At 50.1% G+C, this 139,926-nt stretch overlaps 6 protein-coding genes across 18 annotated transcripts in view; 4 read left to right on the top strand and 2 right to left on the bottom strand.

Moving 5' to 3' along the window:
- Window positions 1-42,791: 42,791 nt before the first annotated feature.
- Window positions 42,792-53,060, top strand: Lsm14b (LSM family member 14B). 4 transcript variants are annotated; one of them, XM_027419867.2, is made up of 10 exons: window positions 42,792-43,022; window positions 44,388-44,551; window positions 45,568-45,703; window positions 46,664-46,780; window positions 48,790-48,957; window positions 49,169-49,246; window positions 49,442-49,603; window positions 49,863-50,013; window positions 51,099-51,205; window positions 51,532-53,060. In XM_027419867.2, exons 1-10 carry the CDS (start codon window positions 42,896-42,898, stop codon window positions 51,537-51,539), a joined length of 1,218 nt encoding a protein of 405 aa, XP_027275668.1. In that variant the 5' UTR covers window positions 42,792-42,895; the 3' UTR covers window positions 51,540-53,060. The 4 variants fall into 4 exon arrangements, with proteins under 4 accessions (XP_027275668.1, XP_027275669.1, XP_027275667.1 ...); XM_027419866.2 differs by having other exon boundaries at window positions 42,795-43,022; window positions 51,099-51,283; XM_027419868.2 differs by lacking the exon at window positions 49,169-49,246 and having other exon boundaries at window positions 42,793-43,022; window positions 51,099-51,283.
- A 721-nt stretch (window positions 53,061-53,781) lies between these two features.
- Window positions 53,782-61,092, bottom strand: Psma7 (proteasome 20S subunit alpha 7). The gene is made up of 7 exons (XM_027419870.2): window positions 60,902-61,092; window positions 56,558-56,684; window positions 56,110-56,234; window positions 55,215-55,337; window positions 54,746-54,865; window positions 54,310-54,372; window positions 53,782-53,969 (listed from the first exon to the last, which is right to left on the bottom strand). The coding sequence occupies exons 1-7, from the start codon at window positions 60,995-60,997 to the stop codon at window positions 53,877-53,879; spliced, it is 747 nt and encodes a 248-aa protein (XP_027275671.1). The 5' UTR covers window positions 60,998-61,092; the 3' UTR covers window positions 53,782-53,876.
- Window positions 61,093-61,327: 235 nt separating this feature from the next.
- Window positions 61,328-89,715, top strand: LOC100769060 (SS18L1 subunit of BAF chromatin remodeling complex). Its single transcript, XM_027419872.2, has 11 exons — window positions 61,328-61,546; window positions 70,883-70,959; window positions 71,754-71,838; window positions 73,601-73,745; window positions 74,251-74,448; window positions 75,821-75,985; window positions 76,350-76,451; window positions 77,409-77,501; window positions 81,137-81,256; window positions 85,172-85,299; window positions 86,627-89,715. The coding sequence occupies exons 1-11, from the start codon at window positions 61,478-61,480 to the stop codon at window positions 86,651-86,653; spliced, it is 1,209 nt and encodes a 402-aa protein (XP_027275673.1). The 5' UTR covers window positions 61,328-61,477; the 3' UTR covers window positions 86,654-89,715.
- A 341-nt stretch (window positions 89,716-90,056) lies between these two features.
- Window positions 90,057-103,869, top strand: Mtg2 (mitochondrial ribosome associated GTPase 2). Of its 5 annotated transcripts, none has more exons than XM_027419874.2 (8): window positions 90,057-90,140; window positions 91,262-91,375; window positions 97,505-97,709; window positions 100,290-100,437; window positions 101,234-101,349; window positions 101,941-102,159; window positions 102,428-102,566; window positions 103,335-103,869. In XM_027419874.2, the coding sequence occupies exons 3-8, from the start codon at window positions 97,509-97,511 to the stop codon at window positions 103,730-103,732; spliced, it is 1,221 nt and encodes a 406-aa protein (XP_027275675.1). In that variant the 5' UTR covers window positions 90,057-90,140; window positions 91,262-91,375; window positions 97,505-97,508; the 3' UTR covers window positions 103,733-103,869. The 5 variants fall into 5 exon arrangements, with proteins under 5 accessions (XP_027275675.1, XP_027275677.1, XP_027275674.1 ...); XM_027419876.2 differs by having other exon boundaries at window positions 90,065-90,140; window positions 91,266-91,375; XM_027419873.2 differs by having other exon boundaries at window positions 90,070-90,166; window positions 91,266-91,375.
- Window positions 103,870-116,534: 12,665 nt separating this feature from the next.
- Hrh3 (histamine receptor H3) lies at window positions 116,535-120,200 on the bottom strand. Its single transcript, XM_027419878.2, has 3 exons — window positions 119,951-120,200; window positions 118,779-118,945; window positions 116,535-117,455 (listed from the first exon to the last, which is right to left on the bottom strand). Exons 1-3 carry the CDS (start codon window positions 120,198-120,200, stop codon window positions 116,535-116,537), a joined length of 1,338 nt encoding a protein of 445 aa, XP_027275679.1.
- A 15,204-nt stretch (window positions 120,201-135,404) lies between these two features.
- The window catches only part of Osbpl2 (oxysterol binding protein like 2), a 42,795-nt gene continuing 38,273 nt past the window's right edge, over window positions 135,405-139,926 (top strand). The window contains exons 1-3 of one of the 6 annotated variants that reach the window (XM_027419882.2): window positions 135,410-135,522; window positions 135,819-135,899; window positions 137,070-137,182. The gene's annotated coding sequence lies outside the window, so the exon portion shown is untranslated. Of the gene's footprint in view, window positions 135,523-135,818; window positions 135,900-136,210; window positions 136,261-137,069; window positions 137,183-139,926 lie in introns of those variants that run through there. The other 5 variants (XM_027419884.2, XR_004770612.1, XM_027419885.2 and 2 more) reach the window with 5 other exon arrangements.

Genomic DNA, 139,926 nt, shown 5'->3' with positions numbered 1-139,926 from the left:
AAAAATATTTAAACAAAAAATTATCCATTCTCAGCAAAAGTGAGGTGTAAGGATTATAAAGCAGCTGTGGGCTATGGAGATGGCCTGAATAGTAAAATGTTTGCCTTGCAATCATGAGGGCCAGAGTTTGACCCCAGCAACCATGTGTAAAAAGGTTAAAGTTTAAAAAACTTAAGCTGGACACAGTGGTGCACACCTTTAATCCCAACACCCAGAGACAGAGGCAGGTAGATCACTGAGTTTGAGGCCAACCTGGTCTACATAGTTAAACTTTGTCTCAAAATAAATAATTCTTTAATTTAAAAAAAAAACCTCAATTTGTAATCCAGTGCTGGGGAATTGGAGACAGGCAGATCCTTGGGACTCACAGGCCTGTCAGCCTAGCTTACCGTTTTCCAGATGAGTGAAAGGCTGACTCTGCCTTAGAAAGAAAAAGGCTGAAAGAGCTCAGTGGGCGAGAGTGCTTACTATGCAAGCATAAGATTCTAGGTTCAGATCCCAGCACCCATGTAATAAAGCCAGGCATGGCCCGTGAACACCTGTAACTGCAGTGCTGTGAGGAAACTGGATGAGAGGATAACTAGGGCTTGATGCCTGCCAGACTAGCTCCAGGCTTAGTGACAGATCCCATCCCAGACACAAAGTCCTCTGGTCTCCGAGCATTTGCACATACAAACGTGCAGATCACATACATACATGCATGCACACAAAAGCAAACAAATATTCCTGAAAAAACAACAACCTCAAGTTGTCCTCTGGCCTGCATATAAATACACACACACATGTAAACAGGTGTCTCTACACACACACACACACACACATTTTTTTTTAAAGTATTTTTAAAAGGTAGACTATCTTTGGAACACCTGAGGCTGTCCAATGGCCATCACATACCCTGCACACACGTGACCACAGGTGCACACACAAAGAACATTGAATCATAAAGCAACTGCTAGGCCAGTAATATCTGGCATAAAGGAAATATGCTTTCAATCAGTGGAAGGGTTTTTTTTTTTTTTTTCCAACTCACAGCATAACTAGAAACTGTAAGTGTTTATTCATTCGGGAACCAAGACAGAGAAAACTCAGTGACTGGACCAAGTATTGATAGACATCCTCGAGAGACGAAGAGAAATGGGGTGAGGTGACAACACCTATATGCATCACTAGAGTGACAGAGACAGAAGAAGGACCCGGAAAAGGCTGGAATTCTTTTTAGTGAGCAACACTATATTTTTATAAAGTTCTCTAAGCTCCCACAAAAATAAACTCAAAGGAAACAAGAGTTAGGTACAACATGGTCAAATATATACCTGGTCCTGGCAAATGCCAGGCCAGTCAGGACTGCGCAGTGAGACCTATCTCAAAAGAACAAAATAGAATGTTGGAAAGACGCCTGTCAACCAATTCCAGTATATCAGACCCTTTTAAGAATGGGAGTTAGCCGGGCATTGATGGCACACACCTTTAATCCCAGCACTCGGGAGGCAGAGGCAGGCAGACCTCTGTGAGTTTGAGGCCAGCCTGAGCTACAGAGCGAGTTTCAGGACAGCCAGGGTTACAAAAAAAAATAATGATGATGATGAAAGTAAAGTTGAACCTGCTGACACAAACCTGTAATCCCAGCTACTAGGCAGACTCGGGCAGGGAGCCCATCAATTCAAGCCTGAGCAATTTAATAAGACTGTCTCAAAATAAAGAGCAAGGACAGAGCTGTGAATATAGCTGATAAGTATGGCACTCACGCAGTATGTTGTAATCCATGGGTTCCATCCCAATACTGAAAAAAAAAAAGAGGGTAAGTCAAAACATTTCAGGTAAAATTAAGAGAATCTACCAGTGAGTGACTGTTTTCACATTACCAAATCCGGCTGCCAGCACAATATACAACTGTGGTTGCCTCTGGAACACAGCTTCTCTGTTCTCTCAGGAAACACTTCCCAGAAGACTTCACCTCAGTGATGCTGGTCTCTTCTTAATCACTGCCAATTTCTTAGCTCCAGCCGACCAGCATCAAGTATCCCAGCAAAGCCAAGTTTCACTTTAGTAGTTGGTATCTTGTTAATCACAGCTGACTCTTCAGCCCCAGATAACCAGAACCACAGGATCTTAATTCAAAAGAACAAACAGCCCTAGTAGAGTCTTTAAATTTCCCTCTGGAACTTCACAAGCCAGGTCTCCATCCTCTGCCCTGCTCTTTTCTTTTCTTTTTTTTTTTTTTGTAAGAACTTTGAGTCTATATATAATTTTTATAATGGTAACCTCTGCCCTGCTCTTAACATTATCTTCCAAGCTCCTAACGAAATATAGGGTTCATTTGCCCAGCCTTAATACAAGGCGAGGTGCTTAGTCTTACTATTAGTCTTACTACAGCTTGATACACCATGTTTGTTAGTATCTGAGAGATGGGGGTGGGAGGGAGAGGGGACCTATGGGAGAGGGACTTCCAGGAGAGGACTTAAAGTGGAGGAGGTCTGAAGAGTTACCTCAGCAGTTAAGAGTACTGACAACTCGTGCAGAGGGCCCAGGTTCAATTCTCAGGACCCGGGTGGTGATTGACAACCTTCTGTAGCTCCAGTCCCAGGGCATCTGATGCCCTCTTCTGACCTTCTTGGGCACCAGGCACCCATGTTGTACACACACAAACATACAGACAAAACACTTATACACATAAAATAATAAATTTATAAATTTAATTATAATTATAATCTCTAAAAGAATTTGTGGGGCTCAGCAAGTAAAACTGCCCACGGCCAAAGAGATGGATGACTGGAGTTCCATCCTGGGAACCCACAGGTAGAAAAGATCCCCACAAAATCCTCTGACTTGCCAGGCTGTGGTAGCACACACCTTTAATCCCAGCACTAGAGAGGCAGAGGCAGGTGGATCTCTGTGAGTTCAAGGCCACCCTGGTCTACAACTCGGAGTTTCAGGACAGCCAGGACTGTTACACAGAGAAACTTTGTCTCCAAAAACAAAACAAAAAACCTCTGACCTTCACATGTGCATTGTGGTATATGTGTACCACACACGTGTATCTGCACACGCAAAGGCACACAGTCAAAGGGGTAGGTAATAAATGTTTTTGAGTTCGTTTTGGGAACTGGAGAGATGGTTCAGCAGTAAAGAGCACATACTGCTCTTGCAGAGAACCAGAGTTCAGTTTCCAGCACCCAAGATGGGTGGGCAGCTCACAGCCTTCTGTAACTCCAGCTTCAGGGGCCTCGACACCCTCTTCTGGGTAGCTGCACCCACATGCACAGACACAAATAGAAATAAAATAGAATTTTAAAAGTATTTTTGATAAGGCATGCTTCTTAGATTTAGGGACTAGGGGAGCTTTAGCAGTTAAACTGAAGGCACAGACATGTGACCCCATGTAAACACAGTATCTTGTTTCTGACATCTCCTTTGAGATGTCTCTGGGACCTGCACTATCTCTGCAGACAGTTTTGAGTTTACCAGCTGCATTGAAACTGCTTGACTCTCCTGCTTGACTCTCAGCAGGAAATGAAAAGTGAGTCCCAGGGTGAGGGGCTTCTTTGAGTTTTTACATCGACTTTATTTTTTGGTCTGTCTGTGCTGTCTCACACCCTCTTTCAAACTATGTGACAATTTTTCTCATCTGTATTTGTGTGTGTGTATGTGTGTGTGTGTGTGTGTCGGTACTTGTTCCATGGCATCTGTGTGGAAGTTGGGACAATCTCAGCAGTCTGTCTTTCCCTTCCACTTTTTTTTTTTTTTTTTTTTTTTTTTTGCTGCTGGGTATGAAGGTCTTCAGATTCTTCCATTTCCATCTTCCATCTCACCTCTGGAGCATGGGAACTACAGATGCATACATTACCGAATCTGACTTTCCACGGGTTCTAGAGATCCAAACTCAGGCCAACATGCTTACACATTTTAGAGACCTAGCCGTTTTGCAGACCCTTGTATGCGTGTCTAATTCTAATAAAGCCATCATACAGTTGTTCACATCTAGTCCAGCAATTCTGCCCTACAAACCCCAACAGACTTGCATGCTTCACATCCCAGACGCACAGTGCTGTTCACACTGGGAACAGCCCAGATCTCCACCAGCAGTAAAGCTGGTGGCCTCCCTGTGAGGACCGCTGGTGTGAGCAGTTTTCAGTGTGCTGTAGTTGAATGAAAATCAGTGAAGCTCTTCTGTGCACACTGACTTTCTAAAAGAGTTGGGACGGGGCTGGAGAGATGGCTCAGAGGTTAAGAGCACTGACTGTCCTTCCAGAGGTCCTGAGTTCAATTCCCAGTAACCACATGGTGGCTCACAACCATCTGTAATGAGATCTGGTGCCCTCTTCTGGAGTGCAGATATACATGGAAGCAGAATGTTGTATACATAATAAATAAATAAACTCTTTAAAAATAAAAAAGAGTTGGGACATCAAGAATAAACTCATTTTGTGGAAACCTGAGCTCAGAGATGAAATTGGCCTTCAGCCTCCAGAAAATGGAAGTCTGTGACTCCAACCAAGATTTCTGAATTCCCAGGCAACCTACTGCTCTCCTCAGTGGTGTGTGGTGTGTGCCCTACTGCACAAGTTTGAAGACCTGAGTTTAAATCCCCAACCCCCACATAAAAGCCAGTGCTGAGTAGAGGGTAGAATCAGGCAGATAGACACCAGGGGCTCAGTGGCAATCCAGGTTCAGTGAGAAACTCTGTCTCAGAAAATAAGATGGAGGGCTGGAGAGATGGTTCATTAGTTCAGAGCATTTGCTGCTCGGGCAGATAACCCAAGTTCAGTTTCCAGCGCCCACTCGAGGTGACTCCATCTCCAGGGGATCTGACTGACAGGCACTCTCTTCTGGCATCTTTAGGCACCTGCACACACATGCACATGCACACAGCAAGACACATACACACATAAGTAAAAATTAAGAAAAATTTTAAAATACGATATACACACACAGTTGAATGCTTGCTATTCGGTATTACAAAGGGAGGAAAGAAATTCTGTCCGTGTGGTAGGCAAGCTTGATGAGCCTGCAGTGCATCATGCTAGGTGACAATAAGCCATGCAGAAAAGGACAAAGCCACACAGGTCTGTCTTAGATGTGAAATTGAAAGGAAGTCAAGGTGGTGAATGTGAACAGGGGAGGGATGAGCAATCATTGGGAGTGAGAGCAAGGGCTGAGAGCAGCAAAGGGCAGCCTGAGGAGTCCATCTAGGAAGAAGGCTAAGTTCTGCTGCCGTGCTGCCCAGATATGACCATAGTGATGAGCAAAACACATGGAATCCATACTTATAATCCCAGCCCTGAAGAGGCCGAAACTGGAGGGTCACTGTGAGTTTCGGACCTGCCTGAACTGCGTAGACAGACCCTGTCTCAAAACAACCAACTGAAATAAAAATGTGTTGCTGTTACCAGAATTACTGAAGGCTGGGTTATAATTATTTCTACCTGTGATGGCTGGCCTGGTTGGTAACTTGGCCACATCTGGAATCAACTAAAACCCAAGCAGTTGGGCACGCCTGTGAGGGATTTTCTTGATTGGATCATTTGAGATGAGAAGACCCAAGCTAAATCTAGACCACACCTTCTGGTGGCAGTCTAAGTAAAAGGGCATAGAATAAGGAAGCTTTTTTGTTTTATTTTTTTATTTTTTCATTATTTATTTTTGCCTGCTTGCCCTCACTCTCGCTGGCAAGTTCGTCCACCCTGTTGCTGACACGTTCCTTCACTGGGATTAGAACCTACTTCTTCACAGTTTCAGCACAGGGGATCAGCAGCTCTCTAAGAATCCTCTGGGATGCCAGCACCAGATTGGGACTGCTGAGACATCCAGCCTGCTGGACTGAACAACACATGGACTCTTGGCCTTTCCATCGGGAGACAGCCGTTGTTGGATGACCCTGACCACAGACAGCCAGTCTAACAGATCATATATGCATCAAGATTTATATCATGTACATTGCACACACATTCATCCTATCAATTCTGTTCCCTTAGAGAACCCTGACTAATACAAATAACCACAAAGATGGCAAGAGTATGAGGTGATAGTTAAGTCAATTAACCTACTCAATCATTCTGTGACTGCCTCAGAGCATATAATTATGATTTGTCGGGGGCTGGAGAGATGGCTCAGCAGTTAAGAGCACTGACTGTTCTTCCAGAGGTCCTGAGTTCAATTCCCAGCAACCACATGGTGGCTCACAACCACCTTGAATGAGATCTTGTGCCCTCTGATGGCCTGAAGGCAGAAGACTGTATACATAATAAATAAAATAAAAACTATAAAAATTATTATTTGTCAATTAAAAATACAATAACAGGCCGGGTAGTGGTGGCGCATGCCTTTAGTCCCAGCACTCGGGAGGCAGAGGCAGGTGGATCTTTGTGAGTTCAAGACCAGCCTGGTCTACAAGAGCTAGTTCCAGGACAGACTACAAAGCCACAGAGAAACCCTGTCTCAACCCCCCCTCAAAAAAATACATTAACAGAATGTAAATGCTTAAGATGGCCCAGATTTCTGTTCGTTGTGTGTGTGTAAGAGCTAGGGAATCAAATACAGGGATTTACCCATCTAGTGGCTCCACCAGTGAATTGAAGATGGTAAGCTTTATATGCATGTATATGTATATGTATATGTATATATTGTTTTCTCCTGGAGGCAGGGTTTCTCTGTGTAGCTGTGGAGGCTGTCCTGGCACTCGCTCTGGAGACCGGGTTGGCCTCGAACTCACAGAGATCCGCCTGCCTCTGCCTCTGCCTTCCGAGTGCTGGGAGTAAAGATGTGCCACCACTTCCCAGCTTATTTTAATCACAATTTTGTATTGTGGAGGGTTGTGTATGTGTGTGGTGTGTGCATTATGTGTGCACATACATGTTGAGACTCAAGGTCCACAAACCGATCCTTGAACATTTTATTTACTTATTTATTTATTTATCTATTTATTTTTGGCTTTTCAAGACAGTTTCTCTGTGGCTTTGGAGGCTGTCTTGGAACTAGCTCTTGTAGACCAGGCTGGTCTCAAACTCACAGAGATCCGCTTGCCTCTGCCTCCCGAGTGCTGGGATTAAAGGAGTGCACCACCACCGCCTGGCCATTTTATATTTTTTAATATTTATATTATGTATACAAGTGTTTTGCCTGCATTCGTACCTGGGTACCATGTGCATGCCTGATGCTCATGGTTCCCCTGGAACCAGTTATGGACAGTTGTGAGCTGCCACGTGGGTGCTGGGAAACAGCCTGGGTTCTCTGGGAGAATGAGTGCTCTTAACTGCTGAGCCATCTTGCCAGACCTCCACCATTTATTTATGTATTTATTTGTTTATTTATTTATTTATTTATTGGCAGTGTCTCACTAAACCTGATGCTCAGCTCATGAATCAGGTTGGCTGGCTGGCTAGTGAGCTCCAGTGATCTAACTTTCTCCACCCACTGCAAGACTGGGGTTACAGACACCAGTCACTGAGCCAGGCTTTTTAACTTGGTTCTGGGGATCCACTCTTGAGCTCTCACACTTGCATGGCAGGCACTTTACCAACTGGGCAAACACCCCAGCCCCAATTTTGGCAGATTTTAAACAAAATTAGAAAATACCCTCCAGCCAGGGAAGCAGGTAGTCTAACTACAGATCTTCACCTCTCCCTCAGCTCCTCTAAAATTAATTCTCCATTCTTGTCCCAGCTCAGACTACCTGCTGCAGCCTCCCTTCCCACCTCTACACCCTCTCAGACCTTTCCTTCCTAACCCTCCCCTCAGCTCATCAGTTTATCCCGGGCTTCAACTCCAACAGGCACTCCTGGGAACCTACCAGGCCATTCCGGCCAGGAAACTAGGAAGGCTAAGTGAAGATCTCCAAGTATCCTCCTCCTCCTCCAAATTCAACCCCCCACTCTCTAGCTCTGATACAGACCACCTGCTTCAGCCTCTCCTCACTCTCTGCCCCCACTCCCAAGAGACTATGAAGATCCTGGCAGAATATTCTGACTTCCTCCCTCTTATGAAACCCTCAGTCCCCCATCCCACCTCTATTCCCAAGGGTCAGTTCCCAATATCTAGAAACAGATTTCACATGGAACCCCAGTGGCCACACTTATTATGAGCCCAGAAGAATTTCTTACCAGAAGAACCACCACACTCTTGTAAGAACCAGAGATGGCAACAGAAACCAAGGAACAAAACAAAACAAAACAAAAAACCACCCAAGCTGGCTGTTGGTGGCGCACGCCTTTAATCCCAGCACTCAGGAAGCAGAGGCAGGTGGATCTCTGTGAGTTCCAGGCTAGCCTGGTCTCCAGAGCGAGTGCCAGGACAGGCTCCAAAGCTACACAGAGAAACCCTGTCTCAAAAAACCAAAAAACACCCAACAAAGACAAGACCAGGTAGCAGCTCCTAGAATTACAATTTTACCAATCCCAGATGCCTAGATGCCAGCAAAAAAACACAATCAATTATAACTAGGATAATATGTCTCCACTAGAGCCCAACCACCCTACAACACAGAACCCTGAGTATTCCAACATGGCTGAAACACACACACACACACACACACACACACACACACACACACACCACACACATGCACACATGCATGCACAGGACCTTAAAATAGCTTTTATGAATCTTATAGAAGTTCTTAAAGAAGAAATGAATAAATCTCTTCTAAAACTCTATGAAAACACAAAGTAAATTCAAAGTGAGGGAATCTGGAAATAAAAAATTTAGTAACTCAAATGGGACCATCAGAGGCCAGCCTCTCAAAAAGAATATAAGAGATGAAAGAGAGAATCTCAGGCATTGGAGACACAATAGAAAAAATGTATACCTTGATCAAAGAAAATGTTAACTCTAAAAAAAAAAGAAATCCTGGCAAAAGACATACAGGAAATCTGGGACGCCATAAAAAGACAAAATCTAAGACTAGGAAAAAGGAGAAGAAACCCTTGTCAAAGGCACAGAAAACATTTTCAACAAAATCATAGAAGAAAACTTCTCCAACCTCAAGAAGAAGATGCCTATCACAAGGTACAAGAAGCTTACAAAACATCAAATAGACAGAACAGAAAAGGCAGTCCCCTGGACACATATTAATCGAAACAGGAGAAGAAAGATAGAATTTTTTTTTTTTTTGGTTTTTTTTGAGGCAGGATTTCTCTGTGGCTTTGGAGGCTGTCCTGGAACTAGCTCTTGTAGACCAGGCTGGTCTCGAACTCACAGAGATCCGCTTGCCTCTGCCTCCCGAGTGCTGGGATTAAAGGCATGCGCCACCAACGCCTAGCAAGATAGAATATTAAAAGATGCCAGGGAGCCAGGCAGTGGTGGCGCACGTCTTTCATCCCAGCACTCAGGAGGCAGAGGCAGGCAGATCTCTGTGAGTTCAAGACCAGCCTGGTCTACAAAAGCTAGTTCCAGGACAGCCTCCAAAGCTACACAGAGAAACCCTGTCTGGAAAAACAAAAATAAAAACAACAAACAAACAAAAAGATGTAATGGAATGAGACCAAGTAACTTATAAAGGCAGACCTATTAGATTAACAACCTGACTTCTCAGTGGAGACTCTAAAAGTCAAAAGGGCCTGGACAGATGTTCTCCAGACTCTAAGAGACTACAGATGCCAGCCCAGGTTACTATACACAGCAAAACTATCCATCACAATATTCTGTCACAAGGACTAGCCTTCTGCAGCTCAGGAATTGAAGGGGAGCCATGCAGTCTGTGGACTTATCACTTAACTGACTTTTCTATCTGAGGGAGTAAAACTTAATTCTCAGAGGCCGGCAAAAAAAGGGAAACACATTCATATATCCCAGAAGAATCTTTCAAGCAATATAAAAATGACAATGTAGTTACATTTTATTTTTAAGTGAATAATTACAATGAATACAAATAAAAAACATCTCCCTTACATTATTAAATATTTTACATATTACAGGTGAAAACAAATTATTCCCAAGAACACACACACAGTTAAACATTTATCTTTGAGACTTCTCATAGACCGGGAGCCCTTCAGCCATAACCATCTACATAAACAGTAGTTTTTATAATTGTCAGAAAAACAGGTTACTAGTTTCACTTTTCTTATTTTATAGTTCTGTGTAATTGTCTTAACTAACCATCCAATTGTTTGTTTTCTAGTTACATGAAGTTACGTTGTTTAAAGCTTTGAATTTAGCTATGATTCATACTGAAACCAACGAACATTTCCCAATATAAAAAAGAACTTGAACTAACTCCTGGGACTTGATTGTTTTCCTTAATCATTAACCCAAACCACAGTCTATAAGCCTCTCAAGTGAAACTCATCAGTGCTGGTTGTGTGACACTTCCTTGTTTCTCTTTTCTACCCTCTGCAGCCCCTGCTGTCTCAGAACCAACACTGTATCCTATCTTTACCTGTATTAATCTCCCCACTAAACTAACCTCTATCATAATCCCAACTACATTTGTTAAAAACCCTTAATCAACAAATTCTATCTAAACTACCGCTATTATTGTATAAAATCATTACTTCAGTTATACATTACAGCTTAAGAGGAAGTCATCTCTATAATAAACCGCAGGTAAAAATGCCCAGTAGAACGGGATATTTTTATCCAGGAGATAATCACACCACAATCAAAGCTGTGGGGACCTCCCCCCAACCCTGCACCGCTCACACCATGCCAGATAGCAGAGAAAAACAGCAGCGGCAAGCCTGAGAAGGCACAGCAGTAGCCAAGACATTCTGGAGCCGAAGCCTATCCTCAGGGCCTTGCCTATCCAAGATTCACCTATCAGTGCCTTGCATTCTGGTGGACAAACTCCTGAAATGCAGGTGGACCTGCTGCTCCCCTGACACATCCACCAGCAACAACAAATAGAGGAAATAAGGCATTCCATGATAAAGCCAGATTTAAGCAGTATCTATCTACAAATCGAGCCCTGCAGAAGGCAGCAGGAAGAAAACTCCAGGGCTAGAGAGATGGTTCAACAGTTAAGAGCACTGCCTGCTCTTCCAGAGATCCTGAGTTCAGTTCCCAGCAACCACATGGTGGCTCACAACCATCCGTTATGAGATCTGATGCCCTCTTCTGACATAAAGTCACACATGCAGATAGAGCACTCATATACATAGATAAATATATTTTTTAAAAAATAAAACTCCAACCACACCCAAGAAAACACAAATAATAAATAATCCCAGACCAGAAAATCAAAAGAAGGGAAGGAAACACACACTCCAAAGAACAGGAGTCAACAAACACGGATTATTGCTATTTCTTAACATCCGTGGTCTCTCCCCAATTAAAAAACAAACAAACAAAACAAACAGATTGACTTAATGGATATGAAAGCAGAAACCATCCTTCTGCTGTATCCAAGAAACACACCTTACCATGGAGGACAGACAGCACTTCAGGGATGGAAAAAGATACTCCAAGCAAATGGACCTAAGAAACAAGCTAGTGCAGCCAGTTTTGTTTTGCTTTGTTTCATTTTTTTGAGAGAGGGTTTCTTTATGTCTGGGAATTCATTCTGTAGACCAGGCTGACCTCAAACTCAGAGATCTGCCTTCCTCTGCCACCCGAGTGCCAGGATCAAAGGTATGAACCATTACCACCTTGCTAGGTGTAGCCACTTTAATATCTGATAAAATAGACGTTGAATCAAAACTAATCAGAAGAGATAGGGAAGACTCTGTGGTGGTTGAATGAAAAGTGGCACTATTGGCTTTACTGGAGTAGGCGTGGCCTTGTTGGAGGAAATGTGTGAGTCTTAAGGTTTCACATACACTCAAGTCAAGCCCAGTATCTCAGATCACGGCCTGTTGCCTGCAAGTCAAGATGTAGACTCTCAGCTACTTCTCCAGCCCCATGTCTGCCTGCATGCCAACATGTCACACCATGATGATAATAGACTAAACCTCTGAAAATGTAAGCCACTCCAATTAAGTGTTTTTCCTTTAAGAGTTTCCATGGTCATGGTGTCTCTTCACAGCAATAGAAACCCTGACTAAGACAGACACTATATACTCATCAGTGTTAAAATCCACCAAAGGGACAATTTGATTCTTTTTGTTTGGTTGGTTGGTTAGTTGGTTGCTAGCATTAAAGATGTGTGCCACCACTACCTGGCATTTCTTTTTTTTGGGGGGGGAGGAAGTGTTGAGACAGGGTTTCTCTGTAGCTTTGGAGCCTGTCTTGGAATTCTGTAGAGGCAGAGGCAGAGGCAGTCAGGTGAGTTCTAGGCCAGCCTGGTCTACAAACCAAGTTCCAGAACAGTCAGAGCTGTTACACAGAGAAACCCTGTCTCAAAAAAACAAAAAGAAAAAAATTAGAAATGAAAAGGGGACTTAACAACAGACACCAAGAAAACCTAGAGAATCAAAAGTGTGGGGTTTTTGTTGTTGTTTTTGGTTTATTTGTTTGGGGTTTTTTTGTTTTGTTTTGTTTTTTGTTTTTTGTTTGTTTGGTTGGTTTTGGTTTTGGAGACAGGGTTTCTCTGTGGCTTTGGAGGCTGTCCTGGAACTAACTAGCTCTTGTAGACCAGGCTGGCCTTGAACTCACAGAGAGCAGCCTGCCTCTGCTTCCCAAGTGCTGGGATTAAAGGCATGTGCCACCAAAGCCCAGCAAGTGTGGGGTTTTGTGGTGATACATTATTTATGATTTATTAAAGCTTGCCTGAAGGTTCAGAAAGGGAAGCTAGCCACAAGCCATAGAGGTCAGGCAATGGTGATACACACCTTTAATCCCAGCAGCCATACTAGCTAGCCACAGAGCCAGGCAGTAGTGGCACATACCTTTAATCCCAGCACTCAAGAGACAGGCAGATGGATCTCTGTTAGTTTAAGGCCACACTGAGCTACTCAAAATTGGTCCAGTCCTAAAGAGAAACAGCTCACACAAAGGTAATCTCAACACTTGGGATCACATGCCTTCAATCCCAGGATTTGAGAGGTATGAAAGCAAGAGGCAGCAGTCTGGGACTGCAGTCTGAGGCATGGTGGAGACAGGATTGCAGTCTGAAGATTCATGGAGCTATCTGGATCACCCTTTCAGTCTAAGGTAGAAGTAAGAGCTAGTGGCTGGCTGCTTTGCTTATCTGATCTTCAGCTTGAAACTTGAACCCAAATATCAGTCTCTGGGTCTTTTTATTATTGGTGTTACAGGGTTTTCTCCCTCTCATCAGTGGCTGGGGGGTGGGGTGGTGAGGAAAATGAAGTCACTGACGAGTTTCCCAGGAAGCAGACTCCAGAAACCAGCACCTAGGTGCAGATCTGGGTCAGTGTGTATGTTCTCTGGCATATATGTGTACATTATCCAATCAGCTAAGGTCATATTGAGTTATTATTCAATGAGTCTGAATAGCACACAACCTGCTTTATATGAAGGTGTACAGGGGAGAGGACAGTGTGTCCAGGGAGTGTGTCTGCAGACAAAGGGCAGGAAGCAGGCAACACCCTGGGCTTTGGCGCCAAATTAGAGGGTCCCCAGTTAGCTGGAACTCCACCAGGAGGTGTCTAGGGTTCTAGAGACTCAGGTCTGCTCAAACAATGGCAGGAGGTGTTGGCGCTGCTCACGTTCCCTGTCTTTTAGTGATAACATCTAAACAGAGACTGTACCCTTACATAAGGACATACTCTAAAAACCTGTACACCACCAAACTGGAAAAATCTAAGTATAATTTTCTCAATATATACCACTGACCAAAGTTAAATCAAGATCATCAGATAAGCAATCTAAGCAGACCTATAACCCCTAGTGAAATAGAAGCAATAATTAAAATCTCTCCACAACAAAAATAAAAACTCAGAGACAGATGGTTTTAGCACAGAATTCTACCAGACTTTCAAAGAAGAGTTAATCAAATTATCCCATAAAATAGAGACAGAAGGAACATTGCCCAGTTCATTTTTATAAGGCTACAGTTATTGATACCCAGACCTCATAAAGACCCAACCAATAAAAGAGAATTGCAGACCAATTTCCCTTATGAACATAGATGCAAAAATTATCAAAATAGCCAAGCGGAGGTGGCACATGCCTTTAATCCCAGCACTTGAGAGGCAGAAGCAGGTAGATTTCTGTGAGTTGAAGGCCAGCCTGATCTACAGAGTGAGTGCCAGAATAGGCTCCAAAACTACACAGAGAAAACCTGTCTTGAAAAACCAAATATAAAGCCGGTGTTGGTGGCGCACGCCTTTATCCCAGCACTCGGGAGGCAAAGGCAGGCCTGGTCTCCAGAGAGAGTGCCAGGACAGATAGGCTCCAAAGCTACACAGAGAAACCCTGTCTCGAAAAACCAAAAAAAAAAAAAAAAAAAAAGAAAAAAAAAGAAAGACCACATATATATATTTATGTATGTATGTATATATATATATATATTATATATATATATATATATCAAAATATTTGCAAACTGAATCTGGGAACACACCAAAATGATCATCCACCATGATCAAGTAGGCTTCATCCCAGAGAAGCAGGCATGGTTCAACATATGAAAATCACCATGTAAACAAACTAAAAGACAAAAACACATGATCCTCTCATTAGATGCAGAAAATGCCTTTGACAAAATTCATCCCCTTTTATGATAAAAGTCCCAGAGAATTAGGGATACAAGGGACTATCTCAACATAATTAAGGCAGTTTTTAGCAAATGCACACCCAATATTAACTAAAATGAAGAAAAACTCAAAGCAAATCCACTAACATGAGGAACAAGACAAGGCTGTCCAGTATCACCGTACCTACTGAATACAGGACTTGAAGTCTTAGCTAGAGCAATAAGGCAACTTAAGGAGATCAAGGAGATACAAATTGGAAAGGAAGAAGTCAAAGTATTTTTATTTTCAGATGAAACGGTAGTATATGTAAGTGACCCTAAAAATTCCACTGAGAAACTCCTACAGCTGAAAAACACCTTCAGCAAAGTAGCTGAATACAAAATTAACTCACAAACATCAACATCTGTCCTATGCACTGAGGAAAAAAAAATCAGGGAAGCAACACCTTTCACAATAGTTTCAAATAACATAAAATAGCTCAGGGTAACTCTAACCAAGCAAGTGAAAGACTTGTACAATAAAAACTTTAAGACATTGAGGAAATAAATTGAAGATATCAGAAGATGTAAAGACCTCCCATGATCACGGATTGGTAGGATTAACATAGTAAAAATGTCCATCCTACCAAAAGCAGTCTCAGATTCAGTGCATCCCCATCAAAGACCCAGCACAGTTCTTCACAGACCTCGAAAGCACACTTTTCAGCTTCATACGGAAACAAAAACTCAGGATAGCTAAAACAATCCTGAATCATAAAAGAACTTCTGGAGGTATCATCAACTCTGATTTCAAGTTATATAGTAATAAAAACCACATGGTATTGGCACAGAACAATATTGGTCAATGAGATGGAATTGAAGATCCAGAAGTAAATCCCCACACCAATGGACATGTGATTAAAGAGGCCAGAAATACACACTGGGGAGAAAAGAGAACATCTTCAGCAAGTGGTGGCAGTCAAACTGGACAGCTACATACTTATCACTCTGCACAAAACTCAACTAAATGGATTAAAGGTCTCAACATAAAACAAGATACATTGAACACACATGGAAGAGAATGTGGGGAGCAGCCTTGAACTCACTGACACAGGAAAAGACTTTCTGAACAGAACACTATTAGCACAGGTGCTAAGATCAACTATTAATAAATGGGTCCTTGTGAGACTGAAAAGCTTCTACATAGCAAAGGACCATGTACAACGTGGCAGCCTACAGAGTAGGAAAAGACTCTTCTCAGCTACCCATCTGAGAGAGAGCTGAGGTGGTTTGAAAGAAAATGGCCCCCAAAGGGAGTGGCACTATTAGGACCTGTGGCTTTGTTGGAGTGGGCATGGTCACCATGGAGGTGAGCTTTGAGGGTTCATACATACTCACGCCACACCCAGTGAGATGGTCTACTTCCTGTTACCTGCAAAGCAACAAGTAGCAGCTCCTTCTCCAACACCATGTCTGCCAGCAGGACAATGGACTAAACCTCTGAAACTGTAGGCTGCCACTGCAATTAAATGTTTTCCTTTATAAGAGTTTGCCAAGGTCATGGTGTCTCCTCACAGCAATAGAAACCCTAACTAAGACAAGAGCTGTTTTCAAAATATATAAAGAACTCAAAAAACTAGGCCTGAGTGATGGCACACACCTTCAGTGCCAGAACTCAGAAACCAAAGACAGGCAGATCTCTGTGAGTTTGAGGCTAGCCTGTTCTACAAAGCTAGTTGCAGGACAGTCAAGGCTACACACAAAGAAACCCTGTTTCAAAAAACCAAACAAACAAAAAGCCCTAGATATCAAGTAAATAAATAGCCCAATTTAAAAATGGGGTACATATCTAAACAGGCAATTCTAAAAAGAAGAAACTCAAATGGATAAGAAACACTTTAAATATTCAGCATCCTTAGCCATCAGGGAAATGCAAATAAAACCTTTTTGAGATTTCATCTTATACCCATTAGAATGGCTAAGATCAGTAACGACAACTGACAGGCTGTGCTGGCAAGGTTGTAGAGTATGGGAAACACTCATCCACTGGTGTTGGGAGTGCAGACTTGTACAGCCATTATAGAAATCAGTGGGACAGTGCCTCAGGAAGATGAGAATTTATCCACTCAAGATCCAGCTATACCACGCTTAGGCACATGCCCAAAGGACACTTCATTCTACTCTACAGACACTTGTTCAACCATATTTATTGCTGTTCTACTCGTAATTGCAAGCAACCTAGATGCCCCTCAACAGAAGAGTGGATAAAGAAAACTTAGTACAATTACACAATGGAGTATTACTCAGCCATTAAAAACAAATGAAATCATGAAATTTCACAGATAAATAAATGGAGCAAGAATCCTGAGTGAGGTGTTCCAAATACAGAAAGAGAAACATGATATATATTCACGTATATGTGACTATTGGCTGTTAAGTCAATGATAATCAAGCTACAACCTGTAGCACCACAGAGGTTAGGTAAAAAGTGATGGACTAGGTGGCAACAGATAGATCTCATTAGGAAAGGGGAGTAGAATAAATAGTTACAGGCTGGAACATGAGGATCCAATAGGGAGGGGGAGAAAATAGGGGGATGAATGAGGGAGTATGAGGAGAGACAGCTAAAACTCAGGGCCATTTGAGGGGTAATATGGAAACCTAATACAGTAGGTGCCTCCCAAAATATATACATATATAAAAGAGATCTAAACAAAATGACCAAATAATGGTGGAGACAAAGTTCTGCCTGGCCATCCTTGTCAACTAACAAAGGTTCCAGTCCTGGGATTGGTTTACATCTAATCAAGTTGTTGGCCAACGGTGTTCCATGGGAATCCCCAAACAACCCAGGCCAAGATTGCAGATTGCTCTCTACAAACTGACAGCAAGGTCCCATTGCTGAAGGCAACATCTACACAACACATTGAACATGGAGAAGTCGAATTTGTGCCTACATAGATCCTTCACCCCTGTGTTCTAGTGTCATTGGTACAAGAAGAACTCTTCGTGCTGCCAAAAGAGAAATGTAAACACCAATCCAGCCACACACTTTTGATCAGCAATGATGTCCTGCCTGAAAGATATGTTAGAGTAATAGTGGCCCAAAGCTTGTGGGGGTAACCAACCAATAACCTATTTGACTGACTTAAGGCCCTTTCCGTGAGATGGAACCCACACTTAACACTCCTTGGGTGACCAAGAACCTGAATCTGAATCTACAGAGCCCATCGATCTAGGGTGAAATCAAACACTACTGTTCTTTAAAAAAAAAATGAATGAATGAATGAATGAAAAGAAACATAGCAATAAAAGGACTCCTATTGCCAGGTGGTGATGGCTCAAGCCTTTAATCCCAGCACTTGGGAGGCAGAGTCAGGCAGTTCTCTGAGTTTGGGGCCAGCCTGCTCTACAAAGCTAGTTCGAGGACAGCCAGGGCAAAACAAATAAACCTTGAATGAAAAACCAATAAAATAAATAAAATGACTCATATTGACATTCTGCTATACTCATAGATCAGTGCCTTGCTCAGTCATTATCAGAGAAGCTTCCTTCTGCAGCAAAATGGGAACAAATGCAGAGACCCACAGCCTGACATTATGCAGAAAATGAGAGACCTTGAAACACTCAGCCCTAAATGGTATGTCTCCATCAAATTCCTCCCCTTGGGGGCTCAGAGAACGCTGTGGAAGAGGAGGCAGAAAGAAAGTAAGAGCTGGAGGGCATGAAGGACACCAAAAAAACAAGTCCTTCTATGTCAACATGATCAAAGCACATAGGGACTCGGGGACTGAAGCAGCGTGCACAGGTCTGCACCAGGTCTGCACCAGGTCTGCACCAGGTCTGCACCAGGTCTGCACCAGGTCTGTACCAGGTCTGCACCAGGTCTGCACCAGGTCTGCACCAGGTCTGCACAGGTCTGCACCAGGTCTGCACCAGGTCTGCACCAGGTCTGTACCAGGTCTGCACCAGGTCTGCACCAGGTCTGCACCAGGTCTGCACCAGGTCTGCACAGGTCTGCAACAGGTCTGCACAGGTCTGCACCAGGTCTGCATAAGTCTGCACCAGGTCTGCACAGGTCTTCACAGGTCTGCACAGGTCTTAATAGGTCTTCACAGGTCTGCACCAGATCTGCACAGGTCTGCAAAGGTCTGCACCAGGTCTTCACAGGTCTGCACAGGTCTGAACCAGGTCTGCACCAGGTCTTCACAGGTCTGCACCAGGTCTTCACAGGTCTGTACAGGTCTGAACCAGGTCTGCACCAGGTCTTCACAGGTCTGCACCAGGTCTGCACCAGGTCTTCACAGGTCTGCACCAGGTCTTCACAGGTCTGCACAGGTCTGAACCAGGTCTGCACCAGGTCTGCACCAGGTCTGCACAGGTCTGCACCAGGTCTGCACCAGGTCTGCACCAGGTCTGCAAAGGTCTGCACAGGTCTGCACAGGTCTGCACCAGGTCTGCAAAGGTCTGCACAGGTCTGCATAGGTCTGCACCAGGTCTGCATAGGGCTGCACCAGGTCTGCACAGGTCTGCACAGGTCTGCACCAGGTCTGCACCAGGTCTGCACCAGGTCTTCACAGGTCTGCACCAGGTCTGCATAGGGCTGCACCAGGTCTGCACAGGTCTGCACAGGTCTGCACCAGGTCTTAATAGGTCTTCACAGGTCTGCACCAGATCTGCACAGATATGCAAAGGTCTGCACCAGGTCTGCACCAGGTCTGCACAGGTCTGCACCAGGTCTGCACCAGGTCTGCACAGATCTGCACCAGGTCTGCACCAGGTCTGCACAGGTCTTCACAGGTCTTCACAGGTCTGCACCAGGTCTGCATAGGTCTTCACAGGTCTGCACCAGGTCTGCACAGGTCTTCACAGGTCTGCACAGGTCTGCACCAGGTTTGCACAGGTCTGCACAGGTCTTCACAGGTCTGCACAGGTCTGCACAGGTCTGCACCAGGTCCTTTGCATGTCTAATATGGCCTCCAGTTCAGTGTTTCTTTGGGATCCCTGTGTGAATGAATGGGTCTTTGTTTCTTGTGCCTTCTCTTGGGCTCTTCTCCTTATGGTTGTTTTGTCCAATTCCAATATGCTAGAAGCCAGTTTGCTTTCTAATGAGAAACAGAAAGGGAGTGGATCCAGATTGGGAGGGGAGAGGTGGGAAGGAATTTGGAGGTGTAGAGGGAAGGAAACTGTAATCAGGATATGTTCTGTGAGAGAAAAAATACCTATTTTCAATAAAAGAAAAAATATAAAATAAATACCAATCATTAAAGTAAAATAAGCCAGTCTTCAACCAACATACTCTGTATGATTAAAAGAGGTATCTGAGATCACCATATCTATGGAAACATAAAATAGTATGGTGACTGGCAGGGAGTGAGAGGAGGGGAAACAAATAATATATATTAAAATCTCCAAGTCCTAACTCCATTATCTGTGAATAGGAGCTTATTTGGAAACAGCGTGTGTGTAGATGGACTTGAGAATTTTGCTTTGTTTGCTTTGTTTAAGACAAGATCTCAGCCCAGCGTTGGTGGTGCACGCCTTTAATCCCAACACTCAGGAGGCAGAGGCAGGCGGATCTCTGTGAGTTCGAGACCAGCCTGGTCTACAAGAGCTAGTTCCAGGACAGGCTCCAAAGCCACAGGGAAACCCTGTCCCCCCCCAAAAAAAAAAAACAAAAAAACAAGCTCTCAGGTAGCCCAGGCTGCCCTCAAAGTCATAGCAATCCTCCTGCCTCAGCCTTTCCAGCACTAGAATTACAAGCATGAGCTGCCACACCCGGTTTAAGAACATTGAGAAATGCCTTCCTGTCCAGTGCAGGCTGTTCGCCGAGGCTATGGAGGTCACCGGGTCTGTCACTTCCATTGTGTAAATAACTCTACTGCAAAGTTGACCAGTGTACCCGAAACCTAAAGAGAAAGCTTCCTGAAAGAGTAGTGCAAGTACCAGAAGCATCGGCCTCATGAAGCGTCCCAGTCTGAGAACGCCTGGGACCCCTGTAGACCCCCTGAACACCCAAGGAAAGTTCAGTTACAATCAGAAGCAGAATAGCTCTGACAGGCTGAGGGACAAAGCTCATTTATAAAAGGAAAAAAAAAAAAAAAACCCACACAACCACAGAGAAGATAGTGTCCAGGATTGAGTGTGGAGCCCAAATGCTGATCCCAGAGGATGCCAGTCTTCAGAGACGGCATTTTGGACTGTGGTGTTGTTAGTCATTTAAAAAGAATCTTGGAAACTAGGCATGGTGTCACAAGCCTTTAAAATTGCAGTTGGGAGGCAAAGGCAGAGGCAGAGGCAGAGGCAGGCTGATCTCTGTGAGTTCCAGGACAGCCAGAGCTACATAGTGAGACCTTGCCTAAACAAAAACACAAAACCACAACAACAAAAGCTTGAAATGAGGTCATCATCTGCCCTTACAAGAAGATCAGGGAGGGGAGGTTGACAGGAACTTCAAGGAGTGTCCTGCCTGCGTTTGGTTGCAGTTGGGGTACTCTGGAAATAGATTCTCCTTCAAAGCCTTGAGAATGAATTAACCCCCCCATTGAGAATAATTTTCTTTGCTTAATGTTGAAATTTTACTAATAAATACGAAAGCCTTGTAAGCATATAAATACATATATAAACACTGACAGTTGGTTGGCATTTCTTGGGAACCTCTTCAAATTCCCATGGTCGCACCTTGGGTTCTACAGACAGTTGTACAAGCCAGCCCAATGCAGATGTCAGTCAGTGTCACACAGCTGCAGCCTCTAGCCCTGTCTCCACCATTTCCAACCCTGATCCCCAGACCCAGCCAACACAAGACCAGAATGTGACTTCAGCCCCCGAAGAATGGGAGGTTTTGGCCAATGGGAGCTGGGAGCCAAGGAATAACAAACACTTCAATCTGGACCCATTAAATTAGGATTCAGTCTATGATTTGAGCAAAGGGTTCCATATCTCCAGCTGGTGGGCAATTCAGCAGTTCACCCATCTCCGTGTCCATTCTGTCATTCCTCAGCTAACACACTCACACATGAGCCCCTCCCTGGCTTGTACATCTGGCTCAAACCCTGATCTCTGGGAAGCCATGGCTAGTAAATACTAAATGAAACAATAATAATGACTACATAGCTGAAGGGAAGGACATCCAGAATAATCCAGGTCTATAGTATTTCAAAATAAAGGTGTAAGGGTGGTGTGGTAGGGTTCATACCTGTCAGGTTCTCTAGAAGAACAGAAGGACGGAATGGACATGTTACACAGAGGATTCACTAAACTGGCTTTTACAATGTGTCCCATGTAGTCCAACAGCGGCTATCTGCATGCTGGGAAGCTGAGAACTTGCTCATTCCTCAGGGCTTTGCGTCTCAGCAGTCCCAAACCTGAAGGCCTGGAGGATTCCTGGAGAGCTGCTGGTCTTTGTCTGTGTGGGAAGGCTGGAGAATCTGGGCTCTAACTTCAGAATGGCAGAAGCAAGAACAGAAATAGAGCAGATGAAATTACCAGGAACAAGGGAAGGTAGGCAGGCAAAAGCAGCAGCTTTCCCCTCAGATTTTTGTTTGTTTTTCAATGCAGGGTTTCTCTGGATGTTCTGGAACTAACTCTATAGACCAGGCTGGCCTTGAACTCACAGATCTAGCTGCTTCTGCCTCCTGAGTGCTGGGATTAAAAGTGTGTGTCACCATACCTGACTTCTTTGTGTTTTAAGGTTAGTTTTTATTTTACTTGTGTGGTGGGGGCGGGGGTCCTTTGTATGTCTGTGCACTGTGTGTGTGTCTGGTACCCTCAGAGGCAAGAGAGGTCATGGAATCCCCTGGAGCTGGAATTATAGGCAGTTGTGAGCTGTCAGGTGAGTGCTGAGAATTGAACCCACGTCCTCTGGAAGAATAGACAGTGCTCTTAACTGCTGAGCCATCTCTCCGGCCCTCCCTCAAATTTCTTTCTATCTGGGCTATCACCAGGTACTGCCCTCTCTGGGAGAAGGTTTTCCCCCGGTTAATCCTTCCAGAAATTACCTTCTCATATTCTTATTTCCTTTCTGTTGCGTGATTAAACATTCTAACCAAAAGCACCTCTTGGGAGGAAAGGGCTCATGTGTCTTACACTTGCAGGTCACAGTCCATCATTGAGGAAAGTCAGGCAAGAACTTAAACTTGAAGCAGCAGGAATGCTGCTTGCTGGCTTGCTCACAGGCTCATAGCAAGCTTTCTTATTCAACCAGGACTGTCTAACTGAGGAATAGAACCGCCCACAGTGGGCTGGTCCCTCCAGCATCAATTAATAGTCAAGCCAGTGCCACTCAGACAATCCCACAGGCCACTCTGATCTAGAGAATTCTTCAATTGGAGCTTTCTTTCTCAGAAGTCTGGAGGCTATGTGGGAAATGTAAACAAAGGTACTGACTTTTCATCAAAGGGTTAAATAAGACAAAACCCCATCCAAAAATTAGTAAATAAGCCACTTGGCAGAAATTCTTGAAATCAAAGTATGTGTTCCTTTCATTTCTCCACAGAAACTGTGCTGCTATTAGTCAATCACATAATAATATGAGGTGAGCTTTGGCCACTCAGGGTGGGAGCACAGAACCCCTTTGTTTATGATATATTATTTATGATTTATTAATGCTTGCCCGAGGATTCAGAAAGCAAAGTCAACCTCAAGCTATAGAGATCAGGCAGAGATGGCACACACCTTTAATCCCAGGACTCAGAAGACAAAGGCTGACGGATCTCTCTGAGTTCAAGGCCACCCAGGGCTACAGGAGATTGAATCAGTCTAAAAGAGTAACAGAGTTCATGCCTTTAATCCTAGCACTAGAGAGATATAAAAGATAGGATCAGGGTCTTCAATCGTCAGTCTCAGGATTCTGCAGCCACGGTGAGGACAGCATAGCCATCTGGGATTGCAGTCTGAGGTTTGGTGGAGCCAGAATCACTTTTCAGCCTGAGGTAGAGGTAAGAGCTAGTGGACGGCTGCTTTGCTTTTCTGATCTTCAGCTTGAAACTTGAACCCAATATCTGTCTCTGGATCTTTTATTTATTGTGCTACACCTTTGCATTAGGAATTAAAAACCGAGACATACCTCTTGGGTGTGCTTGCTTGATTAAGCATGGCTGTACACCCTTCTGCAGAAATGAAACTTGTAGCCAGGTGTTTAATCCCAGCACTTGGGAGGCAGAGGCAGGTGGATCGCTATGAGTTCGAGGCCAGCCTGGTCTACAAAGCAGGTTCCAGGACAGCCTCCAAAGCAATACACAGAAACCCTGTCTCAAAAAACCAAAAGGAGAGGGAGAGAGAAAGAGAGAGAGAGAGAGAGAGAGAGAGAGAGAGAGAGAGAGAGAGGAAAGGAAAAAGAAAAATGAAATGAAATGAAACTTGCCTTGCTGAAATGCTTCGGATTGTGTGGTCACTTCTTGAGACCCCAGACCCATTTCTTATAGCTGTGTCAAGTTGACAGTTAACTGACTAGGACATCTACCCTCTAAGAGCCGTCTCTGCTAGTCAATCCCAAACTAATCAAGGTAACAACCAAGATTAACCATTATAGGGTTCTTCAGAATAGACAGGAGACTTAGCAGCAGAGGTGCAGCTTGAACAAAGCATCCTCAGATGATTTTGTCATCGTGTGGATGACATAGGTTACATACTGGATGCATAGGTTACATACGCATATGTCACGGCATATTGCCTCCAGGACTATTGTAAACCAATGACACCGGTTAATTCGTGATGCCACAAGACATGCCCCATGTGGATACACGAGGCTACGGCTTATAGCACACTGCCACTGCTATTGACAGCATTTGGTTTTAGAAGTAGAAAAGATGCACACTAGTGATAAAATGCACTGTATAGTAAATTTGTAAACCAGTAACTAGTGTTCACGATCATTATCAAGCACTGTGTTATGAGCCTATGCGTGCTTTAATCGGCAGTGCAAAAGGTTTGTCTGTACCTCCACAAATATGTGGAGGAGACATTGCCCTGTGGTGGCTATGATGTCACTGGGCATCAGGAGTTTTCCATCTCCACTATAATCTAATGGCACCTCCACTGTCCATGCAGCCCACCAGTAAGCAAAGCATCCTTTTGCCTAGTTGGCTGTAGATATAATGAGGAAATGGCTTGCATTGTTACGGAGACCAAGTCCCATGAGCTGCCACCTGCAAACTAGGGATTTAGCCTTATGGTCCAGTCAAGGTCCAAAGGCTGAACTTGCAAGTGAGAACCACTGATACCATGAATCCATGGTTCCAGAGTAGATGTTAGATGTTGTGGTAAGAGCAAGATGAGGCAGAAAAAAAAAGTGAAAATAGATTTATAGCTTCACTCAGCTCCGGACAGTGCCCCAAGCACCTCTTTCAAACAGTGAGGGATTGTGAGATGGCTTGGCAAGGCCTGGAGGACAGAGGGCTCAAGAGAACATGACCATGTTGGTCACCTTGGCTTTCAGAATATTCAGGGCATCTGGAGTAACTTCAGGTTCAAAGAGGACAGGAGAACTGAGTACACAACATAAAAGGAGGGCTGGAGAGATGTCTCAGTGGCTAAGAACACCAGTTGCTCTTCTAGAGGACCTGGGTTCAATTCCCAGCGCTCACATGGTGGTTAACAGCTGCCTGTAACTCCAGCTTGAGGAGATCCAATCCCCTCCTCTGGCCTCCATAGGTACCAGGCACATGTATGTTGCACAGACATACATGCAAGCAGGCAGAATACTCATACACATAAAATAATAGAATAATAATTTTAATTTTTTTAAATAAAAAAGAAGTCACAGGGACAGGGATTTGGGAAGGCCTCAGCAGTGGGGAGGGCCATCCCTGAAAAAACACGTGAAGAGAAAGAGGCAGGAGTATCAGCAAGGACACCCCATGGCAGTAGGAGTGAGGAGAGCCCAAGGGCCCAAGGGATCATGTTTTTGAAGGAATCTCCTAGCCCCATCCACACTGGAATCAGAATAGGGACAGAGGCCAGGTAAATGAGATACAAAACAAAACAAAACAAAACAAAACAAAACAAAAAAAATGGGGACAGAGCCTGCCTGTGAATGGGTCCACACAGTCAGATTCGAATTTTGGATACATGAAAAAAAAACAAAAACAAAAACCAGGCCCTGGAATTTCCTGGCCACAGGAAACGGTAGTGGAGACAGTTCAGGGTCCTCCTCTTTGTATGGTTCCCCCAAGTGCCAGCCAAGTAAATGAGAAGTCTGCATCCTGGGCATTGCAGGGGACAACTATCCACAACGTGTGTCACAGGACCAGTCCAGAGCTGGGCACCATGACCCAGGGAAATCCAAGGAGGACCAGAGACAGAGCAGCCAGCAAGAGGAGGAAATACATGCCTGGGCACCCACTCCCTCCCTGGAGATGGGCTTAAGGGGCTTAGCATCCTGGAGGTCACTGGTAACCTTGACGGCTATATCTGTCTTAGTAGAAGCCTACTTTGCCCGACAGAGATGGGTGGGCAGTGATGGAGGAGACCAGTGTGGCCTCTGGAGGAGAGTGCTGTAAAAGTAACAGAGAAATGAGGGAGATCTGTGGAGAAACATTAGAGCAGGCAACATTGCAGGAGGAGAGGGAGAGGGCTAAAGAGAGGACACATGCATGGTGGGGAAAGAGGCAGAGGCTGATGGGGAAAGGCTTGGCCTCAGACAGGTGCCAGTCCATACAAGAAATGATGTCACCACATAGGTGAAATTTTATCCATGCTCACCGTAATCAAACAGGAGCCTTGAGACAAAACCAAAGGCAGGGAACTTGGCAGCCTGACATAGAATGAGCATGGCTTTCTTCATCCATTGACTTCTCTAGGAGCTTCTGAGAAATTCAGGTCACCACACATGCCAGTCAGAAGGGCTTCCTGGAAGAGAAAAGAAAGAGAGAGAGAGAGAGAGAGAGAGAGAGAGAGAGAGAGAGAGAGAGAGAGAGGAGAGACTGGCCTTCCAGGAAGGACCATGAGCTAAGCAAATGCTTCCAGTGAAGGGCTGGAGAGTGGACAGACCAGTTAGGCTGGGGGCAGTCCTGTGGGCTGCCTGTGGGAACTGAGGCAGATAAATCCAGTGTTTCTCCTCAGCCCTGTAGGCAAAGTCACTGCACACTCAGGAAGAAAAGGGGATGGATGGCCACCTGCCAAGGGCTAAGGGGGGCAGAGGAGCCCTGTTTTACCACGGTCGCCTCGCTGTTCCCTGTGATGTACTCCTCAAGTCATGGTTGTCCACAGGTGCTCTGTGGCTGAAGGGACCCTCATATCTTCGGGTCAGGAGTACATTGTGCACAGAGTCCACAGATCATCTGTTCAGCTTTGTTCAGGGCCTCATCTGGGCTTGGGGCTAAGAATAGAATACTCCAAAAGCCCATTACCTCCACATCTGCTGGCCACACTGGCTATGGGCTAGGTGTCCTAGAGCCTCATACAGCTCTGTAAACACACTAAGTTGGGTTCCTCACCGTGTGGCACCTAGGCTCCCAAGGTGACTGTCCTCCTAAAGAAGCCGTTTGACCCCAGCTCCTTCCTCAGGAAACCCTTTTCAGGTTTCTAGATGGAGTCTCCCGATGGCTGTATGGTCTCTTCAAGGAATGCGACCCTTGGGTAGCCACATGCTTGCATGCCTTTGACGTCTGTCATGATTCTCTCTGCCACCAGCTGTGTGGACTCCATGAGTTGGACTTTGCAGTGGGTAATTTTTTGTTGTTGTTTTGTTTTTTGAGACGGGTTTCTCTGTGTAGCTTTGGAGGCTGTGCTGGCACTCGCTCTGGAGACCAGGCTGGCCTTGAACTCACAGAGATCTGCCTGCCTCTGCCTCCCTAGTGCTGAGATTAAAGGCGTGCGCCACCAACGCCTGGCTGCAGTGGGTAATTTTAATCATCCACTAGACTAGATTTGGAACGACGTAGAAAACACACCTCTGGATGTGTGCTGAGGGCAGTTCCAGGGAGGCTTCACTGAGAAGGAAAACCCCATCATGCATGTGGTTGGCACCACCCCATGGGCTGAGGAGCCAAACTGAACAAGGAGGAGCCTGAGAGCTGAGTGGCAGCATTGTCTTTCTCAGTTCCTGGCGGAGAGGAGCACAGCGTGACCAGCTGTCTCTGCCTCACGTTCCTGCTGCTGTGCCTTCCCCACAGTGGTGGACTGCATCCTCTCAAACCATGAACGGAAACAAACCCCATTGAAGTGGTTAAGTGATAACCAGAGCTGCACCACGTGCACCTGTCTGCTGCCTTTTACTGGGACTTCCACTGGCAATTCCGTCTTTATCTGGCCAATCAGCCTGTTAGCTTGAGGCTCCACTCTCATTCCCTGGGCCACCCCAGTCAGGGTCAGGCCTAAGGCATTCTCCCTGCCCTTCTCCATCTCGTCTGACCCTCTTACCAGTAACCTGGGTGATCATCTGCCCCTGCCTTTCCTTCCCTCCCCAAGGGCTGCCCCAGCCTGTTTTCCTCACATTGTGCCCCACGGGACAAGGCTGCTGCAGAGGTGTGGAGGGGGGTTGAGGGGTTGGCTGGATTCTGTTGCTGTCTGACTGGCCTCAGAGGTGTTTCAAGATGCCCCATGCACTTGCTGAGCCCTGCCTTCCCAGGGTCGGGGTCAGGTCAGCTCCTGACCCTGGTTTGGCTTCCAAGAGGACAAAGCAAAAACTCTGGCACTGAATTGACCAGGGCTATAGAGTTCCACCTTGGAGAGCCTCTGGGGACATCTGCTGTGTCAGCGGTTGCTGAGGCCTCAGCTTGTTCTGTGCAGACAAGTAAGGGCCAGCTTCCCCTGGGCAGGCCATTGAGGTCAGGGAAGCCAGGGGAATAGAGACGGTCCTCACAGACTTTACTGAAGATGCCAGAGCATCCTATGTCCTATGACCAAACCAAACCTCAGACTTGCTGGCATGAGCCCCAGGAAGCCAGAGAACGGCCTAGGAGTGAGAAGTGGTGGCCCCAGTTGGGACTGAAGAGCTGGCCAGGGAGACACAGTTGGCTCCACTCCATAGGGCTTCAGGCTTGGCTGTCGGTTCTAACTGTGTAGCTTATCGAATCACTCTTCTTCTCTGAGTCCCCAGCTTACAGAGAGAGACAGTAGATGATGATAAAATAAGAGACAAGAAAGAAGTAAAACTATCTGCAGGCGATGGGACCTCATTCGTATACTGAAAATCCTAAGGAAGCTGGCCAGTCATCCCAGCTACTCGGGAAATTAAGGCAGTAGAGTTGCAGGTTCAAGTCCAGCCTAGGCAACTGGGACTTGGTCTCCAAAAACAAAACATTGTTTTTCTCCCCCCCCCCCCCGGGGCCGGGTTTCTCTGTGGCTTTGGAGGCTGTCCTGGAACTCGCTCTTGGAGACCAGGCTGGCCTCAAACTCACAGAGATCCGCCTGTCTCTGCCTCCCGAGTGCTGGGATTTTTTTAAGATCCAAGAATATAGCTCAGTAATATAAAGCACTTGCTTAGCATGTATGAAGCTCTACCAGTACTTCAAAGAAGAGAGGGGAAAGAAGGGAAAGAGGGAGACAGGGAGAGGGAGGGAGGGAGAATATGAGAGATGAGATTCCTAAGGAACACACGCATGCACGCGTGCACACACACACACACACACACACACACACACACATACACACACACACACACACACACATATATACACACACACATATATACACACACACACACACTACACACACACTACACACACACACACACACACACATATATATATACACACACATATACACACACATACACACACACACACATGCAACACACACACATACACACACATATACACGCACATATACACACACATGCACACACACACATACACACACATGCACACACACACACATACATACACACACACATATACACACATACATACACACACACATACACACACACAAACACACACTACACACACATATACACATACACACATACACACACATGCATACACACATATACACACACACACACATACACACACACAAACACACATATACACACACACATACACACACATATATACATACATACACACACATACACACACACTACACACACATACACACATACACACACACACTATTAAGCTGCACGCCTTTAATCCCAGCACTCAGGTGACAGAGGCTTGTAGATCTCTTTGAGTTCAAGGCCAGCCCGGTCTACATAATAAGTTCCAGGACAGTGAGACCCTGTCCCAAACTAACACAAACCTTCAGAATTAACAAATGAGTTTGATGAGCTTGCCAGATATAAAACCAACACACAAAAATTAGTTTTACTTCCATATAGTCCTGATGAACAAATTAAAAATGAAATTACGGTAACACAGGATGATGGACTATAGAGATGGCTCAGGAGTTAAAAATGACTGACTGCTCTTCCAGAGGACCCAGGTTCAATTCCCAGCATGTACACTACAGCCAACAACCATCTATGTGTAAGTCCAGTTCCTGGAGATCTGACACCCTCTTCTGGCGTCTGTGGGCATTGCATGCAGATGGTACAAATAAACCCAGATGGCCACACAAGCATAAGCATAAAACAAAAATTAAAATCTTTTTGCTTTTAGCCATTTATAAAAAAATATCAAGTAACACAGTGCTGATGAGAATATGGGAAAAATCAAACCCATACACACTGTCGGTGAGAGCATGGCCTGGAATAGTCACTTAGGAAACAGGCTGGTGGTTCCTGAAAAGGTTGAGCAGTTACCAAATGACCCAGCAAGTCCACACCCAGTGTGTCCCCAAGAGAAATGAAAACTGTCCACAAAAAGCTTGAATACTGGGCTGGAGAGATGGCTCAGAGGTTAAGAACACTGGCTGCTCTTCCAGAGGTCCTGAGTTCAATTCCCAGCAACCACATGGTGGCTCACAACCATCCGTAATGAGGTCTGGTGCCCTCTTCTGGCCTGCAGGCATACATACAGACAGAACACTGTATACATAATAAATAAATAAAACTTAAAAAAAAAAAAAGCTTGAATACTAAGTTCATAGAAGCACAAGCTAAAAAGTGAAAAAGAGGCCGGGTGTTGGTGGTGCACGCCTTTAGTCCCAGCACTCGGGAGGCAGAGGCAGGCGGATCTCTGTGAGTTTGAGACCAGCCTGGTCTACAAGAGCTAGTTCCAGGACAGACTACAAAGCCACAGAGAAACCTGTCTCGAAAAACAAACAAACAAAAAGTGAAAAAGACCCAAATGGCCACCAACTGATGAATGGATAAGTAAAATATGAAAGCTAGGAGAGTGACACCTGTCACCCTCTCCTGGGAGGACAGAGGCAGGTGGATTGCCATGAGTTTGAAGCCTGGGCCCTATAATCAATTCCAGGACATCCTGGGATACATAAAAGACCCTGTCTCAAACAAAACAAACACACACAATACAGCCACCTGCAACTCCAGCTCCAGGGAACCTGATGCCTCTTCTGGTCTTTGTGAGCACCCACACCCGTGTGATACTCACATGCAAGTAAAAATTAACAATATTTTTTTTTTGAGGAGGGTGTTGAACAGGGCTTCACTGTGTAACCCAGGCCGGCTTCAAACTCAGTGATCTATCTACCCCTGCCTCTCAAGTGCTAGTATTAAAGGTGTGTGGCACCATGCCAGAATTAAAAGTAAATCTTTAAATCTTTAAACAAACAAACAAAAAACCTGGTGTATCTACAGGCTAGATTATCATCCAGCTATGAAGGAACAGGTTGTCGACACGTGTCTCAAAAGGAGTTATGCTGAAGGAAAACAGAGATATGTGGTTCCCTTCACACAAAATGTCCAGAGGAGAGAACCGGTAAATACATGAGAGTAGATGAGTGGGAGGGGCTTGAGAAGGAACAGAGACAGGAAGCTGGGTTCCTCGATGGGTATGCAAACAGGTTTGAAAACCATACTGATGGCTAACCTGTCCCAAGCCATTGAATTGCTTGCTTTGTTTGCTTGTTTATTTTTTGAAACAGGGTTTCTCTGTGTAGCCCAGGCTGTCCTGAAACTCACTCTATAGACCAGGCTGGCCTTGAACTCAGAGATCCTCCTGCCTCTGCCTTCTGAGGGCTAGGTGGCATCAGTGAATTATATTTTTTAATAGGCATATTATTGGATATTTGAATTAAATGCCAAAAAGTTGTCCTTATTTTAAGCCTTGAAGGCTAGGCAGGGTTCTGGGACGACCCCTGGGCTCAGGCTTGCCTCTGACAGGAGGACTGGTTCTGTGAGTCTCTTGCTGGTACCTTAGTTTCTCTTATTGTTTTGACAAAATATTCTGAAGAAAAAAAAACAAAACAATTGAAGGGGGCAGATAAGTTACCTCAATGGGTCAGGGTTTTGTTACCAGACCTAATGACCTTACTTTGAGGCCTGGGGCTGTTAGAAATAAAATCTGAAGGTTCGTTTTCAAATGAGCCTTGAGGTAGCTTAGGTCTAGCTACAAATGAACACAAAACACTAGATCCCTTGTTGGGACACCTGCTAGCCTAGTTAACCCTCAAAAACAGACAAACAAAAAACCCTAGCAGTTAGAGTAGAAAATTCCTTGCAGCCATGCTTGTATCAGCAAGGTCATGCACCTGAACAGCTTTAAAATAAACAAGATGCAAAGAGCAGAGATGAACCCACCACAGTTTTTGTTGAAAAGAAGACAAACAGAGCCAACAGAGGGAAGAGAAGCCCTAGGTGACCATATGATTGTCGCTCCTGATTGTCTAAAACAGGAAGGAAGGTGCTGTGTCCTCATTTACAGGCTGTGCTTGGTACTCACTCAGTCGGAGCAACTGCCCCTCAAGGCTGCTCATAAAATACCCTGCTTCCCTCTCACTCCTCAGACTCTTATTATGAAGTGAGGATCTTTATTCCTCACAGGACCTATGTGGTGGAAGGGAACAACTAACCCCATCAAGTTGTCCTCCAATCGAGACACACACACACACACACTCACTCGCACGTACGCACGCACAAAGCACGCACTGGAACAGGTGCACCCCACCCCCACCCAAATAAAAGAATAAATACAATTTTTTAAAAATCAACTTATTTGCCGGGCATTGGTGGCGCACGCCTTTAGTCCCAGCACTCGGGAGGCAGAGGCAGGCGGATCTCTGTGAGTTCGAGACCAGCCTGGTCTACAAGAGCTAGTTCCAGGACAGCCTCCAAAGCCACAGAGAAACCCTGTCTCGAAAAACAAAAACAAAACAAAAAATCAACTTATTTTAGCTCACAGTTCAAAGCACAGCCTATCATGAGCAGGAAGTCAAGGCTTTAGGAGCTGAAACAGCTGGTCATGTGACTTCTGTGTTAGAAGAGAAGAATGAATGCCTACAAGCTTGCGCTGAGCTTGCCTTCTTACACATCCCAGAATCCCCTCCCCAGGACATAACCCTGCCATGGTTAAGATGAGTCTTCACATCACCAAGAAAATCCCCCACGGGCAGCCTAGAGGCCCTTTCTTCAAGAGAGTCTAGATTCCCTCAAAGAACTCTAGTCACAGCTGGGAGCAAGTAACAGATTCCTTAAAGTAAAAGTGAGGAGGTTTGGGGCTGGAGAGATGGCTCCGAGGTTAAGAGCACTGTCTGCTCTTCCAGGGGTCCTGAGTTCGGTTCCTAGCTCACAAGCATCTGTAATGAGACCTGGTGTCCTCTTCTGGCCTGCAGGCAAACATGCAGACAGAACACTGCACATAATAAAACAGTGACAAGGGCATGAATTGCACAGCCACTCAGCTTCTAGATGTCTGCCCATGTCCACCAGGAGACTTCATCTGAGGCAGGCCTCATTCTCCATGCCTCACTTGCCAGCTATGTGGGCCCTGAGGTTGGAGAGAAAAGCCGTATTTCGTGAAGTGTCTTGGATCCTTCACCACATGCCCACAGACCTGAGCCAATGTGTAGGCTTTGGCCAATCTTGGAGTAGTCAGAATAGGCGTGGCACGTCTCTCATCACTACCATCTTCTGCAGCTCCTGGATGCTGAAGTGTTACAGCAACACCAGTCTGAGATCTAATTCCTGGGGCTGCGCTGACAGTCAAGTGAACCCTGTGGAGGGGAGGGTAACAGCATTGGAGGGCTGTTAACGCGCTCGCAGGCAGATGTGTAATTAACTAACGATTGAAAGCTGAGTGCAAGAGCAGCCAGTTATACTCCACAACTTCAAAGCCCCCCCCCCCCGCCCCCAGTTTTTTCAGGAAGAACAAAGTTCAAGTTCAAATCCAGATTTTTTATGGCCAGAGTGATGAACTTCAAAGATGACTCAATACTCAGTTTAGCTCAGATATTAGGCTAAAGTCAGGGCCCCCTACAGGGGAGGCTGGGGCCCAAATAGGTGGACAGATATCCCAAGGAGTTTACAATTTGGCCCCACATGAGCCAAAGAAGCAGGCCCCTGTCCCCACCTAGCCCACTCCAGGTGGAGATAACAAAGGATAACCTTTTCCCTTGGTGGGAGCTACTGTACACATCCTCCCTCTGTGGCTGGTGAAATTGATGAAGACTGTGGGATTGGACTCAGAGTGCTTGGGGTCCTCGGGTACCACGGAACTCCCTCATAGATTCTTTCTGTGAATGGGGAGAGGTACAGCGTCCCTAGCCTGAGGAGGTACAGTGGCTTTAACCCTCTGCCCTGAGATGGTGACAGCTGGGACATAGTGGGGTATGGAGGGTGGAGTTAGGGGAAGTCCATCGAGTGAGAGCTGAACAGTAGCTTCAGACACTGAGCTGCCCACAGACACCAGAGAGAAGCCTGTGATATAAGGCCAGCCATCAGATCTCTCCTCAAAAAGGGACAAAAAGGCCAGAGATGGTAGCTTAGTGGCGGAGTGTTCTCTTAAGTGTCCTGGAGTCCTCAGTCGCCCACAGCAAGAGACTATCTACTCAGCTGACACTTTTTTTGTTTGTTTGTTTTTTCGAGACAGGGTTTCTCTGTGAAGCTTTGGAGCCTATCCTGGCACTCGCTCTGGAGACCAGGCTGGCCTGGAACGCACAGAGATCAGCCTGACTCTGCCTCCCGGGTGCTGGGATTAAAGGCATGCGCCACCACTGCCCACCTCAGCTGACACTTTAGGGCTTGTTTCAGACTGCTGTGGCAGTGCCTCCTGAGCTGGGCTGTGACACTAAGGCAGGACAGAAAGACAGGCAAAATCAAGGAGGCACAAGAAGGGGGAAAGTCCTGCACTCTAGGGTCTAATCTGCCTTTCTCAAAATTACCTAGAGATAATGTGTGCTTCAGAAGATGTTTAAGACAAACAAACTATGCCAGGCAGTGGTGGCACACGCCTTTAATCCAGCAGAAACAGAGACAAACATCTGAGGACAGCCTGGTCTACAGAGAGCTCCAGAACAGCTAGAGCTACACAGAGAAACCCTGTCTTGAAAAAAAAAAAAAAACACAGAGAGCCAGGCGGTAGTGGCGCATGCCTTTAGGCCCAGCACTCGGGAGGCAGAGGCAGGCAGATCTCTGTGAGTTCCAGACCAGCCTAGAGTGAGTTCCAGGACAGCCTCCAAAGCCACAGAGAAACCCTGCCATGAAAAACAAACAAACAAAAACAGAGAAAGAAAACAGAAAATAACAGTAACAAAGTGAACTGTACTAGCTCAGGGCCAGAATGTTTGTCAGCTTGAGTTTAACTGTATTTGTACTAAGTCCCACACTTTACACTAGAAAATCCTTTAAGAAAAGCAATTAAGCCCGCTCCTGTGTTCTCACCTAACTTTTAAACCTTACATTCTAAGCTTTGCTTAATCTTCAAACCTTGTTGTAAATTATATCTGTTGAGGAGTACCGAAAGCTGCCAAATCATGAAGACTGTCATTGTAAAGATGGTGAAATGCAAGTCTCCCCAGGAGGCCAGCCATGTCACGGTGTGTACACTTATGAACTTGGCTTCACTCTGACCTGTGCTGAAATTCTTTTCTGTGTTGTACTTAAGGATCTGGCTTTACTTGGAGGTCCCTATGGGGAAGGGAGCTCTTCGGGTTTCTGACAACCATTGGGCTGTAGCTCCTGCCACTACTAACAGCACTAGAACCCAGACATGCCTGCCTGGTGTCCACTGCCTCAGAGCTCCCTGTTGGCCCAGCAGGCTTCATGAAATCAGCATCTGTACTTACCACCCACAGGCATTACCCTTCCGTGACTCACCTGCCCCTGAACTCCAGCTCAGCTTCCGAGAGGAGCTGGCCTATGCCTTATCTATTTACTCTAAAGAGTACACTGACCACAGACAGACAGAGTCCATCCAAGTCTAGCTTTGTAAACTGTTGAGTTACTTTACTAGGCCTACTTACAGGTGCATGGGCAACCCCAAAACAGCTGCATCACAGAAAAGCCCTACCCTGCTCAAAGCTACACAGCAAGCCTTCCTTTCCCTGCCATTCTAGCACCCTCCACGACTGTGCCTGTCTAGGACAGAATTACTGACAGCTTTAAAGGGGGGTGTGGCCAGAATCTCAGGGGAGGTCCTAATGACCCTCCCACACACTCAGTCTTGTGAAGGTCACCAGTGAGTAAATCTCAGATGCTCTAATTAAGATGGCAGCGACCACGTTCTACCTGGACACTGTGCTCAACTGTCCGGTCTCTTCGTTTCCTGTTACACAGGTAGGTTGCTCCGTGATTAAGCCTTGGTGCAACACCCAGCACACACTCAAATGAGTGGCTTCGTCTGCTACTTCTTTGAGTGCTAATCTACTCAGAATTAGTATACTGTCCTGTAACTGTTTCCTCTGAGATTACAACATTCCATCTTGTGAGAAGCTCCTTAAGCAGGAAGGGAAACAAGGCAAAACCGTGGCAGGAAGCCCCTGAAACTGACCAGATTCACCAGGCCTGCCTCCATGTCAAAGTAAATAATAAAAGCTGAGAATCCCTCTCAACTCTCAGACCATACCAGCTGCCTGCAAGAGGTTTAGACCAACTGAGGCACCTGGAAAGGACACTCTCCAACTCTTGGGCAGCCTGCAGGCTGTTCGGTGTGCTCCAGGTTCCCAGCTTTGTGAGCTGTCACCCATGCTGGGGTGGGTGTTGCTGATGTAGATGTCTTTGAGTCATTTCTGCTCCTGTAAAGTAAGCCCCGCCCAGTCCATATTCCTGTAAACAACCCCAGAATGATTGGTTTGCCAAAGTGAACTTTGGTGATATCTGTAGTGGATCCCTATGTGGTTTTGTAGACCTGTGTTGCATCTCTCCAGGAAAAGTTTTGTCACACAGCAGATGTATGGTGTGGCCATACAGTTGGAGATGGTAAGAACAGAGGATTGTGGGGCTGGGGATATGGCTCAGGAGGTAAGCACTTTTCATAGAAGCATGAAGCCTGGAGTTTGAATTCCACATAAAGGCTAGTTTCCCACCCGGCATGCAGGAGGCTAGACCAGATCTCTGGGGCAAGCCAACAGAGACTAGCAGCAACTGGTGCACTCAGCAAGTCCAGCCAGAACCCCGACTCTAGAAAGTGGGTAGAGAGAGACCCACAGGGAGGCACCAAACATTAGTTTCGGATCTCCACACACAGGCATCCACGTGTGAATGTGCCTCTACACACACAAAGAAGCGTGTACATATACTCTCTCACACATCTCATACACAAACACATACAAAAAACAAAAAACAAAAACCCAAAGGATTGTGATTTGCTAGGGTGAAGAGTCACCTCTGTGGGCTGAAACTCTGGCAGCTTTTCCAGAAAGAGGCTTCAAGTCCGGTCTCCACCAGGAGAAAAACCTCCATCTGCCTTGCTCACCCAAGATGCTGGGCAATTGTGGTTGGGGAAGAGTGAGCGCTTAGCTCTGAGTCGCTCAGCTGAGCAGGAGGCCCTGTGCCGGAATGGAAGAACCGGCCACTGAAGTGTTAACACCCCATCCTTAGCCAGAATCATCACTGCAAAAACACCGCATACATGGCTGATGGGATTGTGAGGTAGTATAGCCACTTTGGCAAACAGTCAGCAGTTTCACACAATGTGATGGCCGCGTGACCCAGATACCCTTTTCCTGAGAACAATTAAAACAGCCAGGAAAGTACTTATGCACAGGTGTTCATGGCAGTATTGTAACGCCTCAGCAGTGGCAACAACTTAAATGTGTATCGGGTGGTGAAGAGTTAAGAGACATCGTAAAACAGAACTTTATCCAGTGGTCAAAGGCATAAAACACTGATCCACACTGTGACAGGGATGGTCCCTGAAAGCACGTGAACAAGTGAGGGAGTCCTGCATGGATGCATTCATATGAAATCTCATTGAAAGTCCAGACTAGGCAACTCCATGGAAACAGAGGAACACCGAGAATGGGTATGGGGTTTCTATCAGGGTGATGGTTACACAGCCCTGAACACACTTAAACATCCCCGAACTGTATGCTTCGAGTGGCCATCATCGTAAGTAAACAGCATCTCAGCAAAAACCATTAAGTGGACAGGAAACAATTCTGGTCTGCCCTGGTATGGAAAGAGACTGCACTTTTTCTGAGGTCACCACTGCCAGTGACTGTCACTTGAGTGTTTCGACCCCATGGGACTTCTAAGGCCAGAGTGTTGGTGCCTAGGAAAGATAGTCACTGGGAATGTGTTCCCTATCTGGTGCCTGGTCCGTGCTGAAGCAACACGAAGCCCTGGGCTGGGACAACAGTTTCTCCCGGGGACAGTCCTCTTCTCCAGCTGTCTTCCCACTGCAGGGCTCTGCCTGCTACTCATCGGGCTTCACAGACAGTGCCTGACTCTGTGGGCCTCTGTCACCCTTTGCTCCTGGGGTGGCTGGGGTGCGGACAGAAGGAAAGGACTGTAGATATTAAGTCAGACCTACTTAGGAGTAAAAATAGCAGCTCTGTCCCCGGCATGCCAGCCTTGGGCTGAGTGACGAATGCCTCAAAACAGGGACAAGTCCTGGGTTGGCTAATGAAGTGTGCTCAGTTGAGGACCAGCTTGGAGGAGTCTGGACATCTCTCCTTCACGTGGCCTTGTTCTCTGGGTAGTGACTTTGCCCAGCAGTGCTTTTTCACCATCAAGCAGGTGCCAAAAGTGACCAGGTAGGCTTCTGGGTTGTCATGGCTATTTCCTAGGAGGGAGGCCACCCTGCATCTTCATTGGAGCCACGCTAGGACGAAATGCCAGGAAAGACACTTGAAGAATCTGCTGCTTCTTTCCCTACCCTCCTGCTCCAGCCTCCTCGGGGAAGCCTTCCTTTGGACATGTGTTGAGCCTGTGTTCAAGGGCAGAACCACATCTGGGCATCCTGCCTTGTGGATCCCTGTAGTCAGCTGAGGGGCAGAGCCTAACCTTCACAGGTCCTGCCATTCACTGGTGGGACCCTGACAGTGTCACCCAGTTCAGCATGAACCACATGCTATACCAGAGAGATGCAGAGGAGATAGCATGGCCAGGCATGCTGGAATGGCATGGGTGGGATCTTGTGGTTTGGCTGTTGTGTGGTGGTGGGAACCTAGTGATTGGTAGACTGGCTCTAAATGAGCTTTTGTCTATTTCTCTCCAAGAAGAGCAGAGGCCCAAGGACTTTACCCCCTCACCCTGAGCTGTTCCCGAGGTCTTAACGAGGCTTTGCCTGCCAGTAGGTGGTCCATTTCTGTTCTCCAAACATTAGTATCTGTGTTTCTGCCTCTCTGACATTTAGGGATCCAGTGTTTAGGGTTACCTGTAACCCCACCAAGTCTGACCAGCAGCCCAGCCTCAAACAGCTACACCTGTGAGAGCAGCCAGGCCGTAGTGGCTGTGCACAGAGTTTCACATGCTTCTCTTTGCCTCCCTGTTGATAGCATCATCACTGCAGTGCTCCATACCCGGAAAACTTGGGTATGGGGTGGGGATGGGGGAGTGTAAAGAGGAAGGCCACAAAGAGGACAAGAAGCCATCGGGGATGGAGAGGAGGAGATAGGCAAGAGTAGAGACAGAAAGATGAGCTTAGTAGGTAAAGGCGATTCCTACCAACCCTAGTGACCAGAGTTCAATCCTCGGAACCAACATGGTGGAAGGAAAGAACCAATGCCCACCAGGTGTCCTTTGACCATCACACATGTGCGGTGGTCCTCAAACACACATACACATATGTGCATAAATAAATGCCTGTAATAAAAAAAAAAGAGTAGGGACCAGGCAGGCTGGGATGTTGCTTAGCCAGCAGAGTGCTTGTCTGTCATGCATCAAGCCTTGTTTAACATGGTAGCAGATGCCTGTGCTCCCTCAACTCGGGACACAGAGTCACCTGAGCTACATAGTTTACAACCAGCCTTGGCTACATGAGACACCCTGTCTCACAAAATAATACGGGACTAGAAATAGTATGGGGAGGGGGAACAAGAGGGGGCTAAATAGCAGGAAGTGGGAGGTGTCGGAACACAGGAGTTGTAACCGCTTGCACTCACCCTGGGACAGCAGGTCTGTTGAACAGTGGGAACAGAGGGAGTTCATCTGGAACCATAGAGACCTCAGGAGGAACACGAGTTGTGCAGATCCCTCCCTCTGACATGCAGCACTCCCCAGTCACCTGGGCTGCCCGCCCTCTTTTCTCTGTCCCCACCCAGTCCACCTGTGCCTCCTTGTTCCATGCCCGCCAGTGTGATGAGATGCTGGGTGTGGGCAGGGGCCAGACGAGGCCTCCTTACCTGACACAGCCCTACATGCCGGGACACTCACTTGATGGCTCTTTACCTGTGAACCGCCGACATAGCCATGGTTTTCTCTCATTCTTACTTTGTGTTCTTCATGCTAAGCAATGACACCTGTGAAATCTGTGTGCTGGCTGATTTCCCAGGTGTGCTTCTGACTTAGAAGATGGTTTTCTGTGGCACCACACACACTCACGCACTATGGAGTACTGGCCAGTGTAATCCTAGCTGATTGGCACTGAAGTGTGGGTTAGGGGTTCCCCTTCTTGCCTTCTACCTGCCCTTCTTGGGGACTGTTGCACCCCACTCCCTACAAGCAGCTCATGGTTGCAGCAGAGATTTCTCTGCAGCTACCTCTCAGGTTCTTCACACATGCAACCTAACCACTCTCAAAAGTCTCATGCAGGCATGATTATCGAATGGGTGAATTCAGTGGGCTCTCTAGACCTACACACTTGTAACGAAGCTAGCATTGTAGGGGTACTGAGTAGATGCTCCAGCCAGTAAACAAAACGCTTCGCCGGTGGATCCCTGGTTCAGATTTCAGTCAAGCACAGCTGCTCCCCTTCTTGGGCCTGTCCAAACACCCTCCCTGGGCAGGGTACCAGGAATGAATGGCAGAGCCTGTATTCCTGGACCTGGGCACTGTGTATATTTTTAGCCTCTACTCTGTGTGGGTATCTACACTGCATCTAGTGTCCTCAGGGAACCACCCAGTTGCAAATGCAGGGGCCACTGGGAGCTGGGCCCCCCTCCCATCTCAGGTTCTAGGGCACAGGATTCAATGCCTTTCTGGAAGAAGGATCAGCCTTTTTAAAGTGAGGGATTTCACACACCTCCAACACACAGGGTCTTGTGACTCTGTGACATGACTTTGTGACCTTGGATTCCCTCCTCTAAAAAGTAGGGGAAGGAGAGCCTCAGCTGCACACAGGGATCACCAGCCAGAAGGTCACCAAGGTCTCCATAGGGCTGTTCACCCACCCACACCACCACGTACAACCCAGATAGTCTGAGCAAGGTCATGTTGTGGTGAGAGCCTGGATGCTCCAGGCCAGGAGACCTCTCTTCCCCAAGGGGGTAAGTTTTCCAGGGGCCAAGAAGCATAGCAGGATTATGGCTGATCAACAGACTTTTCCGCTGTCTCTTCTGCTGCCTGTGCTGATGCTCGGTGATGGTGGGTGCTGGTGTTGCTAAGTGGGTCTCACAGAGGCGCTATGGAACTGAACGTGCAGGCTCACACTACACTGGCTTCTGCCTCTGCAAGCTGGGGGAAGTCGGCCCGCTATGGTTTCTAGTGTGGTGGCTCATGCTCAAAATTTTGGCTCGTGGGAGACTGAGGCAGGAGGTTTACCAAAGGGTAGAAGCCAGTCTGGGATGCGCAGTGAGTTCCAGGCCAACCTGAGCTAAGAGTAGGATCCCTGTCACGACTAAACTCAAAGAAAAAATAGGGCCAGCGAGACGGCTGGGTGGGTAAAGGCACTTGCTAAGTGTGACCACCTGAGTTCCCATCTCCAGGTGGTGGAAGCAGAGAACTAACTCCAGGTGTCTCCTGACCGCCACACATGTTGTGACATATGTAAGTACACACACACCGAATTTAAAAAAAAAACATTAAAATGTTTAAAACGTTCAAAAGTGCATTCCCGGCATCCACTTGGCATGGTGCTAAGTTGCTGTCAGCACAGTAGGAAGTACATTTTATGTCTCACATTTACGAGAAATCGTTTCACAAAAACAGTATTTTCGCCGTATGAGACGTCCCTTTATCGCCTCTTTCATCCTATTTCACTTGTATAATTTTTTTTTTCATAGCACCCAGTATTGGACCCTAGTCTGTCGTTAGAGACTAACTGTAAATAAACATGCGCTCACATATATCAAATTACCAATCATGCATGGCGCGGAGCCAGCATGGCAGGAACAGGGGACGACTTCGGGGGGGGGCTCCCCCGACTCCACGGCGGGGGGCAGGGCTTGGGGCGCAGTCAGAGGACGCGGGTGGCCTAGGCCGGCGGGGACCGCCCGAACCAGTCAGTCAGGGCTGGGGAGGCGGGGCCGGGCTCCCGGGCATCCCCTCCGGAAGCGCTGCCGTGCTGAGCTGCGCCGGGCGGCGGGTCCCTGGCACCCAGCACGCAGCCGGCGCAGCGCTGGCTGTCGGGGTCCCCGTCTGCAGCCCATCGACACCGGCGCCCCAAGGCCGGGGCCGGCACGCGAAGCGGGCGGAGCCTGGCGCGGCTCCAGGGCCAGCCCCGGGCCCCGCCCCCGAGTTTGCAAACAGCGGCTGCCCGGCTGCCCCGCGCACGCGCGCTCCGCCCGGCCCCGCCCCCGGGCCCCGCCCCGCCGAGCCCCGCCCGCTCAGTCTCACGCCCCAAGCTGTGCGCGGAGCCCGCTGGGAACCCGCTGTGCGGAACCCCAGAGTCTGGGCCGCCGCCGGCCGCCCCAAGCTGCGCAGGCGCAGGCCCGCCCACCGCCGGCGGCGCGTGCATATTTAAAGGGAGCCGGGCGCGGCGAGCCAATGGGCGACGACGAGCGTGCGGGGGCGGCGCTGGTGGCGGGAGGCCCCGGATGTGGCTGCGGCGGCGCTCCTCCCCGCTCCCCTCAGACTCAGGCTGCGCGCCGCGCTCCGCTCCGTCTCCGGCTCGCTCGCGGCCCGCAGGCCCCTAGGCGCGGCAGGAGTCGCCTCGGCGGCGGCGGCGGCGCGCGGCGGCGGCGCGGAGCTGCGCAGGAGTGGGCGCCCGGCGACCGCGCGGCGGCGGAGCGGGCGGGGCTCGGCGCTGGTCCCCCGCGCCCGGCGCCCCGGCGGCCGCCGCCATGAGCGGCTCGTCCGGCACCCCGTATCTGGGCAGCAAGATCAGCCTCATCTCTAAGGCGCAGATCCGCTACGAGGGCATCCTCTACACCATCGACACCGACAACTCCACCGTGGCGCTCGCCAAAGGTAGCGGCCCGCCGCCGCCGCGCGCCCAACCGCCGCCCCCAACAGCCCCGCCGCCCCGCGCCTGCCCGCACAATGGTGTTCCCGGCTCCGGCGGGGGCTCGGGGAGGAGCGGGCCGCGGTCCCGCAGGTGTCGGGGGCGGGGCGGGGCGGGGCGGCTCGGCTCGCAAGCCGCGGACCTCCCCACCTGCCAGGCGTCGCCGCGGGTCCCCCGCGCTCTCCTGGAGCCCTTCGGCGCCTACGGCCCACCGCGTCCGCGGGCAGCCGCCTCCGGCCGAGCCCGCGCGTGGATCGAGCCGCGGCTGCCCGCGCCCCGAACTCTTCCGACCCTGTCGACTCCTCTGAGGGGTTGGTTTGCCCTGAGAGGAGTCCAGCGTCGGTGCGCGCTAGTCCCGGCGAGCGTGAGGCCCCGGAGCCTCTTTGTCTCCATTCTCCGCTCGTTTTCTCGCAGCTCCTCAGGAGCGCGAGCGCGGCGGCCCGCCCCGGGTGTGTGTTAGACGCTCGAGGGTGTGCAGATCCCAGGGGGGAGTCTGAAGCCAGCGTGCTGCAGTCCTGGGCCTTTCTTCCAAACCTTAGCAGTACCTTCCTTTGAAGGCTGGCTCCGGGACCCAGACTGCGGTGCTGCAGTTGAGAGAGAGCTCAGTGTTGAGGTTTTGTTTTTTTTTATGCACTTGAACTCTCCGTGCTGCGTTGCTTTTGACATGAGATTCCCAGTTGGAGAAATAGGCCCAGAGTAGGCCCCCTGTCCACTTAAATCCTGCTGCTTAAATCCTGTCGCCAGACTCAGATAAGCCCCGGAGTCCTGCCAAAGAGAGGTGTGTGCTAGCCTTCCTCGATCCTGTGGAGGGTCCCTTGGGTCCAGGATTTCCGCATGGACACGGAAGCTAGTGTTGGGGATCCGAGTTCCGGGACTCCTTCCCTTTGTTTCTACAACAGTCAAGGCCTGATTTGTGTGCAAGGACTGAGTTTCTTCGTGCTTACCTAGGAGAAACCTCCACAGCTGCAGCCTGTGATGAGGGTTCAGGCATGGTGGTTGGGTCTGCAGTCAGATGTGAGGAGGGAGGCTCTGCAAAGCCATCCTTGTCTGCAGAGAGCTCTGCACATTGGTGTGCTTGTGCAGATGTGCAAGGGGGCTGTGAGGCTTGCGATTCTGACATTTCTCGTGTGTCGTCTTCCCGAACCACTGCCCCTTGCATTCTTGAGTTGCCACATGGTGCCTTATAGCTACTGTCAGCTGAAGATTGGGAGATTGAGTAGCTGTTGGTTGTAAATAGGGTGCTGTGTCAGGGTGCTGCAGGGTCAGAATCTTGAACAGATGGACTTGGCACAGGACTACAATTTAACCCTTCTTTTTTTTCAACCCCCAAGTGAGGTCCTTTGGTACTGAAGACCGTCCCACAGATAGGCCTGCTCCCCCAAGAGAGGAAATTTATGAGTACATCATTTTCCGGGGAAGTGATATCAAAGATATTACTGTGTGTGAACCTCCAAAAGCTCAGCACACACTCCCTCAGGATCCTGCTATTGTTCAGGTAAGTGTGTGGGTGTGGTTAATAGGAGAGCTTGGTTTCCACATGGAACTTGGTGTCTGTCATCTGGTTTGTCCAGAGCGTTCAACTTGAGTTGCCCTCTAATGAACACAGACCTGGTTTTCATCTAGACAGTTTCTGTTCCTAGAGAAAGAAGGTGTTAACTCACACAGCATATGTACTGTACTGTACTGTGTAGTATGTTCTGTATGGCAAGGCCAGTAGGAAGAGACTGTAGCTTGCTGCATAAGATGTGTTGCTGCTGCTGGTGGTGGTGGTGGTCTTGCCTGGTTCTGGGATGACAGAGCAGTCAAGCCCAGGGTGGCAGTAGTGTGAGTGACTTGAGATGTTTTCGGGATGAGAGGGCTGGTTTGCTGTCTCAATAGTCTTGTGCTGTTATATTCCATTGTTGTAGGACACTAAGCCTTACTGCCTGGTAGGTTATACCCCAGGATTATTAGGAGAAGGGGCATCTAGATTATTACCTTCTGTAAATTTGTGCCTTTCTTGGCTTCTCCAGTTCAGACTGCTCTGGGTTCTGAGATGAAGCTATACTTAGAAAGGGAGGAGCAGGCAGGGATGACTTCCATGGCACTTGGAACAGCCCAAGTAGATTTCTGAAAAGCTTGGTGGATAGGTATTCAAGGTCCAAAAGGAAGTCAAAGTGGGAACAGGCCAGTCTTCAACTGAGCAGGTATGATCCTGCATACTTGGGTAGGGAAAGGGAGGAGAGAAGGGGATGGACACATATGCCCCACTTCTCTTCAAGGGAGCCTTTCTTCAACTAAGGGTGGCATTTCGTCACATGAAAAGGCCCGACTGGTGTTGGCAGAGGGGAGCTGTGAGAGGATTTTAAGTTTTTGAAGAAGTTCATGTCCAGAACTACCTACCCTGTCAGGAGTTCAGGCTGACAGACCTGGCATCCTCCCCCATCTAAGAAAGTGCTGTATGTGGAGACTTACTTGAAGGGTAACTTGAAGGATGTTGCAGTGCTCTTACCTGTGTGTCTCATTGTTCAGTCCTCCCTGGGCTCTGCCTCCGCCTCGCCCTTCCAGCCGCATGTGCCTTACAGCCCCTTCAGAGGGATGCCACCGTATGGCCAGCTGGCAGCCAGCTCCCTGCTCAGCCAGCAGTATGCTGCTTCCTTAGGTCTAGGTGAGTGACCATTCTGTGTGCCCGACTACCTTTGCCTGTCATCACCATAGAGTGGAGTCATACACCTCAAGGGTGGGACAGTTGTTCACGTCACACAGCTCCTGAACTGTTGTATCTCACTGCTCCTAATAAGTCGCCCATTGTAGCTAGCTTCAGCTTGGGAATGTTTAATAACTGGTTTCTGAGACTAAGAGGCAGCAGTGTTGATTTTGCCCCAGATGGCATAAATGAAAATGCTCTTGAAAATCAGAAGTTCTGGTACAGCTGTAGTTTCTTACAGATGAGATCTATCTGTGGGCCTCTAATATACCCTTTATCTCATTGCAGCTTATATTAACCTAGTGCACGAGCCCAGCTCAAGCGTGGTTTCTGCTGGGGCGTGCACCAGTCCTAGAGTAAGAGTGTCTCCATGTTGGGAGTGATACCAGCCCTGTGTTTGACTTGGACCTTGAAGCTGCACTCAGAACATAGAGAATTGGGCACTTGTCTCAGGGCTGGGGAGGCAGAGATAGGCAGACCCCTGAGGTTGGCTAGCTTGAAAGTTAAGCCTCATCAGTGAGTTCCAGGGCAACTGAGAGACCCTGTCTTAAAAAACAAAGTGTCCATGACACCCAAGGAAGCAACACCCAAGGTTGACCTGTGGCCTCTACATGAATGTGCATATGTACACATGCGTGCTAACCCCCACTCCGAAGAACATAGTTTGAATCTTGTCCGTACATCCTTGCTCAGACTCCAGCATAAGGCAGCTGAAGCAGGGAATGTTAATTAAGCTCCAGACCAATGCTGTGGGCCACTTGTGATTGCTGTTGTGATGTGGCAGGTGACTATGCAGCCTGGCTCTAAAGTACATCATTTGAGAGGTGGCTTGGCTCTTTCCAAGCTTGCTAGGCATAAGACGAGTATGTCCTGACTTATTTGTGTGCTTTCTCTTTGCTCTTCTCTCTCTCTCTTGTTTAGAGAAGTTGGTAAGCCCTCCAGCCTCAGCCGCTGCTTCCAGCCCTAGTTCCTCTCCATCTCCACAGCCTGTTTCAGAACTTGACATGTCCTCAGAGCCACCTCAGCTCACTTCCAAGGGTAACAGCAGTCTGGAGAACTAACTGCATGCTGTCATGTAGACGATGAGAGCAGGGGGTAAAGAGCCAGGATGGCAGGAGCTGGAACAGATCTTCTGCTAGGCCCAGGGATCAGGACACTGCTTCTGTTGGGTTCAGCATGTGGCCTCATGTGTTAATGCCAGTTTTAAAGGGTTAAGAAGTCAGCCGAGCGCTTCATTCGTTCTGCTTGGGTTTATGGTTTACCTGTCCATGGCCATTGCATGGGAAGATATAAAGCTGTTTCTCTGGGGTTTTCAGAGTCCTAAACATGTTCTGGGTTTCTGCTGTGGAACCTCCCCAAACAACTCGGATGAAATGTGTAGTTCTCTTAAGGGCATTTGAAGTGGGAGCGTGCGTGGCAGCCCCTAGGTGTTTGGCTGCATGAACAATGCCATTGTGAGAGCCAGCCAGCTAGTTGCTATCTGCTCACCTATCTCTGCTGATACAGCAGCACCTTCAGGGTTTCTTGACCTTCCTGATGCTCTTGTACTGCTGTTTCTGCATGTCTGTTTTTCATGTGGCATCATGCCTGTAGCCAGCTCAAGCCTTCATCATTACCCATCTCAGTGCAGGAGGCCTCCCGGGGTCCGGCCTAGAGCGTCAGTCTGTTGGTGTGGGTGGTTCTGTCCTATAGGGCCTCGTTATATCTGAATTGTGGCATACATTACCCTTTCTAATTAAGAGCCATGACTGAGGATACTTTGGTTGTCCTTAGGATTGCTCACATGAATCTACCCATAGGGTAAATTGCTTTTTAAGAAGCACACAAGGGGCTGGAGAGATGGCTCCATGGTGAAGAGCACTGGCTGCTCTTCCAGGTAACCTGGGTTAGATGCCCAGCACCCACATGGTGGTTCACACCCATCTCCAGTCCTAGGGGATCTGACCCCCTCTTCTGGCCTCTGAGGATACTAGGCATGCATGTGGTGTACAGACAGACATGCAGACCAAACACCTACATGCATACAGATAAATATTTTTTTAAACCGCACATACAAGCCACTTTGGTGTGACTGATCTGTCTCTTGAGGTCATTCTTGCTGAGTGAGATGGGCCTGAGAAAGTGGTCCAGCCTAGTTCTGTCAGAGAGGACCTTATGGATACGCCCTGGGAGTGGGTCTCATCTGCGATGAGAGTTTCTCCACAGCTGTGTTTTCATTTTGTTTGACTATGGCCAGGGCTCACTGTTTTACCTCTCTCTCCAGTTCCACACAGTCCCTTAAGGGCCTACTGTTCCCCATGAGTTATAGGACCTGGGACAGGTCAAGGGGGCAGCAGACTGTATGGTAGCCTTTTACATTTTGCCAGTTTCAGAGGATTCATGTTGGGACTGCCACTGGTAACTCTGTTTTTGGTGTTTCGTGTGATGCTGTAGGTATAGTCCCTCACACTGGGTGCCTGGTAGCCCATCCTTGCTTATGAAGAGCTTTTAACTCTTTGAGAAGCTGTGGGTTGTTAACTTTCATTGCAGTCCAGCCTGGTCACATCTGTTTCTCATAAAGCTGTTGTAGAATTTAATTTCAGAGTCTGACTACTGTACTTTGTAGAAGATCCCAGGCTGGGGTGGTGGTTCTCCAGCATAGACCAGAGTGGCATTTCTTGAATTCTGAATTCATTTCAGGGCCATTGACACCTTCAGGCTTGGTCAGAACTTCTCTAGAAAACTCATCGGTAAACTTGAGGAAGTACCTGTTGGTGTTGGTAGCACAGTGACTTTCCTCTCAATGTAGTGTCTTAACTTGGAGCTCAAGGATTGGTGCTCCCAGAAAACTGGCTTTGGTGCCTCCCTGGGACTTCATTTCTTTTGTCACCTGGACCAGCTTCAAAGGGAATGGGCCAGTCTGGCAGAGTAAATCCTGAGTTCAGACTTTTTCTAGACAGTGTGTCACTCCTGCCCTACCCCCAAGGTGCCAGCCAGGAGAAATGGCTGGAGGTAGTACGGTTTCTCCTTTTAGTGATTTCTAAACTTTTCTTCCCTCTTTAACTCAGGAGCTGGTTTTCCATCTACCCCAGTCAGCAAGAGCCCCATGGTGGAGCAAGCTGTCCAGACTAGTTCTGCTGATAACTTGAATGCTAAGAAACTGTTACCCAGCAAGGTTACCTCGGGGACACAGCTCAATGGTCGCCAGGCTCAGCCAAGCAGCAAGACTGCCAGCGGTACTTGAACACTGATTTCCCCTGCAGTTTCTCTGTGTCTCCAATGTCATACTCACTGGGACATGGATTTTAAAGCATTGCCCTCATCCCAGACCACACACTTTTGCAAGCAGGCCTGTGGGCAGGTAGCATGTGGTAGTGGCGCTCTGCTTTTGGTGGCTGGGTTCTGGCTTCTGCGGAGCTTGGCCTCACTTTTCCCTTTGCACCTTAGATGTAGTCCAGCCGACACCTGTGCACACCCAAGGGCAGGTGAATGACGAGAACAGAAGACCTCCACGGAGGCGGTCAGGTAACACCCAGGGCCACTGGAGTTCTGTAGCCATGAGCAGCAGGCTGTGCTTTGCTTCCTGTGCTGGGAACTTGGGGCTAAGGTGGTGCTTCAGTGAACCGTGCCATTTGTCATCAGTGTGTCTGTGAGTTGCTTTTGAATTCAAGCTGGAAATAAGTTGGTGAATTCAGCCCATGCTGTTTATTGTCTACATAGGCAATCGGCGAACAAGAAATCGTTCCAGAGGGCAAAACCGTCCAACTAATGTTAAGGAAAACACAATCAAGTTTGAAGGTGACTTTGATTTTGAGAGTGCAAATGCCCAGTTCAACCGAGAAGAGCTTGATAAAGAATTTAAGAAGAAATTGAATTTTAAAGGTCTGATTCATTTGAAAGTTATCCCCCAAGAGAATCCCTAGAGCATGTTGGGACAGAATGACTGGCATCACTCTGGAGTGAGTTGAGGTCCTGACCAGTGTGGGAATTGGAGTGCACTCTGAGGAATAGATGAGGAGGGCTGGGATGGGTGTGTGAAGCTTGTGACTTGCCATGAGAGGAAAGGATCTCTCTGGGCCTGAGGACAGCTGCAGAGTGGACCCCTAACAGGAGACTGACTGGGTAGTGTTTGTCTTTGTAGATGACAAGGCTGAGAAAGGGGAAGAGAAGGACCCAGCAGTGATGACCCAGAGTGAAGAGACTCCTGCTGAGGAAGATCTTCTGGGGCCCAACTGTTACTATGACAAGTCCAAGTCCTTCTTTGACAACATTTCTTCTGAACTCAAAACAAGGTAAGGGCCTAAGCACACTGCGGAAAGGGTAGCTGTTTTGTAAGTCTAAGAAGCATGTGACTTAAAGTATACTAACATTAAGTCCAAGCTTTGAGCTTGTTTTCTACATATTTCTACATGACAACTACAAGAGTACCAACTGGGTCTGTCCATGCCATCTAGGATGTAGTGCCAGAACCCTCTGTCTGTCCCCTAACCTGATGAGGACTTGCTGAGGTTGAGTTCTTGCATCCCCATTAGTGCTGCTCTTTCCTGCCTGATGTGCCTGCCTGTCCTCTCAAGTCCTGGAAGTCAGAGATTGTGATGTGTGTCAGCACTGTAGATGAGCACCCCTAGACTGTATGGTAAGCTTCAGAGCAGGCATAGTGTGCAACTCAGGCCATTGAAGAACAGGAAGTGAGCTGGGTAGCCTGGGCCATGCACACATACTAGGGGAGCAATCGAAGCAAGAGTGACACAAGCTAAAAGAAGAACTTAAGCCCGGCTGTATCTTGTAGGAGGGTGTGGCCAGGTCTCAGCAACCTGCACATGGCTATGCATCTGAATGGGCGAGGGATAGTGTAGACTATATTCTAAGCAAATAATCAGACAGTCAGGAGCGGCTGGTTGACCTGTACTGCCTCTTGGTGACAGTGACTGAAGATGGGCTGGTATGGAAGCTAGATGGTTCAGCTGGAGGATGGGGACCAAACGTGGCAGCAGGAAGGGCTGGGATCTAAATGCTTTTGTGTGAGCTCTTAAGGGCTTCTTTGTCACCCACTTGTGTCACTTGTTTACTCTTGGTGATAGAGGGATCTTGAGCCAAAATAGGCCTGATCTCTGCAGCATTAGGTTGAGTGTTCCCCTGCTCATCCTTCCGTTTCTGCTGTTCAAGGGACAAAGCCTATTTCAGAAACTGTAGTTGTTGCCCACTACAGTCAGATTTTGTTGTTGTTTTTCAAAAGACGGTTTCCCTGGGTAGCCCTTGCTGTCCTGGAGCTTGCTCTGTAGACCTGCCTCTGCTTCCCAAGTGTTGGGATAAAAGGTGTGCAACCCCACCGCCCAGCTTATAGTCAGATCTTAACATACCTCATCTTTTGGTTTAGTTCTAGGCGGACGACATGGGCTGAAGAGAGAAAGCTGAACACTGAGACCTTTGGGGTGTCTGGGAGGTTCCTTCGTGGCCGCAGTTCACGTGGTGGATTCCGAGGAGGTAGAGGCAATGGGACAACACGGCGCAACCCCACTTCCCACCGAGCTGGGACTGGCCGGGTGTAAGGGTGCAGTACACGTGAGTGGGAACCGTTCTGGATCCTTGGGGAAGGAGGTGGTGGGGTGAACATCCCTAGACCATACTTAGAAGTGGGGAGCAAGCCTGTCTGTTCACAGAAACAAGGGCTGGAGCGTCCTATGCAATTCCATGTAGGATGTGGAGGGCCAGTTCCCTACCTTTACTGCCTTCCGGTCCCCAGGGTGGTGAGGGAATAGATAGCTGTGTGACAGATACCTGTTGGACACTGACTTCCTGTCCTCTCACAGGGTTCTGAAGATAAGGACACAAGGATCTTGTTTACCAAGTCTGGACACCCTCATACTACTTGGCTTTGGACTCAACCTAAACTTGGATGTGGTCTGATTAGAACCACTTGTTTTGGGGGAAGTATTTGTAGGTGATCTCCTGAAGGTATCTTGACCTACATTTTCTTCTTGGTTGCACACAGCCGAATTGTAAGGTTTTGGTATTTTGCAAAAAGGTTTCTATAGGCAAAGGCTCAGTCCTCACTTTGTAATTTTTTTTTTTTTTTTTTAAACGACAGCTTTGACTCTTAAAACGGAACCAAATTTTATTTGGCACGTGTGGTGTCCAAATGTGTCTCTGCAACCCATCTGGCCCCTGGTGCTGCTGGCCTGGTACCCCATCTGCTAACAGTGGGAAGTCTCAGGATCCAGGCAGGGCCAGCACAGGGTGAACCAGTCATAGGATAGGGGTGGGAGGGTCAAGGGCAGGGAGGGGGTGGTGTTCCATGGATCATGTTGTGTAATGAACAAGTGATGTTCAGGGTTCGAGGCTGACAGAGGAGGAGTACAGTAGGAAGGGCCCCCTGAGTGTCATGTAGAGCCTGGCTTCCACAGGTACTGAGGCTTAGTGTCGAAGTCCAAGACAAGCCAATATGGTGTGACCAACCTTCCTGTCCTTGTCGCCTCTAGCCCAGGTCAGTCATTGTTAGACTCTGGCTGCACTTAAGTGTTCTCATCTACTTTGAAATGAGCCAGTTTTTTTTTTTTTTCCCCCTTCTTTCTAAGGTCACTGGCCTTATTTCCTCGTTTGTAAATAGTTGTTGTGTGTTTATTTTAAAGGTGATGGAGGGAGGGTGGGAACATAAACTTTGTTGCATGAGTAAATGGGTCAGATTTTTCTGTATGAGCATGCATCCTCTGACTGACAGGGCATTTTGTTGAAAACAAGCACCTTGATAACCAAAACCCCTTCAAATAGCTACAAAGCTTTAGTTCTGTGTTGATGAAGTCGCATTGCAAAAGCTTGGGTTTATTTTTGTAGGACTTCATAGCTGAGAATAGAACACAGCACTGGGGCTACTGTTGGGGTAATGCAAACTAAATAAACATTCAAACCTTCAAATGCTGCCTCCATCACCTGTGTCACGTCCAAGGCCTACTCAGAAGCAGGTTCTAGTCAGACCTACAGCATACCTCCGCTAGTTAAGGGTGTGGAGGTACTTACAAGGTACCATATGATATGCCAGAAAGTGACCTGATGACCATAGATGAAGTAGGCTTGCTCGTTCTCACTGGGCTATCTTGCTAGGGTGAACACCCTAGTCTAGTATGAATGAAAACTGCTATAGCTACAAAGCACTTTGCTTTGCCGTAACTGTTCCCCAAGTATTGAAGGCAGTCCTCCAGAGCAGATACATGGTCAATGGATTGGATGGCACTCTTGGTTTGTGTCAGGTTAGAGGAGCAGCCTGCAGGAGGCAGGCAGCCTTGGGATTATCAATGATGTATTCCTGCCCTTGACTAATAAAGACTTATGCAATAAAAACTTATGCACTAGATATAAGCAGCTTTGCATCCTAAACCAGTTAGATTGGTTTTTCTCTGCCAAATTACAGCTTGTAGATGTTATGCTAGGCATAAATTTGACCCAAGCGTGTCCTAAACTGATTGTGAGGGAGGGGGGCAGGGCAAGGGTAAGCTGTAAGCTGAAGCAGATGGTAGAATGATAAACTGGCTAGGAAGCCAAGAGGAAGTGCATCTCTGGCCAAAAAAAAAAAACCCCACCAAACTAATATACCCACAGTGATGGCCTGGATTATGTAGAAAACTTGACAAACAGCAAAATGTAAGCTGAGCACTAAATTGTTTGGGGGTGGGGTGTGTGTGGCATGGGAGACAGAGATTTTACTATGTAGCTTTTCTTCCTTTTTGAGACAAGGTTTCAATGTGGCCCTGGCTAGTCCTGCCTCTGCCTATGAGTGCTGGGATTAAAGGTACACTCTTACCACCGCCCACCTGGCTCTTTAAGGTTCATTTGGTGTATGTGAATATTGCATTCATGAACTGGAGTTAGTCATCCTGCATGAGTGCTGGGTCCTTTGGAGCTGTACCACTGACCTAGCTACACTGCCAGTCATGGCTCTGCAGACTTGATTTTTCTGAAAGGACAACCCTGAGTCTGCTGTATACACCCTTTGGCAGACACCCTGAGAGAAGCACAAAGATACCATAACTACAGCTGCACTCAAATGATGTGTTCTCATCACAAGAGAGAGTTAAAAAAGGTAGACGTTTATTGGGCTTAAACAAGCAGACAGAAGGCTCAACACTGAGGCTGGAAGCTGCTCTACCCAATGCTCACTTCATCAGGATGCTTTCTTTTGTTTCTTCTTTTCATTTTCTTCTTTTTCTTTTTCAATTTCCGCAACATACTTCTCGATTTCTTCAGGGTTTAGAATCTACCCCAGAAGCACATACAAGATTAATGTCTGCACCAGGTGCAAACATAGCACCACCTGGTAGTGCAACTAACTACTTCTATAGCCCTGTGTAGTGCTGCAAATGACCTAGCCAGCAGCACAGCTAGGAGCACATCTCGACAGAATGGCATCGAGAATATTCTTAAACAAAGGCAGGGAGCTAATGCCACAGTACAACTGGTGACTAGGGGATGATAAGAAAATGCCACCAATAAAGCAAAAAGTCTATGTTCGTACGCATCTGTAACTTGGGACTGGGTACACAAGGCAGGGGCTCTCCTCTGTCAGAACCCTTCCAACCAAAAGTAGACTCACTTACCTTGAGGGGCTGATCCCGCCTCATGACAGCAAGTTCGATGTTTTTGCCACCTGACTGGACCACCTTGAAGAAGGCAAAAGCCATTAGGTGGGTCTGCCCTCAGGTGGGAGGGTGACCATCCATGGCTCTTGTCCCAAATGCAGTTGTGAGAGGTGCCTACGTAACCTCCAGTCCACACAGCAACTCCTCACAGGGGGACACAATGCCTGCATTTCTATCTACTGTGGCTTCGCCTGCTTTCATCCTACTTCCTTGACTGAGCATGCACACACACAAGCCTCTGGGAGGTCTAGTCACCTGAACCGGGGATGCCACACCTGGGCCTTGTCTCATGTTCTGCCTTTAGGCAGTAAGCCTTGACTGTCCCAAATGTATAAAGAAGCCACCAGTCACACAGTGGGGCCCGTGCTGCCTAGGGTTTCCCATGTGCACTTACTTCCAGAAGTGCCTTGATCACTAGTTTGATGGTCAGATCATCTGTCTCGATGGCGTCATCAGTGTAGTTCTTCTCCAGGAATTCACGCACCGACTTGGCGCCCCGGCCTATGGCATTGGCCTAAAACACATGTGTCTTAGTAGAGCCAAGTCTATGTGGCTGGCCAGTGGCTGCCTTCTTCCAGGGCCTGCGGTTGGCGGTGATGGCACAGACACAGGTCTTACCTTTAAGATTATTAGCACTAGTGTTGATCCTTACTAAGAATGAGACACTTAGGGGAGATTTTGATATAGGCCCTCTCTTTGGTTCGATGTTAAAGAGTAACGTAGACTGTTTTGCTTTTATATAAGCATCATGGAACAGACAGACAGTACACACAGACCTAAACTAAGAGGTTGTCATCTATTTGCTAATGCCAACTGAATACCTCTCTACAGCCCAAAGTCCCACTGTTTTGAAACAGACTTACCTTCCAGGCATGGTATGTGCCTGAGGGGTCAGTCTGATAGAGTCTGGGGGTGCCATCAAAGTCAAATCCCACAATGAGGGCAGAGATGCCAAATGGCCTGCGCCCATTGCTCTGTGTATAGCGCTGGAAAGAAAAGTCAACATTCAACCACAATGCTTGGTGACAAGACAGAACTAAGCTCATCCCAAGCGGCCTGTAATTTGGGTGGTAAGGAAATTGTGAACAGCTGTTAACATTTCTTTTTCCTCTTAGACACACCAGGACTGGAGATGCATTATGCATTTCTTTGGGGGGGGGGCAGGGGCAGGATCGAGCTTTGGATGCAGTCCTGGGACTTGCTCTTGTAGACCAGGCTGGTCTTGAACTGAGAGATCTGCCTGCTTCTGCCTCCCGAGTGCTGGGATTAAAGGCGTGCACCACTATCACCCGGCTATGCAGCTTTTTAAAAAGATTTATCGATGTGTATCACATGGGTATCTGGTGTCAGGAAAGTTGGATCTCCTGCAAATGGAGTTACAGACTAAGCTTTTTTGTGATTGCTGGGAATTGAACTGGAGTCCTCAGGAAGAGCAGCCAATTCCTTTAACTGATTAGTCACCTCTCTAGCCCTGCATCACACATCTTAACTGAGACTACTGGAAGTCACCTCAACACAGGCAGACATGTTCCAGCTACAAGCTACAGTTTGTATACAGTTTACTAGCATCTTATCACAGAGTGGGGGTGCCTTTCAGCCCTCTCTCAGCTGTTTGGCAAATGGTAGCTCAGAGTAGCAAAATAAACGCTTGTATTTCCCTCCAGAAACCAGGGTTGGGATGGTTTCAAGCCAGAAGAACCAACAGCACCATTCTGTTGAGTCACACGGCAGCCCTGACAGTGGTGCCCAAGCCCCTACCTGCTTCAGACTGGCAATGTATCGGGTGATGTACTCCACAGTGACGGGGTCCTCCACGGTGAGCCGGTGGCTCTGGCACTCCACCCGGGCTCTGTTGATGACTATCCTTGCATCGGCAGTGAGGCCTGAAACAAGAGCGGAGGCTTTGTCAGGGCAACGCCTCACTATGGCCGAACACAAGGATGGCACACCAGCCTCTGCAAGCCTTTCTAAGAAGCAAGTACACGAACAACTGCAAATCAAGTTACACTGTACCTAGTTTGGTTTCAGGGAGCAGAGGCTTCCCAGGCTGGATCTGCTGAAAGCGGTAACTGCCATCCCTGTAGCGCTATTGGTGGCAAGGAAGGCCCACCATCACCCAGCAACGGCTACTCTCTTTTGAAGGATCTCAATCCCCACCAGCTGGTACCTGAGTTCCACTCACCACCCCGCCCGGTGCACCCTGTACCTGCAAAGGCCATGCAGACATTATCGTCCAAAGCACAGATCTTCCGTACTGTTCTTTCATCTTGTAGCTTGGCCACCGATTTTTTTTCCACACCAAGAACAACAATGTCCTTTCCTCGAACACCAACCTTAAACAAGAATGCAAAAGTCACCTTTAAGAACTGTGTAAGCGGCTGGGCAGTGACAGAGCTAGTTCTAGGACAGGCTCCAAAGCTACACAGAGGAACCCTGTCTTGAAGAAACAAATTACATAAGCAGGGGCTAGGCAATTAAGGCTGCTCTTCCTGAGTTCAATTCCCAGCAACCACATGGTGGCTCACAACCATCCATAATGAGACCTGGTGCCCTCTTCTGGCCCGCAGGCATACATACAGGCAGAACACTATACATAATAAATTCAAAAAAAAAATTTTTTTTTTAAAGAATTAAATTAGCAGAGGCTGGGCCGTGGTGACACATGCCTTTAACCCCAGCACTCGGGAGGCAGAGGCAGGTGGATCTTTGTGAGTTCGAAGCCATCCTGGTCTACAGAGCTAGTTCCAGGACAGCTAGGGCTGTTACATAGAGAAAGCCTGTCTTGAAAAAAAAACATACATACATACACACACACACATATATACACATAAGCAGGACAGCTGTTCATCTCTGGCACAGCAGAGTGGAAAGGCTTAGGGCAAGAAGGTACCCCCACCCATTTCTGGCCTATCACTTGACACACTGTACCACACCAAGGACATAGATCTCCTCCTGTGGACTAGGATAAGTTACCGGGACCCGAGTGTCTGATCTCATGCCTTTAAAACACTACAACGGTCACAGCTGTAACACAGCTAAACAGTCCTGCACAAGACCCCAAGGCCTAATAAACCACTGCATCAGATAGATGCTGGAAAACTGAACTCCAATTGGCCCCAGGCTACCACCACGCCTGCTCACACTACACATACTGCTGGTAGGTCCTAGTGTGTTACAAAGTGAGCCACTACCCATTAATTTAACACACCAGTCCCTGATTATGCTGGGTATTGTAGAAGGGGGTGGGGGGGGAGTGGCCGCTGTTTAAACAAATGAAATTGGGCTGTGGATGTAGATGGTGCTTGCCTAGCATCCAAACTCAAACCAAACCAAACACAATAAACCCAGGACCTACCTCATTGATATTTAACCCTTTAGCAAGGGAGGAACAGAAGCAGATGCAGCAATTCCTGAACAAGGCAGTTGGGCACAGAGGGCACAACTAGTTGGCAGCTCACTCTGATGTGGGCAGCACCCCCCCCCCCACCAATGCAGGAACCTTTGGTGATCCTACCAAGGGAGATCCTACCAAGGGAGAAGCTATGTCTGAACCACCCCTGGTCTGGAGTGATTTTTACAAGGTCCTTCTGTGCTGACTCATGTGACCTGCAGGGTCCAGAGAAATTAGCTGGGTGTAACAGGCACCTCCAGATTCCAGAGCTTTCCTATGGTTGTGTATGGTTATGTCCCTTAGCATACGGAGGCCAGAGGTTCATAACGGTGTCTTCCTCCATTTCTTCTCCAACTTCAAAAGTGGTTTAAGTGTGTGTGTGTGTGTGTGTGTGTGTGTGCGCGCGCGCGCGCGCGCATGCTCTCGAACCTGCCCATGGAAGTCAGTGATGCTGAACTCCCGGGAGCTAGAATTCAAGGCAGTTTTGACCTTACAACCTGGGCGCTGAAAACTTATCTCGGTCCTCTGCTTGCACCCTTTTAGCTGCTGCAACGTCTCTCCAGCCCCTCCAAACTTAACGTTTTTCGAGACCCTGAACCTGAACTCAGATTGTGCTACACTTGCTGACCAGCAAGCCAATAGCACCCCTCCAGTCTCTGCCTCCTAAGAGCTGGGATGCCATTGTGTGAAGCTGCTTTTAAGAAAATAAAAACAAAGCCGGGCATTGGTGGCGCACGCCTTTAATCCCAGCACTCGGGAGGCAGAGGCAGGTGGATTTCTGTGAGTTCGAGGCCAGCCTGGTCTCCAGAGCAAGTGCCAGGTCAGGCTCCAAAGCTACACAGAGAAACCCTGTCTCGGAAAAACCAAAAAAACATAACAAAAAAAAAGTGGGTAGGTGGATGTTTCGGAATATTTGTTTATGCTGTAAAGAAGTGTCTTTGCCTAAGGCGTTGGCGTTTTCTAATGACTTTAATAAAGAGCTAAATGGCCAATAGCTAGGCAGGAGAGAACAGGAGAGACTTCTGGGCAGAGAGAGAGACTGGAAGAAGGAATCTAGGCACACATGATTTTGTGCAGTACTAAGAGGCAACTGAGCCACGTGGCAGAATGTAGACTAAAAAAATTATATGGGTTAATTAAGTTATGAGAGCTACCTGCGAACAAGCCTAAGATAAGGCCAAGCTTTCATTATTAACAAGTCTCCATGTCCTTTGTGGGCCAGCAATCCCAACTAGAAAGTACTGCTACATTTGTGGGGCACCAAATGATGTCTTTCCATCAGCTTAGGGGTTGGCACATGAATCTACAGGTATTTTAATTATTGTCTACAGCCCCACTGCCCACATTATGCACCCCATTGGCCACACCTCACAGGGCTTCTGCTCCTGCACCCTGGCTCTGTTACAGTCACCATATGTAGGTTTAAATTAAGTTTCCAGTCGGGTGTTGGTGGCCCACGCCTTTAATCCCAGCACTCGGGAGACAGAGGCAGGCGTTTCTCTGTGAGTTCGAGACCAGCCTGGTCTACAAGAGCTAGTTCCAGGACAGCCTCCAAAGCCACAGAGAAACCCTGTCTCAAAAAAGAAAACAAAAAAACAAAAAAAAACAAACAAACAAAAAATGCAACACATAGATTAAGTTTCTATTTATGTATCTATTTATAGGCTGGGATGAAAACCTGCTAGCTCAGGGAGGCTGAGGCACAACTAACTGACCTTGCTTTATGGCAGGATACACCTCAAGAGGGGCATATCTTCCCTCCTCCCAGAACCAAAATGAAGCTCAAACTCTAGTTCTGGCTTTCCCCTTTCCTTACTGTATGTCTTCTGTATCGAAATTGCTTGCTTCTCTATGGCTGGCTCTACCCCCTGATTCAAAGTAAACTTTATCGACAGTCTAGAGTGTCACAGTGTGACCAGGTCTTGATGCTTGTAAGAGCAAGCCCTTCACCAACTTAGTCGTCTCACCAGCCTCACAAGTTTTTGTTGTTGTTCTTTGTTTGTTTTTCCCTGAGACAGGGTTTCTTTGTAGCTTTGGAGCCTATCCAGGAACTCGCTCTGTAGACCACGGTGGTCTCAAAATCACAGAGATCCTCCTGTCTCTGCCTCCAGAACGCTGGGATTAAAGGTGTGCACCACCACTGCACAGCTGTCTCTTGGGGCTGGAGAGAGGGCTCAGGTTTAAGAGGACCCGGGTTCAATTGCCAGCACCAACAAGGCAGTTCCAGTATCTATCCAGTTCCAAGGGATGTGACACCCTCACACAGACATACATGTAGGCACAAACGCCAATGCACATAAAGAGGAGTCAATAACTCATACATACATACATACATACATACATACATACATACATACATACATACATAGAGATTCTCTTCTAGAAGCCCAGGCTGGCTTTGAATTTGAGATTTTCGGGTCTCAACCTTCCCAATGCCGGGATTACAGGCCTGGGCCTCCAAGCCTGCTCACTCTAGTTTTTTGGGGGTGGGTTAAGTCACCAAAAGATTTGGGACTTTACTTTCAAAGCGATTAAATACTCGGGAAATGCAAGCGCTTCGAGTCTCAGAACCACGTGTCTTTCCCAAAGACCCAGTGACTCAGGAAAAAGAAAAACGCAGAACTCTCTCACTGCTGACGCTTGCAGGTGTCGGGCGGTCCCATTTCCAAATGGCGCTAAGGTCCCCGAGCAAATCCCGGGACGCGGCGAGAGGCCCACCGGAACCAGAATACAGCGTCGGTGGAGCAGGCGAACCCGGAAGCAGTCGGTCCCCGTCGCAGGGCCGCCCTTTGTTCACCAACGCCCGTCTGGCCTAGCCGGGAGGTCCCCAAGTCCCCGCCGGCGCCGACTCTCAGCCCCCCACCTCCCGCGCGCACCTGCGGCCTCCGTCGTCCGCGCCGCGCCGCGCCAACAGCACCAAGATGGCCCCGGCCGGGCGCGCGATGCGCTCCCCGTGACGCTCTGCAGCGGGCAAGCCGGCTCTCCAGGGAGCATGGCGCAGTCCCCGCGGCCCGGCTTCCTTCCTAGGTCGCCACCCTTCGGCTCCCGTCACCTCCCGGGCCACCCGCCGCAAGCAGAACGCGGGGGCCCCGCTCCCGGGTCTGCGAGCCCTGCTTCCCCGTGCGCCCTGCCGCGCAGGCCCCGCTCGGGCCGGCTCACCGCAGTGGAGCCCTTCTTGACCGCCTCCTGCGCGTACTCCACTTGGAAGAGGTGGCCGTCGGGCGAGAAGACGGTGATGGCGCGGTCGTAGCTCATCCCGGCGGACGCGCGAGCTAGGGCCGCCGCCGCCGCCGCTCAAAAGCGCACACTCACCGCTTGCGCCCGCCCGCCGGCCGTCTCGGGCCACGCTGCTGGCGTCCGCGGCGTCTGGCGTCAGGGGGACGTGCGGCGCGGCGGGGCGGGGCGCGCGGGCGGAGCGGGCAGGGGCGGGGCGCGGCGGGGCGGGCGCAACCACCGAAGCCCGGCACAGGGGCGGCGCGGCGGCGGCCGGCTGGACGCAGAGCGCAGGCGGCACAGCGGCGGACTCGGCGCGGGGTCCAGTCCCGGAAGGCGGTGGCTTAAGGCGCAGGGACGCGGGAGGCCCGGGCGCGCGTCGGCGGCAGGCGGGCGGGCGAGCCCACGGCACGGCATCCCCCGCGCCCCCGCCCCCGCGCTGCGGAGAATGGGCACCTCGGGCCGCGGGGCGCAGCCGGAGAATAAACCCGAATGATCACGGGCTGAGTCCGCGCCGCCACCATGTCCGTGGCCTTCGCGTCGGCGCGGCCGAGAGGCAAAGGGGAGGTCACACAGCAGACCATCCAGAAGGTGGGCAGGGCCGCGGGGGTGCGGAGCGAGGGTGCGCGCGGGGCGCGAACAAAGCCAGGGCACAGCCGGGCCGCAGGAGCCCTGACGGCGGCCCCGCGCGCCCCCAGGAGAGCCTGCGCCAACTTTGCCGGAGGCGCCGGCAGCGGGGGCCCGGCGGCCGCAGGGGGTGGCCACCCCGGAGCGCGTCGCGCGGTGTCCTCTGAGAGCGCCCCTGTCAGCCGACGCAGCAGTGCGGGACGCCGGGGCCCGCGGCCCCTCCAGCCGGGGCGGGGGCTGGTCGCGCTCCGCTGACAGCCCTGGTGGCGTCGGTCGCGCGCCTCTGCGCGCAGCTTGGCGAATGGAGAAGGGGGCGCGGGCTGCCTGGTGGCGCGCCGCTGCGGCGAGCTGACCGGTGTCGTAGGTATTGCGGTCCCCGGCACAAAGGGACGCATCCAAAGTGTGCGTGCCTTCCCCACGGCCCGCAGCGGGCTCCCGAGCTCGCTGCAGGCGGGTGGACCTGAGGCCAGCGCAGCCCCGCCCCCGCGCGGGTCACTGGGCATCGGCGGGCCCCGCTGCCTGCACCCAGACTTCGGAGATTTCGTCCTGCAGTCTCGGTCCCATCCTTTATTCGGGCTACTGTTTTCCAAAGAAGGCGTTTGCATGGGTTTGGGGACATATTTAACAAAAGCTTTAAGTTTTGACATGAACACTTTAGCATTTTACTGGTTGTCTTTCGGTCTGAACATCTTTCCTACGCTCTGGCTTTTCTCAGTTCGGGTTCCTTCTACAGAATTTCCGAATTCCCTTGAGCCGGTTAGGTCCCCAAGGGCCTTGGCATTTTAGGCCCTCATAACCTGAGGGGCTTGTGGGTATTTACTCAGCTTGTCACCTGTTTCCCAGCTCACCCTTGCTGTATTCCGCCTCTTTGGAATATAATGATTGTCGAAATCAGCAAGCTTTGGTGAGCTTTGGGCAGGAGAGATTATTGGAGCAGAGCAGAAATTCGGATTTTCCAGTGTGGTTTTTGTATTAACCTTTTGAGAGCTGTGGGATGCGATGGTGTTTCTAGGCTTGATAGCTCTTGTCACATTTAACTTTTTTGAGGTGACTTGGGGAAGGAAACTGAGGCTGCAGAGGCTCAGTGGTAGAGGGAGTCGCAGCAGCAGCTCGTCCATGATCGCTCCAGGGGCTGCTGTCCCTGCGGCCATGGGTTGGGAGCCTTGTTTGATGGAGGGTGAAGCACAGTACACACATTGGAAGGCCCGACAGTGCCCTAGCCCTCTGGCTGCTGGAGCTTCACAGTCACCGTTCTCAGAGCCACCTTTGGCTTCGTTGCTTGTCCAGAATTTTGTAGTCACACCTGCTCATCGAAGAGCCTCAGTTTCTCCAGGCTAAAGTGTGTTGGAGATCCACCCCAAACATCAGATCACCAAGAGGGGAAATTTGCTGGCCTCAGTCTGGGGCAGAAACAGCCTGTACGTCTTCAATTCATCCTGTTAAGGTACTTGACCTGGTAGATCCAGCAGTCCACTTACTGCCTCTGTGGGTCCTTTAGTGTAGAGTCTTAAGTAGGCTTGAGGGGAGTGTGTCTTATACTTCACACATGTACTTTGACCTAGTTTGGTGATGTACCCCTGGGATCACATTCCAGAGCGAAGACTGGAAAGTTTAAGGACAGCCTGAAGCTACATGGCAAGTTCAAGGGTAGCCCAAGCTGTAAAGCAAGACCCTGTATCAAGCCAAGGGCAGACCTCTGGCCTAGTATTCCCCAAACCCTAAACTCCACCCCGAGTGTGCATGCATACTCCGTGCACAGTCATTGTGTGCTAACCTGCCCATGCTAAGATCACTGGGGAAGGCCAGGGTGCCTGAGAGCTCTGGGGGAGGGTGAAAGCAAAGGAAGGAACAGTGTGTTCTCAGAGTGACAAGTCCTGCTCAACCTTCAAAGTCCCACACAAATGTCCCCTCCTAATCTTCTCTCATCAGTCACAAGGCCACTGTAGGACTTTGAGGTATTGTCTGTGGCATGTGAGTTAGCATGTGACTGAGATAGTCACTGCTGGTCCCTAGTTTCGCATGGGACTTGGTTGCAGCTAGTGTACCCCACATACAGTAGAATGTGTCATAGCCTGAAGCTACCTAAGCTTCATTCTGCCTAAGCCAATGTTAGTGCCCCACAATTTCCCTAGATAGCAGTCTTCATTCACTCACCCTGTCTAGCTGTGAAGGAGTGGCTGCCTTCCGTCCATCCGTCCATCTGTCCTTCCTGCAGTCCTGAAGGAGGCTGCTTCCTACCTCCTCAGCTTCTGATGGCTGCCAAAGCCTTTGGTGTCCTCCTTGTCTGCAGCAAGGTCTCTGTTTTCCTCTCCCTGGATCTCCTTGTCTGGGTTTCTTCCTCTTAGACGGACAATGGTAACTTACTAATTTGCAGATGGCCTGCTTCACAAGTTTAGATATTTCATGGGGTCAGGAAATTTGAGCAAGCCGTGAGTAGACCACCCTGCATGGAGCAGGGAGTGGGGACCCAGAGTGGAAGCCTGGAGAGCTGGCCTGACCTGGAGCAGGTGACCTTGCGATGACAGAGCACTGGTACCTGAGAGAGACTAGTCAGAACTGTGCTTTGCTGAGGACAGTGTCGCCAGGTGTGCCCAGGATCCTGAGATGGAGCTGTAGCTGGCGGATGCCTTCACGGGCGCCAGCGGCTCAGGGCCAACCCTGTCTTCCTCTCTGCTAGCTAAAGGCCATAGTATGAAGGTATCCCGCACTGTGCTCCTGATACAACCAGGCTGGTACAGTGCAGTGGTTCCCATGGCTGCATGCCTATTAGAGGGACAACTGGACGCCCCCTGCTGTTTCACACAACAATTACACAACAAAAGTTACATATCTGAGGCTGATTGTATTAGCTTCATCATCATCATCATTATTAGCACAGTTGCAGGTGCCGCCGTGTACATGTAGCCGTCAGAGGAGACTCTGGGAAACCTGTTCCTCTTCTCCTTTTCCATGGGTTCCAGAGATTGAACTCAGGTCTCCAGGCTTACACAACCAATCCAGTTAGGAAGGTAACTTGGCCACTTGGAAAGTTAGAGCTGTCCCCACAGAGGTGGATGGTTTGTGGAAATGAGTCTGCTATTAGGTAGCAGAACAATGACTCTTGGGTAGCTGCTCTTGGGCAGAGAGTCCTTCCCAGGGGAGCACAGAGCCTCTGTTCCCATCCCTGGAATGGGAAGGGAACGATACCCCCTCATTACTCAGTCTGGAGCCCACCTTCAGGTGGGACTAGCCCCTTGGTGTCTTTGCCTTCTGTCAGGCAAGGGACCACCCTGCATGGTTCTCAACCTGAGCCCTGCATTTCTAGGGTGGGGAGAAGCAGGGACAGGGATCTTAGGAGCCTGCTGCTTAGTGAAGCATGGCTGGGAGCACTCCTGCTGGACATTCCAGAGAAGAGATCTATCTGTGGCCAAAGGCTGCTTGCCTTTACATCTGTCCCGCAGTCTACAGGGAGACACTGAAACAGGATTTGGTGTCCCCCGCCTCCTTGCACCTCTCTCCTTTGTGGGCCTCTGGAGAGAACACTTGTACTCTTTGGCACATGGCACTATGCCCTAGGCATGTTCCTAGATTTCTGGGCCAGTGAGCTTGACTATCACCTGTCTCTGTGCTCGGAGCCTCTGGGCCACTTCAGGAAGTCCCCAAGCTACGGGCAATGAATGCCTTGTGCCCAGCAGGTACACTAAGCACTGGGTGTGACCACCAGCAGATAAGGCTTGGGGCTGCTGTCTTGAGGCCTCAGAACCTAGTGTGTGGCATGTGAAAGAGTAATCGAAGGCCTGAAGGTATGAGCAGCAAGGGAGAGGGATTATGGGATGCTGTGTAGAGCAGGCTGTGGGCAGGAGCTGTTTTGCTACATTTCAAATTGTGTCTGTTTTTAGCATGCGTACGGAGGGTCCCCTGATCTTCGGGAGAGCAGAACAGGGCTTCTCGGGCCTTCTAGGCTCAAATTCTCTTTCATCAGTTCTAGTTCACGTGTGCTTTCTGGGCCTCGGTTTCTTGCTTTTAAAGCGGAGATGATGTTGGGTTAAAGGCACTGAACAGCAGAGGATAGGCTAGATCACTTCAGGGTCATTTGGCTTGTCAGAAATGGTAGAAAGTGGTTTTGTAGAATAGTATTTAACTATGTAAAGATGTGTTACATTTGTTTAATAAATAAAGATGTGTTGCTGTTTTACCTCGCCTGCCTAAGGCACCTGATTGGTCTAATAAAAATCTGAATGGCGGTTCAGCAGTGGTCGAGCACGCCTTTAATCCCAGCACTCAGGAGGCAGACGCAGGTAGATCTCTGTGAGTTCAAGACCAGCCTGGTCTACAGATCGAGTTCCAGGACAGGCTCCAAAGCCACAGAGAAACCCTGTCTCAAAATCCACCACCACCACCAACATAAAAGCTGAATGGCCAATAGCTAGAGGGAGAAGTGGGGCTGGGGGCAGGAGGATTTGGCTGAGCTGAGCTAACTTAGTTTCTAAGCATCCAAATCCGTACAGGACCAGAATTGACGTGTGTTGTCTCAGGAAGGTGGAAATATATTGTGTCTGTGGTCACGTATTTTACTCTGTGTGTAGTCATTGCAAACTGAGGTACAAGGCTGTACCTCCCGTGTGTCCTGCCTGCCTGCACTCTCGGGACTGTTTTGAAGCTAACACAGTCAATTCGTACCTTCTGCAGTAGGGTGAGATTGGCTTCTAGCAGTAGGGCTGCGGCATTCTCCTGAAAGTGCCATTAGTTTAGTCCTCAGCTTCTAGAAATATCCTCAGATCATGAACCTCTACAATGGGTGGTGTCTCGTTGTTTTTCTCCTGGCCTGAGAGGAAGCAACTTAAGAGATCCCTGGTTATTCCTGTTTACAGTCCAAGGGTTTAGCCATGGTGGCCGGGGCTCGAGGCAGCTGGTCATACTGCTTCCACTGCCAGGAAGCAGAGGATGCTGTATGACAAGATTTTCCAGGGAAGATACTCCCATCTACTCACCCCAGAAAGGGAACCCACAATAGACTTCGTGTCAATGTCCAATTGAGTTTTGTTGGGGTTACTTACAGAAGTTGATGGATGAGGGGTTACGTACGGAAGTAGAAATGACCTAGACAGCTGCGTCGCCAGAGGCCTCTGCAGCATTGCCGACAGCTCACAAAGCTGGACACCTGGAGCACACTGCACAGGCTGCAGGCAGCTCGGCAGGTTGGAGTGTGCCTTTTCCTGATAGCTCAGTTGATCTGAGCCTCTCTAGATGGTAGGCGTGCCTGAGAGTCTTCTCAGCTGTCCTTACTGCTTATACACTCTTGGGAGGCAGAGGCCTGGAAATTCTGGTCAGTTTCAGGGACTTCCTGAGAGCTATTTTGAGTTGACTTCCTGTCTTACGGTGCTTCCCTGCAGAATGGAGCGTTTCACTCCCCTTCACGTCCTATGTCTTGAGAGATGAACATTTGTGTTCAGCTTGCAGTCTCCATTTTACTCACCACTCACAGTGGGTGGGTCTTCTCATCAGTCTAATCTAGATAATCCTTCAGTTCTAGGCAGTTGTGAGCTTCCTGAGTGAGTGGGTGCTAGGAATTGAATTTGGGTCCTCTGTAAGATCCTTATGCCCTCTTGACCTCTGTGCCATCTCTCCGACCCTGTTCTGATTTTTGACAAGGTCTCACTGTGTAGCCTAGAACTCACTATGTATGTAGACCAGGTTAGCCTTCAACTTTTGACACCCTGTCTGCCTACTAAGTGTGGTATTACAGGCTCACACCACCATGCCCAGCTTTTTTGCTTTGTTTTCACTGACATATTTTCCGAGAGCTTATTGGGGGAGGGAGTCCTTGTGGTTCCTATTGTTTGTTTGTTTGTTTAGTATGCCTGTGCATGGGTGCCATGGAGGTCTGAGAACCACTTTGTGGGAGTCAGTTCTTTTTCCACAGTGTGGGTTCCAGGGATGGAACTCAGGTTGTGAGTTTGGTGGCAGATACCTTTACCCTCTGAGTCATCTCCCCAGCCCTGTGCTAATTTTGTTTGTTTGTGTTATGTTTTGGTTTGGTAGCCTGAGCTACCACCGCCCAGCTTTTTTTTTTTTTTGTAAGATTTATTTATTTATATATGGGTACTCAGCCTCATGCCAGAGGGGGCATTGGATACCATTATAGAAGGCTGTGAGCTGCCCTTTGGCTGCTGGGAATTGAACTCAGGACCTCTGGAAGAGCAGACAGTGCTCTTAACCTCTGAGCCATCTCTCCAGCCCTATTTTTTTTTTTTTTTCGAGACAGGGTATCTCTGTTTATTCCTGCCTGTCCTAGAACTGTGTAGACCAGACTGGCCTCGAACTCACAGTGATCTGCCTACCTCTGCCTCTGGAGTGCTGGGATTAAGTCATGAGCCACTACAACAGGCTTCCTGTGATAATTTTAAATAGTCCTGTTATCTTTCATTTGTATAGTAACTTGTTATATATATTATATATATATATATATATATGTTGTTTTTGTTTTTGTTTTTGTTTTTTGAGACAGGGCTTCTCTGGTGGCTTTGGAGGCTGTCCTGGAACTAGCTCTGTAGATCAGGCTGGTCTCGAACTCACAGAGATCCTCCTGCCTCTGCCTCCCGAGTGCTGGGATTAAAGGTGTGTGCCACCACCGCCTGGCTATTGTTGTGTTTTGAATATAGGGTTGTTTGTTTTGTTTTGTTTTCCTTATAATCTTGGTTGCTCCAGGTGTTGTCCATTGAGAGGCAGTGCAGGGGGTCAGACTGGGACCAGACTGAAGTCCTACACATTAGGCAGATGCTCTACTCCTGGCCTGTATCCTGGTCTTGGGTATTAGTGTTTGCCTCTGAGATGATGACTTCCTCCACAGGCTGACGCTGGCCGTCATGCGTTAGCCCTGTTGAGACTGGGGACAGAGTGGGAGGTTGTATTCCTACATGTGGGTGGGGTGCTCTCTGCCTTCCTCCTTTCCATAGAGACGCTCCAGGGGTTCCTTTCTCCCTGAAATCCACAGTTGCCAGCTCATGGCCTGTTCTCACTGTCCTGGGAATTTCATACAGTGCTTGTCCCCTGCAGGCAGGTTTGCGAGGGTCTGGAGCCCTTGCCATGCATCCTGTCTTTCCTGTGAATGTTTTATTTTGTTTTTAGTTTTTCAAGACAGGGTTTCTCTGTGTAACAGCCCTGACTGTCCTAGAACTTGCTCTGTAGACCAGGCTGGCTTAGAATTCACGAAGATCCACCTGCCTCTGCCTCCTGAGTGCTAGGACTAAAGCCACATGCCACCATGCCCAACTTCCTGTGCATGTTTTTAAACTAAGCGAGCCAGCACCCCGTTTGCTGTTTTTAGAAGGCATGGGCTAGAGATTTGGCTCTGCAGGTGAGAGGGTGCACTGCCCTTGCAGAGGCCCCAAGTTCACTTCCTAGCACCCTCATTGGGCAGCTCACAGCCACCTGTAACTCCTCTCCGGGATTTGGCCCCTCCTCTTCTGGCTTCTTTGGGTACCTGCACACGTGTCTACATATCCAGCAAACAAAATCTTAAAACATGGTAACAGTTCATTATTTCCTGGTGCTTATAAATGCGGGTACCATGTAATGCAGCACTGACCCGTCTGGCGGCTACACCGTGATGTAGTGATGGTGTCACTGACCTCTCTGTGTCTTCCTTGTGGCTCATGGTGACAGGACATCCTTCCTAGGTGTGCTGTGCCCTTGGAGAGAGCCCTTCCTCGAGATGTAGGGGTCGAAGAAGAGGATGCTGGGAGCCTTATGTGTGTCAGGGGTGGGGTTTTCAGAGGTTTGTTCTTTAGTCCTGTCTTGAACGTTACCTGCTCAGAAGCAGCTTCTGTGTGGCAGTGCCCCCTGGTGGGCACAGGATATTTTGCGACCTCACCACAAGAAAGAAAACAGTGAAGAGACCACCCCTGAGGTTGTACAGGCTGAGGGGTGGAGCTGGACTCAGACAGGAAGCAGTTCAGGGACCCGTGCTTCAAACCACAGGCAGGGGCAGCAGGCAGCCTAAGGGAACAAGCCAAGCGTGTGTTTCGGCGAAGGCAAAGGAAGACCCTGCCTGTTGTGAACAGTTGAGCAAAGGCCCTGTGTGGCACAGGAGCAGCAGGTGTGTCGGGGTCAGGCTCCCCCGCCAGGGAAACTGGTCAAAAGTGTCTCGACACTACCTGCAGGTTGTCCTCTGCCCACTGGCTTGCCACACTCCCTCTGTCTCCTCCCCCGGCTCCTGCTGTCCCAAGGGGACTGTCATAGGCTGGGGAGATGGTCAGAAGTTAAGAGCACTGGCTGCTCTCCTAGAGGTCCAGAGTTCAATTCCTAGCAGTCACATGGTGGTTCACAGCCATCTGTAATGAGATCTGGTGCCCTCTTCTCGCATTCGGTCAGAACACTGTATACATAATAAATAAATAAATAAATAAATAAATAAATAAATAAATAAACCTTAAAAGGGGGAGGGGACTGTCACATTGCAGAAGGCTCTTGTATACCATAGCAGCCCATAACTCTGGCGTGTCCCCTTCACTCCCAGGCATCTTCATGCCCAGTGTCCCTCCCTGATGTCCCACTCAGTGCTACCTGTCACTGAAGCCAGGACATGCCAGCACATATGCACTAGCCCTGGGGTCTGTGGAGGTCAGACCCTCCTCGGTTTGGGAAGAGTGCTAGAATCTCCTACAGACACATGGGCACCTCCAGGACACCTCGGGAGCTCAGCCCAGCCTCCCAGCACCTTCCAACATTGTCAGCTGTACAGGTGTGGGCTTGGAGTCTGCACGTCTGACCAGTTCCCTACAGTGCTGAGTGTGAGTGTGGGCTATGCCTGGTGGAGAAGACCAACCAAGCTTCTGGCCTGTGCAACTGTTCTGGGAGCCTGTGGTCCGTCTCCGACATGCTCACATGTGACCATTCACCCATCCCCGGATGAGATTGCTTTCAGATCTGGACCCTGTATTATGTGTAAGACAGTCTCAGAACAGTGCTGGCCTCTGCAGAGTGCAGCCTGGGCCTTCTCTTCATTTTGTAATCAAAGGTTGTAGATTGATAGACTTGTGGCCCCCTAGTCAGTCTCCTCAGTGTTTTCCCTGATCTTGTGTATCTGCAATGCCTTCTCCTGGCTACAGTGTCCCTCACTGACGCAGGCTGAACATAACCAGCAGAGATGTAAGCTGCCTCTACCCTCTTGTGCACTTGTGATTTGAGGGTCTGTAGCTCTCTCTAGGTAGGGGCCTGGGACCTGGAGTGAGTGGCCCAGCGGGCTCCCCAGGATCCTGGCATCCTGGATGTAAACCAGCTGCCATGTGACAGGCGTGTGCCCTGCTTACTTTCCTCCAGATGCTGGATGAGAACCATCACCTGATCCAGTGCATCCTGGATTACCAGAGCAAGGGCAAGACAGCCGAGTGCACCCAGTAAGTAATCGTGCCCGCCCAGGACCCAGCCCTCCCCTGGTCTTTGTGACATTGCCTTCTCCGTGCTCTGGGAAAGCCTCCTTGGCTACTGAGCAGAGTAAGGTCACAGGTGGCCCTGAGAATACAAGTGAGGTGGGAACCCTCACCATTTAGGGCCTGGGGTAGAGAGGGAAGGGGTGTCCACAGCTTCCATCGTGGGGCTAATAGTAAACCCAATCAGGAGGCAGCTTGTGCCTCTGTGTGGGCAAAGTACCTCAGACCTCTCTCTTACCTTCATGAGGGGCCTTGAGTCTCCTGGGTATCAAGTGTGCGAGGCCCAGATCCCCACCTGGTGCAGCTTGTTTGAGAGACCTGAGACCTTGCCAGGTGCAATGTGTGGGTGGGTGAGATGGGGGTGAGGGTCCCCCGGCCCCTTCCTGTTTCCTTCTAGGGCTCTTCAGGCTATCAGGTGCTGTGGAGTTAGCCTGATATCTGACCATGGACAGACTCTGTCCTCTGGTCTCCCTCTGTCATCTTTAGGCCTCTCCTCCTTTTCCATTGGCCTCATGCCACCTTCCTCTTGGCTCACGTCTCAGGGTCTTCCCAGGCTTAGGGCTTGGCTGGCCCTGTTCCCTGCCTACCCCTTCCTGGACGGTGGAGAGCTGCAGCTGCTTGTTTCCAGCCCCCCCCCCAGTGTCCTTGGGGCCAGTGTCCTGTTGGGGTTTGGCTGGAGGTCAAGGCTGACTTGGGTAGACTTTGCTTCTACCTTGGGCATGGCCAGTTTCCCCTGCTTCACCTGCAGGTGTCTCCCACAGGTACCAGCAGATCCTGCACCGGAACCTGGTCTACCTGGCCACGATAGCAGACTCCAACCAGAATATGCAGTCACTGCTTCCTGCGGTAGGTACTGCAACCGGTTTCTGGGTGTCACCTCAGGTAGGCGGTGACCATCACTATTAAGAAATTAGGGGTTCCAAGCCGGATGATGGTGGTGCAAGCCTTTAATCCCAGCACTCGGGAGGCAGAGGCAGGCAGATTTCTGTGAGTTCGAGACCAGCCTGGTCTACAAGAGCTAGTTCCAGGACAGCCTCCAAAGCCACAGAGAAACCCTGTCTAGAAAAAACAAACAAAAAAAAGAAATTAGGGGTTCTGAAAAAAAAAAAAACCCTATTACATGGGGTGAGGCTATACTGGCTAGACAGGTAGAATTGGGACTTTGATGACTCAGTGTAGGGAAGTGACCCCAGAACCACCCCTTGGAATGTTAGCCGTGTTGTGACCATGGGGGGGGGCAGTGACTCACCTTTGTTGTAAACCCCTCCAAATGGTGTGAGCCACAGTTCTGATACATGTGGGTGCACTGCCAGGACTTTAAGAAAAAGAAAAAAAAAAAAGGCAACAAATCTTTCTAGGCCAGGTTGGTGCATGCCTTTAATTGTAGCACTTGGGAGGTTGAGCTAGTAGGATTGCTGTCAGTTTGAAGCCATACTGGGCCATATATCGAGTACCAAGCTAGCTAAAGCTACACAGTATGAGCCCATCTTAAAAAAAAAAAAAGAAAAAAAAAAGATTGAAAGGAAAAAACTCCATATCAGCAATGATCCAGATGTTAGCATAAGTACTTTATTATAGTCTGTCTGGTTTTCTGTAAATGCATTTTCCCCAAATCAAATTTTTACTGTGAAGTTGGATTGTGTGCCTGTGGCCATGTGAGGTAATGAGGCCAAGAGAAGGAGTCACTCCAGGATGGCCAAGGCTGACTATGAGGTGCCAGGGTAGACATGTCACCAGGAATGGCTTACCCCTGGAACCACTGCTCCCTTGGAAATTGGAGGCATTATAAGTGGCATTACGCCTCGGTCAGCTGCCATATCCGTCAGGTGCTTCTGCAGACCCCAGCTGGTCCTGCTGGACACTGCCCTTCTCGCTTTCAGGACTAGGGGGTCCAACCTGGAGCTTTGTGCACATGAAGCTATGTCGTTTTACTTCTTCTTCTTTTTTTTTTGGGGGGGGGTTTCGAGACAGGGTTTCTCTGTGTCTTTGGAGGCTGTCCTGGAACTAGCTCTTGTAGATCAGGCTGGTCTCAAACTCACAGAGATCCGCCTGCCTCTGCCTCCCAAGTGCTGGGATTAAAGGCATACGCCACCAGTGCCCGGCTCGTTTTACTTCTTAAAAATAAGTTTTAGTTTTAAGATCTAACTATTTTGCTCAGACTGATCTTGAACTCAATGTGTAGCCCAGGCAAGCCTTGAACTTGCCATCCTCCTGCCTGCACCTCTCAGCTGAGATTATCGGACTGCAGCACCAGGCCTGGTCTGGGGCTCCCTTTCTCGGCTATGTACAAATAGCGTGCGCGTACAAACCTTTGGAACCGCTGTTTGATCTAGGGAAGTTTTCACCTCCTTTACACACCTCATGTTTAGCTGAGACGAGAGAGGACATGGGAAATAAACGTGCAGGAAGCCAGCTTGTGCAGGGCCTCGGTCATAGATGAGATGTGGACACTGAGACACTTGGCCAGTTGGTTTATGTTCTAATGTCATGTTTGGGCTCTATCATAGCCCAACACCCCTGCTGGCAGGTAGCTGTGCAATTCTTATGTCCCTGGGGTGGCTCTTGGTGCTCACTCTCTGAGTTAACTGTCCTGTCCTGTCATCTACAGCCACCAACCCAGAACATGAACCTGGGCCCCGGAGCACTGAGTCAGAGCAGTTCCAGCCAGGGCCTGCATCCCCAGGGCAGCCTCAGTGATGCCATCAGCACAGGCCTGCCCCCTGCCTCCCTCATGCAGGGCCAGATCGGAAACGGTGAGCAGGTTTGCTGCAGTGATGTTACCAAGGTAGCCATAGGTCGCTGGCTGCAGTGACAGCTTACACCCAGCGTTGCTGGGCATAGTGCCTTCCTGGCCTTGCTGCCTCTCTCCCACTGTCCTGGCCACAGGTACTCTGCTAAGCCTAAGTGTGTGTGTGTCTGGGGTGGGGGGTGAGTACCTTGCAGACGGCATGAAGCTGCCCGGTTCCACTTGACTCGGTTCACTTAATGTGCAGACGTGTGCTTTCTGCGTGGGTCCTGGAATGAAGGTGTGGCGGTGGCGGTGGCGGTGGCGGCGGTAGCGGTATCGGTGGCAGTAACAACTGGGGGCTCTTGGTAACCGTGACACATGGCGTGTGTCTTCATTAATCACTTCGTTAGCATTACTGACCAGTGATTAACACCCCCCCCCATCACTTGACGGGAACTTGGATATCTTTTCCTTGAGGTGGCTACCTGGCCTCCAGTGCCTGACACGCCCTTTCCTACCCTTCCTGGCAGGTCCAAACCACGTGTCCATGCAGCAGACGGCCCAGAGCACACTGCCCACAACCTCCATGAGCATGTCGGGCAGCGGCCATGGTACTGGGCCTGGCTACAGCCACTCGGGACCCACCTCGCAGAGTGTCCCCATGCAAGGCCAAGGTGCCATCAGCAACTATGTGTCTCGGACCAACATCAACATGCAATCCAACCCAGGTACTGCCGCTCCACCTGGCCCCACACCACTGACCCACTCCTAACCACAGCAGGCACAGGCAGCGTGTCTGCAGTGACTATACGGCCCTGCCCTGAGGGGCAGCCTGCCCTCCTGGTGGGTGCTGTGGCACTTCCCTAGGCATTCCCACTGGGTAGGGGTGGTGGATACACAGTGACTCAGCCCTGAGTGGTTTCTCAGATACCTCAGGAATTCCAAGGACAGTGGAAGAATACTGGTCTCAGGTGAGGTATAGTGGTTCTCCACATAGGGGACCCCTGGCAAAGGTCAGGGGTAGAAAAGATGAAGGATCACAAATACTAAGCCAGAGGTCCAGGCCTTTCTTCCTGGACCGTGATGGGGGATGCTGATCATGATATCAGGAAATGCCTGGGACATGGCGGGTCCTGATCCAGATGTCCCCTGAGCATCAGAGACAGGGATTTTAGAAGATGTCACAAAGCAAGATGGGGTGTCCCCTAGTGTTTTCTGTGATCATAACACTGCAGACTTATTTTGCAAGCACATGGTTATAGTATTTATTAGAGATCGATTCACTTTTTTTTTCTTGGTTTTTCAAGACAAGGTTTCTCTGTGTATCCTGGCTGTCCTGGAACTCACTCTGTAGACCAGGCTGGCCTCAAACTCACAGAGATCCACCTGCCTCTGCCTCCAGAGCACTGGGATTAAAGGTGTGAACCACCACTGCCTGGCTTGTTTTACTTTTTTTCAACATAATACTAGACGCTTTTCTTTTTTCTTTCTTTTTTTTTCCCATCAGTGCTGGGGACTAAACAGGACCTCCTGCATGGGAGGCAAGGCTCTACTGGTGAGCTCCGTCCCTTAGCTAATTTGCCGTGGCTGGCCTTGAATTTAGAACCTTCTTGCCTCCATCTCCTGAGTAGCTGGGGTGACAGGCGTGCTCTACTAGACCTGGCTTCCTACAAACTTTAAAGCAAATGGGTGTTTCGTTTCTGTTAGGACATGCTGTCCCCGTGAGTCCTGAGCAGTGTGTAGCCCGGCCAGCAGCAGACAGGCAGACAGGCAGGTGTCATCCACAGTAGCTATAGTGCTGCTGCCCAAGAAGTGGAGAGAGGACACTGACTCCTTCAAGACAAGCCCTGGGGACAAGGAAGGACAGGATCCTAGTTTCTGTGGTCAGGAGCTGTGGGCCCTGAGGACCCACTTCCTCTGTTAGCCAAACGATAGTACTGACAGCTGATATTGTGCCTGGGCTTAGATGCAGCTCGCACTGTTACAGGTATGCAGGGGAAGGTGCATCCACCGCCCTGTCCTGGGTCACACACACGCCCCCCCCCCCCCCGAGCTTCCTGAAGCTATTTGGGCTCTCTGTCCTTCTGTCCTGTCTCGCAGTCTCCATGATGCACCAGCAGGCAGCCACGTCCCACTACAACTCAGCACAGGGAGGGAGCCAGCATTACCAGGGCCAGGCACCCATTGCCATGATGGGCCAGGGTGGCCAAGGGAGCAGTATGATGGGACAGCGGCCCATGGCGCCCTACCGACCCTCCCAGCAAGGTAAGGCTGAGGCCTGCTTCTGTCCATGGTGAAGAGCCAGTGGTCTGTCTCCCCACATGGGCCATAAGTCTGCTCCTTGACATGAGCAAGGACGTTGGCCTGTAGGTGCGATGGGGACTGAGTGAGTGTCTGGCTAGCCCAGAGAGCAGATGTTTGGGCCTGGGGGGACAGGTGGTGGTCGTTCCAGTTCCAGAGTGTTTGGGCAGCTGGGCTAGGAGGAGAGGGAGGATTGGTGTTTGAATGGTCCTGGGTGTATTCCTCCCGTGGGCAAGGCTGCTGAGCATGGCTTAACTGCTGAACCAGGTGTGTGAGCACTTCTCACCCGCTGTCTGCTGGTCCTAAGTGTCTGGTCACATCCCCACAGGCTCTTCCCAGCAGTATCTAGGCCAGGAGGAGTACTACAGCGAACAGTACAGCCACAGCCAGGGTGCTGCAGAGCCCATGAGTCAACAGTACTACCCAGACGGTAAGCCACGCTGCTGGCAGCTCCTTGGTGGTCTGTTCTTCAGACCTAATGCCCTGTGTCCTGCCAGCAAAGCACCCCGGGTCCCCTCAGCTTGAGCATACTGGGGTGTGCCTGAGGCCGGTTTCTGACAAGAAAAACGTCTGAGTAAGACACTATCCACCTCTTTGGGTTTTCTCTGCTTTTCTTTCCCAGAAGGTGGAAGGAGGCTGAGCTGGATAGAGCCACCCACCACTGACAGGTGTGGTGTGTTTAACATGCTGGGTCCTAGCGTTCAGCCTCCTGCCCTCGCTTCTGAAAATTGTCATGTGATCTTAAATACCGGCTGTGGTGGCCCCTGACTATAATCGCAGCTCTCAGGTAGCTGAAGCAAGAGGATTAAGAATTTGAAGCCAGGCTGCGCTACATCAGGAGACCCTGTCTCAGTAAATATCTGCATTAAATATATATTTTGAGCGATAATGATGGAGGTCTCTGGGGGACTCCTGGCCAGGGCCCTGGTGTAAGCAGTAGCATAAGGTAGGAAGTGTGTCTGGGATTTGGGAATAAGAGCAGGGTAGGTGGCTGAGACAAGTCTTGTAGCAAGCCATGATGCCTGATATGTGATGGTGGCATGTCCTAAAGGCTTTTTCGTGGTCATAGCACCACTACCCAGGGAGCCCCCAGGAGTCAGTCAGGTATGGGAGAGAGCAGCTGCCAGTGCTGTAAAGAAGGCTTGATTCTGTCCACATCTTGGAGCAACACCACAGTGATGATGATGCCTGCATTTGAGAGAGAGAGAGCTTGAGAGAGGGAGGGAGGATTAGACAGGCAGGCAGACAGACAGACAGAACAAACAGAGGGGCTTAGAGAGGTTGGCTCAGCCAGTTCTGCATCGTCCCCTGGCCTGAACTCACTTCTGCAGAGCCCAGTTGTCCCCCAGGACCTAGGCAGGACAGTTAAGTCACCTGTTTCTTGCAGGCCACGGCGACTACACCTACCAGCAGTCGTCTTACACAGAACAGGGCTACGACCGCTCATTTGAGGATTCCACACAGCACTACTATGAGGGGGGTAAGGAGCATGGCGGGACGCGCACTGTGCCCTAGTGTGTGAGCATGCACACTCCTACTATGAGGGGGTAAGGAGCATGGCGGGACGCGCACTGTGCCCTAGTGTGTGAGCACGCACACTCCTACTATGAGGGGGTGAGGAGCATGGCGGGACGCACACTGTGAGCACGCACACTCCTACTATGAGGGGGAAGGAGCATGGCAGGACGCGCACCGTGCCCTAGTGTGTGAGCACGCACACTCCTGGAGCTAACAGTGCCGGCTCCAGGTGTCTCACCTGAGTGTTGATGGTAATAGACAGCTGGTGTAGATTTGTGAGGTTGGTTTGCCAGGCTGTGCATTGGGACTTCACTTGTCTTGTATGTTTGGGAAATAGGACGGGGTTTGTCTGACCATGTTGGGGGTGTTACTGCTGGGGGACAAACGGCTGCCATCCTTCCAGATGAATGACCCATGAGCCAGTAGGATTGCATCTTTTGCAAGGGGCTTGTGGCACCAGCATGGAGAGACCCTTGGTGGTGCTGTAGGCGTGGGGGAGAGGGACAGCTGCATGTTGCTTTGTGACTGTGCAGAAAGCCCTGCTGTGTAGCATTTGCCCATCTCTGTGGTGTAAATGTGACCATCCTGGCAGACAGGCGTCACCCATGGGATGCCACAGAGTGTGGAAGGGAGAGGAGACACACAGGTCCTGAGAGCCAGAGATTCGCAGGCCCTAGCAGACATAGATACACATTAATTTAAAAACATTTATTTCTGTCCTTTGTTAGTGTGTGTGTGTGTGTGTGTGTGTGTGTGTGTGTGCGCGTGCGTGCGTGCTCATATGCTCTCACAGGTGGTATTCTCAGTCCAGAAGGGAGGGTTGTGTCCTCTGGAGTTGCAGGTGGTTGTGAACCACCTACTGGTGTTGTGGGAACCAAATTTAGGTCTTCTGGAAGAGCAGCCAAGCACTCTCAAGCCTTCAAGTCATTCTCTCCAAACTGTTCCCTAATAATTAATTGACTTTTACTCTCTTGGAATAACTCTATAAGAAAAAAGCACAGAGAGGTGTTTGTATATATCACACGGACACACAGTCTGTACTGATGCGGCCCACAGTTTGGAGATTTCTTCCTGCCTGATCACTCTGAGCCCTTCAGACTTGATTTTCACAGTCTGCATTCATTTACCTGTTTTTTTTGTTGTTGTTTGTTTGTTTTGTTTCAAAACAGGGTTTCTCTGTGTAGCTTTGGAGCCTGCCGTGGAACTCCTTCTGTAAACCAGGCTGGCCTCGAACTCACAGAGATCCTCCTGCCTCTGCCCCCTGAGTGCTGGGATTAAAGGCTTGCGCCACCACCTGGCTCATTTACCTGTTTTATTCCTTCAAAACCAAACATGCGGTAGGCGGAGCACGCCTTTCACACCTCTGCCCTGGCCTGCTCAGTTTATGTCCAGCCTCCCAGGGCTGCTGTGAGGAAGTACTAGCAGGGCTTGAAGCATCAGGGCTTTACCCCCTCCTGGCTCTGGAGGCATGAGATCTGAGGTCAGGCTGTCTGCCAGCTCAGGGCAGGTCTGCTCCAGGCCTCTCCAGCATCTGCTGGCTGCCATCAGTCTGGCTGTCCCTTGGCTTGAAGAAACGTGCTCCAGTCATCTGCGCTGTCAGTCATGTGGCGTCTGTGTATCTGCTCACATCTCTCACGCTTCACACGGACCCCATCCCGTCCTTAGCATCCACCCACGATCTTGTTTCTGATTAAGGTCATGTGCATGTCTCAGGAAGTGAAGACAGCCCTCGAGGCTATATTTTTATTTTTCTTGTGGCTGGGACAAAACCCCTGACAAAGGCAACTTAGGGGAGGGTTCTTTTTTTTTTTTAATTTGAATTAGAAACAAGATTGTTTTACATGTCAATCCCAGTTCCCACTCCCTACAACCCCCCCCCCACTAAAACCCTACCTATCACATATCCTTTCTGCTCCACAGGGAGGGTGAGGCCTTCCATAGCGTGTCATCAGAGTCTGTCACGGCCTTTGGGATAGGGCCTAGGCCCACCCCCATGTGTCTTGGCTCAGGGAGTATTCCTCTATGTGGAATGGGCTCCCAAAGTCCACACCTATGCTAGGGATAAATACTGAACTTCTACAAGAGGTCCCGTAGATTTCTGAGGTTTCCTCACTGAAACCCATGATCCTGGGGTCTGGATCCCAGGCCGGTTTCCCAGCTATCAGTCTGGGGACCAAGAGCTCCCGTTGTTCAGGTCAGCTGTTTCTGTGGGTTTCACAAGCCTGGTTTGGACCTCTTTGCTCTTCACTCATCCTTCTCTGCAAGTGGATTCCAGTTCAGTCCAGTGTTTGTCTGTGAGTGTCTGCTTCTACTTCCACCAGCTGCTGGATGAGGGCTATAGGGTGGCATATAATTCAGTCATCAATCTCATTATCAGGGAAGGGCATTTAAGGTAGCCTCTCCTCTGTTGCTTAGATTGTTAGCTGGTGTCATCTTTGTAGCTCTCCAGACATTTCCCTAGTGCCTGATTTCTCTGTAAACCTAAAATGTCTCCCTCTATTATGGTATCTCCATTCTTGTTATCTTCTACTCTTCCCCTGACTCAACCTTTCTGCTCCCTCATGTCCTCTGCATCCCTCCCCTTCCCCCCTTCTCATTCTCGTAGCTCCCTCCCCCCCTTCCCGTGCTCCCAATTTTCTCAGGGGATGGTGACCCTTTCCCCTTCTCCAGGGGACAATGTATGTCTCTTTTAGGGTCCTCCTTGTTCACTAGTTTCTCTGGCAGTGTGGATTGTAGGCTGGTAATCCTTTACTCTTTCAAAAATCCACATATGAGTGAGTACATACCCATGTTTGTCTTTTTGTGATTGGGTTACCTCCCTTAGAATAGTTTCTTCTAGTTCCATCTATTTTCCTGCAAATTTCAAGATTCCATTGTTTTTTCCCGCTGAGTAGTACTCCATTGTGTAAATGTACCACATTTTCTCTATCCATTCTTCAGTTGAGGGGCATCTAGGCTGCTTCCAGTTTCTGGCTATTACAAATAGTGCTGCTATGAACATTGTTGAACAGATGCCCTTGTTGTATGAATGTGCATCTTTTGGGTATATGCCTAAGAGTGGGATTGCTGGATCTTGTGGTAGACTGATTCGGGAGGGTTCATTTTGGCTTACGGTTTGAAGTGCAGTCCACCCATGGTGGAAGGAGCCTGAGGCAGCTGGTCACATGGCGTCTACAGTTGGGAAGTGAAGAAAGACTCAGCTTACTTTTCTTTATTTGGTCTGAGACCCCAGCCCATGACATGGTGCCTCCCACATCCAGTTAAAACTTTTCAGGAAACGCCTATGTAGACACACTCAGGTGTGTGTCTCCTGGGTGGTTCTGAATCATCATACTGACAATTACCGTGTGGAGTAGAACTTGACGCTTAGTTCATGGTACTGCTTTTAGTAGCTACATCACCCATTTTGTATTATCGGGTTTTCGTTTGTATTTGTAACATAATAAAATAAAAATGTCACATGATGTTTGAGCCACGTGGAAGCGTGCTGCCTCTGGAGACATGGTGCAAGGATTCCATGGCTACTCACTTGTTCTGTGGGTGACAGGGAACCTTCAGCACTACCCGAAAATGAGACTGTGCCCCTTCCTCCTTCAGGAAACTCCCAGTACAGTCAGCAGCAGACTGGGTACCAGCAGGGCTCGGCGCAGCAGCAGACCTACTCCCAGCAGCAGTACCCCAACCAGCAGAGCTATCCAGGGCAGCAGCAAGGTTACGGTAAGACGGACAGCGTAGCATGTCTTCTCACAGAGGACCCTCTGGTGTTACGATAAATCTTTCCACCAAAAGCCGCTGAGCCCCATTGTCTCGTGTGCGCTCTATGCCAGCTGCCCGCCTAAGTTAGGGCCCCAATTAATACACAGAGAGACTTGGATTAGGTACAATGCTGATTGGCCAATAACTAGGATTCCTCATTTGTTAGCTCAGTCTTAATCATCATAAATCTATATATTTTATAAGATTTATCTTATCGGATGCCTAGGCGACCCTTCTTGCCGGTGGATCACATTGCGCCGCTGGAGGAAGAGTGGAGGGGGAAAAGGGACCCTTCCTGTTTCTCCTTGTTAAATATGAGTCTCCTTGCTATGTCACTTCCGGCCTGGATCACCACTTCTCTGCTACATTTCCCAGAATCCTCTTTGACTCCTAGTCCTGTCTAACTTGTTGCCATTTGCCAAACAGTATTTTATTCAACAATCAATAAGATAAACTTACACAGAAGTACATTCCCCATCATCTCCTCTTTTCTGTCTAAATAAAAAGAAGGGTAACTTATCTTTTATAATAACTGAAGAAAACTATAACCATAACTATCTGTCTTTAACTCTATCAAAGACCATAGAAGGATAATATATAAACTCTAGATTTGGGAAAAGTCACCCAAAGTTCCTCTGTAACGTTGGGGCATCCATCTTCAGCCTATAGGCCACAGAGTGTCTGGCACACTTCTCCATTTCAACAGAAACCCTTCAGTAATGTCTTGTTTTGTAAGTTCAGCAGTCACTTTCTTGTGGGTCCTGCATGTCCAGTTTATACAGCAACAAACAGTCCAGGCAAGAGCAGTTTCTTGCCCAAATGGCTAATCTTGCCATGTTAAAAGGAAACTCCATAACGAGTTTCTTCGATACCCATCCTCCTTTTCAACGTAATTGGTGTGCCAGGAGCAGTTGTGTCTCACTGCCAAGAAAAATCCTAAACCACTTAAATGCCATATTTCTGTAGGTCTTTGAAAAGTTTGAAGAATACCTATCCATCTTAAATACATCTCTGTATATATAAAAAACCTAATTAACCTAATTATAAGTTCTGACTATTATAGGTAACTATATAACCTGTATTTAATTATGTATATCATTTTAAAAGATCTGTATAAACACAATATCTAAACAAGAGGAGACATATACATATCACAAAATTGACCTTAAAGTTGTATCAATAAATGAAAATCTATACCAATGTAAAGTATTCATTCTTATATCCTGTTCCCCCCTTTTTTTCTTTAAAAAGAGATTGACTATGCTCATTATCATTTATAACCAATCCCATTTAAATTGAAACAAACATTTATAAACAATATTTGGGAATTTGGGCGTTGTTCCTTCTAAACTGCTTCCTGCTGATTGGGGGCGATGTTCATACACCATAGGGATCATGATAAAACAGAAACCTGACCAAGTCCTTGTTTTTGTAGTCTGTAAGGCTGTATCGTCTCAGCTTCAGGGGGTCTTGCTTGATCAAACCATATTAGTCTGGAAGGAATCAACAGCTTTTCATTTTCTGTGGAAACATAAGTAAAAACTTTTTTTCCAAGTAGCCTGTCCTTAAACTTAAATTCTGAAGTCAAAGCATTTTTAAAATGTATAAGTTGGATTAATTTAGCAGCATTTATGATCAAATGTATTTTAGCAGCAGTAAATCTTTCCTCGGCAATCAAACAATTTAAAGACAACAATATGGCATATAGTATCCAGATTCTCTGTGTATTTTTTATCTTTATGTGGCTTTTTTATTACTTTATTTTTACTTTTCTTTTGTTTCTTTTTCCCCCCGAGACAGAGTTTCTCTGTGGAAATCTGCCTGCCTCTGCTTCCTTCAGCAAATCCTACTGGCGTGCGCCACCATAACCGACTACTCTATTTCCTCCTGTTACTTTTTCTCTCACAAGCCTACATATATTTTTAAATGCAGTGTAAACCTTTAGAGGTTTTTCTTTATCTGGATCTGTCTTTATCATCTCGGAAGTGCCGAGTCCAACGCCAAAGAGCACCGGGACTGCCCGAGCATATGGAAGCTGTTCCGATGCCTCTCAGCGGCCGGACAGGGCAGGCTGTTGCGGCAGGTTTCCCTCTTTCTCTGGGAACCTTGGGGCATGGGGTCATCCCACTCCTGACACCATTCTGTTATGATAAATCTTTCCGCCAAAAGCCGCTGAGCCCCACTGCCACGTGTGCACTCTGTACCAGCCGCCCGCCCGAGTTACGGCCCCAGTTAATACACAGAGAGACTTGGATTAGGTACAGTGTTGCTTGGGCAATGACTGGGATTCTCATTTGTTAGCTCAGTCTTAATCATTATAAATCTATATATTTTAAAAGACTTATTGGACGCCTTATTGGCGTCCCTCCTTGCCAGTGGATCACATTGCGCCACTGGAGGAAGAGTGGAGGGGAAAAAGGGACCCTTCCTGTTTCTCCTTGTTAAATATGAGTCTCCTTGCTATGTCACTTCTGGCCTGGATCACCACTTCTCTACTACATTTCCCAGAATCCTCTTTGACTCCTAGTCCTGTCTAACTTGCTGCCATTGGCCAGAGTATTTTATTCAACAATCAATAAGATAGACATACACAGAAATACTTTCCCTATCACTCTGGTGCCTGCTGTGGGCTGCATACATTGTAATGCTGTTGTCACTGTTAAGAGCTCTTAATTCTCTTTCAGAAGACCAGTATTTGGCTCTCAGCACCCCTATGAAAGCTCCCAACTGACTGAAACTCCGGTCCCAGGGGAGACCTGATACTCCCCACCCCCCACCCCACTCCCGGCCTCCTCTGCTGGATGCATGTGGTGTTCGGACATACATTCGGGAAGAAAGAGAAACAGCGTTGGGCCATAGCTTACAGGCCACAGCCATGTAGCATTGAAAGCCTCCCTAGTGTTCACTGGGGGCTGGACTGTGTTTCCGTGGTAGAGTGCCGCCCCCTGTAGCTGGAGTTTCTTTCCAGCCTGGTCCCACAGCAGATTAGCCCACATAAGCACACAGAGACATACTAGTTATAAACTGTTTCGCCGATGGCTCCGGCTTCTTACTGCCTCTCTCTTCCCCATTAACCCGTTTCTGTTAATCTAAGCTTTTCCACGTCGTCCCATCTTACCGGAGAAAGATCCAGACCTGTTATTCCTTCCTCAGCTACATGGCATCTCCTTATGGCTTCTCTCCCCAAAATTCTCCTTGTCTGGTAGCCCCACCTATACTTCCTGCCTGGCTACTAGCCAATCAGTGTTTGGGGCTAATCAGCTGTGGGACCAGTCTGGAAAGAAACTCCAGCTACAGCCCACCCTCTGTGGTGACCTATTTTCTGCCCTCGGTACCACACACACACACATACACACACATACACACACACCACACACACATACACGCACACGCACATGCATACACACACATACACATGCACACATGCACACATACACACATACACACATACACACACACACACACACACACACACACACACACACACCAGATGCTGTACATTGTCAGCCCTTTCCTGAGCCTTCAACTTAGTTTTCGCAGGAAGACGGACATTTCTGTTCTGCCCCTGAGTTCCTGTTGCCATGTAGGATTGTGTTTTACTGTATCCACCACAGCTGACCCCAGCTGGTTCTGGAGTAGCCCTTCACCCACTTCTGCAACACGGCAGGCACAGTGTGCTGGGTTTGGGCCATCAGTGCCCATATGTGTATGGGCACAGTCTCTAGTCCTCACACAACTGTCAGAAATGGCAAGCTGGGTTGTAGCAGTCTTGTATAGGCTTTGCCCACCGTAGGACAGGTACCTGATGTCTGGGTGTTCGAAGCATGGAGAGCTGGAGATGGTTGGCTGGCCTCACAGTCTCTGCTGTCTTCACAGGCCCTGCCCAGGGAGCCCCCTCACAGTACTCAAGCTACCAGCAAGGACAAGGCCAACAGTATGGAAGCTACAGAGCATCTCAGACGGGACCTTCTGCTCAGCAGCAGCGGCCTTACGGCTATGAGCAGGCAAGCTTTCTGGGTGTTTGTGGAAGTGATATCGCATGGCAAGGATTTCTCTTCTGGTCCTAGGGAGTGATAGGTGGGACCGATTGGCTCCCAGGACAGCAGCAGTATGCAACCACTGTGGGGCTAGAGATGCTAGGAGGGTCTTGGTACAAAGACACCTCTTTCTCAGAGGCCAAAAAAAAAAAAAAAAAAAAGAACATCTCAAGTACCTGTGGACCGACAAGTGGTGTGCTAACTTAATTAAAAACTGAATGGTCAATCATGACCGTACTTGATTCCAGAGAGGACACAGCAGGAACATCTCAGTGGAAAGTGTCCTCTCTTCAGACCTTTAAAGCAGCCTGTGGGTCTTAAGGTCCCAACCGAGTCAGTTGGCTGATGGACCTAGGCAAGGACAGGCAAGCTGTTGTATGTTTTCTAGTGTTCCTAGCCACTACCCATAGCTGCAAGTCACTCCCCCACTCTCTTCTCCAGGTTAGAGGGTCAGAAACAGCTCCAGGCACCTCCATATATCCCTGCAGGAAGAGGTAGCCAGCTGGCTTGAGGGCACTCTGTGCAGAAGTGCTGCCTGCCCTAGTGATTGCACTCGGAGCCTGCTGTGTCCTCTGCTTCACCCATGTGGGTGCGGGCCCCAGAGACCTTTCAGTCTACCTGTGTAGACTCTTCACTGTGGGCTCCCAGGAACCCCTCTTACCCAGCTATGGAGAAAAGAAGCTGGGATGGGGTTAAATGCCTATGTCCTCAAGGATAGCAGTCTTCCAGAAGGTTCTTCCTCTGAGCACAGGGTTCTGTTAGCTTCTAACCCTGCAGTTGTGTGGATTCAAGCTCTGAGTCCCTCTTCAGATTTTGTATTGACTGAGCCTGTTAACCGGCTCGCCCTAAGCCATTTCCTAAAAGTAGAAGCTGGTGTTGGCACCAGTCCTGCTGCCCCAGCTGTGACTAACAGGAGGGTCAGTGTGATGTCTGGCTAGGTGCATGGCCAGGCCCTACCTCCTAGAGAGCCCAGTGCGTCGCTGAGGGCACATTGCTGTCTTCACAGGCCCTGCCTCTGAGTAAAGCTGATAGAAAGAAATCTGGTCAAATAAATGATTGTCAAAATTGGGGAATAGGTGGGGGAGTGACTGTTAATCTGAGACATACTTCTGGACTGGAGGAGTGCTACCGCTCACTTTGGGGATTGCGGCAGACTTTTAGCCTATTTGCTTTTGTGGTTACTTTCCACCCATGACCCAGGGTTCTGGCTATGGGAAGAAGCTTCCTGTCACTTGGGTGTGGACCTTGGCACTCAGGACTGAAGAGGTGTAATCTATGTCTTGTTCTCTTTTAGGGTCAGTATGGAAATTACCAGCAATAAGGGACAGGCGTTGTCTTTGGACCCTTCATGGTAGTATGTTCTGGACAAGCCAGTGGCAGTTCTGATGAATCATGACATGTTGGTCACCCTGCGCCCAGTGCCACGTCTGCGTGTGAAGCAGGCTCATTCATGGGTGTGATGACAAGCGTGTACTCCTGACTGCGATGGTGTGACATACTTGGTGCTGTGTAAAGTATTGTATATCGATACAATGGAGAGGTTGTCCTGTTTTTGTCCCTCACCCCCTCCTCGATGTTCGTAGCTAGCTTTGGGGGGCCATACTGTCATCACGTGTTCTGTGCCCAGTGATGAGACAATATCTAAAAGACACTGTGGTCCATGTTACCATGAACAGACCCAGTGTGCCCCTCTCAACAGCGTCGTTGCAAAGTGGACTGTAAATGTTTCCTTAACTGGCTGCCCGTAGATTGACACACATATAGACAACCCTGGGTGGCCATCTCTTCCTGTGCCTAGATAGGGCTTGAGGACACCTTCCGTGTCTTGGGCTAGTTTCTTGTGTCACTGTAACAAAGAAAATGTGTTTCATGTGGAGAGACTGAGCTGTCCTTTCCAGAACTTATCCATTGCCTGTGTGTCTGCAGTCCCCGTGGTCCTGAAAAGTGTATGTCTGTGTATTAGACAGAGAAGAGGGATCAGTGACTGTATTCCGAGGAAGTGTGTCCATGAGGGCAGTGTGAGGGTAACCTACCCTAGGGAGCGCACTGTTCTTAAGAGCAAGGCTCGCTGTCTACCAGCTGCGTTGTGTGTAGTGTGGCTTTAGCCCCTGTTTATTTAATGTCATTTCAAGGATTTGAGTATGCTCAATCCTAAACTTAAAGAGAATTGAAGGTACTGAGACTAAATTTTACTGGCAATTGGCAAGTATTTATGGTACTTCGTCAGGACCTCCAAGTTCAGATTGCCAAGCAAATGTTCCTTTGCATTTAAGGAAAATCTGAAATCCACACCATATTTTTAACAATCCAAATAGCTTTATTACATTCTTTTAAATGAAAAGTACAGTTTTTGGTTTTTCGAGACAGGGTTTCTCTGTGTAGCTTTGGAGCCTATCCTGGCACTTGCTCTGGAGACCAGGCTGGCCTTGAACTCACAGAGATCCACCTGCCTCTGCCTCCCGAGTGCTGGGATTAAAGGCGTGTGCCATTAACGCCCGGCATAAAAGTACAGGTTTTATATAGTAAAATTTGAGTGACTTTTTTTTTCTTTTTTTTTTTTAACATCCCTAGGATGTTCAATCTCATTTTAATTCTGTACAAAACCTGAGAAACAGCCTTTTTGGAAAGATACGGTCAAAGGAAAATACCACTGGCATTTCTCAGCTTTTATTTGGACAGTAATAAACATGTTACTAAGAAAAGGGGGAAAAAACCTTTAAGATAAGTGCTGGTATATTTAAGAACAACCAAGAAGATATATTAAAAACAAACAAAAAAAAAAAAAAAAAAAAAAAAAACAAGGATCCAGCGCCTGGTGCATCAGGCCTGTCCAGCATGATGCTTTTATTTTGTCTTTTGAGACAAGGTCTTACGTAGCCCAGACTGGCCTCAAACTCGCTACATCCCGCTAAGGCTGACCTTGAGTTTATGATCCTCCTGCCTCCACTTCTCAAGTAACTGACACTGCTGGCATGCACCACTCCTGATAAGTTTTTAAAATATCAAACTTACCTGTAGCTCAGTGGGTGAAGATTTACAAGGCACTTTTGTGGGTTTTACTTGAATTAATCTTGACAGCCTTGCTGGAATCCAGAGAGCAAGGGCTATCTCACTTACAGACGAAGAATCAAGGGCCAGACTAAATACTTGTCTGTGTTGGCTACAGTCCTGTTCTAGGGCATTCTCCCCCTTTCCTGTAGGACTGATAAACAAATGAGGGCATATATGTTTAATAGGCATAGGGTTTAGGAAAAACCCTTAACACTGGCAAGGGCTGACTATATGACGGTATTAACTTGACAGAGACGAACATCTGATCGATAAGTGACAGAGTATTAGCAACTTCATTTTAGGGAAAGTCAGCTCTTTTGCTCCCTTCTTTCCTGGCAATTTTTATAAAACTAGTCTACAAGCTCAATTGGGGCCTAAAATTTCTCATTGGAAAAATGCTGAAACATTTTAAGTAACTGTGAAAATGGTTTTTTATTCCTTGCCAATCTGGGAATATGCCTTTTATGTGTGTGTGCATGTGTGTTTGTGTGTGAGCGTGCTCGAGTGAGTGCTTGGGTGTTAAGTGCTGTATTAGTATGAGTGTATATGTGTGTTAGTCGCTGTGTCAATGTGTGTGTAAGTGCTGTATTAATACTTTTTTGAAAGAAAAGGACACTTAAAAAATGTATCACCCCAAAACTTCAATCTGAAATGTCTTACATTAAGAATCTCTTGAATGTTGTGTATATATTTTTAAAAGCACTTTGTGAGATAGTTTGTACATTTATTTCCTAATTTATACATGATTTCGGTGTTAATATATTTAATGATTAATAATAATGTTTATTTAACGTTTTGTTCATGTTTATGTAATTTTGTGGGGGAAAGCGATGCCGGCCGTTCTTTTTCATGGACTGTATTAATAGTTTTTCTTCTGTAACAAGAGTGTTTGGAAAGCCCTAGCTGAAATGAACCCTTCATCCAGGTGTGGTTGACTGTGCGTTGTTTTTGTTTTTGCTTTTGTTTTTTTAATGACTCCTCCTACTGAAGGCCAGAAAAGATGAAAGGGGGGATTTGGAAATCGCTGCTCACTCATTCTTCCTCCTCCTGTTTCCCACCATCCCTCCAACACTTGCTCAGCCTGCCCGGTGCTGCTGCGTGGCAGAAGCTGTGGCTGGATGGCCGCCCCTCCGGGCTGAGCTTTAGCAGTGAGAGACTGGAGATGTCTGCAGAGGCGCTGGGCAGAAGAGGGCCTGGGCCAGCAAGGAAGGGTCTCCTTTCGGGCGGTGCCAGCGCTCAGGCGTTGGCTTCAGTAACGAGCCTCCGTTCAAAACTGTACCAAGAGGAAGACGTCCCATTTCCATTAAAACGGCTTTTTTAGCCATTACTTCATTTCTGTGTATTGAACGGATTTATTATTGCGTCCATCGTGTTAATATGCGAACGCGGTACAACCTTAAAACACCCTGTCTGTCTGGTTGGTCAGTTTGGGTTTTGGATTTTAGGCGGAGACTGACCCTGTATCCATCCCTGCCTGGCTGGCCCGGAACGCTCGGTGTAGACCGCGCTGGCCTCTAACTCAGAGGTGCTCCCCACACCTGGCTTCTGCCCTGGTGTTGTGAGCCAGGCTCACTGTGTATCCCAGGCTGGGCGGGAACTCACGGTGATCCTCCTGCCTCAGCTTCCCGAGTGGCTGGACCGCGGGCTGGGGGCGGCGCCGCGACTTCCGTGTTTGCGCACTGGCGCATTGCGCAGCCGCGGCCAGAGCTCGGCCCGGAAGCAGTCCAGCGCCCGGATGTTGTAGCTGCCGGGAGCCGGTGAGTGCAGACGAGGAGTCTCAGGTGTACGTTCCGGGACGGCGGGGCGGACGGGGCCGCGGGGCGGCGGGGCGGCGAAGATTGTGTCGCTTTGCGCTCTGTGGGGATGGCTCGTCCAGCCCGAGCGCCGGAAAGTTGGTTTCTGAAGATGCCTCAGCAGGAGCGTGGTGGCGCCTGCCGGGGAGCGGAGGCCGGAGGATTGCCGGGAGTTCGAGGCCAGGCTAGGCTGCCTAGTGAGACCAGGAACAGAAAACAGTGGCGGAAACTTCCTCTTGAGCCTTTCTGGATGCGCTCCCGGGTGCTGCTGACTTGGGTCCCAGCCCCCCGCTGCCCCTCTGTGGGACATTTTTTAAAAGGCCGGGTTAGGAAGCGAGCGTTCTGCACACCGAGGACCTATAGAGACGCTCTGCCAGAGCAGATGTCCTTGTTCCACGCAGGAGCCCAAACGACTAAGCAGGGAGCAGCTCCGGAGCTGTCCTCAGAGGCTTCCCTGCCCGCCCTGTGAGCCCGTCCCGGGCCTTGAGTCCTGGAGGGGAAGCCGCTGCCCCTCCAGCCTGCGCCCATGAAAAGTCGCGCAAGACCCCATGGGGCCAGCGCCAGACAGCAGCGGTGCCGAAAGGGACACAGGCTTTGTTTTTGAGATAAGCTCTCCCTATGTAGCCCTGGCTGGCCTGAGAGGTGCCTGGCTGGCTTCCCGAGGGCTGGGATTAAAAGCATATGCCCCCACACACACAGCAGGAACGCATTTTTTTTCCCTCTGTGAATGACATGTGATTAACTTAAAAAGAAAGAAAGAAAGACATAATGTGAATTGTCAACTGACAAAACACTCCAGTTTCTAAATATTTTCCACATGAAAAAACGAAGTAGATCTCAAATACATGTAATGAAGCATAACAGTGCGTAGCAGAAACAGTAATGCCCCTGTGGGATTTAATATCCTGAGGCAAAATGGAAACAAAATGTTTAGAATTAAGTTAGTTAACTCTAAGTACTATGAGCCAGCTGAAGGATAGATATTGGATGCACATACGCCATGTTCAGTGGATTATTCTATAAAAGAACACCACTGAAGGAATGGAAACCTTTCTCACGGGTGCTTTTCCCTCTCTTTTGTGAAGACAGCTTTTCATGTATCTCTGGCTACCTGGCTGACCTTGAACTTGCTGTGCAATCCAGGATGACCTTGAATTTTTGATCTTCCTACCTCTACCTCCTGGGTGCTGAGAATACAGGTAAGTGCTCCATGGCATACTTGGTTTATGCAGTCGTAGGGATCAATCCCAGGGCTTTGTGAGTGATAGACCAGCAAGCATTCTACCAGCTGAACTATATCCCCTCTCCCAGGATGCTTTTATTTGTTTTTTTTCTCAATGGAAACATTGTGTCACATGTTTCTAATCCCAGCTACATAATAAGTTCAATCAATACACTATAAAATCAGTGCAGAAGATTTCTGGCAATACCCTTTTGTGGCCAGTGGCCAGGAACTCAGCCTTGTGGATAGCGGTAGTGAACTGACGGTGTCTAGTGTGAAACCCTTCACGCTGTCAGTGCCATTCTCCATGTTTGTGAAAGCCCTGTTGTATAGCCTTTAAGTATCTGGCTGTCAGGCTGCATGCCCTGACTCTCTTCACTGGTCCAGCAAAGGCATTAGAAGGGAAGTGAGTCCACTCTGCTAGGCTCCCTCTGCTGTGAGCTACAGGTAAACCCTGCCCACCGGTACTTTTTGTTATGGCGGTGTCCTGATCTTTGTTGCCTGGGGTAGCCCTGTGTGGCCTGTGGCACTAAAGAACTGGTGCCTACGTTTTATGTGCTCTTCTGTGAGTGTGCATGTTCATACATGAGTGTGTAAGTGTATGGGTAAGAGCACTTCAGGTGTCCTGCTCTTGCCCTTTCTGCCTTGTTCTCTTGAGTCCAGGTTTCTCACGGAGCCTGGAGCTAGCCAGGAAGCTAACAAGCCCCTCGAATCTCCCTATCCCAGGCCCCCTGTAATAGGTGTGGATTACAGGTGCACCCCAGCTTTTTTGTTTTGTTTTGTTTTTCTGAGACAGGGTTTCTCTGTGTAGCCCTGGCTGTCCTGGAACTTGCTTTGTAGACCAGGCTGGCTTTGAACTCACAGAGATCCACCTGTGTCTGGCTCTCGAGTACAGGGACTAAAGACGTGAGCCACCATGCCTGGCTGCACTACAGCTTCTTAAATGAATGAGTCCCAACTCGAGCCCTTATGCTTAACAGCAAGGATTATTGTCCACTGAGCCATCTTCCTGGCCCTCATTTTATTTAATTTTAACTTTGCCAGTCCAAGGTGGCTAATAGACACTGGATGAGACACTGAACAGCAATGGGAAACAGACTGACTTTATTCCCTGTTAGGAAGCCACAGCACTCAGAGTCTATGCACAAATTGGAAATTGGGAAAGGAGCAGGCTGTGGTGGCGTACACCTTTGGTTTAGTACTTGGAGGCAGACACAAACAGTTCTCTGTGAGTTCCAAGCCAGCCAAAACTATATGATGAACCAAAACCAAAATCAAAAAAAAAAAAAAAAAAAAAAAAAACAGGCCTGATTATGAGTCAAGGGTCCAGGTGGCTTTGCAGCTGTTCCCAGCCTTTGGGTTTGTCTCTACCAGTGCCTTGCAGATTTAGCTGCTAGCATCCAGCAAGTGCCCACAACAGCCAAGAACCATGCTTTTCCCTTAACCTATGTGTCACTACTCCACTCCTACGCCTGCCATCCACTGCCTCAGGACCTTGGAGAGCCACACTCCTGCCCTTTGCTTTAGTGCCTTCCACTGTAAAATGGGGACAATAAAATAAATAGCTTTATAGAATTTTTGTATAGACAGAATGAGTTAGTCCCTGGAAACCACTTTTAAAAGAACAGATTCTGCAAGTGGTACACTAGGGGTCTGGAGTATTTGGTTGCTGGTTGCTTCATTTGGTTTGATTGGTTGATTGGTTTTTAGAGCAGGGTCTCATGTATCTCAGGCTGGTCTTGAACTGCCTCCACTTCTCAAATGCAAAGATTGGATATGTGCACCACCAGGCCTGGCTATTCTGTTTGTCTAGATAGAGTCTTACTCTGTAGCCTAGAGCCTGGAACTCTTTATATAGTTTAGACTGGCTACAAACTCAAGGGAATCCTGCTCCCCTCAGCTCCTAAGTGGTAGGGATTATAGCATGAGCTACTGCATCTGGCTTGTTTATTATTAAATTTATCTCCAAGTGAGATGGAGAGATGATTCAGTGGTTAGGAATATTACTCTCACAGAGGACCCAGATTCAGTTCCCAAAACACACAGTGGTTCACAGCAATCTGGAACTCTAGTTCCAGGGGATCTGATGCCCTCTTCTGACCTCCATGGGCACTTGGCGTTCCTGTGATACACATACAGACATGTGGGCAAATCCCATAAAATAAATTTTTTGAATGTATTTTTAATTTACTTTTAAGTGCTTTTCATATGTGGCACTGGGTGAAGGGGGTTGCTTTGTTTCTTTTTTCTATTGATTGGCTTTTCTCTGTGTAGCCCTGGCTTTCCTGAAACTTGCTCTGTAGATCAGGCTGGCCTCGAATTCAGAGATCCGCCTGCCTTGCCTCCCGAGTGCTAGGATTAAAGGTGTGTGCCACCACTGCCTGTCTAGTTTTGCTTTCTTAATTTTCATTTCTAATTGTTTGCTGCTGGACTAAATCAACCCAGTAGATTGTCTTACAAATTTTCCAGGAGTTTTCTGTGTAATCAGTCTTCTCTCCTGCAACTATTAACTGTTTTACCTCTTCCTCTTTTTTTTTTAAGATTTTTTTTTTAATTATATGTGTGTCTGTGGGTATGTACACGAGGAGTAAATTTCTCCAGTACAAGGTGTTGGATTCCTGAAGCTGGAGTTACAAATGGTTAAGCTACCTGATTCGGGAACTGAGAACTGAATTTGGGTCCCCTGCAAGAGTGGTACACATTCTTATCCAGTGAGCTATCTCTAGCCCCAACACCCCCCCACTCCACTCCATTTTTTTTTTTTTTTTGACCACTGTAGCATTTCAAAGTGCCATATTTTGCAGGAGTGAACATGGGCATCCCTGCCATCCCCTAAATCTCAGGGGTACCATCCATGCTTTCACGTGAGTGTGGCATGCTTAGGCCTGGCCACTTGACATGTGACATTCTTTTCCCTTCCTGTTTGCTGAGGCATTGGTTCCAATCATGTCCTAGCATGCCAGCTGGGACCCGGCTGAGAGGTGGCCTTGTGTCCTCACACCAGACCTTGCTGGTTACTGGCCTCTAATTTAGCTTTCTGTGCAAGCCAGGTTTTGGTTCTGGGCCACATTGACCTTATAAAGTAGATTGGATAGTGATCTAGTATATATAAATTTGGGGTTATTTCTTAATAGCATTTACCAAGAATTTACCACCAAGTCTGAAATTTGGGGATATATGTTTCCTGGAAAATGCAATTTTTTGAGGCGATGTAGGACGTTTTTTTCTTATAAATCTTTAAAGATATGTCCATTTGGTGGTCAGGTGATGGTGGTGCACACCTGTAGTCTCAGCACTCGGGAGGCAGAAGCAGGCAAATCTCTGAATTTGAAGCCAGCTCGATCTACAGAGAGATTTTCAGGGACAGCCAGGACTACACAGAGAATCTCTGTCACTAAAACCAGTAATTAACATAATGTCCATTTGACATAAGCTATTGAGTGAAATATATTTGTCAGTCCTCTGTAAATCTAGTCATCAAAAGTAATTTACTTACAGAAACCCTTTTATAGGCAGCTCAGCGGCAGAGCATTTTACCTGAGGATGAGGGCCCCGGGATCAATCCCAATCACTGGTAGAAATTAAAACAAAAATAAAAAGCTTTTCAGAGGTTAAAAGTGTGTCTGCACTCTTCCAGAAAACTAGGGTTCCATTCCCAGGACCCACCTGGTAGCTCACAACTGTCTGTAACTCCCAATTCCAAGGGATCCAGCGTCCGCTTCTGCCTCCACGGACACCAGGATGCATGCGTGCTCTACACCTTCGTGTGGGTAAAACACCCATACTTTTAAAATATAGTCATAAATTAAAAAAAAAAAAACAACTTTGACTTGGAGGTGAATCTGGTGTATAGACGCCAATTCTGGGACAGCCAGAGCTACACAGAGAAACCCTGCCTGGGGTCAGAGGACTTTAATAGAAGGGAAGGAGGAGGAGGGTATCCCCATGGAGTGGTGGCCCAGCATGGGAAGAGGAGGGAATGGACCATTAGGCTAGGCTGGTTACTGGGCACATAAAGAAAAACCATAAGGAGAAAGGAAGTCACCAAGACAGAAAGCATCTGAGCAATACTAGACTATAGGGATGGATGTGTCTCAGGGTTTCTGTTTCTGTGAAGAGATACCATGGCCACAGCACCTCTTACAAAGGAAAGCATTTAACTGGGGCTGGCTTACAGTTCAGAAATTTAGTCTATTATCATCGTGGTAGGAAGCATGGTGGCACACAAGCTGAGATGGTGCTGGAGAAGTAGCTAAGAGTTCTGCATCCACCTGGGCAGTGGTGGCACACGCCTGTAATTCTAGCTCTAGGGAGGCAGAGGCAGGTGAATCTCTGGGTTTGAAGCCAGCCTGGTTTACAGAGTGAGTTCCAGGACAGCCAGGGCTACACAGAGAAACCCTGTTTCGAGCCACCCCCCATCCCTTAAAAAAAAAAAAAAAAAGTTCTACATCTGGATCAGCAGGCAGCAGGAAGAGTGAGTCCCTGGGCCTGGTTTGAACTTCTGAAAATTCAAAGCCCACCCCCAGTGATACTTCCTCTAACAAGACACACCTCCCAGTAGTGCCACTCCCTGTAAGCCTATCAGGGTCATTTTTCATTCAAACCACCACACTGTGTGAACTGTTAGTTTCCAACAGGTAGGGGTGTGTGTGTGTGTGTGTGTGTGTGTGTGTGTGTGTGTGTGTGTGTGTGTAGGGTGTGTAGGGTGTGTAGGGTGTAGGCAGACAGGTGTAGACCTGACTGAAGGTGTAAGTATGGGATATGAAGGGGAAGCAAAGGTACCTGTACACTCCCAGCTGTGTCCTTCAAAGGGGACAGCAGTGTCACACAGATCTAGATGTGGGTCCCAAGGTTCCTGGAGGTGAGACTGTCTGCAGGGCTGTGCTGGAGGAAGACATGGCTGGGCCCCGCTGTGAGCATGGGAAGGTGCCGAGAGACCTATGGCATTAGCCAGGAGGACCTGAAACTCCAGGATGAACTTCAGCTGGCCACACTAGGAACAGTTGGGAGTCTCAGACTCCTGCCCATAGCTGGTGACCTGACCTAGGGAGATGTGCATGCATAAAAGGAATGTGCTGGCAGTGGATAAAGAGCAGGGCTGGGGGCCTCCCCAGAGCCCTGTGGGGCAGTCCAGCAGAGAGGCCCCTGAACCGGAGTGTCCCTCCCTGTGGAGCCAGACTATGGTCCAGCATGCTGTGTGTTCAGCAGCCCATCTTCCTGTGGCCTAATGGTCCGTGAGTGTGCTATCCTGGGAGCACACCTTTATGTCCCTAGCTGCTTTTCCTGCTGCAGGGTGTGTGGTGGAAGTTCCGGCTTCCGAGCTGGTTGATCTTTGTGAACACAGTCCTCACCCTGAAGCTGCTCAGGAGCCCATGTCACCTCATCAGAGCAGAAGTCACTCAGGCTCGGTGGCTTTGGGTCATATGCTTCCATCACTGTCATCTCTCAGGAAATTGGAAGGATGAGAGCTTCATGAGGAGCAGAGGCCCGAGACCACATAGATGCTGTCCATTGTGTTCAGGGTAGGACAGGAGCGCAGGGCGCCCATGCGGGCGGGCCTGTCCTGGCCCAGCCTCTCCATTTTCCAGTGGGATTGAGGCAGCAGCTGTGTGGCCTTCCCAGGGTCATCCCAGGAAAGTGGCAAAGGTGACATTGTCTGGGTGTGTGTTTGCCATCGCTCAGTATTCTTGTGTTCCTGTTTAACAGTTTCAAGCTGTCCAACAGCACAATCTTCAACAACAGTTCATCAAATGACTGTTTTTACTTTGGAGAAACTCTGACTTGAGGTTTAGATTCCCTTTTAATAATCTCACCAAGCAGGTACCTTATAATCTCCAGGGAGATTCACTCACCATTGCAAGAGATTTAATTATCTAAATCCTGTGTGCACAGATCCTGGTGTGAGTGCAGACAGGCTAATGAATACCACAAGCCCTCATGTATTTTGTGGTCCAGCAGAGCAGTAGTCCATCGGTTCTCTTGTTTTTTTTTTTTGTCTGTTTGTTTATTTGTTTGTTTTGCTTTCTTTTCTGGATTCTGCTCTAGCTCTTGTCAGAAGTTCATGTTTAACCCGAGTGTCTTACTGGATCCTTCTGACTTTTATTAGGGCAATGATACCTACCAGACTTGGCTTGGCAAGGTCCTTCACTGTGTTGGGTGTTTCAAAGTGTGCTCCATCCACCCAAGCTACCCTCAAGCCCAGCCAGCTCCATTCACTGCAGGCTTCATCTAGATTGCTCTCCCTGGGCATTGTAGGCCACGCCAAGCACCGGGAGGCCTCCGGAAAGAAGCTGCTGTCAGAGAAAAAACTGGTGAGTCTCAGCCTAGGGAGGACACATTTGATTGTCTGCACGAGTGCATATGGGTTTGTGTTCACGAATGCATGCCTGTACGTACAGACCTATGGAGGTCAGAGTAAAGGGTAAAGGGATCCTCCCTTGGAGTTACAGGCAGTTGTGTGCTGCCTGATGTGGATGCTCTAGTCCAAACATGGGTCCTCTGGAAGAATAGCAAGTACTCTTTGCTGCTCAGCTATCTCTGCAGCACTAGGGCTGCATGGAGCTCATGCCCAGATCTCCTGGAAGTATTTTTACATACAGTTTGTTATTTGCAGTTAGGTGGTTTTGAATATTCATGTTCCGTTTGAACCTGGGAACTGGATATGTCTTTAGTTTTAAGTTCTTTAAGGCCTCTAATGAACAAGATGTTTGTTTGTTTGTTTGTTTGTATAATGCTTGTGGGTGCATGTGTGTATGCAGGTTCTCTGTATATGAAGGCCAAAGGACAATCTCTGTGTCATCCTCAGGGACACTGGCTACTTCCTTTGAGACAGTCTCTCGTGGGCCTGAGGCTCACCAGTCGTACTAGACTGACTTGCCGATGAGCTGCAGAGGTTTCCCCCATCTCTGCTGTATGGCTCGGCGATTACAAATGCATGCCACCATGCCAGCACTTTTATGTGGGCGCTGGGGATCAACCCCAGGATGTTATGCTTGCAGGCAGGTTCTTTACCAACTGTCTCTCCCCAGCCAGCCTTTACAGGAAGTTTTTACTCTGTTTGCCAGAACCTTTGATGATCTTTGACTTAAGAAGTTACACACTGGGGCTCCTCATCTCCTCCTAGTAGAGGGATTCTGGGTGAGCAGCCGATACAAAGCCATGCTGCTTATGGATGAGGGACACAGCACCTCTGTCCCCAGGGCTCTGCCCTCCTGGTGGCTCATGCTTGTGCTGGGTCTTTCCTGTGCTTTTTCCTATGAGGTGCAATCTGTTTTTGTTGGCAAGGCACAAACTTGCATTGTTTCAAAGTAGTAGCTCATAGCTTTCCTCATGCTGCCAAGGAATCCTACAATGTTTGTTTTGGAGGACTTTCTATTTATTTTTGTGGTACAAGGCATCAAATCTGGGACCTTAAACATAATGGTGAATTCTGTACTGCTGAGCTCTGCACCAGGCTGGGCGTCTTTTTTCCTTAAAAACAACCTAGTCCTAGGGACTGGAGCAATGGCTCAATGGTTAAGAATATTACCAGGTGGTGGTGGCGCATGCCTTTAATCCCAGCACTTGGGAGGCGGAGGCAGGTGGATCTCTGTTAGTTCCAGGACAGCCTCCAAAACAATACAAAGAAACCCTGTCTCTAAAAACCAAAAAAAAAAAAAAAAAAAAGAGCATTTATTATTCTTGCAGAGGACTTGGGTTAAGTTCCCAGCACCAACAGAGTAGCTCACAACTACCTGTAATTCCAGTCACGGGGACCTGGCACAGGCGTTGCATACACATGGTAAATATGCATATACACATAAAATAAATAAATATTTTAAAAACCCAATGCTGGGAATGGAGGAGGGAGCTGCAGCTGAAGGATGAGCTAATGTGTATGAGTGTTTTGCCAGCATGTATGTATGTGTGTGTGTGTGTGTGTATGTATGTGTGTGTGTGTGTATGTGTGTGTGTGTGTATGTGTGTATGTATGTGTGCATGTATGTGTGTGTGTATGTGTGTGTATGTATGTAAGTGTGTGTATGTATGCATGTATGTATGTATGTGTGTGTGTGTATGTATGTATGTGTGTGTGTATGTATGTATGTGTATGTATGCATGTATGTATGCAAGTGTGTGTGTGTGTATGTATGTATGCATGTATGTATGTGTGTGTGTGTATGTATGTATGCATGTATGTGTGTGTGTATGTGTACCACATATGTGCCTGGTGCCTACAAAAGTCAGAAAAGGGCTTTGGATGCCCTGGAATTGGGGTTCCAGATGTTTGTGAGCCATGTGGTTGCTGGGAATCAAACCCAGGTCCTGTGCAACAACAACAAGGGCTCTTAACGGCTGAGCCATCTCTCCATCCCAGCTGCTAATTCTTATTCTTTCATTGTATTAAGGGCCTAAAGAGAACCCTCCTTTCTGCATTTCACATTTAAGCCCTCAGGTGGTATCATTGGAGAGCTAAGCCTGGGCATTGTCCCAGAACTCCACCTCGTGCTGTCCTAAGCAGCAGCAGCTCTCCTCTGGTAAGAACAGACCTGGCATCTCAGCAGTGTCATTCTGTCTGAAAGGAGCTGGGAGGACACTGTGTTCAGGAAACATTTCCCAAACAAGCTGTGCTCCCTAGGTTAGAATCTCTGCACTGCCTTTTGAAGTGTGCGTGCCATACTAGCCACCCATTGTGTCTGCAGTGATTTACTTCAGTCCTTGGGTGCTGCTGACCTGTGGGAGCTGCCTTACCTGGGGCTTTTGGAGCGCTCTGTGGTCGTGTCAGCATGGTTAGCCTGTGATGTGGTAGAGACATGTACCAATGTGTGTGAGTGTTTTGCCTGCATGTATGTGTCTCTCTTGGAAGGGTTTCAGGACTGCTAACATCCTTGGCTGCCTTATACTCACCGCAGAAAAGACATTTTGTGGATCATCGGAGAGTACTGGTCCGTGGAGGGAATGGAGGCTCCGGCATGAGCTGCTTTCACAGTGAGCCCCGCAAGGAGTTCGGAGGCCCTGATGGTGGGGATGGAGGAGACGGTGGACACATCATCCTGAGAGGCATGTGCCCTGGGAGCAGCTAGGGAGGAGATAGCCAATACATAGCAACTGGAGGGTCCACTGTCTTGTCTTGGCATGCGTTTGTATTCAAACTTAATGTACAGACAGTATTTTTATGAATTATATGGCTGCTTATCACCAGTGTACCAAGGCTAGTGACTTTGGGCATCATTTTTGTTTTTTAATCTCAGAAACACAGATGATTTCCCACAGGACCTTCATGGCAGCACATGTAACAGGATCAGAAAATACAGCAGGGGCGCTGGGTTCTGTTGAGCTGGGCATGAGGCATCTTCCCAGCATGATGAAGTTAGCTGGTTTTTTACATTATTCAAAGTGTATGGCTGTGTGTATACCACATGTGTGCCCCACAGAGGCCATCAGATCTCCTAGAACTGGAATTACGACGGTTGTGAGCTGCCATTAGATGCTGGGAATCAAACCTGGGTCCTCTGGAAGAGCAACCAATGTTCATAATCACTGGCCCACTCTTTAGCCCCCTTAGGTGACTTTTTTTTATTTTAATTGGTGGTAGTCATAGTTGCTTCATATGGGGATGCCTTCCAGGTGCAAGTCTCGGGGCAGCTAAGGCCACAGAGATACATAGTAAAATCCTGTCTCAAATAAAAGGGGGGGGGGCGTGTCATATTCTATTTTGGTTAGGATAATGGAGAGTGTGGCCAGCCAGCTATACACTCAGGCCCTGAAGGGCGAGGATGACAGGTGTGAGGCCGCTCGGCAGCTGTGTTGGCTGTGTCATAACACAAAAGGACATGAGATTCTGTTCTCGTTCTAGTTGACCAGCAAGTGAAGTCCTTGTCCTCAGTCTTGTCCCAGTATCAGGGTTTCAATGGAGAAAATGGTGGCAGTAAAAACTGTTTTGGACGAGGTGGTGCCACCCTCTACATCCAGGTAAGCTGAGGAGCTGGACAGGCCACTATTCCCTTGGGTCCGTGGACAGCTAAAGGCACCTGGCTCGGAACAGAAGTGGTCTATCTTTGGAGTCGAGTCCCCACACAAACTCCTTTGCACCCGTGTGTTGGCTGTGTTGCTTCTGACTCGAGAGTCCAGAGGCGTGACCCTAAAGAGGGAGCCAAGAACATACCTCTTCCCATGTCTAGGTGAGGGCAGCATGCTCACACAGGACTGTTTCCCTGGTGCTTGGTTGATTCTGATGCTATACTAACACGTCAAAAGAGTCCCTGGTGCAGGTGGGTGTTTGCTGTTGTGACAGACCTCACATGTGACCCAGACTGTCCTTGAACTTGTGATCCTCCTGCCTCAGCCCTCTGAGTGCGAAGGCAAGTGTTACCATGACAGCTTGCTTACGCACTATGGAGCATATGACTAGGCCCATAATAAAATCTCTTCAAGGCTGGGACATTTTCTTTGTGATGGTGGCTGAGGGGAGAGGTTAGCAGTGCCCCACCCCTCCTCTCTGGCGGGTTATAGAACAGAACGTCATGGCGGTGGTGATGATGATGGTGATGATGAACTTTTCAGGTTCCTGTGGGTACCTTGGTGAAAGAGGGAGGTGAGATTGTGGCTGATCTATCCCACCCAGGAGATGAGTACATTGCCGCACTGGGAGGTGCAGGAGGAAAAGGCAATCGCTTTTTCCTGGCCAATGACAACCGTGCCCCTGTAACTTGCACCCCTGGACAACCCGGTCAGGAGCGGGTCCTCTACCTGGAGCTCAAGACAATGGCCCATGCTGGGATGGTAGGTCCCTGGCTGTACCACACTCTGAGGCAGTGGGTCCCTTCTGGTGGGGTTTGCTGTGACGAAGGTGGGGCATGCCCTACCCAGGAGAGAGCAGCAGCTTTTATTCATTCCTCCTGCACATGCCGCATACGAGCAAGTGAGCAGGAACCTTCATTCTCAGCTACCCCAACCCTGTCCTCTGTCTGTGCCAACTGCTGGTGGCATTGACAATGTCCCTCCATGAGGTCACATAGCACTTTTACTTTTTTTTTTTTTTTTTTTCTAGGTTGGCTTCCCCAATGCTGGGAAATCTTCTCTCCTTCGAGCCATTTCAAATGCAAAACCTGCTGTAGCTTCCTACCCTTTCACCACCCTGAACCCTCATGTGGGGATAGTTCACTACGAAGGCCACCAACAGATAGCAGGTAGAGAGCCTCCAGAACCCTGCCAGAGGATGGTTTAAATGGCCCAGTGACTCAGGAGAGCAATTATATAACCCCTGAGATTAGCTTCCCACTTAAAATGAGACATTGTTTTCCCTGATTGAAACAATGTTAATGAGCCTGTTCTCTGTCACAATCAGCCCCTCCCCTCCCAGCCAAGAAATCTGATCTCTTCAGCTGGAAATTGTAATCTTGAGTTTGGAGCCCAAGGAGAGGGCTGCCTCTTGCCTTCCTCACTCTCCTGTGGAACTGGGCGGCATCAGTCATGCAGACAGCATGTGGTTTAAAAGCCTTTCCTGTACCATTTTAAGAGGAAAACTTTTTTTCCAGAAGATAATGTACCCATTAAAAATAGCAAGCCTGCTGGTAAGGTTATTTGTACAGCACTTTGTATCTGCAAAGTGCACGATAGTGATTTGTATCCATAATCAAATTAGCCATAGAATGCAGGGAACCATCTCCCTTTTTTTGAACCATGTTTGAAGCCTGGGAGACAAGAATGTGTTAAATCTCCCTCATTAGATTGATCCACTGTACCTATCACTCAAATATTTGAGAGCATGTTGCAGACCCAAGGGCTGAAATGCCTTCATGTCTCTTGGCCTGCTGAGTCTCCTGGGGGAGAATAAATGGCTTCGATTTTAGGTGTTCCTTGAAAGGAAAGTTGTAGACTATGAGATCTGGGCCAGGGGGTCTCCCTGGGGGGAACCTCCTGACCCTGGACCTGACTAAGCTCTTAACCTCTTGCAGTGGCAGACATCCCGGGCATCATCCGAGGCGCACACCAGAACAAGGGCCTGGGGCTCAGCTTCCTCAGGCACATTGAGCGTTGTCGCTTCTTCCTATTTGTGGTAGATCTCTCCTTGCCTGAGCCGTGGACTCAGGTTGATGACTTAAAGTATGAACTAGAGAAGTACGACAAAGGCCTGTCTGAGAGGTCCCATGTGATTATTGCAAATAAGATTGATCTCCCGAAGGCCAGAGCCCACCTGTCCCAGCTCCAGGCCCACCTGGGACAGAAGGAGGTCATTGCCTTGTCAGCGCTGACTGGAGAGAACCTGGAGCAGCTGCTTCTACACCTGAAGGTGCTGCATGACGCCCACGTGGATGCCGAGCGGGAGCAGGGCTGCCAGCCTCTCAGGTGGTAGTGGGCACAGGGCTGCCTGCCCCTGTGCCAGCATGGGACAGGGGTGGCCTGCAGTCAGTCACAGGAAGCAGAAGCAAACCTGTTATAAAATGTGGGCAGGCAGCTTTGAACACCTGAGAGAAAGTACCTGCAAATATCTGATTGTGTCAATGTCTTTGTTTTCCCACCAATTTGAGGCACACCTAAATTGCCCCCTACCCTCTGGCCTAGGGTGATGGAATATTGAATATTCTGTGCCACCTGGTACCTGAATTGCTCCCTGGTGCTTGGATTGCCTGTCACCCTTGCTGACTGGTTTGCTGAGGTTGACTCATTTGTGCTAATTAACACCTCATTAGTAGGAGGACAGTGCTGCTGGCTGAAGGTAGCAAACACTGCTGCCAGGCGGCCTGGGCAAACGCAGCAGAGTGGCAGAGCCACGGCAGGGCGTCTCAGGCACGACAGCGTTTATGGCAGAGCAGTCCTGGGCGTCCTTGTGGGGGTTGGGTCAGCCCACAGTCCTACAGAGCCTCCTGGGTACTGTCCACTGTACTAGCTTGTCCGGGTGCAGAGGCTCTACTTTGTTCTCCAGTGCCAGCTGACCGAGGAGAACATCGAGGGCCAGCTCCTTCCTTGTTGTTCCCAGAAGGCGGTGCTGAGTTCTGTGGGGGCTGAACACCAAGGCAGCCGTGAGCTTCACGACTGAATGCACCCAATATCCGACCCAGGCACGCAGCCTCTGGCTGTGCATCAAGGATGCGCCAGCAAGTTGTCAACCAAAGGAGATGTGAACCTTGAATTTCTGGCGTTGTTCCTCATAGGTGGCCTCAGCTAAGGGTGTATGAAAGAACGGCAGGGGACATGTCCCTGGTGACAGGTACTGCCACCACTCTACCCTGTCCTGGCCAAATGCTCAGCTCACCAAGACTTATCTGGCCTGTGGGCCAGCACCAGTCCTTTCACCAGGAGGGTCCACGTTACTCCTCCAGCCACTGCACTTTGGAGAGTGACCCCGGGTAGTGCAGGCTGGGGGCCATGTATCCCAGGATGTTCCCCCAGGAAAGCTGATGCCTTAGTGTGGCCCTCAGGGCCCTTAGAAGTGCAACAAGGAGACAGATGGAAATAAGAAGCCCCATCTTTTGAGGAGAACCTCTGCCCTAGAGTGAGGTTAGTCAGGCTTCTGGCACACAGACAAGAGCCCCTCTGTGTGTTGGGGTGGGGCTGCTGCAACAGCAGGCCTGCCCTAAGCTTTTAGGAGCAATTCCGTTTTGATCTGCAGCTGGAACACGGGGTCCTTTTCCGCGAAGCTTTATTCTAATGTCTTATAATTTCAAAGGTCCTGGCGTTCTAGAGGCCAGGGCGGGTCTCATGTCTGTGGCTTTCTCTTTCAGTCCACCAAAAAGGGTTTTGTAGTCAGGCCAGGCCTGAGAGCATTAATTATCCACCATTGGCTTTCATCTTTGTGGCCGCTGTGCTCTAGAGACCTCAGAATGCCTTCCTCCGGCCTGGAGACCGGGGGTGGGCTGACTCCTCAGAGCCACCATGTGTCCTGGGAACCACCAACAGTCCTTGGCCCAGACGCAATCACATGGGATACTGAGGTGCAGTTTTGCTGACACCAAGAAGCCAGCGCAGAGCGTGTTTGCTCATCTTCCTGGGACCACACCAGGAGGGTTGTTTCTGAAGCTGGCCTTCTCCCCAGCTGGTGTTCTTGGAGAGAAGACTGACAGTCCATCATGGGTTCAGCGGTGAGTGTCTGCAGGTCATAATGAAGCTCATTTAAAGTCACAATTGCTGCATGTACACGGTGCACACATATGTGTAGGGGAAACACCCATACACAAAATAAGCAAAGGGGAGGCTAGAGTGGCAGCTCAGATGGTAAAAACACTGGATGCCCTTCAAGGGGACCTGAGTTCAATACCCAGCACCCACCCAGCAACTGGCAGAAGTCTGTAATTCTTGTTTCAGGAGATCCAGTGCCCTCTTCTGGCCTCCAAGGACACTGCGGGCATATGGTGCACAGCCACACGTGCAGGCAAAACACCAATTGGCATGATGTCAAAAACAAAGGTAGTGCCCTTTCAGGCTGTGGTGTGGCATGACGTCAGAGCACTTGCTTGGCATATGCAAGGCTCTGGGTTCCATCTGCAGCAAAACACATGAGGTTGTAATGGGTGGTACATACCTGTAGTCCTGTTTGGAAGGTGAAGGCAGGAGGACCATTAGTTCAAGGTCATGCTCAGTTCCAGTTCCAGTTTGAAGCCAGCCTGAGCTACATGAGACCCTGTTTCAAAAGGGGGGTTAATAGTGTGTTAACCTAATAGTTAATAGTGTGCAACTTATCTGTGCATGGGGCTTCCAAGGTTGTACAACCATCTCCACTACCTATTTTCATCATGATTCCATTCCCAGAAGAAACCCTGTCTGCAGTGGCAGTTCCCCTCCCTGGGTTGCTCACACCTGAGCCCATCGTCTGTCCCCACAGACTGACTTCCCTTTGCTGAATTCCCCACAAGCAGGGCTCAGTGGTGGTCAGTTACCTGGCAGCAGAGGCACCTCTTTTTTATTTTTTAGGTGGGGTGGGGTTTCAAGACAGGGTTTCTCTGTGTAGCGCTGGCTGACCTGGAACTCCCTCTGTAGACCAGGCTGGCCTCAGACCCAGAGATCCGCCTGCCTCTATCTCCCGAGTGCTGGGACTAAAGGCGAGCGCCACCAAGCCTAGCTGCGCAATAGCATCTTAACAGATGTCTACCGTGCCATTTCTGGGGTGGCTACTGCTGCCTTTCATCACAGAAGGGCCACAGGCAGCGTAGGACTGTGATTGCCTCCAGTCCAGGGTCTATGGTTATAGGCTGTTTCCCCAGCAACCTCAGCGGGTCTGACCCCAACAAGGTACCTAACGAGCGGGCATGGGTGGGGGATGAATAAGGTGAAAGGTCCCAGGCTTGAATGGGTTCCTCTTCGCTTGAAAGACGGTAGCAGTCCTGCCCTGCCTTAATCTGAGTACCTTGCTTCTCTCCTGGCCATTTCCAAAGAGTTATTTGAGCCTCCGATAACCATTTGGGATGTTGCTGGGCTCTCCCCGCAGTAGCCCAGATTCTAGACATAGGGATCGTTGGAGGAGCTGCAGTGCTGTCTGGAGCACACATCTGCCCTGTGTTGTTTCCCAATCTCTGTTTCTGGATGCTTCCCATCTTCCAACATCTGTCCCCACTGACTGGTGACATTTTCCAGACAGCACAGCAAGCCAGCTTCCCTCTGTTCCCGGGTGCTCTCTCTCTCCTGGCACATTTGCCTGTGGGGTCTAGCCTGCCCTTGCTGGGGCTCCACAATCTGTCTCCTGTTGACAGTCATCCTCCACTGATTGCCTACAGGCATCTGCTGCCTCCCAGGACTTTCTGGAAACGGCTGAGGATGGAATCCAATATTTGGGTAGAGTTCCCCTGGGTTCCCCAGCCTTTGGCTCTGCTCCCTTCGGACCTGCCTCCCTTGCTCCAGGAGCCCAGCCCCCACTCCTGCCGGGCTTCAGGAACACACGAGGAAGGGACCCTTGCTAGCAGTTTATCCTCAGCCACCACCATGTCTATCAAAATATGGTAGAGGTCCCTCTTCTGCTTTCTCGTTCCCCTGCCCTGTCTCTTTCCTGCTTTCATTGAAAGAAAAGCAAGAAGACACTCGTCCTGTGTCAGGAACAGAAAACACCTAGGCAAACTAAGGGGTACTGCAGGCTTCCCAACCAACGAGAACCTCACCCGGTTTCCCTCCGTGTCCGTGACAAGTCATGGACCACAACTGTCTGGATGGTGGATGGCAGATGACACGGGACCTTGACTGCTGGTGGCAAGAACAGCTTGGGTCCACACTTCCGTCTGTGTGCCCTGGATCTGCCCTGGCTAACAAGGAGACACTGGCTGGGCCTCCAAGGGCCCTGCAGCTCGTACTCTGCTACCTGGGCCCCACAGCACCCAACACATAGCCCAACCTGGGCCTCCTCTGGTGGAAAAGCATGACAGAAACAGAGACCAAAGTAGTAGTATGGGGCAAAGATGAACTGTCTACACATGAGACCAGAAACCAGGTTGGCAGGTGGCATAGAGCCTTGCTCCCTCTTACGACTCTGGGAAGGGCCTTTCCGAAGTGGCCCAGGGCACCTTGACTTGTGCCTGCATCACTCTAACCCCCACTTCCATCCTGAAGGGCCATCTACCTCGCTGCCCCTCTACCCTGCTCTCCCCTCCCGCCCCCACTCCCTGTGTGAACAGCGTGTCACTTGTAGCTCAGGATAACCTCAAGTTCATAATCCAAATGTCTCAGCCTCCCAAGTACTGGCATTCCAGGTGTGGGAGACCACACCCAAAACTTATTTTCTTTTTAAGGATACCACCCTAAACCCAGATATCCTCTAGATCCTAACTGTCCACTGGAACTAGAGCAGCAGCTCGGGTGGTCAGGGGTTGGCAGTAGGAGCTGTCCTCGGAGTCTACGTGTGTGTGAAAAGCAGCTTAGAACTTCATGTTTGGCAAGTACTAGGCACCAGTGAGAAAATGAAAGCATTCTTTAGATCCAGGCACGGCAAAAACATACCTCATCCCAGCAATTAGGAGGTCAAGGTGAGAAGATTAATCCTAGACCCCCACATCAAGCTGTTGAGACAGTGATGGCTGCACATTGTGAGTGCACTGGATGCCACCAAACGGGCACTGGAGGATGAGGGGATGGGATCCATGCTGAAACCACAGCACGGCTCAAGGTGAGCCAAGAACTGAACACCCATGACCTGCACTTGCCCAGGTTAGGTTGGGCAAATGCTGAAGCAGACATCAGTCTCCTAGCTTAACCCTGCAGCTGCCGAGCATCCTGCCCAAGGCTGTCCTGGGAACCAGGTAAAGGGTGCAGCATGTGGATCTGCAGAAACCGCAGAAGGGAAAGTTTAGTGAGCAGCTCTGGAAGAGGGCCCAGCTGCAGCGGTCACCTGGTCTTCAGCTGTGCTCAGGACTGTTGGCTGAGCGGATGAGCCTGGGAGGGAACCCAGGGATGGAAGCTGCTGTCATCCACTGCCTTCCCGGTGTCTGACTGATGCCCCAGCGGCTGCTATCTTCATGGTGGCACCTGGGGCAAGGAGCTACGGGGGCCATAGAGGAGTGGTCCGAGCTCACGGTGTACTAAGGGGTGTTGAACCTAGGTTAGGGAGCTGGAGAAAGTCTGTGGGATCCTTCCTCTTATGATTTGGATGTGAAATGTCTCTTTAAAGCACTGGGGGACGTTCAACATTACAGATGGCTGCAGCCTTCCTTTCCTCCAGCTCCCGGCTACTACAAATGACACTGTTGGAGGATGTCTGCCCAGCTATAAGGTGGAGTGAGCACACTAATTCTTTGGAGCAGTTCAGTCCTACTTCCCTTTGGTTGCTTTTTTTGTTTGTTTTTGTTTTTTGAGACAGGGTTTCTCTGTGGCTTTGGAGGCTGTCCTGGAACTAGCTCTTGTAGACCAGGCTGGTCTCGAACTCACAGAGATCCACCTGCCTCTGCCTCCCGAGTGCTGGGATTGAGGCATGTGCCACCACCTCCTGGCTCCCTTTGGTTGCTTTTGTCAGGTGTCTTCTTATAGTGACAACAAGGTAACTGGTACGAAATCTGGTACCAGAGAAGTGGGGTGGTTACTGTGACCACAGCCAGCTTTTAGAGCAACTGGTCTGTGGGAAGAATCTGGAAGTTTGGAGATGTGGGGCTAGAGAAGCCCTTAAAATAGTGTAAGATGGAGCTGTCTTTTCTCATCCTGTTGAAACGGGGTCTCTCTCTCTCTCCCTCCCTCTCTCTCTCTCTCTCTCCCTCCCTCTCTCTCTCTCTCTCTCTCTCTCTCTCTCTCTCTCTCTCTCTCTCTCTCTCTCTCTCTCTCTCTCTCTCTCTCTCTCCCTCCCTCCCTCTCTGTCTCTCTCTGTCTCTCTCTGTCTCTCTCTCTCTCTCTCTCTCTCTCTCTCTCTCTCTCTCTCTCTCTGGCCCAGGCTGGTTTTATGTTGCAGCAATCCTCCTGCCTCCTCCTCCTCCCAAGTGCTGAGATTCAAAGAGTAAGGCACTAGGTCAGTAATCTCAGTCTCTATGTAGCCTTAGATGGCCTGGAACTCTCTCTGTAGACCAGGCTGGCTTTAACCTTACAGAGATCCTCCTGCCTCTGCCTCATGAGTGTGGATTATAGTTGTGCAGTACCCTGCCAAGCTCTGTGAATTCGCCTTCTACTAGGCCATTCTGGTGGGAGCTCATGGGGGCAGAATGATGGCAGGAAGTGGGCAGAAAAGACTGTATGGATGTCTGCACAAGATATCACGTATGTTCATGTATGTTCTGGCCAGGAATTTGCCTTACATTTTGCTGTGCCCTGAGAATTTATGTGAGGGTGAATTTAAAAATAAAGGATTAGTTAATCAAGTCTCAACCCTGAAGAGAGCCCAGCCTTCAGGGTTATGGCACGAATATTGCTGGCTGTTTTTAGCCGTGTTTATGGCAAGAATTTGGGACTAAGCATGGTGACCTCAGCATTTGGGAGACTGAGCAAAGGGGTTGTCATGAGTTTGAAATAAGCTGCCACACATAGGGGCTCTGTCTAAAGAAGAAACAGCGTAAGCCAACCAAAGTCCTGCTGTGAAGGTGAAGCCTAAGCTACGGCTGAGACCCAAGGGTTTTGGAGATGCCAGAAATAGGGACTGTCTGCTGAGGAAAGCCACTGGCATTGAGTTGGTTTGACCCAGAAGAGAGGTCATGCGGGTTACACACAGAGCCCAAGCTGTTCAAGCCCATTGTAGCTCATGTCAAGGTACTGTGGGGTTTAATACTTGTGGATTTAGGTATTGTTTTATTCTCTTTGCTTTTTTTCCTTTGTTCCTTTATTTCTTTGTTTGCTTGTATTTTTTTAGACAGGTAGCCCAGGCTGTCCAGAAACTTAACCATAGCCCAGGCTAGCCTCTAAGGTGATCCTCTGCTTTAGACCCCCAAGGGCTAGGATTCCAGACACACGCCACGCCTGGCTCCCTTCCCTCATCTTGTTTGTTGTGTAACAGAGCCTCAGGTGTCCAAGGCTGGCTTCAACACTATGTAGTCAAATATAACCCTGAAGTTCTGTACCTCCTGCCTCTACCTCCCAAGTGATGACTCAGTGGTCATCTCAAGCAGGATGCTGTGGCCCCACAGAACTAAATGTGAGGAAGGACAGGTTCTGTGGGGAAGAATGCAGCTCCCGAGCGGGAGCTATAATCAGGTTGGCCAAGAGAGATACAAGGAGGTAGCCGTGGATGGTAAACAACTTGAGAAGTGATCACAGAAGGATCCAGCTGTGGGATGTTAAGTCTCCTACCCGCTCTGTGCCACAGCTTCCGCACCTGTAAAACAACGTGAAGAATAGAATTCACTGTATTTGAAAACAAGAGTTTTAGCTGGGCATTGGTGGCGCACACCTTTAATCCCAGCACTCAGGAGGCAGAGGTAGGCGGATCTCTGTTCGAGGCCAGCCTGGTCTCCAGAGAGAGTGCCAGGATAGGCTCCAAAGCTACACAGAGAAACCCTGTCTCAAAAAACCAAAAAAGAAAACAAGAGTTTTTAAAAGTGGGGGGGAGGGGGCATTCAGTGTAACTGCCCAAAGCCATCTTTGGCATCATTATGGTCTCATTATGGACCCTTCCAGATATAAGGAGGTTTTCTCTGGCCTCCATGAAGCCAAAGCCTCCTCTAGAGTCCCTGGCGTCCCCCCGTCATCCTTGTGCCATAAGGCCTGAACATCAGAACTGAGATGTCCCTCTGTCCTCATTGAACCCCAGGGAAAGAAAGAGCTCTTAGGTTCTGGAGCTGAGGGCCTGCTGGGGCCACACAGCTAGGAAACAGATAGGCTGGACTAGATTCCTCATCCTGCCACTCTTGATTTTGTGCTTGCCCTACTGTGGCATTGAGAGAGAGAAGCAGTTGGAAGGTGGTCCCCTCAAAGTACAGGTGCAGACAGTGGGCCCTCCCCTAGCCAGGACCCGCCTTCCTGCAGGGAGATAGGACCCACACACTTAATGCCAGGTGGAGCAATTGTGATAATGACAGGAGGCCTGCAGCAGCCCAAGAACCACTTCCTGCTGGCAGGCAGTGTAAGGGCGGGGTGGGGGTGCTGAGGGGAAGCCCCACCAGAATGCATATTTTCAGTGGTGCCTGTTCCTGGCTGCCCCAAACCAAGGTGCTGAGCGCAAGCTGCAGAGGAGCAGAGCCTGGGACCCCCAACACCCCACCCCACCTGGTTGCTCATACATGGTGGCGTGGGGCAGGCAGAGGACGGGATACTCCTTTAAGATAGCTAGGTTTTACTTTTAGCCTCAGCGCAGACCAGCTGGGGAGGCTGGGCAACTCTCAGCCTCAAAGTTTCAGTGTCCCTTGGAAGCACACTCCTCTGCCACCTGGGCAGCTGGGCCTTGACTCCGCTGCTCCTTCCTTTTCTTCCCCAGAGCACTGACTCAGCTGCTGCTTAGGGGAGGTGGAGGCCACTTACCTGACCCCTTGTCTCAGCATAGTGGAGGGAACATAGAGAGTGCCCAGCGAGTGTTGCTTCTTCATTTTGTTTTATTTTTGTTTGTTTAGGGGATGGGGTTTGAGACAGGGTTTCTCTGTGTAGTCCTGGCCATCCTAGAACTTGCTCTGTAGACCAGGCTGGCCTTGAACTCCCAAATTCATCTGCCTCTGCCTCTTGAGTGCCAGAATTAAAGGTGTGCACCACCACACAGCTCAGCAAGTGTTTTGAGGACTGGAGGAATAACTCAGCTGGCGAATGCTTGCTTGGTATGCTTGAGGCTCTGGGCTCCACTTAAAACCAAGCAAGGTAGCTCATGCTTAGAATCCTATCACCAGAAGGTGGCGGCAGGAGGAGCAGAAGTTCAAGGTCATCCTCGACTACATAATGAGTTGAAAGCCAGCCCAAGCTACATAAATCCCCATCTCAAAATCTCAACAGGGGCTGGAGAGACAGCTCAGAGGTTAAGAACACTGGCTGCTCTTCCAGAGGTTCTGAATTCAATTCCCAGCAACCACATGGTGGCTCACAACCATCTATAATAAGATCTGGTGCCCTCTTCTGGTGTACTAGCATACATGCAGGCAAAACACTGTATACGTAATAAATAAATAAATAAATCTTAAAAAAAATCTCAACAACAAATGCTTTGTGTTAAGATCAACAGAACCTTTCTCAAGGACCCTCCCTGCTTTCCTTCCCATCCTGTGACAGACACTGCCACCCCCGCCAGCAGGGAGGTGACAGGAGCTTGGATGCTCTCCTCCAGGAGGGCAGAGTCCTGCAGAAGGGACCAGCTCAGGCACTGCCACCCGTGGTATCTAAAGCACAGCACTGCTCAGCGAGGGAGCAATGGAGTGGGCGGAGTGTGGGTTCCACATCAGCCTTGGCTTTAATGCTGGCTCCTTGCCACCGCTGATGGAGAATGTGCTCAGTACTGAGGGGTCCCTATGAGGACACAGTGCTTATATTGACCAGTGCCCAGCGGAAGGAGAACCACGAGCTGTTGGCGAAAGGTTCCAAACACCCTGGAGACTATCCAGAGGCACTGAGGTAGGATGGAGGACAGAGAGGTGGCCGACAGCCATATGACTTTTGTACAACAGGGCTCTGGGGTCAACCAGCCATCCCCACTCACAGCCCTGGCTCTGGGTCATTTCTCCTTTCATAGAGAAGAGGGAACAGAGTTTACTGGTAGTGACCCCCGCTCGTCCCCGACCCCTGGTAGCTTAGGCTCTTCATTTGGCCTGGTAAGGTCCCCAGCTAGCATGTGTCAGGACCTTTCCTCTTGGGGCATCTTCAGAGTCAGTGTCAAGGATGAAGAGATGACTGGCACATGCAGCCAGTGTCAGTACCCAGGGGGACCCAGCTGGCTCTGAGCCCCACTCCTCCAGGTGGTCCTCAGCCCGTCCATGGCCCTGATTTATAATCCAACTAGATATCTGCCCCCTGTTGGGTTATCTGGTCTTCCTCCCAGACCCAGGGCAACTATGATCTTGTACTGCTTACCCCAGGGGTCCTCCATCTGTCACCTCTGGCTCAGGGTCCACATCTGTGCTGCTCTGCTGGCAACCCACCTCCCTGGCACCAGCGCACAGTAGGTGCTCAGTAAACAACAGCTGTACTGCTGGGCCCCAGCACCCACCGCTCTGTGTCCTCCAGGCTGGGACTGCAGAAGGCCCCCTCCGCCTGTTTGTTTGCCGCAGACACGGGGCCCAATAGACTCTGTGTCTTTCTTCTCTCCTCCTCCGTCCTCACACAGCGACTCCGGGAGCGGCAGTTTCCAGAGATTGAAGGCAAAATTGCTTGAAAGCCTGTGCTTTTATCCTCCAATTTGTAGCCATTTAGTAGGGCCGGGTGGAGGGGCAGCTTGGGCGCTGGCTATGCTGGAAGTGCCCGTGGCTGGAGAGAGCGGTCCTTTGTCCTTCTCCAGATCGCTCTGGGCTTTGGGGACAGACACCCGCTGGGGAGGCCAGGCCCGGTGAAGGGTGAGGGAGCTAGTGCCAGCCTGCTGAGGGAGCCACAAAACCTCTCAGGGACAAGAAGGGGGGAGCGCTGAGCAGAGAGGGTGGCATCCACTCTCACCACTCCCAACCGCTCAGGATAGGGTCCGGCCTGGGCCAGCGAGGCTCAGGGGACAATGACTGTGAAGGAAGGTCCATAATCCCCAGATTCACTATACACTCTAGTGACTAAAGAGGGGCCTGAGTGATTTTACTAAGGAAGGAGGTCCTGCCTGAGCCCAGAGGGTCTCTCTCTAATCCAGAGAGAGAAAGACAGAGAGGGGAAGAGTCTTGGAACTTGTCAAGTTGTTGGGAAAGACAAGTGCAGGCGCAGCTGCAGAGGATGTCTGGAGGAAGAAGGCTTTGTGGGTTGTTACCCCTGTGCAGCACTGAGCTACCATGGAGCTTAGCTTGTGTGTGGTGTCCCTCACCTCAGTGATGACCCCATGGTGCCCAGCTGTGAGGCTATGGAGGCAAGTGCCTGCCCTGCTCAGAGGAGGAAGGGTGAAGTCTCTGAGATCAAGTTAGTGGTAAGATGACATAAGGGCCGGGCTGTCCTGTTCCGGGTGGTGAGGCTAGCCATAAGGCTGTCCACTGAAGGCAGTATCGTCTGCCTTCCAACCTGTCTTCTTGCTACTGTCCCCAACCTTCAACCATAGCCCACTGCCAGATTTTTGCGTGGGATGGTACCTCTGCATCTCTCAGTCCCTGCAAGCCCAGCTGTGGCCCACGTAACCCCAGATGCCTTCACTGGCCCCACCAGCCCTTTTGTTACCACTTTCCTGAGCTTCTCTTGAAGCATGAGGCCTTGGTCAAGGCTTCTTCCTAGGGCCTGTGTCTTTTCAGCACACAGCCGGGCTACCCACGTATAAGGTCAAGGCCACGACGAGGAATTATTTCTGGCAAGAAAGCTGAGCAACTATCTTGGAACAGACTGGCTACATTGGTGCTACAGATCTGAATTCTGAAGGCATACGTAAACCATTCTAGTGCCATGCCACCCTCCTGAAAAGGGGCAACAGCTGGGTCTGTGCCCTACAGGTCCTAGAGGAGTGCTGTGAAGGGGCCCTGCTGGGAATAGTCCTTTATGGGAACGGAACCCTGGGATGGCAGCCTGGATTTCTCCCACCTAGTTCCCCAGTTAGAATACCAAGGTCGAATTCTTGTCTCCATGGGGCCTCCAATCGGAACCCTGAACAATAGCTACTCCCACAAAGTCCTCAAAAGTCAGCACCAATAAAAAAATACACTTTATTGTGTCTTCACATTGGCAGAGGCAGCACACCAGGGCACAAAGACAGGACAGCATGCAGAGGCCTGAGGTGGGTACACAGGACAAGACAAAGCGACCCTTCCAGGGATTCCCCAGCCTGCTCTCCTGCTGGCTCCCCTGTGAGCCCAGGACCCCCAGGGCACAGTCAAGAGCTCCCACCCCCAAATTCTGATTGCACAGATGGGGCAAGCAGAGCAGGCTTTGGCCAGCTGAGCAGGCAGGGCCATCGGTCCCAAGCCTGGGGGCGGGGCGGGCAGAAGCAGCTGGTGCGGCTCAGCCGGAAGCTGCAGCACTGAGGGAGGAGGGCGTGGGAGCCCACACCTGCCAATCCAGCCCCAAGCTCCTCGGCAATTTTGTCTCTCTTGATTAAACATCCAAGGAACATCAAGTTCACAGACGTGTTTTCTTCTCTTCCATCTTCCTGAAAACATCCAGAATGGGAAAAGCAGAGAAAGGCTTCAAGGTTCCTATGGCACTTGACACTTTGTGGGGCAAAGAGTTGTAGGGAGAGGGATGAGAGGGATAAAGGAACTAGGCTCTGGGCTTAAGCAAGAGACAGAGGCAGCAGCAAAGGGCATCACCCCATAATTGTCTGGGAGAGGGAAGGTGTTGTGGTGTGTGGTGGGTGTGCGGTGGGTGTGCACATGCAGGGCACACTGCGGGGCAGGAGCCTGGAGCACACACCAAGGTTCCTGTGTGTTAGAGAGGACACCAGCCACTAAGTGCAAAAGAGGACACCACTGGCACTGCACTGTCTGTGGAGGCGGAATACATGCCTGGGACTCCCGGATTGTCTCTTCTGGGGTGAAGGAGACTGTGGCAGCAGAGCCAGCCAAGCACACTCCAGTTACACCAGTGAGGGCCCTGGCCAGCCTACCAGGCTGCTGCACTGCAGGGTTGATGATCTAAGAGGCTGTCATGGCATTGAGAGTGCCCGTGGACAAGGCAGGGCCCATGCCTGGGGCTGCCCATGGAGTAAGTACAAGGGCACAACCACAGAAGGGCAGGGCAGCTGCTCATTTCCAGCACTGCTCCAGGGAGCCGTGGGGCTGGACCTTGAGCTTCTGGGGGCAGAGGAGCTTGGTGAAGGCTCTGCGGAAGCTGTAGTGGCACAGCGGGTAGAGGACAGGGTTGACAGCTGAGTTGGCCCACAGAAGCCAGAAGGACGTCTCATACCAGTAGTCGGGGATGCAGTGGCCGTGGCAAGCAGCTCGGATGATCATTAGAAGTGTATATGGGGCCCAGCAGAGCCCAAAGATGCTCACAATGATGGCGAGTGACTTGGCCACTTTCTTGTCACGCGACAGCCGAAAGCGCTGGGTGATGCTCTGGGACACCATCTTCATACGCTTCTCCAGGGATGCTGACGATGCCGATGGCTTGGAGCCCCTTTTGAGTGAGCGTGGCCTCTCAGTGCCCCTCGAGGAGCTGCCAGAGCTGGAGGTGGGTGAGGCAGCAGCACCCCCACCACTGCCACCCCCGAGAGCAGCCTCCCCAGCCTCAGCACCAGGTCCTGCCTCGCCCACCCCATACCTGTGCAGCGGCATGGCTTCCCCATGCCCTTTTGGCCAGCAGCCCCAGCAGCTGGGGGGAGCTGGAGGTGGTGAGGGTTGGGCGTCAGGTGGGGGTTCTGGACCAGCCTCGCGGGCCCCATCAAGCCGGAGGCGGGTGCGCCTCTGGATGTTCAGGTAAATGCTGAGGTTGAAGAAGGTGACACTGAGGAAGGGTGTGAAGAACTCGAGAGTGGAGGCCGTGATGAGAAAGTACCAATTGTAGAAGAACTCAGCATAGCAGTGGCCCTCGGGGATGGAGCTGCCACCAGACAGGTACTCCCAGCTCAGGATGGCAGGCCCATACAGCAGGAAGGCCAGCACCCACACTAGTGCCATCTTCCGCACTGCCCGTCGTGTGTCCCCCTGCTGGGCCCGGTAGGAGACCTGCAGGGGGTTGTACAAATCATGAGGTCAGAAACATTGGACTAAAAGCTCAGAGCAGCCTCTGGGTCTCCATGTCTGCCATGGGCAAGGTGCCATGTTCCTCCTCTCCACAAATCCTCTCCTGCCTGTGTCCCCTGGCTGACTGATGCTCTGACACTCTCCCAGAGCCTCAGAGTTTCCCACAGCTAACCAGAATCCTGCCTCTTTACCATCCGCTACCAGCTACAAGTTCCATGGGGTCCTGCTTTACCTACTGCATCACTAGCACCCAGACTAGAATTTACCATACCCAGGGGCCACACACAACTGTTTCTGATTCTTGATTCTTGCAAGGGCCAGAGCCATCTTCAGCAGCTAGCTGTGCTGACAGGGAAAGGACTTTGCTCTGCTCTAGTAACTCCTCTCTCCCACTGCTGGGAATACAGAAAGGAAGCCACCTGCTGGCCCACTTCTGAAGACCCCCCCCCAAGAAGTACTCCATCTCCTTTTCTAGATGGAAAATGCCTAGAAAAGGTAGGGAGGTGGGGCCATCTAATCTTTCCTGAGAAACAGCATGTCTAACCTCCAAGTGCAACCAGTAAACAAGGGGTCAGGGTGCAGGAGGGGGCAAGAATCCTGCCATGAAGCCTCAGCGAATGGGACAGCCAAAACAAGTGTCCTTAATAGCCACCTTGGGAACCACAAGACCAACAACCAGAGCTTGTGCAAACCACAGGTCTAGGGCTCGCCTGCCACATGCCAGCTCTATACTGGGCACCCATCACAATAGTCCTGTGATTGCACCTCTCTCTCTCTCTCTCTCTCTCTCTCTCTCTCTCTCTCTCTCTCTCTCTCGATGGTTCAAGGGATGGAAGAAGGAATCTAGGGAGAATCAGGAGGGCTTCACGCTGGTGCTCTTTGCAAGCCAATCCTCAGGATACCCCTGATAAAACCTGAGGTGAGTGAGCCATCAAGGAGAGGAGGTGAAGCAAACAGGAGCTGCTGCCCCCCTCCACGCCAATGTTGCTTGTGCAGCTAGGAGCTGTGGCTGGCCTTCCTGGGGCTAAGTGTGCACACCTTCATGTACACAAAAGTGGGAAGGATGAACCCCCCCTCAGTTCCAGGATTCTGAACCTGCCACCCCTTCCTGCAAGAGTATGGAGTTCCAAGCTAACCTCCTGTCCCGTGCTAGCACTACTGGCAGCTAATGGTCACTGTAAAGTGGCTCACATGTCAAGAGGGAGCAAGCCCACCAGGCATCTGCCTACAGCCCAGAAACAGCCATTCCCTGTCCAGTGCCCCCAACACAAAGAGTAAACTGTAATGCCCACATTCAGAACTCACAGCTCGAGTGACGGACAGGAATCGGTCATAGCTGATCAGTACGATGTTGAAGACCGAGGAGGCACACAGCAGGTAGTCTACTACCAGCCACAGCTTGCAGAGGCCCCGGCCAAAGGTCCACCGCCCAGTCAGCACATAGGGTACATACAATGGGATGCAGAAGGCACCTAGGAGAGAGAGAGAGAGCAGCTGTGGTGGGACCATGGCTCAGGATTTGGGGTCGGACCGTCCGACCACATGGAGAGAGGGTAGAACCTGGCCCGAATAGGACTAGCAATCCTATTTGCCCCGTCCGCCCCCCCCCCCAACTGAGCAGCTGCCAGCCTTCAGGCACCACAAAACGTCCAGACCACCGATGTCTCCTGGACCTGGAGGCAGGAGGAAGGACCTCCACATGGGGACCTCTGGACGTAGAACCTGGGCTTCTGCCAATCCTACCAGCCGCCAAAGGAGGAAAGGGGGGTTATATGTCCTCCCTGGCTGTCTGGTCCTGGAGCCAATCATCCATCCCTGGCTGTTGGACAGCCTCCCTTCTCAGCTTAAAAACCGAGAAAGATTTTTTCTTGGCTTAAAGGGTTCTTGGCTGCAGCCGCGCCAGCCGCTCTCGCCGCCCAAACCGGCTTCCAGCGTCTGGGAGACGCAGCAGCTCGCAGCCCCAACAGGTGTCTGGCGCTCCGGCCCCCACCGCGTGCCCCGCCCCCCCTCCCCCAGTCGGGAGCAGAGCTTGGACACGTGAGAACGAGCTCCTCGGAGCATTTCCCTCATCTCACCCCCGCCTTCCTCACGGTCCCCTTCTCTAGCCCAGCTCCCCAAATTCCCTTTCCATGTCCCCTCCCCCCAGCGTCCTCACAGCATCCTGAGTCCGGCGCCGCTGCCTTTGTTTGGTTCGGCGCAGGAACCAGCGCTGCACCCGCGGTTGCAGCGCCTTGCGCCTTGTTGAGCTCCCGCCGACTGGGGCAGTCTCCCCGGGGACATCCCTACCCAGCCCCCGTCCTGCGGCCCGGGAGACGAGGAACTTCGCCCGTGCCCACCATCCTAAGGTTTTTTTAGAGGTCCCCTCCCCAGGCCCGGACCCTGAGAAGCCACCCCAGGTCGGAGCGCCAAGTCCCATTGCCCAGCCCGGGCTCCGCGCCCCTGGACTCTGGCAGCGGACGGGGTCTGGGGGGCTTTACCCACGAGGAAGTCGGAGATGGCGAGGTTGAGCAGAAAGAAGTTGTTCTGGGTGCGGAGGCTCGAATCCGCCACGAAGGCTAGCATGACAAGCGCGTTGCCCAGCACTGTGGCCACGATGAGCAGCGCCATGAGCGCAGCCAGGACAGCGGTCCAGGCAGCCGAGAAGCCGCGCGCCCCGCCTGCGGCCGCCGCCTCGCCGGCCAGAGCGCCCGACGCGTTCAGCAGCCCGTCGGGCGGAGCGCGCTCCATGGCCCAGCAGGCTCACACGGCTCAGGGACACCGGGCAGGGTGCGGGCCGAGAGAAGGGCGGCCGGGTGGGGCCCCCGCTCGGGAGCCTAGTCTTTGCCAGATCTTCACCCAGCCCGGTTTTCCGGGGGGCGCCCGGAGCATGGTCCGCGGGGCCTGAGGCGACAGCCTGGGCTGGAGTCCGGGAGGGCGGTGCAGAGGGGGCTGGGGTCGGAATCTGAGCGGAGTGGGGCGGGCGGCGCGGCTGCTGCAGCAAGAGCAAAGCCGAGCTCCAGCCGCCCGCGGCGCGTCGGTGCACCCCGAGCTCAGCGCGCAGCCGAGTGCGCCCCGCGCCTGGCCCGCCGCCCCCGCCCCGCGCAGAGCCCCCGCTATTGGCTGGCGCCCTCGCCCCGCCTCCGTCCCGCCTCCGCCCCGCCGCCGCGGGCAGCACCACGGACAGCGCCGCGTGCCCGCCGGCCGACTAGAGCCCCTGCCCGGGTGCGCACGGAGGTTGGCTGGCGGAGAGCCCGGCCGGGGCACTAACCAACCACAGGGGTGGGGGCCATGTCTGAGGTCGCACCTAGAAGCTGGTCCCTTGACTATCCGTCCGCCCTGGTGCCCTCGGCCCTGATGATCCCTGCCCAACCCTTGTCCGTAGCCCCTGAGCTCCTGAGGTTCTGGGACAGGACCCGGGTGGGGTGGGGAAATGGCTGTACCCCACCTCTGGGGAACTTGCGTCCCAGAATTCCCTGTCGCATATTGCTCTGGGCAAATAGGTTTCTAGGGTAAGCCATGTCCAAAGAAGGATTGGGGAGGGGGGTCTCTGAAAGAGTCACCAGAGATAGGGGTTCTCTCCAGCCTCATATGCACAGAACTGTGGGTCTCAGTCTCCACGTGGTTAGACAGAGCTCAGAACAGGGTCCAGGGTGACCTGCAAGGCTCACACAGATGCGGAGTTACATAAGGGAAAAACGAGCCTGAGCGGACCCAGCCCAGAGCTGAGCACGTTCACCGAGGACTCAGCAGCCCTGGGTGGAGGGGCGACCCACAAAGCAGTGTGATTCGGGCCACCAAATAGCTCAGTAGGGTGGTCACTGTTGCAGTGGACAAGCCAGGTCACTGAGTTCCGGGTGCAGCCAGGGTGGTGGCGTTAGTGCCCATGGGAGGGGGGAGGAGAGCTGGCCCCCCTCCTCTGACACAGATACTGGAGGTCAAGGACAGAGTCAGCAGAAAAGGCTCCCTGCAGACAGATAGACACACCCACGCTCTGACACACAGACATCTATAGTCAGGGAAACAGCTACCCGGCATCGGGCTGGGACCCACGAATAGTCAGACATCAGACAGCAGACAGAGAACAGTGCCCGAGGGAGAGGGAAGCAGCGACTGTCCTCTGTCACCAGCGGCACACATCAGTGGATGCCTCAAAGCGGACAGAAATGCATTCTGTGTGAGTGTGGGGGAGGGGGACCCCAGGCACTGCTCCAAGCGCCCCACACTGACAGCCAGCTGCTGGTCATGTGGAGACCCTCCCATCCCCCAACCCAAGTGGTTCTCTGAAAACTTTGGGCAGTGGGGACGGGCATTCTTCTGTTCCAGTCCCAGGGCTGGGGGCAAAGAAGAGCCCCTACCCGAGGCGGATGGTCTCAGTTCCTCAACGGGCACCCACGGAGCTTCTGCGGGGGAGGGGTGGATTCCAAGACACGCTTTCCGGAAATCCCTCCCTGATCTGCTCTTATAGCCCCTAGGCTCCCCTTGGCACCACACTGATTTCTCCAAAAGCTGGGCTGGGTTCAGGCACCTAACTAGTGGTCAAAGTAGAATGTTACCTGGAACTGGGCTGCAAGAGCCACCTGACCTGGTCGGCACCATCAAGCATGCGTTTCAAGCCTCCCTGTGGCCTGAAGTGCTGGGCAGGGCTCACTGTTCCGGCACTACCTAGCACCTCCCCAAAGTTCTGCTCTCTCAAGTACCTCTGATGAAACGAGTCAAACTGGATATTTGTTCAGAACCCCCAGAGTCCTCAGGAGATGGGGGTGGGGGGAGTTAGAGGTACCACTAGATCTCATTTACTGGCTGGAGCCTCCATGTCCCCATCTTGACACAGGATTGGGGGAGATGGCCAATAAAACTTTCCAAAATCCTTGTAAAGTCTTAGCCAGTCCCAGCCCTACTCTGAACTGCCCTGGTATTGGTCATTACTCTGACCTGGCCTACCAATCACAGGTGGAGGTTGGGACCCTTTGAAGAACTCAGGACTGGGTAACAGGGAGACCCACCTGCTGTGTCTCCTTCCCTTCATCAGCTGCTCCTGTCCAGACCTCCAGAGATGTTTCTAATTGCTGCCCATACCCAGAGAACTGCCTGGGGACCACCTGGGACAAAGGGCACTTCCCTGGTGGCCAGCAGCTGGGTGGACACAATTCAACCCCACTGCCCAACAGCTGTCTATGGTGCTGGTGTGTTAGGGTTGTAGATGATTCAATACAAACGGAGGGCAGGTATGATGCCCATGTCCCTCGGGCCAGCTCCCTACACCCTCATAGGAACTCTGAGGAGGCCAAGCTCCATGAGGACACCCAGCTAGGGTCACTTCAGACCCTAGCATTGAAGGTTTATCAGCTGTGTGATATTGGGGAAAGCTACCCAACCTCTTGGAGCCTGGAAGTCTTCCTCCAAAAATGGAGGCCAGAAGACGCAGGGAGTTTGAGTTAGCCCAGATAAGGAAAGTGGCTGGTGGTGATGTGTGCCCCCTATAGGCCAGACTCACTGCTTGCATGCATGACCTCATTAGTCCCCAGACACTCTATGTCAGTGATTCTCAACCTGTGGGTCATGACCCCACCCCACACTTTTAGTTACAGATCAGATATTTACATTACGATTTATAACAGTAGCAAAATTACAGTTACAAAGTAACAGCAAAATAATTTGTAGTTGGGGGTCACCACATGAGGTATTAAAGGGCCGCAGCCTTAGGAAGGTTGAGAGCCGCTACTCTATTTAGTCACCTGCTTAGGGCCACACAGGCCTGGAGTTCACCCTGTAAGGGTCATAGTCCTTGTTTGGTACTGAGGTGGAGGCTCCTGAGACCAGCAGAGGTACCAGTGTGGAAAGCACACAGGCACAGGACTTGGCTGGCTCTGATTGGACCAAGGCAATGCAAAAATAGGGATGGGAAGAACTCCGTGTAGATAATGGAACATCAGGCCAGAGGCAACGCCCAGTGTCCTGGTGAGCCAGAAGTCTTGGAGGAAAAAGCCTGTTGATAGAGACAGAGAGCCTTGACCCAGGACCACGTGGATGCCATGTGATGTGAGCATGATGGCAGTTTGTGTACTGTATGCAGACACCCACCTGAGAAACTGACATGCAGTGGCCACGCTGGAGGCTCATGTGGGCTCCAAACCTCAAATCCACATATGCTGAACCCTTGTTCCTGTTACTTCTGAATGCTTGGCCGTGGACCCATCCCAGAAACAAACTCCAGAGAAACAGCCCTTCAAGGAGCATACTTGGTAATGAGCTAACCTCATGGCCTCCTTCTCTTGGTTCAGGTTACTCCTGCTCACCCACTTAGGCTATGCCACCGTGCAAGAGCTTTCAGAGTGTGTACCCACATATGCAGCATCTGGTAAGGAGACCAGTTCTCATTGAAAGAGTTCAGGAGTGGTCCCAAACCAGGAAGCCACACCCTGGAGCAGCGGCTGCATCCTGCACTGCAAGTGCACAGACTGGGGAAAATGACTTATAAGGATGGTTGCTGTCCTGCAGGGTACATACTATGAATTAGAGGTATTTCTGTGGTGCTTATCTGCAGAGGACAGGCAAAAGTGTCAAGGAGCTGGAATTGGTGGCAAAAAAAAATGCCACCCCTAGTATACCTTTCAATAATCCACCAGGGAGTATGTTGTTCGTGAGGCTCCTCGGGACCAGGGACAAGCAGCTAAGGACATCAGGGAGGGGTGAGTAGCTCTGGCCAGCAGAAGAGGGTAGCATAGCCAGGATTCAGACGGCTTAGACATGAAGGTAAGCTCCCAAGCCCTACACAGGTGACAGCTGCAGGAGGGTGGAGCAGGGAGAGTAAGGGACCTGCTATGCTGCTTCTGCTCAGGTCTCTTTCAAAGGTCTCTCTCCTCACTTCCAGCCCTGCCATATCTGGTGAGCCCCATGCTAACAAGGACCAGATTCTGATTTTTAAAGGGATTTCCCACTAAGAAGGGTTCACTAGGTCACAGACATAGAAAAGACAGATGTGGGGGAAACAGGTTTGGAAAAGTAGATGGTGGCAGAAAAGGGTGGCCCAGTCAAAGACCGCCAGGGAGCCAGAGAGGCTGAAGCACAGAGAGGCAGCTGGGAGGGCTTTTGAAGGAAAGTGGGGAGCTGAGCTTATGCTGTGGACCAGATGCTGATGTTTCCTTGGGGTGGCTCAGGAACTTTGAGAGCGTTTGAGAAGCATCTTAAAAGGTCCTCGGCCACAGTGGGGTTAACTGGGTAGGAGGAGGGTGGAAGCCCAGAGCCAGCTGCAGGCAGTTGTGTAATGAAGTCCAAGTGGGGGACCTGCAGACTTCAGATGTCTTTCAAGGCTGGCATAAGCTGTGGGAGGGAAGGGGACAAGAAGTCCAACCTACCTCCAGAGTTTAGGGCTCAAGTACTGCATAGGGCAGTGTTTGCAACCGTGACAGAGTGCGGATGCTGGGTGTTTGCTTTGAATGTTTCAAGACTGAATTGCAGTCACAGTTGAGAGGATAGGTACAGTGCATTACTGGGGAACAGGACAAGAGTAGCTCTAGGCTGAGGAAGCCCATTGTAGGTCACAGAGTCTCAGCTTAGCTAGTGCCAACCTCTGGTGCTGTCCCAGAAGGCCTTCTGCCTCGAGCTTTTTTCTTGCTGACAGAAAAGACCTTTCTCCCTTGAACTAAGGGTAAGCCTGGTACCATTCCTGGTACCATTGCCTGCAGAGCTCTGTCCCTGCTGTGCGTGGGCATGGCTCACTAATGAGAAATAATGAGGGAACAGGGGCCACCAAGAGCTAGCTGCAGGATGGCTGTCCAGCTTGTAGTGGCCAAGGAGCTTGCCAGGGTCTGATCCCTCACTGAGTTACTTCTTCAGTGGAAATGCTGTCTGCTCTCTCCTGCAGGAGCTCATTTGAATATGGGAATGCAGATTTTTCTTTTTTTGTTCCTTGTCCCCCCCACCCCCCATCCCGTGACATTCTGAGCCAGCTCCGGGTGCATCCTGATGAGCTCAGGGCCCAAATGTGATAAAAATGGTGTCTGAGGCCATGATTTGGAACAAATGTGGGGTCTGACTCTCCTTTGACTTTAGGGACCAGGTGTTGAGAAGGAGAAAGGACATGGGAGCTAGAGTTGCTATCTAGCCAAATGTGACAAAACCCAACTCAAGAAATCCCTAAAGCAAGACATCGTGGTTTTTCCTTAGGGCCCAAATGTCCAAGGAAGGTGAGATGCAGGAACAGCAGCATCAGGGTGCTCAGAGAACAGCTTTTTTTTCCAGCTCGCCTTTCCCAATGTTTGCTTCCTTCCCCGTTTGCCCCTGAAATCTCCCCTTGCAGCAACCACCTTAGAGTCTGCCACATGGGTCTGTCTCTGACAACCACGGTGGCTGCCCTGTCTACGGTGTGGGTCCATAATGACCCACGAGGAACAGAGGAGGGGAGTGCTGGCAGGCATCACTGCAATCATCCCTGCAGTTGCCTTTGAGATCCCCAGTCCCCGAGTAGCCTCTGCTGGTGGTGTCAGAAGAGCCTACATGCTATTCTGCAGAGACATGACCTAGCCAGAAGAGGGTTGTAGTGGACTGCTGGGCCAACCCTCTGAGAACCTGTGTCTGCTCTGCCCATAGAGTATAGCAAGCAATGGGATGAGACAGTGAGATGTGATACTGGCTGATGTCACATCTGCCAGGGAGGCTGCTGGAGAGGCTGTTGCAGCATAACAGAAGACAGTGTCTTGGAAGGCCACTTGTTCCCTGGGGTGCTGCCACAGTCCACACAGGCACTGGTGGAATCTGGGTGGGTGGTGAGCACCTGTAGCTAGTTGAACTCAGCCTTGGTACCTGCAGGTGTCTTGTCTGCTAAGAGTCCAAGACAACCACAACAGGAAAGCCAGAGAAAAGAAAGGAGGCTGCTCTCCCCTAGAGCCCCTCCAAGGCCCCCAGGCAGGGTGGGGGTTGGTGTGGGGCTCTATGATGGGATGGAGGCCAGCCCACAGCCAGAAGCCTCTACCCTTTCCCCTGGAGTGTCTGGTGGAGCCTCTCATGGATGTGACACGGCATCAGTGGGCCTGCCTACCCACTCAGCCAAGTTCCCACCCTGTCTTATTGCTAGCACTCTTCTGGGACCATTGGACTAGAGCTGTTCCAAGCAGCTGTGCATGGTGAATGTCACACAATGGAGCATAGCTGGGCCAACCCTCTGACTACGTTGTCTCCAGAGATGGGACAGGTGCTATAGTGGAGGGCCTTGCTCTGGAGAGAGAGGCGGCACAGCCCCACTGTCCTCACAGGATCCTCTCCCAAAAAGCCTAGCTGGCACCCACAGTGAGCCCCTCCATGCCCTTGGCCTGGTTCCTGCTAGGTAAGTCTGAGTATTCCTCTATCTGGACATTTTTTGGAGGAGGGTGAGGTTGAGACAGAGATTCTCTGTGTAGCCATAGCTACCTGGAACTCACTCTGTAGACCAGATTGGCCTCAAACTCAGAGATCCACCTGCCTATGCTTTCCAGTGCTGGGTTAAAGGTGTGCCACCATGCCCAGCCTCTGTTTGGACTCCTGACCTGTGCCTTACTGTGGCTGGCCAACTGCTCTCTTCCCTGGAGAATGCCACCTTTTCTCTAAAGGTCCTGGCTCTGTATTCTGTACATTTGATTGACATCATGACCTTGTCCGGCCTGAGAGCTCCTTCTGGTTTGGCCATCTCCTGGTGTCTCTGGGTTCTTGCCCTCTGCAGTCACTTACACATGTGACAACACCATGGCTAGGCCTGGTGACTCTTGCTCTGACATAGACCCCAGTTGGATGGCGTAAGGCTAGATGGTCAAGTAGGGGGCCGATCATACTAGGCTACTGCGTGAAGCCAATCACTGACTCTTGCTCAGCACCCAAGGTCATGCGGAGGACCAGGCATTCCTCTGTCTAGTCTGCCCTTGTCCTGGGTGGGGATAGCTGTTGGACTGGTTCACTGTGGTTGTCATTGGATCTCCCTGATAGGCAGAAGGGCACTCCACCCAACTGGAGCATGGGGCCCAGGTGCCTACCTCTTTCCATGCCCCCACCTGACCCTCCCTTCCCAGTCATGTGCCTTCAGGCTCAGCCCACTGGCACCCCAGAGGGTGCCCTCAGGGTATGGTCTCCCATTGTGCTGTGTTGTCCTCTAAGCCCAGCCCTGGGATCAGGGTGGTACCTCACTTCTGTGAATGTGCCCAGTCCCCACAGAGTGATGTGGACTCCTGAACCCTCCCTGACGCTCTCAGAAACACAGAAGAAATAGGAAAGTGAGTTCATGTTGGCTTAGAGCTGCTTGGAAGACCCTGCCCCCACCCCATCCCACCCCACCCCTGTAAGGTGGCTCTGTTTACTCCCAATGTCCCCTGGGAGTCCAGGCTGCTCCTTAGGGAACAGTCTCCTGTCAGGAAAATAGGATGAGCCAAACCATGCTCAGGGCGGGGCTATGAATGTAATTAGTGGAGGCAAGTCCCTGGACCCTTGAGGGAGGAAGGATGGGCCCTGGGGAGGCTCCCAGGGAGCAGAATGAGAGGTGAAGGAGTGTGTGTGTGCGTGCGTGCGTGCGCACCTGTGAATGTGTGTATTTGTATGTGTGCCTGTGAGTGTGTGTTTGGGTATGTAGGATGACAACAGGATGAGAGAGGGCACTCGATAGAGACAAGTCAGTATCAGAAACATGACCTGTTTCCATAAAGGCCTAGGGGTGGCTGGGTGGGTATTTGAGACCCTCGCTGGTATCTGCATCCCACACATTCATCCATTTTACCTGACACACTCACAGCACACAGAGTCAGAGCATAACAGGAAATCAGAGAATAGGTTGTCCTAAAGACTTGTCAAAGACAACAGGGCTGAGACGCTGGCGGCAATCTGGGTTTTGGGTTTTGGAGTGGGGACTGACGCCTATGAAGGCTTACACAGTACTGACTGATGAGGCTGTAGTTCTACATAAATCCGCCGGGTGGCGCTAGTGCTTACCTGTTCCTGCTGGGACACCAGAGGTCATGCGTAGCAAGGGGCAGTGCTGGGACAGAGAGGTGGGGACAAGCTTGTGAAGCTCTCTGCTCAGACCGAAGCCTGCCCACCCAGGACACACCATGCAGGTCCCTGAGTCTTTGAGGGGCTGTGTCTGTGCCCCAGGTGCCTATGCCCTAGTGTCCCACTGAGATTCCAGACTGCAGTTCCCTGGCTCCTGAATTCTCCTCGGCTCCCTCCAGATCTTGGCCTGGGTATATTTCCTTTGTCACAATGTAACCAGCTATCTTTTTGGATGTGCCTGGCTAATTTTCAGAAGCAAGAGGCTCTCCCGGCTTTGTTGCCCTTGATTTATGAGCTAACACACACACACACACACACACACACACACACACACACACACACACACACACACACGACACAAACACACTCTATTTACCCAGGGCCCTTAGAGTCTGTCTGGAGTGGATCACTTGTGTGGATCACCTGTGTGGGACTCTGGTTTTTGTTTTGTTTGGAGACAGGGTCTCTATATGTACACCAGGATGGCCTTTAATTCAGAGATCCACCTGTCTATGCCTCCCCAAGTGCTGGGACTAAAGGTGTGCATGGCCACTCCCGACCTGTGTGTCATTTTGAAGAGGGATCCTAACCTTGGGTGCCCGATGGAGACAGTTGGTCATTTCACCCAACTTGTAGGCATGGCCAGCTTTAGGAGCCTAACTGCTACCTATGTCCCCTTGGTGCTGCTCTCCTGTTGAGCCTCTCCTCTTAGTGAGGTATCTTAGGCTCATATGCCAACTCACAGTCTAGGGGTAGGTAAAGAGCCGGTACTCGGCCCTCCTTTGGCTGTCACATGCTGTCTCAGAGCCTGTCTGAGGCATCAAGGTAGCTCCTAGATGGATCTTGTACAGCTAAGTAAGTGCCCTCTGAAGGGTTTTCACACACCTTCCCACGCCCTGGGGAAGTGGAAGCACACAGCGCAATGGTGGGGGGGAGGGTCCACATGGGCTTGGGCTCTGTCCTGCCATCTCTGCTTGTCAGTGGGACCGTTTCTTGACAGTAGGATCCTTTACTATGTGCAGTGGACCAAGAGCTCAGAAGGCCAGGCTGCTTTTGAGGCTAGGGTGCTGGAGAAGCCCTGGGTTAGCTCTATCTTTCAGGGGTGTCTTGGAGAGGCCTAGCCCTGAGTCCTTTTGGAGCTAGGGCTAAGGATGTCTTGGGTTTCATGACTTATCCCAGCCCTGGCAAAGTGCAGAGCATGAGTCCCCTTTATCACTCCCTCCATCTTCCCCAAACAACCCCAACCTGATAGCCAGGCCCATCCCCATACCTGGAGGGGATAAGTCACTAAGCTGGTTAAGGCATTAGCCACGTGCCCAGCCCACTCCTTTTATAGGGTGGCTGCTATGAAGTGAAATGTGGCCTAAGAATTTCAAGACAGCAATATCAGCTTGGGTCTTGCACACAGGCATAGGCTTGTGCCCAGTGAGGCTCATGTAAGGGGCTATCTCACCCTCTCTACCACAAGTCAGGGTCTGGGGCAGGGCACCTGCTCTCTGTGGCACACAGGCAGTCTTTGGCTGTGTCTTCCCTGATCACCTCTTCCAGGATTGGGTGGGAGTGCACACCCTCCCCCAGAAGGACCCCAGTTCCCTGGCTGCCTCTTACCCATGTCCCTAGCTCACCACAAGCATGCTGGTGCCAGGAAGGGAGGGTGGCCTGGGCTAATACCAGAAAGAAGAAGAAACCTCCATTCTTTGTCCCGAACCCCATCTCTGCTCTCCATCTAGGCTCCCAGGCATGTTCAGCTTGCTCCTCCCATCCGGTGTGCAGCTTTCCTGGCACTGAGGCCCAGCCAGCGGCTCCGGCCAACGCATTTGGCTCTCAGCAAGCTAAATCTAACCCAGCCCAGCTGTCGCTCCTCCGGCTCCCTCCCGCCCTGACAGTCCCCTGCACGAGGATGTGCCTATATTCTTGCCACCCAGCATGGGCCCCTAGGACTGGGGGAGAGGGGCTAGGGTCTGGGACATTTCTTTGCTTAGACATTCTCTGCACCTGCGCTCCAAGCATGCTGGTCCCTAAGGTGCACGGCAAGGTCAGTGTGCAGCAGGTGCTCGGGAGGCACAGGGAGGAGAGACAGGGACCCATCAGCCTGGGTACAGCCAAGGAAGAAGGGACCACAGTTCCCTGGGTCAGCACCGTGCTGGACATGGAGTGGCACTGAAAACTTCAAGACGGAGACCCACTGGCATCCTGCCAACACTGTCTTTGCCCCCATGGCAGTATCACGAGCCCATGCCTGACTGGCGCAGGACACTCAGGGTTGCTTCCATAAAGTTCCATTCTTATGGGCTGGAGTGGGGGTGGGTGAAGTCCCAGCCACTGGTCCCTACGGGGGTGGGGTGGGGGTGGGGGGTAGTGTCAGACTCTCTTCTAGGTGAGGCCAACAGGTAGGCCTGTCTGATAAGCAACCACTGTAACCTTCTTTTTCAAGCCCGCTTTGCTTTGTTTAGGCCAGTGACACCCTCAGCTAAAATGCTGCCGCCTCGCCAACGGGGTATAGGATGGTGTTCCGGCCAGTGACGTGTGTGCAGAAAAGTAGGTTCTGGGAAGAGAGACAGAAATCCACTTCCTGCCAGTCAAGGTGTAGTGGGGAAGAGGGGGCCACAGGTTCATTGGCCCTGCACTCCTCATCTCCGAGGGTAGAACTTCAAGCAAACTGATTCATCTGGTGCGGCAGCATTGCTATCCTTCCTCTTTTCACTCTTCCTTTCCATTTAGAGATGTCCGTGATGGCTAGAGCTCCAGCCACTCTTTTGGGCCCTGGAGTGACACAAGACTGGAAGCTAGCCCTAGTTTGAGTGATGTTGCAAGGCAGGAGCCAAGTCAGGGCAGCTTGGGCTTCTGTCACATGGGAGACAAGCACACTTTTACTTTGTTGAAGCCTTTGTTATTCTGAGCTTCCTCAGAAATGGAGAACTTGCTAACCAGTCCTGAGGGGCAGGCAGCCAAGTTGGCTCAAATGTCTCCTTTAGCCAGGCAGAATGCCACTCCAGTGCCCTGTAAGAAAATCTCAGTCTTCATAGGGTCTGCGCTGGGCCCTTTGCATGCAGGCATTTCTATACACTCTGGTGGGAAGGAAGAAACATGTTGGCTTTGAACTTTTTTTTCCTCCCCATACACTCCTGTGACCTCAAGAAATACCAAATACTGGCAATTGAGGCCTCCAGACCTCAAGCCTCCTTGATCATTTGTCTTGAGTTGTTGGGCATTTAGCTGATACAGTGCACTCTAGGGCACTCTGCCTACTGCTGGGTACACATCACTCAGAAATGGTCCAGTAGCTGCCTTGGAGCTCAGAATTGTTGGGGGGGGAGGTCTCCCCCCATCTCCTCTGGTTCTTCACTCCTTGACCTCTGCAAAGCCTGTCACCTGTCACCAGGCAGGTCGATAGGGTAGCTTCCCAGAAGAAGCAGGAACCATGGGGCCAGCCTGGGGCAACTTGGACTTGCTGCAGTGTGGAGAGGACTGTGAGGTCAAAGTTAGTGGGGGAATTCCACTTTTCCTGCTTTCTTTTGGCAGAGTTTAACGGGTGCAGCTTGTTCATGTCCCAAAGCCATAGGGGAAAAAAAGAATAAGAAAAAGGCCTTTGCTGCTGCTATTGATAACTTGTCTCTTCACGAGGCGGGTTCAACCTAAAAATACCCTCCCTCCCCGACAGGGAAGCCAGCGTCGTCACGTTGCAGAGGAGACTTGAAAGTTGGCTGGGAAGAATCAGCCAAGCCACGTGAGCTGGGCCAGGCCTCTATGGCCAGGCTGCCCACTGGCAAGCCTGCTTCCTGTCCCCACAGAAGGTCCCGTGGCATTCTTGAGAAGAGGGCTGGAAGTGTGCTCTATCCCAGGCCTTGGGATGTGGGGTGGAGATGGCCTCAGGTTGGCGTCAACAGCAGGGGCCAGGTGGGGCCATGATACCAAGGCACTCAGTTCCTGGTTGCCACACCCTGGCCCAGCTGGCCTACAAACAGGCTGAGATGAGACTGCACTCTGGCAAGGAGGTAAGAGTGAAGTGGGTGAGGGGAAGCTGGCCCTGGGCAAGCTGCTGCTCGTGAGTCTTAGTGCCCCCCCTAGAATGCGGACTGCTCTCTCTCTTCTGCCTCCTTCAGGGGTGAAGACGGGAAACAGGATGATGTAGCCGCGAGTGTTCCTATCTGGCTGTGACCACCCATAGCACCACTCTGGTCAAGGGAAGCCTGTGTGGGGGTCATGAGGGCCACAGACAGATGGCCTGTCCACCGGGAGGGGTAGTCCCCTGGTCAAGACGACAGAGGGAGAATGTGGACATTCAGTCAGGGAGCCTCTACACTTCGTTCTAAGCCCTCAGAAGTTGTCTTGGCCTCCAGGATCCATCCTGTTGTGCCCCACCTTTATTCACACCATGTGGGGGTGGGGCAGCACCCTTTCTAGCATCCATTGTATGCTGTGCTCTCACCTAGGTCCCAGGAGCAGTTCAGGAAGGAGCACAGTCCCCAAGCTGTCCCTTGGGCCAACACTGCTCAGCCGCTGAGAGCAATCAAAGCTGCAGCTAGCTATTCAGGAGCCTGGGGACACAGAACCTCATCTTGTGGCCCTCAGCCATAGCCCCCTCAGGAAACTCTGGCATTGTGTCCAGAGCAGATCCTGGTCTGGGGCCTTGGCCTGGCCAGACTGCTGGCCCATAAGACCTCTCTGGGCATCAGCACCAGGAGACATGTAACTGGGTTGAGACTCAGTCTGACATCTGCACTGTGGGAGTGATGACACCTGTCTCCTGGGTTGGCTGCTGAAATGGGGGGACCAGATGGGACACATACGTCATGGGACATTTGGGGGTCATTTCAGCCACCACTATCATCTTCGCTGTCACGGCAGGGTCCAGAGCCACCTCTGTCCCTTTCTACACCCTCTTAGTCCATTTCTAGAGAACACTGCTAAGAATTGTCCACTTTGTGAAGATGGTGAGGGCACCTCCGAGTTTGTCCCCAAGAGCCCACTCACTGACTTAGGGATGCTGACTCACCCAGCCCTGCACCTGAGACTGTTGAAAGAGGACACTGGCCCCTTGGCACACATCTGTTAAAAGGGGTAGAGAGCCAGGAGTGGTGGTGTACACCTGTTGACTCAGCACTTGAGAGGTAAAAGCAAGAGGGTGAGGAGTTCAAGGCTCCCCTCGGCGGCTGCATGAGCTTGGATATAGGAGGTTAGAAGGCCACCCCAGCTCCGGGGACCACCTGAGTTCAGTCTACCATGGCTTGAGGAGAGACAGCCCAGCCCAGATGGCAGGGGCCCTGAAGCTCAAAATCAAAAGGCCCGGGGGAGGTTGCACCCCAGGTCTGTCCTTTGCACAGGGACCGGTCTTGGAGGTTTAGGTGAGGGTGTGGCTGGTTTAGGTGATGGGTTTGAGGGACTCTGAGCTGGTCTTGGCCAGCCCCCCAGAAAAACTGCAGAGCCCGGTCAGCCTGACTATCTCCGTGGCAACCAGCTAGCCGTCCTTGTCCTGGCTGGGGGGCCAGCTGCCGCACCCTTCCATCAGCCCTCAGCGGGCTGGAGTTGCTTTCTTCAGAGGTAACCATGGCAACGCCTTTGTTTCGGAGGCCTGGCCCGCCTTCCTCTGTCTCTCTCTTTAGGAGCAGAGCATACAGGGGGCTCTTTTCCAGTCCCAGCACGTCTCCCCAGCGCCACTGACAAGGGCCCACCAGAAAGCCAGGCTGTCCCTGGGGTGGGAGCCAGAGAGGCGGACAAGGGTCTGCTCTGCTACAGAGGCCCATGCACTCACTCCAGGTTTGCAGAGAGGCCCACAGAGGCAGCCGGGGGCCTGTGTGAGTTCCATCTTACTGGAGGAAGAAGTGTGTATGGCCTTGGGGCAGGATCCTTCAGCAGGTGCTGAAGGTCATACATACACCACTGGTCTTGTGGTTGGGGGATTCAGAACCCCTTTGGCAAAACCTCAGCCTGGCTTAGAAAATCCCATTGGTAACTGGAAAGCCTAGGACAGATGTCAGGCACAGCTGATTCTCGGTGACCTAGGGGTCTTACTTCCTCCTCGGCTTCATTCTCTCGAATGAATCATTCTCTTGCCCCACCTGCTTCTTGGAAGGTCTGTAGAAGACAAGAGACATCTGACTTGGTCCCCCGCCCCCCGCCCCGGTCTGACACTGAGCTGAATCTCCTAACCCTAACCCTATGCAGCTTCTGTGCCCTGGAAAGTCCTACGCAAGTCAATAGCTATCTTGTTTCATGTCACCCCACCTGTCTCAAACAAGACCACCATGCAAGTGACACCAGGAGCCCGAGGAGCCCTGGTTGCAGAGGAAACTGAGGGGCCAGAGACGTCAGGTAGCTTTCCTGAGGCCAAACAGCTGGCAAGGATGCAAGCTGCAGACGTGTCCCCAGAGATGCTGGGCTTGACCAGAAGCCACTGCAGAACGCAGGGAGCAGGGCGCTTGAGGGTGTGAAACAGGGTGAACCAGCCAGGGAGGCAGCTGGAGGGGTAAACCGGCCCCCAGGCTACGCTGAGCCACGACTGGCGCGCAAAGGCCATCGGCGGCGACATTTACCATTTGTCTAGTCCCCAGCAACCGTCAGAAACGTCTAGGGGTCCGTAGTTGGAGGGTGGGGCCAGCCCAGCGCCAGCCGGACATCGTCCACGCCCAGCCACCTGACTCACTGTTTGTAAACTAGCCTCTCCCAAGACCACGCCCCTTCCTCCTTCCTCCCCTTCCTTCTCGCTGCAGGATCTGCATAAACCCGCCTCTCCCAAGCGATAATTGGCTGAGAGCGCCGCCACTCCCCCCGTGTGAGCCGGACTCTGAAGGGGCGGAGGGAGAAGCGGTGCGGACAACGTGATCGGCATAGCCCCGCCCCCGACGCGGCCTGCGGGCCGGGCGCTGATTGGCCGGGCGGCGGCTGACGCGCACGGCGCGGGGCGCGGCGAGCGGCGCGGCGGGCTGTGGGTCGGGCAGGCGCGGGCCGCACTTCCGCCTGGGTGTCAGTGGGTTGCGGGTTGCGGGTTGCGCGCCGCGGGCGGGCGGGCAGGGGCGGGGGCGGGCAGCCGTGGGGTCGGCGGCACTGCGGGGACCGCGTGCAGGTGAGCGGGCCGCGGCGGGCGGGCGGGACGGACCTCGGGGAGGCCGCTGTGCCGCCTAGGCCTCAGCCGTTCCCGGGCGGGCTGGAGGGAGAGTCGGGGCGCTAGGCCGCCGCCGGCCGCCGGGAGTGTGTGCGGGGCGCCCGCGGGTGGACGAGGCCCCGTGGGACCCGTGCGGGGCCCGGCGTTCTCGGCGCGCTCCGTCGGCGTCGCGGTCGGTAAGCCGCGCATCCCCTCGGGGCGCGCGCGGAACTTGGTGCCCGCGGTGGCCTCACGCCGGAGGTCCTCTCTCTCCACAGAGCCGGAGCGAGCCTGCAGACGGCCGGGCTGTCAGCGCTGCGCAGAGCCAGCCCTCCCTCCGCGTCCCGGGGGCCCCGCAGGTAGGTGGAGGTGGCGCCGCGCAGTCCTCCCTGAGGGTCCCGGCTGCGCCTCCTCCGAGACGCTGCGCCCGCGGCCTGGGGCAGGGAGGACAGGATTTTGGGTGGTGCCCTTTGGGGCGGCCCTGGCACCGGTTCTGTGGGGCTCCACACACACTTGGCGGAGACCTGCGTCGGGACATATGCAAGGGACAGCTCCTGAGTGGGGTCTTCCGGGCCGGGGAGCGCCTGGTCTCGACCCTTCTTGCTAACTGCCCCCTGTCCCCTCTCCCACCTTCATTTCTGTTTGTGGCGTGTGGCATCCCCTATACCAGTGAGAGAGACATACGGATCAGTTGTGAGCAGCGGCTCTGGGATGCAACAGGTGAGCTCCAAAGATGAGCTCACTGCTGTGAGTAAGGGGGGCAGGGACACTTGGGTGGACACATTCTCCAGTGCCTCCCACGGTGCCGTGTAAAGGTGGCAATGAGGAAATGGGTGGCCGCATGTCCTCCATAGACTACCTTCCTATTTCCTCCAGGTACAGTTTATTAATAACAACTCTTATCTCAAGGGACGATAATTTTGAGCAATTATTTGTTCTAGATCATTAGAAGTGTGAGTCAGGCAGCAGTCACTAACATCCTTGTTCCCGAGGAATAGGGGGGTCATGTAGCTTTACTGCAGCTTTAGGAAGCAAAGGCACGGGAACTCCAGAGTTCCCTTTTCTCTTATTGTTTGCCTTACTAGGGCTGAACATGGCCTTGTGCCTGTCAGACAAGTGGTCAGTCTCTTGTGCTAGTCCCTCAGCCCCGTTTTCACATGTTAAAAAAAAAAAAAGCTTTATTTCTTGATAGTATAATTATATCATTTCCTCCCTCCAAATCCCCTGCACCCCCTTTGTTATTGTTTCATATGTGTGTATGTATGTACCCTTAGATGCATAAAAACAACCTTCCCAGTCCATAAAATGTTATTTGTATGTGTGCTGTCAAGGCTGACCGTTTAGTATTGGGTAACATATGGTGGGTGTTCTTCACATTCTTTTTGTTGTTACTTTTTTTTTTTTGGTGGAGGGAAGGGATTTCAAGACAGTTTTTCTGTGGCTTTGTGTCCTGGAACTAGCTCTTGTAGACCCACAGAGACCCGCCTGCCTCTGCCTCTGGGATTAAAGGCGTGCTTGTTACTTTTCAGGCAGAATTTTATGTAACTGGGTGGAGACTACAACCTTGCTGCAGATGACCTTGAACTTCTGACCTCTTCCACTGCCCTTGTTCTGGGCTCATAGGCATGTACCACAGCCCCTGGCAAGTTCATTCTTTTAGTTCTTGTTTTGTTTTTGAGGCAGGGTCTCACTATGTAACATTGGCCGATCTCCAGCTTGAGTTGTAGACCAGGCTGGTCTCCAGCTCAAAGATCGGCCCTTTCAACTTCTGGGACTAAAAGTGTGCACCACCATGCTTGACAATATAAACGTGTTTAAAAAACATGGAGCCAGGCATGATGGTATGTACCTTTAACACTGTCATTCTGAGAGGCAGGCAAATGTCTGAATTCAAGACCAGCCTGATCTGTATAGTTCTAGGCCAGCAAAGGATACATAGTAAGACCCAATCTCCAAACACAATAAAAATTATTAGCATGTATTAACTGCATTTTATTAGCATATGTTAACTATACATAATAATGGGTTTCATTATGACACTTCCGTACATGTTACATAATATATTTTGATTCATCTCCCTTGTTTCTTTCTCCTGCCTACCTACCCAAGTTTGCCATTTTCTTTTTACTATAGATTCTTTTTTTAAATTACATTTAAATTTTTATTCTCTGTGTCTGTGTCATAGTGTACAAGTTGAGGTCAGTGAACAACTTGTGGGAGTTGGTTCTTGACTTCCACCTTGTGAATGCCAAGAATCCAACTCAAGCCATCAGGCTTGGCAGTAAGTGCCTTGTCCAGTGAGCTATGTATCTTGCCCATGAATTCACAATCTTTTTGTGAGGGGATGATTTGTTGTTGTTTGAGTGCTGGGATTAAAATGAAAGCATATGCCACCATGCATTGTTAAATTCATATTTTTGAACAGAACTCCATACTGGCTTTCAACACACACACACACACATGCACGCACGCTCGCGAGCGCTTTTGTGGGGTGGTAATTTGTCAAACAGTCTCTGCATAGCCCTGACTGGAACTCACTGTGTTATAGTCAGATTTTCTTTGGACTGCCAGCTCCCAAATAATAATGAGGAGAGTTATAAGAAATCTTGGCCTCAGTTTAGGCTTGTTCTCAACTAGCTCTTAAAACTTAACCTATTTATATTAATCTATGTTCTGCCACATGGCTCGTTACCTCATACTGTATATCTGACTTCTTTTGCATCTCTCTGGTGAATCTGCCTCTCAAATTCTTCCCGAGTCCCTCTCCCTGGAATTCCCACCTATCCTTTCCCGCCTAGCTATTGGCAGTTCAGCTCTTTATCAAACCAGTCAGAAGGTATCTTAGACAGGTAAGATAAAACAGAGGCATCCTTCACACAGTGTGACCAAATATCCTGCAACATTATGTAGACCAGTCACACCCCAAACTCACAGAGATCCACCTGCCTCTGCCTCCAGAGTGCTAGGTTTAAGGTGTGTACCACCATGCCCAGCATAACTTTCTCTCTTTTTTTGTTTTATTTTTTCAAGACAGGGTTTCTCTGTGAAACAGTTCTGGCTGTCCTGGAACTTGCTCTGTAGACCAGGCTGGCCTCAGACTCACAGAGATGCCTCTGCCTCCCAAGTACTAGGATCAAAGGCCTGCGCCACCGCCACCCCCCTATCCCCCCTCACCTGGCTATTTGGTGCATTTTATTCTCCTTTGCTGCCTGAAATGGAGTTTACGACATCTTATATTTCTCTAATGTTCCTCTGGACAGCCTTGTCTTCTTTATCTGTGTTGTTTAGGTTTGGGGACAGATGCCTTTGAGTGGAAGTTGTGTGGTGGCCCTCACTGTGGTTGACATGTGTGGGGTATAGGGGTGAGGCTATTGGTAGGTTCCAGGGTTCCAGCTGTTCCCTAGCTGTTTGACAGGAGCAGTCAGTGTTTCCTCTAACCTTCTGAGAGAAATGTAGGTAAAATACAGCCATATGTATGTGGTGTATAGTAGGGCACCCTTGGCTCCTCCACCAGCAAGGTGAAACAGACACCTAGCTAGGAATGACACCACACATGATATACTACAGTTTGGGGAGTCCAGAGAAGCTTTGCCAGGCAGATCTATATTCTCTTTAGAATGCATTATTGAGGAATAAAGGCCATCAGATGGGTGTCCTACTTATAAAAACATCCGTGGACACTTGAGGGCTGTGGGCCTCTGTGGTGGCTGTATGGGTGTAAGGCGATATCTCTGGTCATCGACTGCTTCCATTTGGATGCTGACATCTGATGTACTGGTTAGCACCAACTGGCCCAGTGCAGGGTTTAGTCACAAACTTGGTGTAACATTCAGGTTGACTGAAACAGGTCAGTGTTTGAATGTAACTGTGAAATGCTTCTTCAGTCATGGGGTTAATGAGATGGCTCAGAGGGTAAAAGCATTTGTCAGGGGACTGAGGACCTGAGTTCATCCCTGGAACAAAGCTGTCCTTGGGCTTTTACATGTGCACTGTTGTGTTGTATTTACATGTAAAATACTTGAGGGCTAGAGAGATGGTTTAGTGCTTAAGAGTGCTGATTGCTCTTCTGGAGGACCCAGGTTTAACTCCCAGTACCCACATGGAGGCCCACAACTGCCTGTAACTGACACATGTGCTGTACAGACAAGACAAAACACCAATACACATAAGTAAATAAGGTTTAAGAAATACTTCAATCACTTCTGATCCTAGTATCCGGGAGGCAGAGGCAGGCGGATCTCTGTGAGGTCGAGGCCAGCCTGATCTACAGAGCCAGTTCCAGGATAGCCAAGGCTACATAAACTCTGTCTCCAAAACAACAGACCAGTCATGAGCATTAATAATTCAGGCTCCAGTTTGATAATGGTTTTGTGTCCAGGTTCAGTC

The sequence above is a fragment of the Cricetulus griseus genome, chromosome 6, assembly GCF_003668045.3.
Source record: "Cricetulus griseus strain 17A/GY chromosome 6, alternate assembly CriGri-PICRH-1.0, whole genome shotgun sequence".
Classification (NCBI taxonomy): Eukaryota; Metazoa; Chordata; class Mammalia; order Rodentia; family Cricetidae; genus Cricetulus; species Cricetulus griseus.
This window is presented reverse-complemented; position numbering and strand designations above follow the sequence as displayed.

What these genes read in the sequence shown, in the direction of transcription:
- Lsm14b (XM_027419866.2), top strand. Translation starts at nt 42,896, where the DNA reads ATGAGCGGCTCGTCCGGCACCCCGTATCTGGGCAGCAAGATCAGCCTC. An exon ending in AGGATCCTGCTATTGTTCAG is followed by an intron (nt 44,552 to 45,567) that starts GTAAGTGTGTGG and finishes CTCATTGTTCAG; the next exon opens with TCCTCCCTGGGCTCTGCCTC. An exon ending in ACCTCCACGGAGGCGGTCAG is followed by an intron (nt 49,247 to 49,441) that starts GTAACACCCAGG and finishes TTGTCTACATAG; the next exon opens with GCAATCGGCGAACAAGAAAT.
- Psma7 (XM_027419870.2), bottom strand. Translation starts at nt 60,997, where the DNA reads ATGAGCTACGACCGCGCCATCACCGTCTTCTCGCCCGACGGCCACCTC. An exon ending in TGTCTGCATGGCCTTTGCAG is followed by an intron (nt 56,235 to 56,557) that starts GTACAGGGTGCA and finishes CTCTTGTTTCAG; the next exon opens with GCCTCACTGCCGATGCAAGG. An exon ending in TGATCAAGGCACTTCTGGAA is followed by an intron (nt 54,373 to 54,745) that starts GTAAGTGCACAT and finishes GCCTTCTTCAAG; the next exon opens with GTGGTCCAGTCAGGTGGCAA.
- LOC100769060 (XM_027419872.2), top strand. Translation starts at nt 61,478, where the DNA reads ATGTCCGTGGCCTTCGCGTCGGCGCGGCCGAGAGGCAAAGGGGAGGTC. An exon ending in CTACCGACCCTCCCAGCAAG is followed by an intron (nt 75,986 to 76,349) that starts GTAAGGCTGAGG and finishes ACATCCCCACAG; the next exon opens with GCTCTTCCCAGCAGTATCTA. An exon ending in TCAACAGTACTACCCAGACG is followed by an intron (nt 76,452 to 77,408) that starts GTAAGCCACGCT and finishes TGTTTCTTGCAG; the next exon opens with GCCACGGCGACTACACCTAC.
- Mtg2 (XM_027419874.2), top strand. Translation starts at nt 97,509, where the DNA reads ATGATACCTACCAGACTTGGCTTGGCAAGGTCCTTCACTGTGTTGGGT. An exon ending in CAATGGCCCATGCTGGGATG is followed by an intron (nt 102,160 to 102,427) that starts GTAGGTCCCTGG and finishes TTTTTTTTCTAG; the next exon opens with GTTGGCTTCCCCAATGCTGG. An exon ending in AGGCCACCAACAGATAGCAG is followed by an intron (nt 102,567 to 103,334) that starts GTAGAGAGCCTC and finishes AACCTCTTGCAG; the next exon opens with TGGCAGACATCCCGGGCATC.
- Hrh3 (XM_027419878.2), bottom strand. Translation starts at nt 120,200, where the DNA reads ATGGAGCGCGCTCCGCCCGACGGGCTGCTGAACGCGTCGGGCGCTCTG. An exon ending in CATCTCCGACTTCCTCGTGG is followed by an intron (nt 118,946 to 119,950) that starts GTAAAGCCCCCC and finishes TCTCTCTCCTAG; the next exon opens with GTGCCTTCTGCATCCCATTG. An exon ending in TCCTGTCCGTCACTCGAGCT is followed by an intron (nt 117,456 to 118,778) that starts GTGAGTTCTGAA and finishes AACCCCCTGCAG; the next exon opens with GTCTCCTACCGGGCCCAGCA.